General features: G+C 41.0%; 1 protein-coding gene and 2 long non-coding RNA genes across 4 annotated transcripts in view; 1 reads left to right on the plus strand and 2 right to left on the minus strand.

The window, feature by feature from the left end:
- The first annotated feature begins 1,569 nt into the window (after positions 1-1,569).
- Pfdn1 (prefoldin subunit 1) lies at positions 1,570-59,804 on the plus strand. 2 transcript variants are annotated; one of them, XR_006855251.2, is made up of 5 exons: positions 1,570-1,659; positions 4,322-4,488; positions 27,812-27,896; positions 59,384-59,536; positions 59,693-59,804. XR_006855251.2 is itself a non-coding variant. In XM_046460397.2 (4 exons), the coding sequence occupies exons 1-4, from the start codon at positions 1,627-1,629 to the stop codon at positions 59,465-59,467; spliced, it is 369 nt and encodes a 122-aa protein (XP_046316353.1). In that variant the 5' UTR covers positions 1,570-1,626; the 3' UTR covers positions 59,468-59,804. The 2 variants fall into 2 exon arrangements, 1 of the variants encoding a protein (XP_046316353.1); XM_046460397.2 differs by having other exon boundaries at positions 59,384-59,804.
- Positions 59,805-76,390: 16,586 nt separating this feature from the next.
- On the minus strand, positions 76,391-105,638 carry LOC124103595 (uncharacterized). Its single transcript, XR_006855233.2, has 2 exons — positions 105,501-105,638; positions 76,391-76,570 (listed from the first exon to the last, which is right to left on the minus strand). It is a non-coding gene; the product is annotated as an uncharacterized LOC124103595 (long non-coding RNA).
- A 36,106-nt stretch (positions 105,639-141,744) lies between these two features.
- Positions 141,745-144,179, minus strand: part of LOC124103384 (uncharacterized) — a 6,519-nt gene continuing 4,084 nt past the window's right edge. The window contains exon 3 of the long non-coding RNA XR_009228294.1: positions 141,745-143,752. This is a non-coding gene — a long non-coding RNA (uncharacterized LOC124103384). The remainder of the gene's footprint in view (positions 143,753-144,179) is intronic.

Genomic DNA, 144,179 nt, shown 5'->3' on the forward strand with positions numbered 1-144,179 from the left:
CTGCTTTTCATCAGTATCAGTGCCTGTGAAGCACCGTGATAGGTGTAGAAGTTGATATAAGTAGTGAGAAAACTGCCTATTTTAGAGGAGTATATAGTCTAATACAAAGAATGTTTTTAGAAGGAAGAAAGTGTTGTCTTTTTTTTTTTTTTTCTTCTGGCGTTGGGGATGGAACCCAGGGTTTTGGGCATGCTAGACACATACACTCTACCACTGAGCTACATCCTTAGCCCTAAAGGGTCATGTCTCAAGAGAGGAACAGATGTCTTGAGCTGAGTTTAGAGGAGAAATTATCTTTGTTCTGTATGACAGGGGATATGGTACCAATTTGCTAGACTTTGAAAGACAAACAGGACAACGCTAACCACATCAATTTAACTATTTATTGAACACATATTATGTGTATGGTGCTACATTTGGAGCATTTCATCCTGGGTTCATTTATTTTTCACAATAATACTGTTAGATCAGTATTGTTATTCTCAATTAAATATGAAGAGATTAAAACTCTTCAAGGATAAGTGAATTCCTGAAAACCACACAGCTCGTAAATTGTCCACCTTGGTTCAAGGTGGACCAAGCCTTGAATCTATATCTGGCAAGTTCCCAATTCCCTGCCCCTTTACCTCTCTAATGGTTTTTAGAGTAGGTACAAAATTTTCATTTCCAAAAGCCAATTATCATCTGTCCCTTGGGTTCAAATACCAGGACTTGTCACAAGATGTGGTTTGCAGGCGATTTGCATCATCAAGTCATGGGAAGAGTTGCCAAATTTCCTGGCCCTACTCTCCAAGATTCTAAGAATTAAGTCTGGGATGAGCCCAGAGAATGTTTGTTTGAGTTGTTCCATATTGAACCCAGGGTTTGCGGACACTAAGCATATGTTACACCACTGGGCTACACACCCATACACACCCAGCCCAGAATTTGTTTTGCTTTTTTTTTTTTTGGGGGGGGGTTACTGGGGTTTGCATGCAGGAGCGCTTAACCACTAGACACATCCCCAGCCTTTAAAATTTTTTATTTAGAGACAGGGATTACAGGTATGTGTCACTGCGCCTGGCTCCGTTTGCTTTGTAAAGCAAATTTATTTAGTCTATCTTGAGAACACTGTATCTAGAAAGTCTTCGAAGAAACAAGTTCTTCTTTGGAAGAACACTCCAACTACGCTTCAAGTTTTCTAATGGTCTTTTCCATATTGGTACGCCTGAAGCTCCTTATCCTTGACAGCACAGGGACTAGTTGTAAGACTAAATGACTGATGAGTGGTTGAGCTGATCTTCATATATCTCAACTTAGAAGCACGAACTAAACTATTTGTCAAATTGCATAAAATCACACACAAAAAAATCTGCAGTTTCGGCTTGGAAGATGTAGAGGACCAAGTTAGGCCTGACCAATTACATGGTAAAGGCCAACTAAATTGGAATCTCGAACATTTAAGCGTCACCGGTCGAAGATGATGCTCGGGTAGGGTTGCGGGGATAGGGATGCGAGCTTTAAACGAGGTCGTTTGACTCTTGCACAGGCGCAGAAGAACAGCGGTCAACCAAACCTCAAGGCGCGCCCTTCCCCCACCCTCTTTCCAGCGTTCCCCCAGCGCGCAGGCGCATAGAGCGCATCAAGATGGCGGCCCCCGTGGATCTCGAGCTGAAGAAGGTAAAACGGGTCTTCAGTAGGCAGAACCTCTTCTTTGGGGGATGAGGGACTATCATCCCTAGAATATCAACTAGAATATCGAGGGGGGCTGGGTCTCAGAAGGAAAGAGGCTAAAGGGGAGGGGGGAATGGTTTCCTAGAGTCTTGAGGCGGGACCAGCTCTTCTAGCTGGGGTTGGGGGCGAGCGGCTCTTGCTGGGTAGAACTGGTTAAGCTGGGGTAAGTGTACCTGCCAATCCCCGGCCTGTCTCCAGTCTGAACTCTAGAGCCATTTCACTGCGTTTGAAACCTTCAGATATTCAGCTTCATGATAAGAACTGAAGAGAGCGTTTCAAATGGAAGCACCTTCGGACCGCTTGCCCGAGCTGAGGCATCTAAAATTCGACCTCATTATTTGCTTTGAAAAGCCCCGAGTTCAACCTTTGTTTTTGGCCATTTATTGGATACCATACCTTGAAAGGTAGCAGTATCAACGCTTCAAAAAATCAGACGTTGTTATAGCAGTGTTCTTCAGGGGTTAAGCTCCCCGCCCCGTCCCCTTTTGGAAAGACTTGTCCAAAAAATCTAGTAACGTTTTCCAGTAAAGTATCAGAAGGAATTGTATTTCTCCCTTTGTTCAAACAATTACTTATAAATAGGTTGTTACTCAGAAACATTTGCCACCTAGGAGTGGGTCAAGGATTTTAACGACACTGCGGACCCCAAACCCTGTGTAATGTACCAGTTTAAATGTTTTTCTAAAAAGGTTTCAAAGATGGGGACTATGTACAGTATCGTCTGTTTTACCGTTTACTTTTTTGTTCATTAGTTAGGTTATTCAGGTTAGTAACATCTTACTTTAATGACTACCTTTGGTTAACCTTTGCATAAAAAACAGGACAGCTGAAATAGCTGTTTTGCCCAAGGAAGCTGTTATTCCTCTGGGGATATTAGGTGTCTATGTCCTGTTTTTTTTTTTTTTTTTTTTTTTGCCATTCTTGAAACTTGTAAATTTAGTCCTTATGTGGTATTTTCTTACGGTGTAATATCTTGGCTTTAACAGTACTTGCTTCCTTAGCAAACTGTATACACAGCAATCAGAGATCCTTGGAATTTACATTTTAAAAAATCATGCATTTAAAAAAATTACCTTTTTTTCCTGTTTAAATTTAAACCATTTCATGGTTTAGTGAAAAAGCTAACAGGAGTACAATTGTACTTACCTACATTAGAATTTGTTGCTAAGAAACATAGACTATGAATGCAAATAGAAAATGATTGCATACTTTAATAGTTTGACAACCAGTTAAATAAGAGCTTTAAACAAGTTCTTTTTTATAATTATCTAGTGGCTTTCAATTTCTTTTCTTCTTGGTGAAAACTAGTAGGAAATTACAGACACCTGTCCAACTCCAAAGGAGATCTTTGGAACATCACTAGTATGTGACAACAAAGTCAGGATAAAAGTTAAGTAGTAGCCTTTGCCATGTATCGTTCCTACCAAATGTTGTTAAGGCATAAATCTGACAGCATGTGAAAGTCATTCCAGGCACTTCAATAAAAGTATCCAAGAACTGTGTTTATCTTCCCAGTTAAGTAGCATACACAAGGGTCACATTTGGCCTAGTATGTGCAGATGAAGATCATGATGCAATTCTGCCACTGCCTAGCATTTTCTCTTTTTGTTTTGGTCATTCTCTTTATAATGACTGCTTTCTGAGTTGAGACAGTAGAATGAAAAGATTCCTGAACTAAGGGGTCAGAAGAAATGGGTTGAAATATCTGTCTTTTCCACCTTTAGTGTTCAATCTTGTGCAAACCAGTTTTCTTTCTTAACTCATTTAATTACTTGTTTGTGATATGTGAATGATGAAACTGCTACCCCTTACTTAGGATTATTGGGAGAAGTGAGATCTCTTTAAAGTTCTCAATAATATTTCTAAGCTAATATTTTGAACTAATGTGGGAAAGTGCTTTGAAATCCAGTTGTGTAATACAAATCTAGTCAGTTGTTACTTGATGTTTCTTGCTTTGAGTCTCTGGGTTTCATCCTCTATTGGGCTTATTGTTTTTATTATTTTTTGGCTACTTGATATGTTTATATTTAATGTGCATTTATTTTGCTTTTTTTTTAAGAGAGAGAGAGAGAATTTCAATATTTATTTTTCAGTTTTTGGCGGACACAACATCTTTGTTTGTATGTGGTGCTGAGGATCGAACCTGGGCCGCACGCATGCCAGGCGAGCGCGCTACTGCTTGAGCCACATCCCCAGCCCCTTATTTTGCTTTTTAAAAATTGATTGCATCATATATACATTTATATGTGTGTATATATATGTATATATATATTTGTAGACACAATACCTTTATTTTATTTATTCACTCTTATGTGGTGCTGAGGATGTAACCTAGTACCTCATTACATGCTAGGCATTACATGCTCTACCATTGAGCTACAATCACAGCCTCTGATTGCATCTTCTAGGGAGAGGATAAATTCAGTATTTAGCATAGCTAATTATAATGTTAATTGTAATTAACATTAAACTTATTGACTCTTTTATGTTTGCATTAGTAAATTTCACAGCTTAGTCTCTGGTTAGGATGTTCTAATAAATTTGGATTTGACTTAAATGTTTTCTGTAAAATGTTTAAACTGCTAAATCAAGAACTTGTTTTTATTAGGCCTTCACAGAGCTTCAAGCCAAAGTTATTGACACTCAACAGAAGGTGAAGCTTGCAGACATACAGATTGAACAGCTAAACAGAACGAAAAAGCATGCGCATCTTACAGATACAGAGATTATGACTTTGGTAGATGAGACTAACATGTATGAAGGTGTAGGAAGAATGTAAGTAAAATATGTCCTTAATGTTGTTATTTTGGGAGAGCTTTTGTCTAAATTAAATCATAGAATTTGTTGTTCCTTTTTTTTTTAATGAGGAATTGAACCCCACATAGGTATTGTTTAAATTTACACTTTGAAGATGGTTGAGGTGATACATATCTATAATCCCAGCTACTAAGGAGGCTGAGGCAGGAGTATTTCAGATTTAGGCCAGCCTTGGGCAACTTAGCAAGACCCTGTCTCAAATAAAATATAAAAAAGGTGGGGGATACAGCTCAGTGGTACAGTGCCCCTGGGTTCAATCCTCAGTACCACCACCACCAAAAAAAAAAAAAAAAAGGCACTTTGAAGTACATTTCTTAAATATTTTACTGTTTTTTTCTATGATTAGTTACTGAAGTGTGTTGCTTCAATGCTGCAAATATGATTTTTTTTAAATGGGAATATGTTTATGTTTATGGGCATTTTGTATGTGAAGATTTATTTTGGTACGTATAGTTTTAATCTCCTTTTCCCTACTTATTAGGAATCTACAAATCACAAATCTTTTAGATGTCTGACGGGAGTTGTAAAATAAAAAATAAAGATTCGCTTGCCATTTAAATACACTCATTCTAAGTGTCATGCATTGTTTTAATAGGACAACTTGTGAAAAATTTAGTAAGTCAGTTTACCTTTTCTAATTATTATTATACAATTAACCACCAACATTTCATTTTTTTCCCCCTCTTTTTTAAAAAAAAAATTTTTTTTTTTTTTGTACTGAGGATTTGAACCCAGGGGTGCCTTTACCAGTAAGCTACATCCCTACCCCTTTTTTATTTTTTATTTTGAGACAGGGTCTTGCTGAGTTGCTAAGGCTGACCTTGAATTTGTGATTCTACTGCCTTAGCCTCCCAAGTTGCTGGGATTACAGGTGTATACCACTCAGCCTGTCTTACTTTTTTTTTTTTTTTCCCCTTTTGAAAAACGTCATTCTTGGGACTGGGGTTGTGGCTCAGTGGTAGAGTGCTTGCCTGGCATGTATGAGGTGCTGGATTTGATCCTCAGCACCACACAAATAAATAAATAAAGGTATTGTGTCCATCTACAACTAAAAAAGATTAAAAAAACAAACAAACCAAAAACAACATTCTTGCTGGGAATGGTGCACGTGGCTCCCAAGGCTGAGACGGGAGAATCGTGAGTTCAAAGCTAGCCTTAGCAATGGTGAGCAATGGGAATGGTGCACATGGCTCCCAAGGCTGGGGTTGTGGCTCAGTGGTCAAGTACCCCTGAGTTCAATCCCCGCTACAAAAAAAAAAAAATCATTCTTGGCCAGGCTCAGTGGTGCTTGACTGAAATCCTAGTGGCTCGAGAGGCTGAGGTAGAAGCATCTCGAGTTCAAAGCTAGCCTTAGCAACTTAGCCAGGCCCTAGAGGAACTCAGTGAGACCCTGTCTCTAAATAAAATATGAGAAAAGGGCCAGGGATTGAATCTGGGGCACTTAATCACTGAGCCACATCCTCAGCCGTTTTTATATTCTTATTTACAGAGACAGGGTCTTGCTGAGTTGCTTTAGGGCCTGGCTAAGTTGCTGAGGCTGGCTTTGAACTCGCAGTCCTCCTGTTTCGGCCTCCTGAGCTGCTGGAAATACAGGCATGCGCTGCCTAGCCTGGCCAAAACGTTATTCTTAAAGAGAGAGAATAGGTCTGCTTCATATTCTCTAAGCAGAAAATGAGGAATGGAAAAGCTTTTAAGTTACAGGTCACATTCCATTACTATGAGCTAAAAGGAAAAGACTTTTATTTAGGTGTGGAAGGTAGGGGAGGAGGGTTTTTCTGGAATTTGGTCTTTACTTAAAATGTACCATTACTTCAAGTTTGGAGGTCTCTTAGTTAGAATGGAATTTGACCTCAGTCTTGGGATGACTTGTTTTGTGATTGATTTGAAGGAAGCATAGCATGTGTAAAATTTAGTAATGACTTTAAGATGACATCATGAGAAATAGACCCCTGCTCAGGGGCTAGGGTTGTGGCTCAGCGGTAAAGCACTCGCCTCTCACGTTTGAGACCCTAGGTTCCATCCTCAGCACCACATAAAAATAAATAAACAAAATAAAGATATTGTGCCCATGTATAACTAAAAAAAAAAAAAAAGACCCTGCTCATGACTGGATAGGAGATGGATTATAGTAAACTTTTCTGATTGGCTTTCTTAGAATGAAAGATATATCACATGTAAATTTTATCTCTGAGTTCTTTTCATTTTGGTTCCTTTTTAAGAGAGTGAGATTCCCAAATTGAGAATTTATTAATGGGACAAAAGAATTGGGTTAAGAACAAGTAGAATCCTTGATTAGGTGTCTATGTAGTACATTAGTATTAACTATAAGGTGATTTTTATTCTTAATGTGAATATCCTGAGGTCTTTAAACAGTAATGCTAGCTTTTCTAGCACGATTATTAACATGTTGTGCTTGGATTTTACATCCTTTGTATAGCCAAAGAATCTTTTCAAAATAGAAACACTTTTTCAGCATCTTTGGTCTTTTGAGCTACACTGAAGTTTTTATTTTTTAATTTTTTTAAAAATATTTTTTATTAGCTATTGATGGACCTTTATTTGTTTGTTTATATGTGGTGCTGAGGATTGAACCCAGTGCCTCACACATGCTAGGCAACCGCTCTACCACTGAGCCACAACTCCAGCCCTATTTTTTAGTTTTTTTAAAAAATATTTTTTTAGTTGTCAATAGGCTTTTATTTTATTTATTTATATGTGGTGCTGAGAATCAAACCCAGGGCCTCCCACGTGCTACCCAAGTGCTTTACCACTGAGCCACAACCCCAGCCCTGAAGTTTTTATTTTTAATTGCAATACTTTCATTTATTGAACATTCACAGAAGTGATAGAATTGCTTTTTTAAAAAAATATGTCTGAAGTACTCCAGATAGATTATATTCCATGCAAAGAATGTTAGAGTTTAAAGGCTTGGATATGAATTAGCTAATAGTAGAATGATGTTTTTAAAAGATTTAGTTTATATAAATTATGTTCCTTTAAAGAAATGTGTAGTTTTAAGTGTTTGGATAATCTTTGGTTTTAAATTTGACTTTTGTGCTTTCTGCATCTTACTGGGAGTATGAGTTTGACCCTGCATTGTAGGGCATGTAAGGTGAATACTGTTTGTTGTTTGGCTAGAGTATTAGTGCCCTGAAAGGAAGAAAAGACTTGCTGAGTATTAGTCTGGTCATGAGGATGTTCTCTTTCTTGATGCTAAACCTGAAATATCTATTTCTGAATTTATGGTCTTGAGTAATCTTGGGTATCATTGTGATTCACTTCTTTAATTCTAGTGTTTACCTTAAATTGTTTTTTGACTATTATTTGTGAATTCTGATTAACAATATTAATTTTCCCAAATTCTTATTTTTAAACCACAGATTATAAGATCCAATTGTTTTTGTTTTAGAACCTGCAGTAGATTTTTCCATTGTGAAATTCAGGCCTCATTATTTCTTGCTTAACTATTGTAATGGCATCTTCATTGTTCTTCCTGCCTGCATTCTGTCTGTCCAGATCCATTCTTTATATATCTGCCAGACTTGATCATGTTAATGTTTTTTGTAAAATCCTTTGTGCATCCTGTTGTCCACAGGATAAAATCTAAACTTAGCCTAGCATTCATGGTCATTCATAAGCTGTCCTTAAATTACCCATCTAGCCTCAGGTCTACCAGCCTCAGGATAGCACATAAATTTTATTTCTACTAGTTTTGTGTTATCTGTTGGGGACTTAAGGTTTCATTGGTCTTTAAACATGCTCTGAGTGATTAGTGACATCTGTCATGGGATAAGGGTAGATTACTATCGTCTGTACTAGCAATTATATCTTTACTCTGGCTCTTTGGGTTTTCTCATCTATGTTTCCTCATTTCTTGGTATAATGCCTGGCACAGAATAGGTGTTAAATGTGTGTTGATTTGAATTGAGTCTGATTTTCTTTTGCTTGAAATAATTGCATTTTTCTTTTGGTTCTTCAAAGGAAAGGTTATGTTTAGAAAGTGTCAGAGCTTTAAGAATCAATGTTAGGGGCTGGGGATGTGGCTCGAGCGGTAGCGCGCTCGCCTGGCAGGTGTGCGGCCCGGGTTCGATCCTCAGCACCACATACAAACAAGGATGTTGTGAGGATGTTGTGTCCGCTGAAAACTAGAAAATAAATATTAAAAAAAAAAAAAAAGAATCAATGTTATTCTATTTTATTATATGATTTAGTCAAGATGAAATTATAAAAGTAACATTTTAAATAAGGTCAGAGTTTCTAACCAAATTGTCCTTTTTCGGAAAGGATTAATCTAATAGGATTGTTTATTTAATTTTTCAAAAGTATTTTTAGTTGGAGATGGACACAATGCCTTTATATTACTCATTTATTTTTATATGGTGTTGAGGATCAAACCCAGTGCCTCACATGTACAAGGCAAACGCTGTACCACTGAGCTGTAACCCCAGCCCCTGATTGTTTGTTAATTCCATTGAGAAAGTTGATTTATTCTAGATGCCAGTCAGAATTGACAATGTAGAAAATCCAAACCTTTAGAAATATTTGGAGGGAAGTATAATTCTTGTAGAATAAAGGCTGTTCTGTGCATACTAATATCAGTATAATGGTATCTATTTTACCTTCTTCATCTTACATAGATTAGAAGTCAGATTTTTCTTGTAAGGGTATGTGTTTAACAAATCATTGCAGACCTGCATGCACTTTAACTCATAAGTATGGAGAGATTTGAAAGTGTTAAACACTTCTTAAACATGGCTATTTTTGGTTTAAAACAAAGAAAGTCAAACCAACAGGATCAGAGAAGATGAATTGCTATATACTGTAGGCTCCTAGTACTCATTGCTCAAAGCTATATTCCATCCAGTCCTTTGGCATGTTGCCAGCACATTTTAGTTCTCTTACTTCATATTCTTTGGAGAGGCTGTTGTGTAGCCTGATACTACTACCACCAATTTCTAGTTTTGCTACTTAAGCTGTTTGTGAGCTGACCTCACCATACTGCTTTGAGAACTATGATGAAAGTTACAACTGTGGGATGATCTGTCTGAATATTTGGAAGTGTTCATCTTTGCATCTTTCTAGCATGCAAACAGTGAATACAAATCTTAAATGTGATGTGAATATTTCTTATATCTATTCAATTTTTTTCATGAATAAAAACTAACATAATTACTTGTAGGGGTTTTCTTCTTTGCACAGTAGAGGATAATAATTTTAAAAAATTATTTTTAGGGCTGGGGTTGTGGCTCAGTGGTAGAGCACCCGCCTCGCATTGTGTCCATCTACAACTAAAGAAAAATATTTTAAAAAATTATTTTAATGTTTTTTGTAAGAATTATATTTCAAAGTCCACATAACTGAAATTTAATCATGCTAGCATTTCAAAGGATCATCATTAGAGAATAAATGTCAAATTTATTTTATTACAGTAGATAATTTATTATCAATATAATCCTGACCCTGATTTGATGTGAGGACTTATTATTCTAATTCCCGTTTTGTTTGAGCATTACATAAATAACATTTCTAGTTTCTAAAAGAGACAAATTAGGCTTTTATTTTTTTAATAAAGGAGGAACTTGAGTAGATTAGCCTTTGGGAAAAATCATAAGTGCCTTTTTAAAGCTTGAACCTGACTAAATATAACTTTGTGCCACATTTAAACTAATTTAGAGGTATGTTACCATTCTGTGGGTATTTTTTACATTTGAGGAACTAAGAATGAACAATGGTATAAATCTACCAACTAGATAAGTGTCTAGCAATGCAGAAATTGCTGTTTGGGAGCAGGGTTGCTATTTCTACTTGTTGAAGTAATTTAGTGGTTGATCTCTGATGGCTGAAAGATCCAGAAGTATAAATTTAAGATAAAAGTCACACAGGTAGAAAGTTAAATAGTAGATGTATTCTTTTTTTTTTTTTTTTTTAATATTTATTTTTTAGTTTTCGGCGGACACAACATCTTTGTTGGTATGTGGTGCTGAGGATCGAACCTGAGCCGCGCGCATGCCAGGCGAGCGCGCTACCGCTTGAGCCACATCCCTGGCCAGTAGATGTATTCTTGATAGGTAACACATTTTAGCCTAAATAGTTAAGCAATTTTTCACCTAATTAGGTTGTAGAAATCTTTTTTTGTTTTTTTGGTGGGGTAGGGTGGTACCATGGATTGAACTCAGGGGCACTTGACCACTGAGCCGTATCCCTAGCCCTATTTTGTATTTTATTTAGAGACAGGGTCTCACTGAGTTGCTTAGCACCTTGCCATTAATGAGGCTGTTTTTGAATGGTCGATCCTCCTGTCTCAGCCTCCTGAGCCGCTGAGATTATAGGCATATGCCTCCATGCCCAGTTTAGGTTGTAGAAATCTCAACTTTTTATTACAGCTTGGTTGAACTATGCTTAGTTTAAAATTTTAGGTTGGTTTTGTGGGGATCTTATTATGTGGATTGTTGCCCTAATTTGAATTTTGTTGTTTGGTAAAGGCAGGATGAATAATTTACAATTTTTCTAAGTTATGTTAAATGTTAATAGAAAACCTGCTGCCTTAGGTAGCCCTTTTATATTTTCATGTAGATCTAGAGTTGATCTTCCAGCCAATTTGATTTGTTGGTTTTATTTTATTTTATTTTTTTATACTGGGGATTGAACCCATGGGTGCTTACCCATTGATTCACATCCCCAGACTTTTTATGTTTTATTTAAAGACAGGGTCTTGCTAAGTTGCTTAGGGCCTCCTAAATTGCTGAAGTTGGCTTTGAACTCAGGATCCTCTTGCCTCAGCTCCCCAAGCCACTGGGATTACATATGTGTGCCACTGCATCTGGCCTGATTTGAGGTAATTTTAAAGTTGGAGAAATAGTCATACTATATTTTATTACTGAGAATAGAAAATAAAGTTAAAAAGTCTTAGTGTGGTAAATACTGTTGATAGTGTGGTAAAAATAGTCATGTTGTTGCTCTCATCAGAATCAAGTTTAAATTTTTAGTGCTTTCTACAGAAGGGGGAGAAAATGTGTAGAATACATTTGGTGTAAGAGCCAAATTGCAAATTTATAAATTCTTTTAATGCTCTTTAAAGGTGTTAGTCTGTATTTTAGAGTAAAGAACACAAAGCAAAGATAAAACAATTTTAAAAGATAAGAAATTTTCCTGGGTTCAGTCCTCAGCCCTAGGGAAAAAAAAAGATAAGAAATTTAGTAGTTTTCTTATATTTTGGATTTTATTTTAAAAGTTCTTGGTGCTCAGCTGCTTTTACTAGTAGAATATGACCCACCCTTTTCTTCTGTTTTTATACAGAGCCATTTAAAGTCATGGCTTTCATGCTCAGAGTTCTAAGGGTGGGGGGGGGGAAAAGAAAGAAAAAAAAACAACTTTTCCTGTTGTGCAGGGGGAAATGACTTCAGTTCTGTTGATGTCAAGTATGTAAGTAACCCCAGATGGACACGCGCTTCTCTTCCACAGATGTGGTACTCTAGGGAGAGATTTTTGAGTAATGTTCTTAATTTCCTTAAGTTGTCAGTGATTTGAAAACTTGATGTTCATTATAGCCTGTCCTACTGCTGTCTAGAATGACATCACTGTTTTTTTTTATGTCAGGAGATATTAGCAAACATTTTTGTAAGAGGTACATAATTATATTTTTTCTACAGAAGAGTACTTTTAAATAATTCTTTCCCTTATTCCCCTTCCATGTCCTTCAGAATCTAAATATTTCACTGAAATATGAGAAATTAATTTTGAAAATGTCATGCTAATTAGAAGTCTGTTGTTAAAAAAGTAAAAAGAAGTCTGTTATCTTGAGTATTAACATGTTAAACTAGAATATTTCATGTGTGCTTGTTATGGGCTTACTTATTTTAGGCTCTGAATTTGTTTGAAAAACATAAATGTAATCCACTCATTGGTTTACTTGGAGGACTTTGTTTCTGTAGTTCCTGACATCAAAAGACCTGGCTTAAAAAAAAAATATATGTGTGTGTGTGTGTGTGTGTGTATACACACACACACACACACAAAATTTAACAAAATTGGCTTTTGTTGGATAAAAGTAGTAGTTTTGCAACAATACAGTGGTACTTCAGTGTGTCCCAATTGGTGATAAGCAAGAATAAATGTAGTTGACTGAAGGAAGGTTGAAAAGTACCATTTTACTTGTTGTTCCTATGTAAATAAAAACAAAGGTAGCAGCATTCTTGAATTGTTGCTTTGTCCCTGGGGAACCGTGCGCTGTAACTGACTTAACTCTAGCTGAATTTCTGTGAAAAGAAAACAGTTTAAATAGTACCAAGAATTTTCTGATTTTAGCTGCCATTTATAGAGGCAGATTCAAGAACAATTTAGTGTCTGATCTGTTTGAGATGACTGAAATGTTCGTGTCATGGAATATAATCTGCTTAAAGAAATATCCAAAAATGAGCTCAGAAAAAATATTGACCTAAAAGGCAAGAGTCAGTCCACATGTATGAACAGATGGTTGGCAGTGGCTTGTTAGTAGTCTTTTCTTTCTTATCACTTATATTAAAAATTTGCTGGGTACTGCAAATAATTTTTACCCTGATGGAGTAAATAAGCTTAGAGTGTGTTGCTTGCATCATTTATGTCTGTGCTTCTGTGAAGAATGTATGCACATTTTATTTTTAGAATTTAAGTTTGGATACATCTGGGAGAGTACCCCATTGTCCTGTCCAGGAACTCTTACCACTTCTTGTTTTGAGGAAGATTAGTTAACTTGAATTGGACTAGATTTTTTTTTTTTTTTAATTAGCTACACATGACATTACAATGATCTTGGCAATTCATACATTTGAATCATTGGGGTATAATTTCTCATTTTTCTGATTGTACAGATTGCAGAAATCACACTGGTCATAGAGTCACCTATATACATACAGCAATCATAATGTCTATTCTATTCTGCTGCCCTTCCTATCTCCCCTATTCCTCCCCTCCCCTCCCATTATTTCTCTCTATCCTGAATTGGACTAGATTCCTTTAAGACAGTATTCTTTTGGCTTTGGAGAGAATTTGAGATGTTCTTATGTAAAAATTTGCACAGTATTAAAAATGTGTCTTTCTTTGTTTTTTTAGTTGTAGTTAGACACAATACCTTTATTTATTTGTTTTTATGTGGTGCTGAGGATTGAGGGCCTCACACTTGCTAAGTGAGCACTCTACTGCTGAGCTACAACCCCAGCCCCTTAAAAATATATCTTTAAATAGATAAGAGTGGGACTACCCTAAGCCCAACCTTTTATATTGTTTCAGAGTAAAAAGATTTGAACCACAGTATGCATCCTCTATGTGTGTATCTGAAAAAAAAAAAAATACATATATATATATATATATATATATATATATATAGTTATTGTGTTTTTTAGACTATTTATTTATTTATTTTTATGCTGTGCTGAGGATCAAACCCAGTGCCTCACGCATGCTAGGCAAGTGCTCTACCACTGAGCCACAACTGCATCCCCCCACTGGGCCTGGGCCATATTTTTAAAATATTTTATTTAGAGACAGGGTCTCACTGAATTGCTTAGGGCCTTACTAAGTTGTTGAGGCTGTGTGCCCAAGTATATTTATATTTCTCTATGACTCTCTGCTTTTGTACCAGGAGTTTTCTGTTCTGTATGTCTTTCAGTACTTGTGTGACAGTACTTTTTTTTTTTTTTTTTTAACTGTCTAGTGGTTATATTTTATTCAGTGTTGTATTTTAACCTACTAGTAAAATACAAGTCACATCTCAAAAAGTTGTAGAATAACTCATTGCTTGCTTATGTGTGGAAATGTTTGGGGTTTGAAACGGCCAGTGTAAAAGTGGTAAACATCAGAGGTGATTATTTACCAGAATTCTTAGAATGCCAGATAGTAACCCAAAATAAACATCATGTTTAAAATAGATTAACATAGTACGGCTTCTATTTCAGGAGGAGTAGTTTTGATTTTAAAATAGACAGTGATTTTTAATTGGTACAAATTGAACCTTGCAGTGTGAGTTACTTATCTAGAACAGGGAATGTTTTTATGTGGGATTGATTTCCTGAAGAGACTGTGATTCTCTTAGAAATTTCAGTGAATTCTCAGTTCTAATTTTACTTGATGTATAGGTAGTCTTTAGTCCAGCTGACCTTTCTTCCTTAATGCATTTTCTTCCCTTGGCTTCAGGGTTATCACCTCTTCTTGGTTTTCCTCTTACCTTGGTCTCCTTTACTATTTCCTTTTCTTTTACATTTGTAAATGTTAGATTAACCTTGGGTTTAGCCCTTGGATTTTTCTTTTCTCTACACTCATCATGATTTTACCCAGGCTTCTTTTTTTTTTTTTTGGTACCAGGGATTGAACCCAGGGGCACTCAATCACCAAGCCACATCCCCAGCCCTATTTTGTATTTTATTTAGAGTCAGGGTCTCACTGAGTTGCTTAGTGCTTTGATATTACTGAGGCTGGCTTTGAACTGGAGATTCTCCTGTCTCAGCCTCCTGAGCCGCTGGGATTACAGGCATGCGCCACCACTCCTGGCTGGGGCTTATTTCTTTAAATGCTATTTTATATACTGACAAGCCCCAGATTTTTATCTTCAGCTTAGAACCTTCCCCTGACTCCACACTTGTATACCCAACTGCCTATTTTATATCTCCATATGATGGTGTAACAAGCATCTCAGAATTAGCTTGACCAATAAAATTCTTGCTGTTTACGAATAAATCATCTTTCTCAGTCTTCCTCTTCATAAAATTCAAATCTTTCCAGAAGTCTTCTAATGGGTCTCCCCTCACATTTCATGACAAAAACTGAGCCATGTGCTTGGACTTAAATCTTAAGGGACATGCCATGATGGATGACATGAATTAAGACTTAAGACTTGATTCAGCTTAGACTTCACTTTCCTTGGGAAAGTGAAGATTTCACTTTAATTGGGGAAGTAGAGGGACCCAAAACTGAGATTATACATCAAAGAAAAAGAAACAGACATTGGGTAGCCAGTTGGGAACATCTGCTAAAATTGTGAACAGATGGGCTGGGGATGCCACTCAAGCGGTAGCACGCTTGCCTGGCATGTGCACGGGGTGCTGAGTTCGATCCTCGGCACCACATAAAAATAAAAATAAAGATGTTTTGTCCACCGAAAACTAAAAAATAAATATTAAAAAATTCTCTCTCTCTCTCTAAAAAATAAATAAATAAAATAAAATCGTGAACAGATAATCATTGCAGTGATCTACAATTAAGGGCTAACTGCATGAAAGCTGTTGATATATTTTGGATGAATTAAGTAGAGTTTAATTAGGGAGTATAGACAGGTGGAAAACCATTGAAATAATTAAGCAATATAGTAATAAGGATGTAAATTAAGGTGGTGGAAGTAGAATGAAGATAGAGGGTCAGTATGAAAAGAAACGGTAAATTGGGAATATAGAAAATGAGGAGGATACCTAAAGTTTTGGGACTGGTACTGCTGAACTACATGGTTTCCCAACTTGTTATCAACCACCATAAACCACTGGCATCCCAGATTGTTGAGCACATCCACATGGAGGCTGGCACAGGACCAAACTCGAGACACTCAACTTATAACAGTTGATGAAAAATTGGATATCACTACATTAACTGGTGTTCCAGAAGAGCATATCAAAACTAGAAAAGTCAGGATCTTTGTTCCTGCTCGAAATAACATGCAGTCTGGAGTAAACAACACAAAGAAATGGAGGATGGAGTTTGATACCAGGGAATGATGGGAAAATCCTTTGATGGGTTGGGCATCTACGGCTGATCCTTTGTCCAATATGGTTCTAACCTTCAGTACTAAAGAAGATGCAGCTGCCTTTGCAGAAAAAAATGGATGGAGCTATGACATTGAAGAGAGGAAAGTTCCGAAACCCAAGTCCAAGACTTATGGTGCAAACTTTTCTTGGAACAAAAGAACAAGAGTATCCACAAAATAGATTGGCACTGACTGTATCTCTACTTGACTGTGAATAAAGTCAGCTGTGCAGTATTTATCGCCCATGTATACATCTCTTAATCACCTAATAAATTTGACCTTAAAATTATAAAAAAAAATAAAGTTTTGGGACTTAGATGAGTAGGAATGTGATGATAGCATTAATAGAAGCTGAAGCTGAGGTAGTGAAATTGCTTGTCTAGGATGTTGGTATGGGTAGATAAAATGAGCTTAATGTGGGACATACAAGTAGAATGACCTTTAGATACTGGATGTAGTGCAGGTTATAGGGGTTGACATTATTTTGAGTATCATTGTACCAGTTGAACCTTTGAAAATAAATGAATTCTTTGGATAGAGAGCTTTAGCAGAGAGCCTTGTATAAGTGCTTGCAATATGGGCAGTGGAGAAGAAAGGGAGGGGAAGGTTTTATGGGTGTAGCACTGGAGAGTACAGTACAGAGATACAGCAGCATCCCTCAGAGTTAAGACTTGAGCCTATAGTGTTCTCTGTAGATTTCTTATGCCTGAGGTACAGCAGGTCTAAGTGCTCTATTTCTCAGTTATAATCTAATACTACGTTATTGTTATCATTTTGGTAGTGAGGATTGAACCTAGTGGGGCTTTACCGCTGAGCTACATCTTCAGCAAACCCTCCCCTCATTTTTTTTTGATACAGTGTTTCACTGAGTTGCTGAGGCTGACCTCAAACTTGCCATCTTTCTGTCTCAAGTCTCTTAAGTCATGGATTACAGGCATGTGCCACTACCCCCAGCTAGCACTACATTGTTTATTCTGTTGCTCAAATAGAGGTTCGCTTTCAGGGTCAGTCAGGGAAATGTAGTGAGATACGTTTGGGCATTGAGAGTTCTTTCAGATTGTTGCCTGTGTCCTTTTAACATGTTCCTAACATTCATTCATTCATTTATTTATTAAAATATAGTGTAGTTGGACACAACACCTGTTTATTTCACTTGCTTATTTATTTATTTTTGTATGTGGTGCTGAGGATCGAACCCAGGGTCTCACCTGTGCGAGGCGCGCGCTCTACCGCTGAGCCACAACCCCAGCCCCTAACTTTTATTTTTTTGAAGCAGTTTTATGTTTAAGAGAAAAATTAAACAGAACAGACAGCTCTCACATACTCCCTTTCTACCTCCTCTTCCCCCACAGTTTCCTCTATGTATTTCCTCTACCTCTTACAACAGTATGGTGTAATTGTTAAAAATGGTGAAGAAATATTGATAAAACATTGTCTCAGCATTTTCCATATTGTTCAAATTAATGGGTTTAACTATAATGTTTCCACATAAGCATATATCATGTTCCAATTGTATCCTTCCTTCTGGTTACCCTCTCTTATTCCTCCTCTTCTTCTCTAGTATTCATTCCTTCCACTATTTTTAGACTCTTTCTTTTAATTCTAGACTTGAATTAAAGAAAATTTAATTTCTTTACAAGAGAGAAAACTTGTCATATTTGTCTTTCTGTCTGGCTTATTTTATTTTATTATTTTTTTAATATTTATTTTTTAGTTTTCGGCGGACACAACATCTTTGTTTGTATGTGGTGCTGAGGATCGAACCGGGGCCGCTCACATGCCAGGCGAGCACGCTATTGCTTGAGCCACATCCCCAGCCCCTGGCTTATTTTATTTAACATGATGGTCTCTAGTTACATCCAATTTGACATGATTTTGTTCTCTTCTTCTTTCTCTTCTTGTGCACTGGGGTTAAACCCAGGGATGTTCTACCACTGAGCTACCACTGAGCTTTTTATTTTGAGACAGCATCTCTCTTCCCAGGTTGGCCGTGAACTTGTGGTCCTCCTTCCTCAGCCTTCTCAGGTGGGATTACAGATGTGTGCCACCAAACATGACTGTTCTTTATGACTGAATAATACTCCAATATGTATATATACCATATTTTCTTTATTTGTAGACAGGCATCTAGGTTGATTACATAGTGTAGATATTATGAATAGTGCCTCAAAACATGGGTATTCAAGTTGACAGGTTATTGTAGACTAAGATTAATAATTTACATTAGGGATCATTCTTTGTCCAGTCCTGGGTTTTGACAAATTATAATGTCTTGTATCCACTGTACATACCATACAGAATATTTTCCCTGTCCCTCAAATCCCATGTGCTCCATTTATCTATTCACCTTTTCCTTCCTCCCCACCACATCCTGCCTGCCTGCCTGCCTCTTCTTTTCCATGGTGACTGCTTGCTGATCTTTCTGCTATCTCCATAGTTTGGCCTTTTCCAGAATGTAAGTTGGAATCACATGGTATATAGCCATTTCACAGTGGCTTCTTTTACTTAACAATAGGTGTTTACGGTTCCTCCCTGTCCTTTTGTAGTTGATAGTACATTCTTTTTTTTTTGTTAAATAACATTCTATGAATGAAGACACGAATTGGTGTGAATATACTTTGTATACAACTGTCTCACTGAGTTAGTTGCTCAGTGCCTCGCTGAGGCTGGCTTTGAACTTACTATTCTCCTGCCTCAGCCTCCAAAGCTGCTGGGATTACAGGCATGCACCACTGTGCCAGCTCAGTACTGTTACTTTTTTTTTTTTAATATTTTTTTAGATGTTGATGGACCTTTATTTTATTGATTTATCTTTATATGGTGCTGAGAATTGAACCCAGTCCCCTCATACATGCTAGGCAAGTGATCTACCACTGAGCCACAACCCCAGCCCTCAATACTACTTCTTTAAGGTTACTTTTTTTTAAAAAATATATTTATTCTTAAGTGTTAAATGTTAGGTGGACACAGTATCTTTATTTTACATTTATGTGGTGCTGAGGATCGAACCCAGTACCCCACACATGCTAGGTGAGCATTCTACCACTGAGCCACAACTCCAGCCCCTAAGGTTACTTTTATTTATTCATTTGCAATAGGTAAAGTCATTTTATGATAAGGCTGTTATTTCCATTTTGTTGGAAGTGAATTCATTTATTCATTTCCTGGATTGTTTATTGACTTTTTTTTTTTTTTTAAAAGACATTCACTATGTTGCCTAGGATGGTCCTGAACTGCTGGGCTCAAGCAGTCCTCCTGTCTCAGCCTCCAGAGTTGTTGAGACTGTAGGAATGCACCATCATGCCTGGCTTTGGCTTTTTATTTTTTATTTTTTGAGGTGTAATGTACATAGAGTAAAACTTATCCTTTATAGTTACACAGTTTTATAAGTTTTGACAAGTGCATGCTATTATGTAATTACCACTATAGTCAAGCTAGAGAATAGTCACATCAACTCAAAAGCATGGCTTCATGTTTCGTACTCTCCTTTTACTTCCATTCCCTGACAACCATTGATTTTTTTTCTGTCCTTGTAATTTTGCCTTTTATTTATTTAAAAAGTGCTATGTGAAAAGAATTATACCATATGTAGACTTTTTGTATCTACTTTAACTTAGCATAATGTTTTTGTGATTTCTCCATATTGCTGCGTGCAACAGTCATTTGTTCACTTTATTTGCAGCCACTTGGGAAAAGAGTTAGTGGTTTCTTTTTTTAAAAAAAAATTTATTTTTTAATTGTAGTTGGACACAGTACCTTTATTTTATTTATTTATATGTGGTGCTAAGGATCGAACCCAAGGCTCCACATGTGTGAGGTGAGTACTCTACTGCTGAGCCACAACCCCAGCCCCGAGTTAGTGGTTTCTTATAGACCAATCATATTCCATTCAACCCATCATTTCCATCTGTAGGTAACTGTACAGCTACACACTGAAATGCTATTCAATAATAAAGCAAATCAATGATTTTTAGGGGTGGGAGAAAAGGATAGTAATAATTATTATTATTCTGTGTTTTAACTTTTTTGGGTACTGGGGATTGAACACAGGGTGCTTTACCACTGACCCACATCCCCAGCCTTTTCTTTTCGTTTCGTTTCGTTTAATTTCATTTTTATTTTTGAGACAGGGTCTCCCTGAGTTGCTTAGGGCTTTGCTAAATTGCTGAGGTTGGCCTTGAACTTGATCCTCCTGCCTCAGCCTCCAGAGTTGCTAAGATTCCCAGAGTTGCTAGGATTCCCAGTATGCACCACCACGCCTACTTCTCTTATGTTTTAATTTCTTAACTTCCAAACTGTTTTCCATAGCAGCTGTACCATTTTGCATTTTATACACACACACACACATTTTTTTTCATACCTTTATTTATTTATCTTTTTATGTGGTGCTGAGGATGGAACTGAGGACCTCACACATGCCAGGCAAGTGCTGTACCACTGAGCCACAACCTCAGGCCCCCATTTTGCATTCTTGCCTGCAATGTGTGAAGATTCTGGGATCTCTCCAGGGTCTTATTATCTTTTTGATTATTGCTGTTCTAGTAGGTGTGATTATCCTTTTAATTCTAACCTATTTATGTGTTTTAATTTGAAACAGTTTTCTTGTAGACTGAATGTAATTGGGTCATGCTTTTAATCTAGTGGGATAGTCTTTGTCTTTTAGTTTATATTAATTATATTTCTAACAATGGTTGCTATGACTGTTTAAATCTACTACCTTGCTACTTGTTTTCGTTTCATTTATTCTTTTTAAAAAAATTTATTTACTCTAATTTGTTATACATGACAGCAGAATGCATTTCAATTCATAGTCCAAATATAGAGCACAATTTTTCATGTCTCTGGTTGTACACAAAGTAGAGTCACACTATTCGTGTTTTCATACATGTACCGAGGTAAAAATGTCCATCTCATTCCACCATTTTTTCCTACCCCCATGCTCCCTCCCTTTCGCTCCATCTCCTTTGCCCTATCTAAAATTCCTTCATTCCTCCCATGCTCCCCCGCCAATCCCCATTGTGGATCAGCATTCACATATCAGAGAAAACATTCAGCCTTCATTTATTCTTTATTCCTTTTTTCCCCTGCTTTCTTGGATTCTTTGATTAATAATTTTTTATCTTTTTGCAGTGCTGGGGATTGAACCCAGGGTTTCATGTGTGTTAGGGGAATGCTTTACCACTGAGCTGAGCTAAATCCTCAGCCCTGATTTTTTTTTTTTTTTTTTAATGATTCTGTTTTATCTTTGGTTTACTAAGGATTCCTTTTTTTTTTTCCCTTCTGTTTCAGCAATTGAACCCAATGGCACTTAACCACTGAACCATATCCTCTCCTTTAATTAATTAATTAATTTATTTTTGAGACAGGTCTCACTATATTGCTCAGAGCCTCATTAAGTTGCTGAGGCTGACTTTGAACTTGTGATCCTTCTGCTCCAGCCTCCTGAGCTGCTGGGATTATAGGCAGCTCCTGTTAAATTTTCTAAATTTAGTGTTTGTCTTGTGTTTTCTATTATCCATCTCTAATTTATCATAATCTACCTCAGATATTATTATACCACTTCATCTTTATATGTCAGATTTGTCTCTTCCATCCTTTGTTTTATTGTTACACATTTTACATATGAGCTCATGGTGTGTTGCTATTGTTTTTGTTTTAGATGAGGGATTAGCAAGCTTTTTCTTTTTTTTTTGGTAATAAGTCAGTAATAATGCATTTTGATTTTGCTAGTCATAGGATCTCTGCCACAACTTAATGCTGCCACTGTAGTGAGGAAGTAGCCCTTGACTTTATATAAACAAATGAACATGGCTGGATTGACCTGCAAACTAGTTTGCCAACTAGTTTTTAAAATGATACCTCTGTTGTTATTATAGGACAAACATCTATTATATTCATTCTAATTTATATGATTTTCAGTACTTTTGTTTCTTTATATGTTGCCATGTTATACTCCTTTTTAAATTTTTAATTAAATTTTAATAGCATGTGTGAATGGTGTATATTAATGTGGTTCAGTGTGATATTTCCATGTATATAGTGTGTACTGATAAAATCCAATCACCATCCTGCTTCCAGGCTCTGCTATTCTATCAGGTTAACTCTCTTTAGCTTCCAATATATAAAAAAGAACATGTAATACTTTCTGCATCTGGCTTCTTTCTTTCTTTTTAAAAGTTTTTTCCCTCTATTTTTAAAAATTGGTGCATTATAATTGTACATGTGGTGAGATTTGTTGTTAAGTATTTGTATGTGCAGACAATATAACAACATAATTTGGCCAATATCATTCCCCAGAATTTTCCCTTTCTTTCCTCTCCTCTGCTTCCTCCCCCTTGTCCCTTTCCTCTATTGATCTCCCTTTGATTTTCATGAGACACGCCCCCCCACCCCTCTAGCTTCCACGTGAGAGAAAACATATGATCCTTGACTTTCTGAGTTTGACTTATTTCATTTAACATAATATTCTAAAGTTTCATCCATTTTTCTGCAAATGATGTAATTTCTTTCTTCTTTATGGCTGAATAAAACTCCATTGTACATATATACACTACATTCTCTTCATCCATACCCCTACTGATGGACACCTAGGCTTGTTCCATAGTTTGGCAGTTGTGAACTGTGCTGCTGTAAACTTGGGTGTGCAGGTATCACTGTAGTATGCTGACTTTTTAATTCCGTAGGATACATACTGAGAAATGGTATAGATGGGTCATGTGGTAGTTCCATTGTGTTTTGTGTATTTCATTTAATATATGACCTTGAGTTCATCCTACTTTTTGTTTTTGCAAATGACAGGATTTTATTCTTATGACTGAATGATACTCCACCGTGTGTGTACCACATTTTCTTTATCCATTTATCTGTTGATGAGCTGCTAGGCTGATTCCATGTCTTATTTATTGTGAATAGTGACACAATAAACATAAGTGTGCAGGTATCTCTGGTATGTTATCATTTTCTTTGGATATATACCCAGAAGAGGGAGATAGCTTGGTATTTTTAGTATTTTTCTTTTTTTTAAAGAAACCTCCATACTGTTCTCCATAACAGCAGTACTAATTTACATTCCTATCAACAGTAAATGAGTTCCTTTTTCTCCACATCCTAGCCAGCATTTATTATAGTTTTTTTTTTTTTTTGATAATAGCCATTGTAACTGGGGTGAGATTATTGTGTTTTGATTTACATTTCCCTGATAGCTAATGATATGGAGCATTTTTTTCATATATTTGTTCCATTTGTATTTCTTCTGTTAGTATCTATTTAGTTCATTTGTCCATTTTATAATTAGATTACTTTTTTGTGAAGATTTTGAGTTCTTTACATGTTGTGGATATTAACTCTTCAAAATGAATAGTTGGCAAGTACTTTTGTCCCATTCTGTAGGTTGTCCTGTATTCTATTGTTTCTTTTGTTGTGCAGAAGCTTTTTAGTTTTATATAATCCCATTTATCAATTTTTGCTTTTACTTCCTGTGTTTTGGGGGTCCTAATCAGAAGATCATTATCTGTGTGAATGCCTTCAATGTCTTGAAGTTGTTTTCTTCTTGTAGTTTCTGACTTTCAGGTCTTACATTTAGATTTTGATCGTTTTGAGTTGATTTTAGTATAGGGTGAAAGGGGTCAAGTTTCAGTCTTCTGCATGTGGACATCCAGTTTTCTCAGTACTGTTGAAGATGCTGTCCTTTCTCCAATATATGTTTTTTTGGCACTTTTGTCTCAAATCAGTAGGATATATATATATATATATATATATATATATATATATATATATATATATAGGCTTATTTGTGGGATTTCTGTTCTGTTCCTTTGGTCTATATGTGTGTTTTTATGCGAGTACCATGGGGTTTTTGGTTACTGTGGTTCTGAGGTATCAGTAATTTAGTACTCCATCTTTGTTCTGTTTGTTCAGGATTGCTTTGGCTATTTGGTTCTTTTTGGGCTTCCATATGAATTTTTGGATTATTTTTTTAGTTCTGTAAAAGATTTCATTTGATGAAGATTGTATTGAATATTTATGACTTGTGGGCAAAATGGGCATTTTAATAATATTCTTTAAAATGATGAACATATGGGAGGTCTTTCCTTTTTTATAGGGCTATATGACATTGATTTCCAGATGAAAATAGAGACTTTAAAAAAAAAAAAATATATATATATATATATATATATATATATATTTTTTTTTTTAGAGAGAGAGAGAGAGAGAATTTTTTAATATTTATTTTTCAGTTCTCGGCGGTCACAACATCTTTGTTTGTATGTGGTGCTGAGGATCGAACCCGGGCCGCACGCATGCCAGGCGAGCTCGCTATACTGCTTGAGCCACATCCCCAGCCCGAAAATAGAGACCTTTTACAAAGCAGTAACTCTAATCTAGGTTCTATAATCCTGAGTATTATAAGCATGTTATCTGTGTGTCATTTGTCATATTAGAATATTTTCCGTCTTCATGGTTTATTTTTCCTTTTATGGCACATTATGAGCTCCAGAATTCTTTTTCTTCCATTTGGTTTTTCATTAACAATCAGGGTCTCTATGAGATTCTTTACTTGGAGAAATTGTGTACCTAATATTTATCTATGATAATAAGACTTAAAATTGTATTATGATATATCCTCTCAATAGAATCTGATATTTCACTGCCTTTTTATTTTATTTTTATTTATTTTTATTGGAAAGGAAGAAGTAATACAGTCTGTATTTGTAGATTATATGAGTGTCTATCTGGAGAAGTAAAAAAATCCTAGGAGAAAAGTAGTGTTAAAGGTGGAGCCTGGTCCATCAGCCCTGAGCCAGCAGTGATCATGCAACAGCTGGCTATAATGGATAGCTAATTAGGGGACTGTCATTCAGCATTACCAAGCCTGTCCCCAGTGATGCAAATAGAGGGCAATAGGAATCCCGAACAGGGCTGTTGGAGGTGAAAATAAGAGAACATTTTGATTGGAGGTAAAAATAAGAGAACATTTTGATGTTTTCTAGTAAAGTTGACAATTCAGATACCCTGAATCAGCAATTCCACTCCCAAGCACATACCCTAAACAAACTCAGGGATGTGATTGTGAAAGCACACACACATTCCTGTACAATGTTCACAGTGACATTTAAAAAAATTCTCAGGTTGTCAATAAGCCACATGTCCATTAAGAGTGAAATGAGTAAATATGCTGTGGTGTATTGAAACAAGATGTACAATAACAAGCATGAATGAATTAAAATGAATTAAGAATTAGCTACACGACTGAAGCGCTTTTTTTTTTTTGTGGTACTGGGGTTTAATCCCAGTGGTACTTTACCCTAAGCTACATTTGCTTCACTGCCTTTTTAAACAGCAGATAATGTGTTTCCTAAAGACTGTTTTCCCAGAAATCTAGGCATTTCAATCTCCTATAATATCTATGCCCTTTCTTGAATTGGAAACTAAACCAAATTTTTCATGAATTTTTATGTGTGAATATTGACCGTGTTATTATTCTTTAAGGTAAACAGTTGAGTTTACACAGTACTCATCCTTGTTTAAAATTTCATGACTGAGATGCCTTAGGCTTATGGTAGTAGGTTGGTCAGCCTTAGTCCTTTAAAGTTGGCACAGTCCAATATAACTACCTCGGGGATGTGTGACCATGGAAAAATGTTTTTGTTGTTAGTGTTCTTGCTTTCTAGTAATTTTATTTTCTGCTCAAGGGATTTAGTATCTGTGCAGATAGTTTCTTTTTAAAGGCCACATAAGTAATGACTTGACCTCTAATCTTAGCTTTGAAAATTTCCCAGACACTAATAAAGATTTGATGTCTGATGACCTATTATTTGAGAATACTACTAATTGGCCAGCAATCAATGCTATTTAAAAATGTGCATTTTACTTTGAAAATTATTTTCGTGGCTAAAACACTTGGTGAAATTATGCATGCAATGATAAAATTTGTCAACTCTTGGGCCTTGTTTTATAATGCCTTTTACTTGGTGTCACTAAGACCTAATGCAGTTCAAAACAACTCTTCTTCTCAAATACTAGCATGATTCAGTTCTGAAAAAAATATTCTATTCACTATAGTCTTATCCAAAGTATTCTTGGACCCAGTAAGTAAGAACATTTTAGACACCAAGTGTTCTATAGGAAAAGACCTAGATTTAATCATTGTTTTTCATGAATATGGTCAGTCTTTCTAGTACATGTATGAGCAAGTTGACTTTTTTTTTTTTTTAAACAAAGGATCAAGTTACTGCTGAAGACTTGATCATTGATTAAATTATCTAGGATGACTATTATGTCACAGTGGTAGTGTGACTTAATAATTACTAGAGTGAAAAAGAGTAGTTCACCAGATTGTATTAATATATGTGACAAAGTGTAATTATGAGTAAGGAAAAAGAAATTTCCTCCCAAAATGTCAGGGAGTAGCTAGGTGTTTTTTTTGTTCTCTTTTTACTTGTCTTATATCTATGATAACACATATATCCTCTGCTTGAGAGCCTAACTAGATGGTGGTGTTTTTGTGGAGCTAGCAGAGAAAATTGAATATTGCTACCTTGATATGTTTTCTTTGTTGACTTTTTTGTTAAGAAGTGTTATTTAGTTCTTTGTTGCTAAACTCTATGTGCAAAGAGAAGAAATAGTCTGATTAATTAATTATAATCTTTAATTGAAATCTGTTTTAGCTTAGATAATCCTGAAAGCGGTTTGAGCACTGGGGTTTTCTCTTGGTTCCAGTTGAAGGAAACTCCTTTAGTTCATTTATTTGAGCAATAAAAGAGCTTGTTCTTCCCTTCCCTGAAGCAAAAATTATGAACATAAAGCCACAAAACAGATTCAGTGTTAATTTTTAAAGAAGCTTCCCCATATTTCCACCCTCATCAGTGGCGAATAATATGCCTATGTTGGAAAAAGTTGAAATTTTCCACTTGTGCATTTTGAGCTTTTCAGAGGTATTATACACTCTGGAAATAATAATAAAAGATTCTGGGCTTATACAGTGCTTTTTGTGTGAGGAACTCATTTAACACTAATGCATTGATCCTAACACAGTACTTGATTGTGACTTTAAAAGGTCATGAGTTACTGCTGTTACAAGGAAAAAAGAAAAGAAAAAAGATGAAGGGAAGCTTCAATTTACAAATATTATTTAAAAAAATCCAGATAAAATTAAATTATATAAATGTAAAAATAAAAGTTATAGGGATTTTTATCATTTGTTGACTTTTTTGTTAGTTTGTGGTATTTTTTTTTATTATTATTTTTTTGTATCTATGATTCTACTTAAAGTCTGATTCCCTTCTTAAGTTAGAAAGCAGAGTGTACTTTTAAGCTTTTATTCCTTTTTAGCTAAGAAGGCTTAATACCTGTGGTGGTTTTTGAGTTTATTACAATATAACAGTGTATTTTATTTGTTCTGAACTGGGAAATTATCCTCTTAAGTTTTCTTAGTTTTTATATTTGTGGTATATAGCTATTGATTTTGACAAATACAGTGGTCATGTGGATTAATCTTCAACTTTTTGTGTTTTGTAGGTTTATTCTTCAATCCAAGGAAGTAATTCATAATCAGCTATTAGAGAAACAGAAAATAGCAGAAGAAAAAATTAAAGAATTAGAGGTAAAGTTTGAGTGAATATTGACAATAGCAGTCAGCTTTTATGAAAAAGTAATTATTTTGTGTCATGTTAAATGAAAATGTATGTCTGCCAAGGTTCATGTCACATTTTTATTGTTTATGTTAGAGCCGTGAAGTGGTCATATTCATGGCAGTGCATAAAACAAACAAAACAGTTTCTTTGGAGCTGTAGGCAGTTTTGAAGCTAGGATGCTATTAATCTGAATGTATTTTCTCTATTACCTTTGAATGGATGTTTCTATTTATTAAAAACCATAAACAAGAGAGCAATGCATATTTAAAAACCATGTAGGTAGTGGATTGTGGAGGATGGGTAGGAGTGTGGGTAATGGTAACAGTTGTTAGAGACTCCTGGTATAATGTCTCTTATGTGTCGTAATTCCTTTAACCTACTTTAGATTCTAGACAAGTGAGGAAAACAAATTTTGCTTTATTTGTTTTAGTTAGGGAGAAAGATGAGAGGTAAGAATAAGTTAATAAATCTTTGGGACCTGGAATTTATTGGTATAGTTCCTTTATACATATTAAGATTTGATGGGGTGTTTTGGGCTTTTGTGAAAAGTCCATCATGCATACAATAAAAGTTAGATTTGACAGACCACTGGTAATTATTTCTTACGGATTAAGATTTCCCAAAGTGGGGGTGGATATGTCATGATTTCATAGGTCACTTTATCTAATTTCTGTATTATTTGAAGCACTGGTTTAGAAACTGACTCAGCCGTCTGCTGAATTGGGGAGCCGCCTCCTATAGTCTCCTGGGGATTTTTCAGGGCACTGACTTGGCATTGCCTGGTAGTGTATAGTATCTTAGGTTTCTTAGTTTGACTAACTGATCATTTAAACAAAGTCAATGAAAGATTTGAGTTTGAAAGATGAATTGTAAAAACAAAAAGAAGCAAACAGTGAAACCTAGTGAAGAAAAAACTGTTGACCTGTGGTAACCAGGTAATTGTTGTATCCAGTCGTATCATTTTTATCAGCTCACCTGTTCACAGTAAATTTTATATCCTGTAGTGTTTTCACTTAAAAGAAACAGAATATCTGGAAATCCCCCACCAAAGTATTTTCATGTGTAGGCAAGACAAATACTTTGCAACTAGATATATGATTCTGAAAATTTTTCTTATTCATAAGTAGCAATAAGGGCATTAAAGTTTTCAAATGGTAATTTTATATAGTTCTCTTTTTATGAAAAGAAAGATCTGTGTAAGGATATTGAAAATGATATATGGGCTTTAAAATTGTTAACACTGTTTACCCTAAGGAAATTAGAGAGTTCTGATTTTCTGTTCTGATTTTCTTTTGCTTATTCAGTTAGTTGATCAGAAAGATGTGTGAGGTCTCCTAGATGATATTAAAAATTTCTCCATAGTCTGTTTAGTGAGCGGTGGTATTTATCTGATGTGCAAATGTTAGTCGTTACTGCATACAGAACTCAAAGTTGTGTTTTATGTTTTTAGGAACGTTCAGCTGTTTTAAATAGCATTCCACATTTCACTGACCTCTGATTTCCATTGTTGCTATGAGGTGTTTAATTGTTACTAATTTGTCTTTTCTCCTTGGCTACTGTGTGTGTGTGTGTGTGTGTGTGTGCATTGTATGTTTTACCAGGGATTTATCTCAGGTCCTTGCACACGCTAGGGAAACTATCTATGTCCCAGCCCTTTGTTTCGTATTTTGTGGAATAGGGATTGAACCCAGGGGTACACTACCACTGAGCTACATTTCCAGCCCCTTTTGTTTATTTATTTATTTTAAATTTTATGACGGAGTCTTGCTAAGTTGCTTAGGGCCTCTCTAAATTACTGAGGCAGGCCTCGAACCTGCAATCCTCCTGCCTCAGCCTTCAGAATTGCTGTTTCCAGCCTACATTGCATTTTAACTGGTTTTCCTCCTTCTAGCCTTCCCTCTTTTAGTCCTTCTAGCACATTTAAGTTAGAATGACCTTTCTGTGATGTAAATTTGGTAATATTACTCCCTTTTGTAAAAATTAATTGTTGTTCTATGGTAAAAATCAAACATTTTAATATATTTTCAGGACTCTTTATGAAATGACTTCTTTTTATTTCTCTGTCTTCCCTCATTTCCTCAGCCTTCTGAAATATTCTGAACTTTTGGAATTTCTTGTGCTTTCTTTGTTTCTAGTAGATTTTTTAAAGATTCTTCCACCTGAACATGTCCTTCTGCCTTTACCAGCTCCATGTACTAATCCTTCAGTTTCTAGAATACGGCTACTTTTCTCAAGAAGCATTTTCTAATTTCTTAAATTATGTGCTGCTTTCTTCTACTTCCTATTTATTCTTTTAGCTTCTTAGCACAGTTTGGGAATTTGGGAATATAAACTATGACTAGTTGAAGTAAATCACAAATATGATTTTCTATTGAATAAGATAGGATAGGGAATCCTATTAAGGCTTTTATTCCCCCAAAGTAAAGTCCACTCCATGAAAATAAACCAGAAGCATTCCAAACATTCCAGCCAAGCCTTTGTCTCAAATTGGGGAAAATGGAAGTGGGTAGGAGTAGACTTGAATAGAGGGTATAGGAAAGTTCAATTTCAAGGACTAAAAGGGCACAGCCAATTAGAAGGTCATGGGCTGAACCAACAGCATTGGTACTTTTCTAATATCTGTTTACCAGAGATTTTGACCAGTAGCACTGGTACTTTTCCAAGACCTGATTAGCATAGATATTGATCAGTGCCCCTACTCTGTAGCTGTATAACCCCCAAGACTAGTACATTTAAATGGCAACCTCTATTTGATGCCCTCTCACCCTGTAGGAGCTCTTTCTCTTTTCTTCTCCCTTAAAGAACTCCTGCTCTTAGGCTCACTCTTCCTCATCCAGGGATTTCATTCTCTTCATTTGTGAGACAAGAATTTAGAAGGGAGGCACTGGTAGGAGGCTGGGTTCTGCTGTAACACTAAAGCAGCAGAGGCTGAAAATCTAGTTTCAGTGTTACTTAGAAAGCTTGATGTAGATTTTAGAAATCTAAATGTTTTTTTCTAAAGCCTCCCAGTTGTTGTTCCTCTTCTAAATACAGTCTTTTCTTTTGTACCCTAGTATTTATTGCCAGTACAATTTATTTCATCTTAATCCTGTATAATTATCATCACCATCATTATACCTTGCAATTAAGTGGGGAAGCACAATTTATACAAAACTTTGCAGACAAAGGACAGGCTGTTTCCTTTTACATGTATTCATCTCTGAAAGAGTAAGTTTCTTTTTGGTCTGGGTCATAAGTCTAATTTTTAATTAAAGTGTTAACTTGTTTCATTAAGTAGTCCACTGTGTATGCCTCATTACCCTCTACCAATAGTCTGTATGAATGACACTGTGGACAGACCTTTTCTTTGATATAGTTGTTCAGCTTCTCTGACCTGAAAGCTCATCTTCATGGTATTTCTTAGATTCCTTTTTACTCAGCTCTGTTCTTACTGTTTTTTTGTTTGTTGTCTTCAGATCCACTCCCCATTTATTTTATGCCATTTTTTTTTATTAATGAATGTAAAGTTTACTTAGAATTTGTTTAGTTTTTGATAGCCACTAAGTTGGCTGACATGGATGGAAGTCCTTTTGATAGAGAGTGATATTCCTTACTGGAAGATAAAGACAATCACTGTCTTAGCATGCATCTAAAATTATGAATGTGTATATGTAAAATAACCATAATCATTAAATTTTTTTTTTAGTTGTAGGTGGACATAATTCCTTTATTTTACTTATTTGTTTTTATGTGGTGCTGAGGATCCAATCCAGTGCCTTAAACGTGCTAGACAAGCTCTCTACCACAACCCCAGCCCAAACATAATTATTTTAATGAAGCGTTTTCAAACAGTATTACAATATGATAATGTTTTATAGATTTTAATTTTTCCTTTATAAAGATGATAGGTCAAGTTCTAGGAGGAAATTACAACCATGTTATCAAAATAGTGATTAGTAGAACAATGATGCTGGTCCTGTTCATGATAACATACAAAACAGTGCTTTGGGGATGATAGAGTAACCATATTATTTATGTCATTATTTGAGGAGGTTCTTTATTTTTAAAAAATACTGATAGTAAGCCAGGGTGATAGTACATACCTATAATCCCAGCAATTTGGAAGGCTGAGGAAGGAAGATCAGTAATTTTGTGAGGCCCTGTCTCAAAATAAAAAATAAAAATTGGGCTGGAAATGTAGCTCAGTGGTAAAGTGCCTCTGGGTTCAAACCTCAGTATCAAAAAAATACTATATAACTTCTTAAAGCAGATAACAGGTGTATAATAGTTAATATAGTATATGTTGTTATTAGAAAAAGTGTAAAAGCACAGTTTTAAAAAATAACTGGGTTTGGTGGCTCAGGCCTGTAATCTCAGCTATTCTGGAGGCTGAGGCAGGAGGATCATAAGTTCAGGGTCAGCCTGAGCAATTTAGTGAGACCCTGCCTCAAAAGTTTAAAAAAAGGGCTGAGGATGTAGCTTAGTGGTAGAGTGCTTGCCTACAAAGGCTCTGGTTTGAAACCTTAGAATAGCAAAACCCAACCCAACCAAACAAACAAAAACACTCACCAAAAACATAATTGTTTAGGATTTAGAATTATGATTTTTTTGAGTCTCATTAGTCTTTGTAAAGTAGTTTTTTAAAAAGATGTGTAACATTATTAGGAAGAAATCCTTTTTTGACAAAATTCAGTTTTAAAGTTTAAATTATTGATTGAGGAGATTGGTGTCTTCTGAAGAGTGCAAAATGCATTTTATATTTTTGCTCACTCTTTTGGATGTAAGAAGGAAACAATTACTTATTGTCCTCTTTTGCAGTTTTGAAAATTTAGCTTCAGCATTCAGATGAGCTAGAATTTCCACTATTGTGAATTCTAGGCAGTAAGCTTTTAGTGATATGTGTGAACACATTTACAGTTGTTCCCATTTGTCATTTATGTTCTCTGTCTTGTTTCAGATGTGGACCAAAAAATTACTAGTTAAGGCTAATCTGCCTTCAACTAAAAGCCTCTTATATTTTAGGTGCATGCATGTACTGGTAACCACCATCCTTCCCCTCTATCTCCAGCAGGATTACCACCCCTTCCACCTCCCAGTAAGCTCAGCAATGACAGAATAAGGAAACCCATGGCCTTCTGTCCCTGGCTTAGTGCCACTTCTGATACAGAGTGTTGGAATTCTTGGATTGTTGAAATAGTTCTCCAGCCCAGGGTATCAGTAAAATCTAAAAAAAAAATTATGTAAAGCTCTGACTTGCAATGTCCTGACTCTCCCACAAAAATGACAGTTTTGGTCACCAAGTGATTCCTGAACTTACGTGGGAAGAAAAGTGATGAGAGAACTGGACGGGAAGTGCCTGTGTCACCCTGCAATTGGGTTAGTTCTGATATTCTGATGAGAACATGTTTTGGAGAAATTCCCATGATTGAGGAAATTTTATTCTGCCTCTTGAGGGTGTTTTTTTTTTTTTTTTCCCCATAGCATGGATTGCACTTGGGTAGATGTCCAGTTTTGCCCTGGGTACATTTCTGAGTTGGTACTATTTTGTGTGTCATGGGACCCCTCTTTGGATGTGATATCCAGTGGACTCTACTATATGATTGGCAGTGATTCTTTTTTTTTTTTTTTTTAATATTTTTTAGTTGTAGATGGACACAATGTCTTTATTTTGTTTATTTATTTTTGTGTGGTGCTGAAGATGGAACCCAGTGCCTCACATATGTGAGGCAAGCACTCTGCCACTGAGCTACAACCCCAGCCCACACTGATTCTTATCTGTGTTTTCAGTGAAGAGGGGAGGTGAGAGCAGAGCCAGTGGTGTAATGTTTTTATACGAAGTGTCCGAATGGTTCAACTGCTTGCATAACTCAAAGTTTAGAATCCATTAAAATTTTAGTCATTTATTTATTTTGTAGTAAAATGAGCATTTATAGAAATATGCATTAAATAATGTGTATAACTGAATAAGTAGTTATAAAGCAAATACCTGTAATGATTTTCAGGCTGAGCAATTGAATAATTGAATATTGGCAAGACAGTAGATCTGTTCCGTCCACCCCTGTTGTCCACTCCCTGGTCCACTGCCATCCTGCCTACCTGCTCTGCAGCTAACCACTACCTTAACTTTGTTGATACCTTAATTTTGGTGATAATTATTTCATTTTAAAAAAAATTTTACTACTTGCAACGTGTCCCTTAAAACAATAAAATTTAGAGGTTTTTTTGGACTTTATGAACAACATTACTCCATATTCTTTTTTGCCTTCTGTCTTTTGCTCAACATGTTTGTGAAATACATAGTTATCTGAGATCGTGATTTGTTCACTTTCATTTCTTTTTGGTAGCCTATTATATATAAGTGCCAGGCGGACAGTCCATTTTTATCCTTAACAAATCGAGATGTTCTCAGAGTGTACAGATTATTTCAGCCTCTTATTTGGGGAGCTGTTGTTCAGAGATCACCCCTAATCCTCATTTGAGTTTTGAAAAAAAGTATAAAATGTCTCTATCCTCTTGCTAATTTTCTGCCCTCAGTAGTAGTAGCTAAATAGCTAGGTACTTATAGGTGCCTTTTCTTTCTTTTTTTTTTTTTTATATTTATTTTTTAGTTATAGGTGGACAACAATGTCTTTATTTTACTTTATATGGTGCTGAGGATTGAACCTAGTGCCTCACACATGCTAGGCAAGCGCTCTACCACTGAACTACAGTCCCAGCCCGTCTTTTTTTTTTTAATTTTAAAAAAGTGAATGCAGGTTGCCAGCATACTTTCTTTTCTGTGTTGTTTTCGACTTGGGGAGTCTTGAGTCAAGTGGTTTCTCTTATTGTCACATATGTTGGGATTTCAGATATGAATGCTTATATCTGTAGAGTTCATTTACATTCTCAACATTTGTAAAAATGGATGTTTGTTTTAAAATAGTTTTCAGTTATTTAAGACTTAAGTCTAAAAGAGCTTGGTGGTTGGAAACCCCAGAATTTATATAATGTATATAATCTCTGTGTCCTGATATATTAGGGCTCAATGTAGCTGCAGAATCATCCTCTATGGTTTTCAGAGAAGAGTAGGTGTATGTCCCCAAAAGCCATATGTGTTCTTTTTCTGCTTGATCATTCCTTTTATCAATATTATTAATGACTTTGTCTGCATATGTGTTGTAATCTGCATTCTAAAATTTGCCCAAATGTAAACTATCTATGATATATTTTATTTCCTCAAGAGAAATATTTTTTGGTTTGAGAACTTAGATGTGAACTCTACAGTTCAGATAGAGTGAGCCTTTTAACTGGATAGCTTTTATTTATGAATTTGTATAATACATTTTTACACATATTTTATATGCACATAATATACATAGCTTTGATATGATATCTTCCCTGATGGTACATCTTTATTTTGATTAAGGAAGGGAAAAGACTTGAGGAAATTGGTTTGTATTCCAGTTAGCCAAGAGTTCATTTTTTTTTTTTGATTCAGTTATTCTTTTCTTCTTGTATACATTTGGAGTATCTTATTTCCTCTGTGAAGTACTTGCCTGTGTCCACACCAGACTATTCCTTTGAATGCTTCAGAGTTATTGACCTTAACCTTCATTGTTATATGCTTTATGTAGTATATACTTTTCTCTGTGTCTAACCATAAATATATGTCCTTATCCTCCTCTCTCCCATGCTTGAAAGTTCCTCAAGTGATTTTTGGACTTCTAGAGAATAATTTCTTTCTTTCTTTTCTTTCTTTTTTTTTTTTTTAATATTTTTAGTTGTCAGTGGACCTTTATTTATGTTATGTGGTGCTGAGTATCAAACCCAGTACCTCACACATGCGAAGAAGAAGAAGAAAAAAAAAGAATGAACCAGACTCTCTTGTATTTTTCCTTAACCTAGTTTCTTCCTTTGATCAGTCTGTTTTCATACCACAGATGTCCTCTAACCTGAAGTTATAGATACTGGCCAGAAAAAGCAAGATTGTTTGTACTCAAAGTGGGGAAGGCCATACCTTTACGAATGAGCATGGTACATATGTCGGATCAAATGAACGGAATTCAAAGAACTGGCTTTTGAACCAACAGAGGTCTCCAAGTCTGTTAGATTTACTGTCGAGCATTTATTACCCTAAATTTCTAACTTAGAAGCCTATGTTAGAGTTCTTGGTTCTAGAATTAGGTTGATTCTAGTTCTAGGTTGTTGTTCTCTAAACTTCAGTTTCCTCATCTATAAAATCAGAGAATTGAATTCAAAGATCTTAGGGTCACTGCAGTCACTGTGTCAAGTTTTATCATTGTAGCTTTGACACCCCCCCCCCCCCCGAATTACCACTTCAGGAACAAAAATGCTCCCTTAAAATGAAAAGACAGAAAGAAACAAAATAAAAAAGTAAAAACCACAAACAAACAGTTTCCTTTCTGTTTAGATCATGACCTTACTTGAAATGTTTTATTGGAACCTTGTTTTTGAAGCAAAAATAAAATATAGTTGTCTGCCTACAACTTTGCCATCTAAAATGTAATATAAGATGATGGCATCTCCTTTGATACCTTTTGTAGTCACTTAAGTCATAGAGGTGTACATATGATGGCTTAAAGGTAGTATCTATTAGGCATCATCTGTTTTAGAGATGCATACTTTTGGGTAGAACTGTGCTGACAGCTTACTAACTTCACATACATAAGTCAACACGCCTAGAAAGATAGCATTTTATTCATTTGTAGTGCTTTATCCTATACTGTTTTATAAATACTTGGCACTTAGAATATTAGCATCTATGTCTGTGTTCAAAAAATGTTCATAATGATTAGATTCCTTCATGCACAAGGGCATTTTGTAACATGTATCTAATTTTTATACAATATATTTTATGAATTTCAGTTAATCTGATGTAGTTGTGTTACTTTCTTAGAGCTTTACCATTTTTATTTTACCTGTTTATTCATTTTTCAAATAATTTTTGCTGTTATTTCTTTTATAAAATGGGGATGATGTTATTGTTGCTGATTATGATTAATTGGATGAGTCTTTTCAGTCTCACTTTGTCTTATTTTCAAACAGATCTCTCACCTGCCACCAGCAAAATAAAAATATTTGAATTCCATCACTGATTATGTACCCCAAAGCCATTCTTTTGGGTACATAATCATTCTTTTTGGTACATAATCATCTTGTGGGGAACTTTTTCCAGAATGGGCACAGAGGCATTGTATTCCTCACTTTTGTATAAAATAGTTTAGTTCAATTGCTTCTGCTTTTGTTTTTAGGAAAACACATGTAAGGGTGGAACAGTACTCCAGGCCAGGAAACCTTATCAGTTTCCACTGGTGTTTTATACATACTCTGTTTTTATATGTCACTCTAAAGGCTCAAACTGTGTGATGCTGTAAAGACATGGAAAATGATTCTTTCTTAGGGTTGGAGGAAGTGATGACTAGTGTGTTTTTTTGCTGGTAGTATCTGATAATCCCCCTCCCTTTAGCTATTCTAGGCATGTTTAGTTGTCAGGCGTTGTCGGACTAAATTGCTAAAAATAACAAATAAGGGGAAGGCTGTTCTGAGGCCAGCTCTTGCCACTGTCTGTAATCTGTTTAATTTAGTTCCTAGGGAGAAAGGGCAAAAGGAACATGGTGCCATTCTCACTGAATGGATTTTTTTGTTCAAAGTGCTGACGAGAGAACATTGTTTGAGCTCTCCCTTTTCCCAAACCCCTAGGGCTTGTGTACCCACATCCACTTACAGTGTTGAGCCAGAGCTTGGGGGCCCAAAGAGCATGCTCTGATTCAGTGGTTGTGCTAGAGATTAACCAGGCAATTGTGGTCCTTTACTTATCTTTTAATGTGGCTTTTGACTGTGGAAATGTGCAGTTAGCCTATAAGAGAGAGAGAAAGAAGTCAAGTGCCTCTGAGTTCAATCCTCAATAACCACTCCCTCACTGCCAAAAAAAAAAAAAAAAAAAAAAGACTAAAGCTTTGGATCTGGAATCATACATTTTCCTCCCCTTTATAATATTCACTGTCCAGTTGGAGAGGTCTGGGATGATTTCATGGGAGAGCGGGCATTTCTCTTGAGCTTTGTTGTTGTTGTTTGGATTGAACCCAGGGGCATTTAACCACTGAGCCACATCTCCAGCCCTTTTTAAATTTTGAGACAGGGTCTCACTAAATTGCTGAGGCTGGTTTTGTACTTGCAATTCTCCTATCTCAGATTTCCTGAGTTGCTGGGATAATAGGCATGCACCATCACACTTGATTCTCTTGAGCTTTGAAAGTTAGTTGGAATTTTGCTAGATAGGGCTGAAGCAGAGAAGAAAAGGCATTTCAAATCAAAGATAGCATGGACAAAAGTCTGGAAGTGGAATGATAGTTGTTCTGGAGTGTTGCAATGGAAAATTAGGCTACAAAGATTCATGGGAAAGGATTTGAAGCTAAGATGAATGAAATGAGCATTGCTTCTGCTCACTTTTTCTGTATACTACCTATTCTGGGCAAGTGATGATTCCCAGTACCAGTGTGATCATTCACTGGTTTGCACACAGCGTTCCATGTGGACTCCACAGAGGTTATCCTGCTACAGACATTCCACATATTTGTAGGAATAGATGTACTATTGCTAATTCATAGATTAGTTTCTCTAGTCATTTTCAAATTTCATAACTAATTTTAAAAGCAAATTGAAAGTTTGATTTGGGCCATATTGTCTTTGCAATACTATTAGTCATCCAGGTAGAGATGATGAATAGACAATTGGATATCTAAATCTAGAACTCTGGGCTACTGAAATAAAATTCTAAGAATTTCTATAAATTGTTAAATTTATAGGTGGCATTTAAAATATAGTACTGGATTATATCAACTAAGGGAAAAGGGTAGAGAAAGTTTGGTTTTGTGACCTGAGCCTTGGGTCCCTTTAGTGAATGTAAAGTGCTTTCAGAGGTGTGAACAGTGTACAGTGTGAGAGAACTGAGTGAATATTCACATGGGCAATCCTCTGCTAAGAAAAATCCAAGCTGAAGGATTGTGACCAATTTCCTCCATGGTTAGGGGGCTGCTTTTTCGAGCTGTTCAGGTTCATGGCTTTGTCGCAGCAGCAGGGGCCTTCACCTCTGTTGGATCTGAGTTGCAAGTGTTTTGCAGCCTTCCCTTATTGTACTGATCCTGGACTTGGACAGGCTTGGTTAGCTGAGGGAAGCAGGTTAGTTCTTTGTGGGAGGGGAATATGGAAGGTAGAGGTTGACATCAAGTTAGACTCAGAGCTGAGCACTCTCTGAGACCAACTTCAGGGAGGGAGTGGTTGAGCACATTATCAAATCCCTCTAGGGACTTTTTTTTTAATATTTTTTTTAGGTGTAGATGGACACAACACAATGCCTTTTATTTTTATGTGGTGCTGAGGTTCGAACCCAGGTCCCGCACTTGTTAGGCAAGTGCTCTACAGCTGAGCCACAATCCCAGCTCCCCTCTAGGGACTTTTTAATCTTCAAATTTAGTTCAAAATTAATAGACAGGGCTGGGGATATATCTCAATGGGTAGAGTACTTGCTTTGCATGCATAAAGCCCTAGGTTCAATCCCCAGCACCACACACACAAAAACAAAACAAAACAAAGAACCTACTATATGTATTTGCTTTTACCTGTGGAAATACTCAACACACCCCTGAATTTTACTCATGATACCATAATATATATGATGGAGTTTCTAATCTTCTTTACTTTGAACAAATTAGTACCTTAACTATTCCTTATGCACAGTTAAACACATGTACACACACTTTCCTACCCTCTTTGATATCCAAGTATATGCTAAGAAAAGCTTCAACCTTTTAGAATAATTTTTATCTTAAGGGTTCTTAGGAAAGTAGTAGTTACTTCTTTTCTTTGCTCTGGTGTGCATAATGAATTTGACTCTGCCAAATTTGGGCAAAGTTGGGCAAAAAATGTAAAAAAAAAAAACACCTCATCTTTTTAATATATTTGGCCTTTATTACTGGTAAAGATTTGGTTGAGAGATGTGGCTTAACTTGTAATAATAACAGGTTTCTAATACTGGTCCAGAGTTGGGTGTATAAAGCATATGTACTTATTCAGAAATCTTTGGAAGGGTGGGACAGCCACAGGTATATCTCTGCAGAGGTATATCTCTTCAGAGGCAGGCAGAACCTATCTTCAGACTTAACAAAGAAATATGTGCCTTCTTCATGCAAGCAGCTCCTGGCAGAGCCAAAGAAGCATGCCATTCAGGAAAGATACTAATCTTCTCAAGAGTAGGTAACAGCTGTAGCTAATGAAAATGGCAAGGAGAAGAAGCACCTGCCTTCTAACTTCATATACAGTGATCACTTAGTACATGCCTGTCACATAATATTCACTAAATATTTGCGTATGGTACATGCTTAGTAGCTATTTTCTGATTGAGCATATTGACACCCCCCCCCCCCAGTGCCGATGAGATAAAAGGGTGAGGTGGAGCACACTTGTAATACCAGCTATTCAGGAAGCTGAGGCAGAAAGATCACAAGTTTAAGGCCAGCCTTAACAATTTAGTGAGACCCTGTCTCAAAATAAAATTTCAAGTAAGCGTTGGGGATGTAACTCAGTGGTGGAGTGCCCCTGGGTTCAATCCCTAATACCACCTCCCCTCCATAGCATAAAACATGAAAAAGGATAAATGGTATTTTATACACAATTTGTACTAAAATTAAATTAACAAACACCTGTGCAGTTTCCACCCAGATTTAATAAATGTTAGGGTTTTTTGTAATTACTTTGGGTGTGTGTGTGTGTGTTATACAAAGATCAAACAATGCTGATGAAATTGAAGTCTTAAAACATCTCTCCCACATCTATGCTAATCTTACTACCGTTGCTCAGAAGCATTTACTATTTCAAAAGTTTGGTCTGTATCTTCCTATTCCATGTTATATATGCATCCTATATTTGGCAGATGAAATGTTCATCTTTCAGCAGTTTGCCTTTTTCATTCAACATCAGGTTATTGAGCTCTGTCCACACTAGTACATCTATATAGCTCATTCTTGTCAACTGCTGTCGTGTAGTCCATAAGAATATGTAACTTTCTGTATTTTATTTAAAGGATTCAGTAAGTGTGGCCAAGGGGCTTGGTGACTCCTCTGTGAAACGTAAATATAGCCATGGATAGGGCTAGTTGTTGGGTTTAAGGATGGAAGTGCCAGCAGGTCAGTGGTAACTGCCATTTTTATTTCCTAACAGCCATGAATTCTGTGGTGAAGCCATCTCAAGAACTTGGTTGCCTCTGTTCATGTTCTCAAAATGGTGATCACATGTCTTTTTCAGAGCCAGAATTGGAGAAAGAAGGGGATCGGAGTGGGAATCCAGGATTCCAGGTTCTAGACTCCAATCATTATACCACATATTTTGACTTCTAAAGAAATGGGATTCTTATGCAGTAGTTGGATAGTCTGAGTGTCTGGGCTATCTAATATTCGTGGTCCTTTTCTTATAAAATGATAAACACCCAGACACCAACTCTTTTTGAATAAGAGATTAGGAGTAGTTTCTAAATGGTTTGGCATCTGGAAGTTGAAGAAAGAGCAAAATGAAAACCACCCCTTGAATCATGTTTGCAAAGAGAATTGTGCCAAGGGCTTGTTTATTACTCCAGTGTCATTATAAATTTAATTGGTATTATGTCAGCTACTTAGATCAGAGCAAATAACGTATTAAACTCCATTCTGTTTACACCAGTTCCTTGGTAACTTGGTGGGTGTGGAGTTGGGGACAAGTGACAGCCGTGACGTTTGGTCTATAGAGTGATTTCATCATGGTCTGATCCCTGTATCATGTGGATAAAGAGTGGGTGATGTGGACCTGACCTCTTGGTGTCCCTCCGAACACTCCGAACTATGAACAAAGATCCTGTTGCTTGTGTGACCTAGAAGTTTTGCTTTGAGTCAGAGAACAGCATTTTCTTGGGTGCTACTGACAGGTATAGCTATGAGTTTTCCTTTTTTCTTACTTAATGAAAAGAAAGCTAGGGATTTTGGAAAGTTGTAAACAGTCTTTTGATATGGGACCATATTTGTAGTTCTCCAATTCTGCCCTCTGCTGACCCATACAAATCAGCTCAGGCGGTGCCTATGAGTCATGCATCTCTGCTTGTTGGGGCTTTGAGCTCTTGCTTGTTTTCACTGTCTCCAGGTCCTTTTATGGGTTTCCGGTTGCCATATCTCTATTTTTTTAGTTGTATAAATATGTTACTTGATTGGAAAGTAGTAATGTGATCACATAGAAATTTCCTTGTCCTTGTTTATCCATTGGCTCTCTGAGTTTACTGTAGTAACACATTAATCTAAATGCTTAGTGTTACTTCTTTATATTGAAGTTAATTTTCATAAATTTTCAGAAATAAATGCCAGTTCATTTTATCCTGGCTCTAAGTCTGGGTGGAGTACAGACTGATTTGCTGATGAAAATAATTCATTAGAAACTTGCTTGGCTGGGCCTATTTTCAGACAGTTTTGCTGTCCCTTTCTTTACCACTTGTGGTGTAACATTTTGAGAACAGTTCTTCTTTTTAAAAAAAATTGAGGTAAAATTCAAGTACTATAAAATTCACAGTGTTGCATAATCATCACCACTGTCTGATTCTAGAATATTTTCATCATTCCAGAAAGGAACCCATTACCCCTTAAGCAGTCACTGCCCATTTCACCTTTTGCCAAACACAGTAACCATTGATCTATTTTCTGACTTTGTAGATTGCCTGTTCAGGATGTTCATATAATAATGTGGCTTTGTGTGTGGCTTTTTTTCACTTATCTTAATTGTTTTCTGGCTTCATTCATCTTGTAGCATATATCAGTAATTCATTTCTTCTTTTGCCTGAATAATATTGCATTGTACGGTTGTTCTGCATTTTCTTTATTCATCAGTTGATGGATATCTACATTGTTTCCACTTTTTTTTAAAAATTTTTTTTATTTTTTTAGTTTTCGGCGGACACAACATCTTTGTTTGTATGTGGTGCTGAGGATCGAACCTGGGCCGCATGCATGCCAGGCGAGCGCGCTACCACTTGAGCCACATCCCCAGCCCCTGTTTCCGCTTTTTGGCTGTTAAAAATAATGCTGCAGTGAACATTCACAAGTTTTTGTTTGAACACTTGTCTTTATTTCTCTTGGGTATATACCTCTCGGTGGGATTGCTGGTTCATATGGTAACTTTATGTTTTAACTTTTTGAGTAACTGCCAAATTATTTTCCATAGCCACTGAGCCATTTACATTCCCATTGGCAACCCATGAGGATTCCAGTTTCTTCCACATTCTTGCCAATACTTGTTATTTTCTGTTTTTTATTATAGCCACTCTATTGGGAATAAAGAAATATCTCATTGTGGTTTTTATTTGTATTTCCATAATGATTAATTATGTTGAACATCTTTTCATGTGCTTAGAGGCCAGTAATTTAACTCCACTGGATAAATGTTTGTTCAAGTCCTTGGCTCGGTTTTTAACTTTTTTTTTTTTTTAACAAAAGTCTTTGTCTTTTTGTTGTTGAGTTGTAAGAAGATAGGAATTCTGGATTGCTTTGAGCAGAGAGCAGGCTTAGAGTGACTCCAGGTTTTGGCCACACATACCTTCGTGTTATCCTGCCTTCAACTGAGTTGAGTCAGTTACACCTCCACTTCTAAGAATGCAAGGTGTTGCCCTTCCTTCCTCTTTCAACAGCAGACACACCCTAATTTGCCTGTCCCTTACCTTGCCTGCAGGTCAAACTCCACTGCTGTGCTGCTGACTTCATTCTGTAGCTCTCCTTCAAGACTAGGACAGATTAAAGATGAAATATTGGGACTTTTTTGTATTATTATTATCTGCTCATTTGGTAGTTTTCACAGTCCCTTTGGTCCTTCTTATTATTAAAAATATTTGGGGTTTTTAATTGTAGAAAAAAAGAAAAATAACATCAAGAATTTCTTGATTTTTATAAAATGTGTTTTCATGTTTCTTTATTATGTACTGGACACATTTTTTTTTCTTCTGTGATGGGATTTAGAAGCCTGTTCTGTGTAGGCTGTAATGTTGAGTTTGTTTGAGAAAGGAAACAGATTGCAGGGTTGGGTTTCTTGGTGGTGATATTGGTAGTTCTGTTGGTCCTTCTTTTTCCTGATTTTTTTGCTCAATTCTTGAAACAAATATAGATGTCATGTTTACTATCCTTTTAGTACATTTGCACTGCACAGAATTCTCAGATGTGGTATTGTGTGGTCTCTTGAAGAACATTCTCTTGGCTCCTTAATTTCCTTCTTGAACATAGCATTTCAGTCCCTCTCAGTATTTCTTTAGGTATAATTATACTGATGCTTCTATAACTTCGTGTTGGGCCGTATAAAACGTGTCTCCTTGAGCATAGGAAGTAAAATTATTTGCCCTTACACTGTATTGCATGTGCATGACTCAAGAGGCTCATCTGTATCACTTACAATATAAGCTAATTTTCTTTCAGGGAACTTTAGGGTCCGGTCTCAAGTTGGAAGATATCCTAGAGGCCATGTGATATCCCTATCTAGCCCCTGCCCATTTCTGTTATGCTATTATAACTGTTCCTTATTTAAACCCATCTAGTGATTTCTAGCTGTTGCATCCTTTTTTCTGAACTACTCATCTCCTGGTATCTTTGACACAGTTTTTCTCCTTGTTAGTATTATTTGCTAGTTCCTCTTCTTCCTTCCAGCCTTACAGTTTTTAAGGCTGAGTCCTCTTATTCTATGAATTTCATCTATTCTTACAACTTCAGGTCCTACTCTTATGCAAAATTGTATCTCTAGCCCAGATTGCTTCTGTGGACTTCAGAGCCAATCTATTCTTCTTTTTACGTAAACTTGAATTTAGTAGGGTGCAAACAAAACTCATAATACTCCCTTTTAAACTTGGTCCATGTTTCAGTGGATCCTGGATTCCTTATCTTGGTGAAAGACTGCTCAGCCAGTGTGCAAGCCCAAGCAAGGCACATTGGTAGATCATTCTTTTCGCAATTCAGAGGCTTGAACTCAGGAATTCTTTATCACTGAGCTACATTCCCAGCCTTTCATATATTTTGAGTCAGGATCTGTTAAGAGCATATGCTGGCCTCGAATTTGAGATCCTTCTGCCTCAGCCTCCTGAGTATCTGGGATTACAGGCTTGTGCCACTGTGCCCAGCTAGGAGGTCGTTCTTGACATTGTACCCCTCCCCCCAATTTCTGATCCGTAATGAAGGTTATTTCTTTTTTTTTTTTTTTTTTTTAATTTTATTTTATTTTATTTATTTATTTTATTTATTTATTTATTTATTTATTTATTTATTTTTTTTAATTTTTTATTGTGGGTTGTTCAAAACATTACAAATTTCTTGACATATCATATTCCACACTTTGATTCTAGTGGGTTATGAACTCCCACCTGAAGGTTATTTCTTAAATCTGCTTTTTTTCCATTTCCACTGTAACCACCGTACTCTTTTTTCCAAATACTGTTTTGCATTGGCCTCCTAATTGTTTTCCAGTACTCAACACTTGTAGTCTCTAACCCAGTCCTTCTTAATCTTTTTTACATCATAGCACCCAGAAAATTGTATTTGCACGATTCCCTGGGGTAACTGGGCAAGAGTACTCAGAGTTGGAGGCAGCTGCTCCAGGGGCCACAGGGATCAGTATCTTGACTACCATCTACTACCTCTTCATGACTCATAGAGCACTCTGTGGAAGCAGTGTTCTAATTTATTATGCTTCAGCCAGAGTGAGACTCTTTCGATGGAGATTTGATTTTTTTGTTACTTTTGCTTAAAACCTAGTGACTTTCTATTGCCTATTAAACACCAAGATTTAATATGTTGAGATCCTGCATGAATGCCTTTATAATGCACCAATAAAAAAAATGTGGGAGTAAGCTGGATATGGTGGCACATACCTGTAATTTTAGCAATTTAGGAGGCTGAGGCAGGAGGATTGTGAATTCAAAGCCAGCCTCAGCAACTTATCGAGACCTCGGCTCAAAATAAAAGATACAAAAGGGCTGTGGATATAGCTGTGGTTAAGTGCCCTTGAGTTCAATCCCCCCCGGTATGGGGGGGGGTGGGGGTGGGGGGGGGGGGGGGGTGGGGAGACAGTTGCATGATTTGACTAAGTCTTATTAGCCTCATCCCTCTACTCATTCATTCTTTCTCCACGCTTCAATTTTACTAACCATCATTTAATTCCCCAAACATGCCATGTACCATTTTGACCTTTTGTGCATGCTGCTCCATTACTCTGGAATTGCTCCTTTTCTTCCAACTTGAACCTCTCCACTTAGTTAATTCTTTCTCATCCTTCAGATCCAAGTTCAAAAGTGCCTCTGTGGTTTCTTTGATTATATCAGGTGTTTCTTCCATTACATTGTGCTTTCCCTCAGACCCCTTATTTAGTTCAATGTCCATGTGTCCTTTGATAGTGAACATGGGGGTAACTTGTTCACTGCTCTAATCCCAGTCCTCATGCACATTAGAGCATCCAAAACTTCTCTGAAACATAATTTTGGATGTTCAGTAAATGTTGGTATAATGAATTCTGTGCTAGTGAAGCATTAATCAAATCAGACAAGATTCCCTAGTTTTATGGAACTTACACTGAGATGCAAACAAGAACTAAGCAAGATACTCTCTTATAGTGAAGATGGTATTTTAGAGAGTAAATGGTAACTGCTTTTATTTGAGCCTTCAGGAAAGGCCTTATCAGGGTGAAATTTCAGCCAATAAAATAAAAAGAAGCAGCTAGCCTCTTAAAAGTATCTTGAAGAAGAACATTCCAGGTGGAAGGTATATGTAGTAAAATGTCTTAAGATAGGAATAAGTTGGGTGGAGTTATTTAAGCAAATGAGAGGGGAATGTGGCAATGTGGTTGACAGGAACCAGATCATGTACAGTCTTACTGGCCAGGTTAAGAAGTTTGGATTTTATTCTAAGTGGGACAGGGAAGCCAGCATGTTTTGTTTTGTTTTGTATCATGGATTGAACTCGGGGGCACTTGAACACTGAGCCACATCCTCAGCCCTATTTTGTATTTTATTTAGAGACAGGGTCTCTTAGCACCTCACTGAATTGCTGAGGCTGGCTTTGAACTTGCGATCCTCCTGTCTCAGCCCCCTGAGCTGCTGGGATTACAGGCATGCGCCACTGTGCCCAGCTAGCAGAGGGTTTAAGCCGAGAGATTAACCTGATTTGCATGTTAAGGTAGCCATGACAGATTTCCAAAATAAGACATAATGGAGTTTGGACTAGGATGGTAGTAATGGAGTTAGAAAGAAGAGTATGGTTTGGGAATACATTGGAAGTAAATTAGTATGAGTTGCTAATGATATATTAGAAGTAAATTAATATTTGCTGGTGAGGCAGATAGAGTTTGGGTCGGGGGAAGGAAATCAGGGATAGCTCCTGGTTGTTTTTTTTTTGGTAACTTTTGGTACTGGGGATTAAATCCAGAGGCTCTTAACCACCGAGCCATATCTCCAGTCCTATTTATTTATTTGGTACCAGGAATTGAACCCAGGGGTACTTAACCACTGAACCACACCCCCAACCCTTGTTTATATTTTTATTTAGAGACAGGGTCTTGCTCAAGTTGCTTAGGGCCTCTTTAAGATGCTGAGGCTGGTCTTGAACTTGCAATCTTCTTGGCTCAGAATCCTGAGTTGCTTGAATTACAAGTATGTACCACCATGACCAGCTCTTTTTGTGTTTATTTTTGTTGTTGTTGTTGGCTTTTTATTTATTTATTTTTATTTATTCTGATTTGTTATACATGATGGCAGAATGCAGTCCATTTCATATTACACATATAGAGCACAATTTTTCAAGACGCTGATTGTACACGAAGTATTTACACACCATTCATGTCTTATACTTAAGGTAATGATGTCTAATTCATTCCACCATCATTTCTACTCCCTTACCCTCTCCTCTCCCCTCCCTCCTCTTTGCCCTACAAAGGTCCTCCATTCCTCCCATGCCCCTCCATACCCCCCCCCCCCCATGCCAATCACCATTATGCATCTGCATCTTCATATCAAAGAAAACATTTGGCCTTTGTTTTTTGGGGGATTGGCTTGCTTCACTTAGCATTATATTCTCCAACTCCATCCATTTACCTGCAAATGCCATGATTTTATTCTCTTTAATGCTGAGTAATGTTCGATTGTGTATATATCATATCCATTCATCTACTGAAGGGTATTTAGTTGGTTCCATGATTCAGCTGTTGTGAATTGTGCTGCTATAAATAGTGATGCGGCTGTATCCCTGTAGTATGCTGTTTTTAAGTCCTTTGTGTATAAACCAAGGAGTGGGATAGCTGGGTCAAATGGTGGTTCCATTCCAAGTTTTCCAAGGAATTTCCTCCATACTGCTTTCCAGATGGGCTTCACCTGTTTGCAGTCCCACCAGTGTGCATTTTCCCCCATATCCCACTAACACTTATTGTTGTGTTCTTAATTGCTGCCATTCTAACTGGAGTGAGATGAAATCTTAGAGTAGTTTTGATTTGCATTTCTCTAACAGCTTAGAGATGTTGAACGTTTCTTCATATGTTTGTTGGTTGATTGTATATCCTCTTCTGAGAAGTGTCTGTTCAGGTCCTTGGCCCATTTATTGATTGGGTTATTTGCTTTTTTGGTGTTTTTGGTTTTTGAGTGCTTTATAAGTCCTAGAGATTAGTGCTGTATCTGATGTGTTTGTGGTAAAGATTTGCTCCCATTCTGTAGGCTCTCTATTCACCTCATTATTGTTTCTCTTGCTGAGAAGAAGCTTTTTAGTTTGAATCCACCCCATTTATCGATTCTTGGTTTTAATTCTTGCACTACAGGAGTTTTTTTAAGAAAATTGGGGCCTAATCTGACATGATGGAAATTTGGGCCTACTTTTTCTTCCATTAGGTGCAAGGTCTCTGGTTTAATTCCTAAGACCTTGATCCACTTTGAGTTGAGTTTTGTGCATGGTGAGAGATAGAGGTTTAATTTCATTTTGTTACATGTGGATTTCCAGTTTTCCCAGCACCATTTGTTGAAGAGGCTATCTTTTCTCCAATGTACGTTTTTGGCACCTTAATATAAGATAACTGAAGTTATATGGGTTAGACTCTGTGTCCTCTAGTCTGTACCACTGGTTTACAGGTCTATTTTGGTGCCATTACCATGCTGTTTTAGTTACTATTGCTCTGTAGTATAGTTTTAGGTCTGGAATAGTATTGCCACCAGCTTCATTCTTCTTGCTAAGGATTGCTTTGGCTAATCTGGGTCTCTTATTTTTCCAGATGATTTCATAATTGCCCTATTTCTATAAGGAATGCCATTGGGATTTTGATTGAGATTGCATTGAATCTGTATAGTGCTTTTGGTAGTGTGGTCATTTTGACAATATTAATTTGCCTATCCAAGAACAAGGTAGATCTTTCCATCTTCTAAGATCTTCTTTAATTTCTTTCTTTAGTGTGTTGTAGTTTTCATTGTAGAGGTCTTCCATCTCTTTAAATTTATTCCCAAGTATTTTACTTTTTTTGAGGCTTCTGTAAATGGGGTGGTTTTCCTAGTTTCACTTTCAGTGGATTTGTCACTGATGTACAGAAATGCCTTTGATTTATGGGTGTTGATTTTGTATCTAGCTACTTTGCTACTTTGTGGTTCCATTCCAAGTTTTCCAAGGAATTTCCTCCATACTGCTTTCCAGATGGGCTGCACCTGTTTGCAGTCCCACCAGCGTGTCTTTTCCCCCACATCCTCACCAACACTTATTGTTGTGTTCTTAATTGCTGCCATTCTGACTGGAGTGAGATGAAATCTTAGAGTAGTTTTGATTTGCATTTCTCTAACTGCTAGAGATGCTGAATTCATTTATTAGTTCTAGGAGATTTCTGGTGGAATGTTTTGGGTCTTCTAGGTATAGAATCATATTGTCTGCACATAGTGATAATTTGAGTCCTTTTCCCCCTATCCTTATCCCTTTAATTTCTTTTGTCTGTCTGATTGCTCTGGCTAGAGTTTCAAGAATGAGGTTGAATAGAAGTGGTGACAGAGGGCATCCCTGTCTTGTTCCAGTTTTTAGAGGGAATGCTTTCAATTTTTCTCCATTTAGAATGATGTTGGCCTGGGGTTTAGCATAGATTGCCTTTACAATGTTGAGGTATGTTCCTGTTTTCCCTAGTTTTTCAAGCATTTTGAACGTGATCTTTTTTGTATTTTAAATTAAGCAGTTGGATGAGTGCCATTCACTGAGATGGGGGAAATGGGAAGGGAGTGAGGTGATTGTAAATCAGTTGTGTGTGTTTTAAACATGTTGGAGGGTTGGAGATATAAATTTGGGAGTCATAATGGTTTTCAAAGGTATGAGATGACTGAGCATGTCCAAGAGGTGTCCCTGAAAGAAAGGAGTTCCAGATCAGCTTCCTAGAAAGTACCAGCATTGGAATTTGAGCAGAGGAGGAGCTATTAGTAGGCAAGGGGAACTTTCTGTAGGAAGAAAGTGCGATGTGGTGCTATGAAAACTAAGAGAAGGAGATATTTCAAGGATTGTGTAGAGGCATGCACACCTGTAATCCCAGCCTACTCTGGAGGCTGAGGCAGGAGGATTGCAAGTTTGATGTCAGCCTGGGCAACTTAGTGAGACTCTTGTCTCAAAAAATAAAAAAGAGCTGAAGGTGTAGCTTAATGATAGAGTGCTTGCCTAGCATGCATGAAACCCTGGATTTGGTCCCTGAGACTTAACAAAGTCTTTTCTCTCTCTCTCTCTCTCTCTCTCTCTCTCTCTCTCTCTCTTTTTTAATACTGTCAAGAGATCAAGTTAGATAATAATAGAGAAGTGGCCCATGCTTTGGGCAACATAAAGGTCACTGGGCCTGGACTATAGTTAGTTTAGTATGCCAGGTGGAATCATGGTTGGAGAGGGCTGAGGAGCAAGTAGAAGTGGAGGCAGCTATTAAAAACAGTTGGCTCAAAAAGCTTTGCTAAAGGGCTGGGGCTGGGGCTCAGCGTTAGTGCACTTGCCTGGCATGTGTGAGGCACTGAGTTCGGTTCTCAGCAACGCATAAATAGATAAAATATAGGTCTATCAACAACCAACCAACCAACCAACCAACCAACAAATAAATAAATAAAAAGGTTTTGCTACGAAGAGGAGGGGAGAAAAAGGGGCTGTCAGGTCAAGAGGAATTTGTAATGGTTTGCCTCACCAAGAAGGATCTTGCAGAGAAAGAAATAAAGACTAAGAAGAAAGGATAACTTTGGGAGTTAAATTTTTGAGAAGGCACATAGGGATGGAATCACCATCTAAATTGAAGATGGTTTTTGATTCTAATCAAAACATCTAATTGTTTTGATTCCTTTAAAAACACAAGGACACTGTACATTTCAACAATAAGGAAAGGAGACTCTGTATATAAGCATAGTCAGTCAGTAGATTTAGTAGTGGGAAGAAGAGTGACTGATTGCTTTTATTTTCTTAGCTGGTATAGGAGATTTGAGGAGACAAGACAAATTTTGAAATTGTTGTTTTGGAGAGCAGACAGTGAACATATCTGACAGTGTTAAGTGCCTGTTTGATATTCATGGCCCTGAATTTTAAGCAAGACCATTTGTCACAGTTAAGTGTGTTCTTTCAGCAACATTCTGCTGTTAGGTATAGGCATGGACTGTGTGGGTGGTTGGGTTTAACCTGGTGTTGGCATTTTGCCAAGGTAAGTGCAACAGATGTGGGGGGGGCAGCAAAAGAGATATGGTATATACAAGGAGAATAAATATAAATGATGGACCATGGAAGCTAATCTGTGTAAGAGGGAAAAAGGCTGTGAAAATATAATGAACAGTGAGAAACTTGTTGAGTGATGAAGCTAAAGAAATGCTGGGTGAAAAGTATTGGATAGAAGTGACTGAAAGAATATGAGGTAGTGGTGGTGAAATTGAAATTTGAAAGGTAGTGCAATTACTGGTATTATTGACAAGATCTATGTGCTTTGGACTGGGTGGCTGAAGTGGTGTAAAGTAAAAATTGTGAGGGAAGAAGAGGTCATGTATTGGATGGATCATGTGCATTCTAGTGGAAGTTAACTTTCATTGTATAATCAGTGGTATGGAGGAAGACGAGCCATTGATGAAGAAGGGATAAAAACCAGCCTATTGGAGGGGGAATTATCTGGGCGTGCATGATGCTGTGAATTTCAAGAACCAGGGTTGTTGAAGGAAAAAGAGTGAAAGATGGTTTGACAGCGAGCTGAATGAATGGAAACTTACGCTTTTATTAGATAACTTGCATTGACAATTTAAAGTCTCTGAAATCTCTACTGGTTGTACTCAATTCTACCCTTAAAACTCCATCTTTTTTTAAGAAGAGAGATTGGTAAATTATAGGCTGCTGGCCAGATCCAGCCTGCTACCTGTTTTTGTGGTCTGGAAGCACAGTTGTGTCCATTACTGATGCCATACCCATTGATTTGCACGTAGTCTGTGGTTGGTTTTGTGCTACAGTGGCAGAGGTGAGTAGTCACACAGCTCCACAAAGACTGAAATATTTATTATCTGGCTCTTCATAGAAAAAATTTGCTGACTTCTGATTTAGAGCAGTGGCTTTCTTACTTTAGTGTGCCTCAGAAGCACCTGGAAGGCTGTAAAAACAGATTGCTGGACTCCACCCAGAGTTTCTTATTCAGTGGGTCTGAGTTGGGGCTCAAGAATGTACATTTCTGACAAGTTCTTGGGTGATGCTGATGCTTCTGGTATATTAATCACACTTTAAAGAGCCATTGCTTTAGATATATAAGGTAGTGATCAGGTTCCTTCTACCCTTAATCTACTGAACCAAATATCCTGACCTACTTCAATGCTATCTCTTGACATGATTTACTGAATTGTCATCATTGCTTTTCAGCTTGGTACTCCCAAGTGCAGTGATTCTTTGGATGAAGTCTCGTCAGTGCCACATACATTGGAACAGTTGCCATTCCTGGCCCTACACTTAGCTATGATCAGTCTTTCTTCTTTGTCTTCCTTGATTGTCAGAGGCCTGGGACTCAAATGGGGTTCGAGTGTTAGGGAGAATAGCAGTAAGTAGAGGTCACCTAAATTATAGGGAGACCAAGTGGCTTACCTCTGTGGTTTGGAAGAAGTAAGATTACCCTGTCACCCCAGTGTGTCTATCTGTTTTAATGTGCTCTACTGTGTAGTAGAGGTTTGTCATGTGTTGAGAGCCACAGCTGAAGGGGCCCCAGCAAACTTCCAGCTGCCAGCTGATGATTGGCTCATAGCGGCCCAGCAAACTTCTAGCTGCCAACTGATTGGCTCCTCTGCGGTGATGCTCATTGAGCTGTTTCCCAGCCAATTGGCCTCAAGAGCAGGAGGAGTGGGGGAGGTTGAGAGGCTTGTGGGAAGCCGGTGGTGGCAGTTGGGCTCTGAGGGTTTTCCTGAGGAGCTGTGTGGTGTGGTGTGTGTGTTCTAAAAATAAAGTTCGTTTCTTTTGACAAGTGGCTCCTGAATTGTGCCCAGCCAGACTGTGGCAGTCATGGCAGATTTGAGTTGGAGGTTGATCACAGAAAGGGTCTGGGAGTCTGATACCACACAGTAGCAGTATCAGTCTCTTGGCAGGTCAACCACACCTGGGAGAAAAATAAGGAAAAATATGAATGGTATTTCTAAAAGAATTTCTAGAAGATTCAGGGACTGAGCTTTCTCTTTAGTCTTTTGCTCCATGTCTAAGTTTGCTTTGTCTTTCTTTGAGCTTGTCTCCCAGCACTATAGTTCAGCAGTTAGCATAGAGCCTAGGGTGGCCTCAAGTAGTAAAGTAGATGTACCTGGTGAGTTCACAAATGGTTGTGACCTGAGCTCTCTTAGCATCAAATCTGGGGTCAGGCTTCACCTGCTTTCTCTCTGCTGAGTGTTCCTCACCTGTTTAGGTCATGGGAGCACTTATTCTGCCAGAGCTCTACCCTGCTCCTGGTGACCACAATCCCTCCTCTCCCTTCATTTCCCTTTCTGATTTCTCTGCTTGTGCCTTGTCGCCTTTCTTTTTTTCTCTTTTCCCTTTTGCTCCACCAGCCTTCCTCGTTTTGCTTCCTGTTTGCCAAGACAGGCCTCTACAGCCCCCAGTGAGTTCTTGGCCTCTTGCTAAACTCTCCCATGACAGGCAGCTGGCACCTTCCAACCACTACAGTTCTGTGACAGAGAAGACAGTCAGTGGGGCTCTTGGGCTTTTGATTTGGAAATCATGGGAGAGGCAGTGAGAAGGTAGCCCTTACTTCGTTTTTTTTGTTGTTGTTGTTGTTTTTTTAATTAAAGTTGGCAGGGGTCTACAGAAGCTGGAAGCTTGGAGTCAACACAAGGGAGAAGTATGTGGCCATGGTAGGCGAGACTCAAAGCAGAAAATCTCTGTCACAGAACACCAAAGACAGAAAACCTAAGACTGCCTTGTGTGTTACGCCTGTAGCTTGGATTGGAGGTGGGGGGCCAGCCAGAAGAGCTACTTTGGTTCACCATGTCTCCCTTTTCCTCTGAGCTCCATTTTACTTGTTTTATTTGTTTAGTCTTTAAGACAAGAGTTCATTAGAAGAAAGGATTCTGTGACTAAAGAAAAATTGGGGAAAGAGCAGGACACACTGATATTGTCTGAATTCTCCTTTTATAAATGGAAAAATAGAGAATCCGAGAGGAAAAACTTTTATATCCTAAGGCATGACAGACAGGAGAATAATAATAATTTAGAGAAGGAGAGCTTGGAGACAAAGTTCCTAAGAAAAGAAAAAAGTCTATAGATACAGCACCACAAGATGCATTACCTCAGGAGTCTATTTGAGAGATTGTGTAATATAAGGAAAATTCTAGGGACTTGAGCTTCTTCCCTTTGAAAGGGGATGAGTATGAAATGCCAGCCCCTCAGTCTGTCTCCCAGAAAAAGAACCTCAGGTTGATGAGCAATGACTCGAGCAATGTCACTTCCCCTGGTGATGCTGAGCCCCACAGGAAATCTCAGAATTTCTCATCAGGACAAGGCCTCACAAGAATGTCGCTACACCCAGAGCTTTGTGGTTTGTTGTCACTGTAGAATTTCCTAGGTACAGGGTTCTGAGGGAGATTGCACAGAAAGAGACTGTAGCGAGAACTGCACAGGCCTTTCTAGGACTGCTGGTGAAGGTGTGAGCTCCACTTGTGCCCTGGAGCTTATAAAAGAGTTGTTGTCCAACTCTTATAGCAGCCCTGAAGCCAACTCCAAGTGAAGCTGTTAAGGATTTCAGAGTCCAGGACGTGGGGAATTGAGATGGTTTGTTTTGTAGTTTTCCAAGACCACCTACTAAAGCCTAAGAACCTGACCCTCAGGGCCTATTCTTTTGAGTAGAGATGTTCCCCCTGGGATCAGTGAGATTGAGTCTCATATATATATATATATATATATATTATATAAAATCTGGGGGGCAAGAGGTTAAGAGGGCAATGCCAAAACCCAAAGACCATTACAAAGAAGGATGGTCAGTTTCTGTCTTTGCTTCCTCAGGTACACGTTCCTCATTTATTTAATTAGGAGGAAAATATCAATGTGTGTCCAAGTTAAATCTTTAGACATCATATTCCCATAATAATGCACTATATTTAGTAAGGGACAAGTTTCTGTTGTGTACCAGCCATTCTTCTAGACAGTAGAAGTGTATCATGAAACCAAAAAGTCCTTCCCTTGTGGACCTTTCTCATTATGGAAGCCAACAAATATCATTTTAGGTAGTGATAAGTGCTACTGAGAGAAATCTGGATAAGGAGACTAGGGAATATGGGATGGCATGTAATCAAGAGGGTCTTTCAGATAAGGCTGCACTTGAGAAAGCCCTGAAGGAATTGAGGGAGCAAATAAAGGTTGATGGGTATCTGGGGAAGCAGTTTCCTACACAGAGAGAGTAGCAAAGGGCAGACACCTGTCAGAAACATAAACCTGGTAGGCTGGAGGAACAGCACAGAGGCCAGTGTGGCTGGAGCCGAAGCAGTGAGGGGAGAGGTGTCAAAAGTTAGAGACTTAGCCGAGAGCAAGACCATGCATGGCTTTCCCACAGTTGAAAAGCAGGAAATCTGAATGTTTGTATTCTCCCTACCCCCTATCACCAGATTCATATGTTGAAACCTAATCTGTGGTGATGTTAGGAGATGGCACATTGGGGAGGTGATTTGATCATGAGGGTGGAGTCCTTTGAATAGGATTAGTGCCCTTATAAGAAGAGGCCAGGGGAGCTCGTTTGCCTTCCCACTATGTGAGGATCCAGTGAGAAGGCACTATCTGAACCAGAAGGCAGGCCCTCACTAGTACTGAATCATTCTTGGTATTGGACATCCAGCCTTCAGAACTGTAAGCAATAAATTTCTGTTGTTTATAAGCCACTCAGTCTATGGTATTCTGTTTTAGCAGCCCCCAAATGACAGAGCTTTGCCTTTTATGCTTAAGATGGGAAGCCACTGAAGGGCTTTTAAGTGTTAAGAGATGACTGGTCACAGTGGAAAAGGAACTGAAGGGCAAAGAGCAGAAAAAAGGAAACTTCCTAGGAAGCTAAACTTTAAGGTCAGATTCTGGAGACATTTTAAGACTCAGCTAATAGGTTTTGTTGCTTGGTTGAATGTTGGGTGTAAAAGATTCAAGGATGATGTAAAATGATCTTGTCTAGAGCAGTTGCACAAATGGAGCTGTCATTTACAGAAATGAAGACTGCATTTCACAGAATTTCTGACTTGACTAATAGTGTCATAAATAAGCTATGGAGATTCAAGGAAGATAAAGGTTAATTTAATCACTGGCTCCTTAATTTTCTTCATTTCCTCTGATAACATTTATATTTGGTAATTCTGGCATTTATTTTTGGGATAAGTATGATCCTGCCATGTATACTCTTAGGGACATTTACCCAGGTCTCTGCATTTCAGTGGGGCTTACAGAAGAGCTTTGGGATAAACTGTCTCTGGGGGCAGTCTTTTCATGGCTTCCTATTAACATAAACTGGTGGCGCAAAGCAACAGAAATTTATTCTCTCACAGTTCTAGAGGCCTGGAGTCCAAAATCAAGATATTATAGGGCCATGCTCCTTCCAAAAGATTTAGGGGACAATCCTTCCTTGCCTCTTCTAGCTTTCTTGTAGATCAGTCACTCCAGTCTCTACCTTCATCAACGTGTGGTGTTCTCTTTCTCTTCATACCTGCCTTCACGTGGCCTTCTTGTAAGGACATTAAACATTGGGTTTAGGGTCTTCTGTAATCCAGTATGACCTTGATTTAACTTGGTTGTATGTGCAAAGACCCTCTTTCCAGTAAGGTCATGTTCACAGGTACCAGAAATTAGTTCTGTTTGTGAAATATGGTCCAACCTCCTTTCTTAGGTTTGGGTTTGACTTAGATCTGCTTGAGAATGTGTTAGGAACATTGAAATAGTTGGAAAATGTGTCCCACTGTGCTAGGGCTGCCCCATCTGTTGGAATTAATTTTTTAAAAGAATTTAAGTTTATGTAAACTAATTAAAGATTGATAAGCATCATGTGCATTAATGTTTGAAACTTGAAGACCTTAGGATTTTCAGGTGGTAAAATTCATGAAAATGGAAGACAAAAAGAAGAGAGGTTATGGGACAAACCGTTTTAAAAGCTGAGAATTATAAAACCTGAATTTGACCAGAGGTCTGGCAGTAGGGCACACAGGCCTTGATGATGTTCCAGGTTTATGGTTTTGCCAGATGTGACTGCAAGCTGGTCAGGATTGAATGCAGCAGACTTCAGTTCCTGAGCACTGGCCATGGCAGGGGAAAATCCTGCTTCCTCTGCCAGCTCATCCCTTAACTTTCAGATGTGCTAAAGATGCCCAGGGTGGTGTATGCTGCTCACTCTGGTTGCTGTCCCCCTCTGTACAATACCCAGTGTGAACATTCTTTAGCAGTGTGTCAGGAGTTATTAAGATGTGCCTCTTTTTAACTCACAAGTCTAAGGGTTGTTTATCAAAGGAAGTTCAAGTTCCCACTCTGCTATCATGATGATAGAACTATATCATGTTTAGCAATGTAATTAAATAAAATTCCTTAGCAACAGTATACATTTGTGGTCACTGAATTGTTATCATAGTCACAGTGAGTTTTATAGAGCCCCTGTTATATTACAAGGAAGTACGCACAAATTGGCAGTAAAGAAATTTTGAAGTTAGGAAGGACAAGCAGGAGTCAGAGTTTCGCACAAAACCAATGAAGATTTGCCTTGCCTGTGACATTTGGCTCCTATAGGCAAAAGCCTCAGAATGTATCATATAATAAACATCTAGACAGAGTGGAAGAAGTTAGACATGGGGACATGTGCACCAGGCACCCAATAGGTTTGCTGGTAAAGGCAGTGAGGAATAGATTGTTTAGATTTACCCATGTCAGCAGTGGCAACCAGTTTTTAAGCAGGGCCTGTGGAGCCACTTGAAGTAGTGATGTGTGGCTGCCTGCCTTCTGCCCCAGCCTTTCCCAGGTTTCCCTAGGTCGTTTTTAGGTACTTGGATGAATGGAGAAGGGCTGAGGAGGGCATTGATGGCCCGTGGGCTGCCTGGAGCAGACATTACTGGCTCCAGCCTGGCTCAGTCGCATGCACTGTGGGAGGGCATAATTTTGAGTATTCCTTCAGAACATGAATCTTATTCCTTCAAAAAAAAAAGCCTTCATTTCATGTTTGCTAGGTAGGGATACAGCCACAACTATGTCCTCAAGGGAGGGAGCAGTGTGGTAAAGCCACCATACTTCTGGGGTGAGCACAGGGCAAATAATGTACACACATCATTTCCTTTGACTAACCTTTTGTAATAGTGGTCCAGATGTAGCTTCTAAAAGGAATTAAATTTCTTTGTCTAAGTTGAGACTTTTAATTTAGGACCCAGATGGGGCAGGAGGTAAACTTCCAAAAGGTCTCTGCTTTTGTCGGTGTGTCACTGTCCTGGATTCCTGGCGGCAGCAATTTCATTAGAAAAGCAGATTCCGCCCTGACTCATCTGCCTCAGTGAGACTGTGATCTGACTCCCTGCACTCACAGCAGCCTAAGGCCACTGGACAGACCAATGTATACTGTCCGCTTTGTGGCACTGGTGTGCTATGGGCTCCTGGCCTGAGCCATGGAAAACCTTGAGAGGAGACAGTCTGTTAGTGGGCAGGAGCTTCGTCCTGGAATTTCCTGGCCTTTGTCTGGTATAACTTCATGTATCAAGATGCCCATTTTTAGAGCCCACTTCCTTCTGGAAGAAGAATTCAGCTGCCTGCCCTCCACAGAGCATTTCTGCTTCCTCTTCCAGGCCACTGCCTCTCCTTGCCCAGGGATCTACCTGTGGGTGGCAGGTGACAGGAGCACTGTGGGTACACCTTGCTTCCAGTAGATAGTATGCTCCTGGAACTGATTACGGGAGATGACATAACCTATGGGCATAAAAGCTGCATCTGCCAACCTGGCCTGTTCACCCTGATCCTAACCCTTCTTTCTCATATTGCAGCAGAAAAAGTCCTACCTGGAGCGGAGTGTTAAGGAAGCTGAGGACAACATCCGGGAGATGCTGATGGCGCGAAGGGCACAGTAGGAGCCTCTAGGGGGAAGCTCTTCCTCTTGACACCTCCCCTCCTGGCAAGGGTGGAGGGGCCTTTGCAGGGTAACTGCTTCCCTCTCCCTGGATGGACATGTTTATCTGGATGGCTTAGCAACCCCACATTTTCTGTATTGTCTCAAACCCCTTTTAGGTCCCACCCCTTTAACTTTCCCCTGGCTCTGCCTGCCACTTCTGTCCAGAACACTCTTCCCTCCGCAGGTGAGCCATGAACTCCCAGGAGAGGGAAGATGGGAGCCAGGACAGATAGGGAAGCACTGCCTGATCCTGCCACTTGGCAAGCTGGTCAGACCAATAAAAAGCTTCTGTCCTACTCTGCTGTCTTGCTTTTCTTGCGTCAAGGGATGAGAAAGAAGAGGGGGCAGTGGCATCTCCTTCTCATTGAAGCCCTTCCTTTGTTGCGGAGTGGAATCTTGCCCTCTTCCCTTTTGGTTCTTTGACCCTGACTTCTGGTCCTGTGTGTAGCACACAGAGAAGGAAGCTTAAGTATGGCTCCTCTGCGGCACTTGGCCTCAAGATTCCTTTCCCTGCTTCCTCCCAAACATTTCAAAAGAAAGTTCGATAGTAATCAGCACCTCTAAGTCCATCTCCTTTGGCCAGTATCTAAGGTGGACACTATGATTCTGAAGACAGAGAGAGGCTTAGGGGCAGTGATGTGTTGAAGTTGGACCTGCTAAGGAGAAACAGCGCCAATCTTAAGAAATTTTGTTACAAGCCAGTTGTTAGATAGTCATTACTAAAATCTAAATTAAGTAAACCTAGAAATTATATATTAAAAACAAGGACAGTAAATATTAAAAACATCCTTTCCTAATACTTCTACATTTGGCCACAACATATGCTCTTGAGGTTAGGAGTGTGCTGCATTCTGGGGGTGGGGAGTACTACTTAATAGTGTGCTTCTGAGCCATGGCATCGTGGGGGCATTTACATCATAAAACAAAAGAGATGGTTCAAAATATGGCTTTGAACTAATAACTAAATGTATATTGGCACAGTATTACTTCTAATTGCAACAGGCAGAGGCTGGCAGGGAGTTGTCAGCTGTTGCAGTAGAACTCACTCTGTGGCAGATCAGCGCCACCCCGTGGCCAAAGGTGAGATGAGTGACATGGCTGGGTAGAGGGAAGCAGTGGGTGGGAACAGCAGGAACAATCCACGTGACTGCGGGTTCCTGGGCTTCTAGAGAGCAGGCTTGGGACAGCCCACAGTTACCAAGAGGCTGGCTCCTTTCCTAGACCATGGCAAAAGCAAATCTGAACTGTACTGGTGAATGCTTCTGCCTGAGACTGTCAGAGCGGCACCAGGAAGCAGAAGGACACCTGGTCTGGGAGCCTGCCTTCCTCATAACATCCACACTATTGGTGAAGTGGCCAGAATGAAAAATGAAAGCTGCTCCTTACCATGTCCACTAATTAAGTTATCCATATTTTTACCAGCTTTAGTGAGCAGACGAATAGTTAGAAGTGGTAATAGAATTCAGGAAGCACAGACCCAAGATACTTAAATTATTTGGAATAATTTAGACAACTGAGGTTTGGACAAATTTATTGAAACTACAGGGTGTTAGCAGAGAAATCATCCAGTGGTATTAAATAAATCTCATCACTACTCTGAATGTATAATTTAAAAATTATAAATATATATATTTCATAACTAAGCCTTTGGCCAAAAAAATAAAAGGAGAGTCATTTAGCACATTTGTTAAAGATCAATAAGAAATGGATTTTGAACATTAAAAAGATCAAGTCACTGAATTAAACAGCAGCAACCCTCACTAATCTAGAATCCCATAGTGTGGAAGGTAGAGGTGTCTGCGGAGCTAGTCACTTATCATAGCAATCAGAAGAGACGGGGTGGGCACACTCATCGGAGGTGGTGGCATAGCTGTCAGGGCAGAAGGACTGGGCTGATCAGGTAAGCATGTCCCAGAGGCAGCAGCAACAGAGAGCAGTCCAGCAAGCTGTGAGGCAGGTGGATGGTCCCACATCATCTCTTCTTTGGTCTTCCACCACATACACTGGAGGGAGAAAGGGAGGGTGAGAATGATCTTGTGCAAACCTTAGACCTTATAAAGTTAATGTCCCAGGACCAAGGGAGGGCCACAGCTGGCAAAAGCCATTAAACAGCCTTTTTGCTCCTACATGTGCAGTACATGAGGAAGAGTAGCTCATCAACTATTTTTTTTCCTTCAGGCGAAGGACACACTCAGTCTCACAGGAATGAGTACTAGGGAGATTACAGAATAGCCCTGTGCCTGGGGAGCCAGAATTGGCAAACCCTAGGTGGTTGATAAGCACCTCACAGGAGTTTGGGGAGGCATTTCATCACTCAAGAGTAAGAGGAGGGGCTGGGGTTGTGACTCAGTGGTGGTACAGCACTTGTCTCCCACACATTAGGCACTGGGTTCGATCCTCAGCACCACATAAAAATAAATAAATAAAATATTGCCTACGGTCACTGCAGCAGGAAAGCCCCCAGCAGAGTCATAAAATAAAAATATGTTTAAAAAATAGGAGGAATAGGAATAAAATCTCCTAAAATGGGGCTTTAAGCCCTGAAAGGATAACCAGGAACCTGTTTTTTTGTACCTTGGCAATACACCATTGCAGAATGTGCCTCTAAACTACACTGTGACACAAAGCATTAAAGCAGGCAGGGAGGAAAGTCTGGTCAAGTGGGACAGATGGCTGGAACCACGTGGGGTGGTCTCCTGAGTTTGATACTCTGCTTTCCTCAGAAGGGTGTTAGAAATTGAGTGCTAATCAGATTCACAGGTCAAGAAGGACCCCCCACAACACACACCTTTTACTTGTCAGCTGACTTTGTGTAGGACCTCTTCTAAATGGCTGGTAGTCAATTCCATAGTCACTTTTTAAAAACCTCAAAACAGGCATCATCAAACTCATAAGCAGTTACAAAGTTTTGCAAAGCTTATGAATGTATGAATCTTCTAAAGTAGAGCATTCCTTTTGGCAGTTTTCTTTCAGTTCTATTTCTGTGTTTTGTATCTATTTTTATACCTCTTCTCTTGGCGGCTTCTCTCTGGTGCTGGTGTCGTAGCTAGAATGCGCTGGCTTAGCAGGGAACTTTCCCAATCCTCCCCTTGTATCAGTGGTCCTCTCCCAGGACCTTCCTCTTCTTGCTTTCATGGCATAGGTTTAACCCATCCATTTTAATTTGGCCTCATTTAGCAACACAGGCAAAGGTGGTCTGGACTGGGAGATAGATGACCCACCTCCACCAGGAAGCCTGGTCATAGGGAGAGGCCGACCTGTTTATTCTGAGGCTTCATAAGGTACATTCCCCAATTAAGTCCTCACAAGAATCCCGAGATAGATAGGTAACATCATTAGTCACTTGGCTGATGAGCACTTTGTTTTAGAGAGGTTGTCTCTTGTTCCAGTAGAGAGGCAACCAGGCAAAGTTAGGGCAGGAGGGTCTGAGTCCAGGCCTTTGTAGCCTAAAGCCTCTGGCAAGCCAGTCCTGCTCAGGCCCAACTGGGAAAAGAAAAGGGACCAGGAAGAACATAGGGGTGACTGGAGCTACAGTGCAGTCCTCTCCCACACCAAGGCAGAGCCCTAACCCGCTGTAGCCTGGGCACTCCAGGCCTACGGTCACTGCAACAGGAAAGCCCCCAGCAGAGAGTCATCTGCATCTGCCTGGAAGATCTGCCCATGTCCTCAGCCTCCCTGATTCCTGTATGGCAGGGGAAACAGAACACAGTGGGCTCCAGAGTCTGTGTAATAACTCCTCTGCCAGTTCTAGAACTAACCTACTTGATTCACTCATAGGCCTTCCCAGAAGGCCAGAGTTCATCCTGCCAAGCCTGTTCTGTGAGAGGTCCTGTTTACTAAGGTGCTCACAAGAGCCAGGACCAAGGTGAAAGCCTTTCACCTTGCATGACCTAACCCTGAACTGCCCTGGCAATAGGCGCAGGACACCCACCTCTCCAACCCCAAGGACTGGGCTAAGGTGCCAGTCGTGCTTTTCCCTCCTGTCAGAACTACTGAACCTTAGCAACTGAACTGGGGAAACAAAATGTCCTAGTCCTGCTTTATCCATTGCTTTTCTCCTTCAGCTCAGCCAAGGTTATTTTTGCTGGGGTTTATTTCACATCACAGTCTCAGAAACCTGGGGAACTAGGGACTTTGAGTTCATTATTCTCAGACAATGCTGACAGAGGTTAGAAATGGTAGGCAGCTACAGAACCCAGACTTCAAACTGGAGAGCTGTCAACTGTGACAGGTGAGAGCCCACACAACCCTTAGACTCTTGAGGCATTGGTTTCCCAGAGCCCTTAAGAGTTTTCCCCCTTTAATTAGCTTAGGACAGACCTACCCTGAGCCATCTGGAGGGTGAGGGTGGGTAGAGGGTGGAGTCTGAAGGTAGGAGTGGCCTGTGTTTTCCTTTTCAAGTCACTCGGGGTGGGGTGGGGTGTGTGTGACTATCCCAGGAGAAAGCCCTAAGGCGGGCCTCCCAGTTCTTCAAAGCACAGGCTGTGGGGCCCAGAAATGGCAAATCTTCGAATCATATCTTTTTTTGAGCCATCTCACCAGCCCTTGAGACAGATTTTTACAAAGTTGCTTAGTGCCTCACTTGAGATCCTACTGCCCAGACTTGGGAGTTGCTGGGGTTACAGATGTATACCACTGCACCCAGCCCAAGATGTTTTTTAAGAAGAGAGAAAAGGAAAGGGTCAGCAATGGGTGAATGTAGGAGCAGGCCATGTCCTATAGGCAAGATCAGCGTTTAGTGCTTGGCTTAAGATCTTGGATATCAAGTGCCCCACTGTGGCAAGCTTGGGAACAAAGGCTGGGCTCCAGCCCTGACTTCCTTAAAGTCTTAAAGACTTGACTTCCATTTCCATCACCAAAAAGCTATCCTTTCATTGACTATATAGTGTCTGTGACACTATAGTGTCACAGATGACCCTATCAGCCAGTGGTAGGGGCCTGTGCCCTGGTCCCAGGCAAGCAGGGACTGAGGGATTCTTATTACCAGGGGACTACAGTTGGACTGACTGGGGTTCATGTCAGGGGTCCTTTCATTGCTTGCCTCTCTTGCCTGCAGTTGCCCTTTTGAACTATCCCTCTGAATTCTCAACCCAGTCCAGTATGGGGCCTGCACAGGAGCTTTGGCAAGTGGATACAAGTGCAAAGGGATGAGGGGCAGGTTAGGAGAACATGCAGGGAACAGGTGTATGAGTATGCAGGTATAACCCAGATGACCAGACTAGGTCATAAAGGGCCAGGATAATCTTGTGTCTTGGGTACAGTACAGTGCAGCTTTGGGAGGAGCGGAGCCATTTCTGGCGGGGGCATTCACCCCCTTCTTGCTTTTGTTGTGGAAGCAAAAAGATCGAAGATACCGGGAGCCAGGTAGTCTCCTGTAACCCACTGCCTGATCTCTAAGCTCTAGGACTGTCACCAGTGTGCACTGTAACTTCTGGCCACCAGACAGACACCAACAAGTTGCCCCTTGGTCTCAGGATCTAGGACTATTTATACCATATAACCCCAGATACCATCCACATGGGCTTCTCAGAAACCTGGTTCTGGGTAGTGGGCAAGTGGGCCAGGATGACCTGCAGGAAATGTGAGCAGAGGCCTTCTCAGGGGAAGGCTCCAATTCTCCATCACCCTGGAATATAAAACCTTCAGTTGCTCAGCTTAGACCTTTTAAATGATAAATAATTAAATAATTTGATGTGGTAATAGAGCCTTATTATTATTAGGTCCTTTATGCATGCTGGTGAATGCACCTGTATAGTCCCAACCCAAAAGAGTTACAGAGCAAAGACAAGAAGTCAAGAGGCTGGGGCCCCAGAAGGTTTTGTTGCCTGGGACCTTCAACAAGAAGAAACAAGGAGCCAGGAGGCAGCTCCTTGGGGCTGGCCTTCTATTATTAAAACTACCACATCTAGCCATGGTGGTACACACCTATAATTCTACACTTGGGAGGCTGAGGCAGGAGGATCCCAAGTTTGAGGTCAGCCTTAACAACTTAGTGAAACCCTGTCTCAAAAAATAAAAAGGTGGGCTGGGGTTGTGGCTCAGCGGCAGAGCATTTGCCTCTCACATGTGAGATCCTGGGTTCAATCCTCAGCACCACATAAAAATAAATAAATAAAATAAAGGTATTGTGTTCCAACTACAGCTAAAAAAATAAATATTAAAAATAAAATAAAGGAGTGGGGATGTGGTAAAGCATCTCTGGGTACTTCAGTCCCTAGTACCAAAAGACAGCCATGCTACTTTCTGAGAAAGTGGAGTTGATGGCTTTGCCAGGAGCAGAAGAACCTGTAGTCTAAGCTGCCCACACGGGCATCTAGATCAACAGAAGGTTGTCAACCAGCCTTCAGGGAAGTTTCAGAGGACACAAGAATAACCTTTCTGCTGCACATAAACCAAGACACAGGGAGAATGAGATCTTTATAAACATTTCCAGAATAAGTAAAACCTCAAGCCATCTCGTGGCTCCTGTCCCTCATGCAGGAGCAGGAACTTGCTGGGGTGTCAGTTCACCTTTCCTTGAGTGTCCATGTACAGTGGGATCATTTACTACCCGGCACAAAGGGTCACACTACTGAGAACAGTATCCTAAAGGTACTTGCTCAAGCCCAGTGAGCACCAGCTAGGTCTGCCCAGAGAGAGAGAGAGAGAGAGAGAGAGAGAGCACGAGTGCGAGGAGGAGGACGCTAGAGGGAGGCAGCAGGGAACTAGTCCAATTTCCATCCTCTTAAGGGCTTATTTGGGCAGACCAGGAGCATGTAGTTTGGACTCTATAGATTTCTTTGAAGGCAGAAGGCAGGAGACACTGGGAACCCTTCTAACTTTACTCACCCCCTGCAGAGAAACAGGGCAGCAGGATTGGTGTACCCATAGACCAGGCTCTATCCCAGCAGCTGCCTGTGCCTGTGAGGCAGGCCATCCCAGGCTCCAGGACCTGCCTGTCCTACTCTTCCAGCCACCTAAAGCTTAAGCTCTTGCCTTGCAGTCTCTTATAAAGCTGATGCTAAGAGAGAGCAGGTCTTCCAAGTCCTTCCTGCTTCAGTGACCTAAGAACTCTGAGGTAGACCAGCGTGAGCCAGCCCTTCACCTGCTGCCCACCTGATCCAGCAGGCAGCCTGCCACTGCTTTCCATACCATCAGTGCCACTGATATGGCCTGGTCTGTAAAGGGTGAGAGCCTGTTGACCTGTGTGGGGTCTCTGCTTCCAGGTCTCCAGAAGTGCAGGTGCCAGTGGCCATCCTGTGAGGCGGCAGCTATCCGAGGGCCAAGACCAAGTCTGGGAGACTGATTGAGCCGAGGGAACACCAAGTGAGTGGTCATCTGAATGAGTCCCAAGCCCATCCCACCTCTACCCTGGGCTTATTCACAAAGTCAACTTGTTCTTTAGTGCTGTCCACTCCCAATGGTGTGAACAGATGATCCGATAGAACCATTTTTGGGTAAACAACAGAAATAATTTAGTACATTGGCATAAATGTGCCAGCCCAACAAGTAGGACTGTCCTGCTATACCTTCCAGCCAAAGCCCTAACCTTGGCACCTTGGAATAGAGCCACTTACGACAGGGGTGGTTGTAGATACTGGGACAATTGGGAACTTCTCAGAACCAGGGTTGCAGTGAAATTGCCTGAGGGATCACCTGGGCCAGTCATATTTTGATGATAAGGTGCTAAGCTCAAAGAAGGGAAGCAACCTGAAGTGGGATCATGAACTGAAAGGCAGGTCCTGACCCATCACTTTACCATTCTGCCTCCTGACCCAAGGCTCTCTGTACTTCAAGATGGCTGGCTTCAAACCAGACAGCAGTCTGACTGCCTGGGACCGGAGATGTGACTCAGTGGAAGGAATAAAAAGCCTCTTTCCTTGCTGTGCCCCTCCTGTCCCTCTAAAGCCAGGTTCTGTGTGTGTGAGGTCAGGATCTAAGCTCTGCCCTGTTTCAGAGCATGTCTCAAGGAGTCGGGGCCATCACCGGAGAGTGACCTGATTCAGCAGGCAGCTGAGATGGAGTGAATTTTCAAGTCCCACATGCTTGGCGAGGGGTATAGTGGCCCAGAACAAGGACAAGGCACTTGGGGGGCAAGGTAGCTGGGCCCTGAAAGATCTACTTCAGCTTTTCCTTGGCCACCTCACCACCCCTCAGGTTGCTTAATGTTCTAAGGCTCATCACCTTGTACAGAGGTGAAAGTTGCAATCCTGATTCTGCCACTGACAGGGCTATATGGTGTGTCTCAGTCTTTTCACTTGCAAGATGTGGGGAAATATTAAAAGTTAGTTGTGACAAAAACATAAAAGAAGACAGTTGCGCTTGGCAGGATCTGGTGGGAAGAAGAGAGGACTTCATAGGAGCCATAATGTGGTGACGTCCTAAAGAGAGATGAAAGCCTAGGTTTTCAGCTGTGTGAGGAGACGGGCTTCTCCAACCAATCCACATTCAGACTGGAATTTGTAATGTGTAGCTCTAAGTCATTACAGGATTACAAGGGTGGAGGAAGTGGCAGTCCGGATGAGGCAAGGCACAGCTGCTCCCAGAGAAGGGGAGGGAATAAGCGAGACCAGGGCACTCTATATGGAGGGCAGGCAGGATACACACCACTTTAGCTCTTCAAACCCTTCAGATGCTAGAGAGGATGAAATATTGAGAAACATCCATTTCCTTAGATAATGGGTGGAAGGAGAACCTAAATGGATACATGTGAGCATTTTCCTAGGCTTATGAGTCTACCACCACCATTGATAAAAAAGACACTACTGTGGTTTGCAGAATGTAAAATGAAACCAGTGAACAGTCAAATTGAAAGACAGATTGTAAAGAATAAAAGTCAATCAAATGTGAGTAGTCCAAAAACTGAATGTCAAAAATTCTAGCAAAACTTGTGGCTTTGTTCATTGACTCTCAAGGGACTAAATCCTCCAGGGACAAGAGAGTACCTTTAAAGAGGTGGCTGCCTATAATCTGTTTTTTTTGGATGGGGAAACTGCCGAGATGCAGTAAGGGAGCTAATACCTCTCTTGTCCCCAGTTCAGAATATTCAAGTAAAAGGTTGGGCATCCTCTACCCCCATCTTTGGAGGAGGAAGAAGGATGCCGAGGAGCTTGAATGGGCACGTGTGAGAGAACGCATTGTGCGGCCAGTTTCCTCCTGTGAAATGCAGCTGCTACACTGGAGGCTGACTATTGTGGTGCCAGTGGATGGAGGTTCAGGGGTGTTTGGTGGTTTCTAGCCAAGACCACACCTGTTCAAGTTAGAAGAAATGAGGGCTTTTTAAGTAAAGCATGATCAACAAAAGAAGCTAAGCCAGGGTGTCCATATCCCGTCTGTATCTCTGCTACCAACTTGGGAATTGGCCAGTCCCGAACCGAGGTCCCAGCTTTGTTCTTCCATAGCTGGGCATCTTCAGGTAAGTAACTTGATTTCTTTGTAAAGCCTCTGCTGCCTCCACTCTAGAATGACAATACAGGGTTGTGGAAGCTTCTACTTGGGACAAGGCAGCAGGATGCAATGAGGACAAAGGTCAGTATCATTAAGACAGGTCAAACATGAAAGCTCTCAATTTACAAAGTTTCATCACTGGATTTCTTAGTGAAATCATATAGTACATTTCACAAATTAACTTTCATGACAGTGCTACTGAAGAACTGAGCAGCTCCTTTCCAGCACAGCACACACACATACACATTCTCTTTTGCTGGCCAGCTGCACATACAAAGCTAGATTACCAAGACATAATGAGCAGACATCCCCCAGAGTGCAGGGATCAGTGTAGCCACAGACATGCTACCAGCTGACTGGGGGCTCTACCTAGATGACTATATAAGATGAAAAATTTAGATACTTAAGACAATTCATTTTACTTTTATAAACCTAAGGAGATAAACAATAGTTTCTCATGCTGGTGAGAGCAGGAAATAAGTTGCCAAATGGGAATCTCAAATGGTTCACTAGGGTGATGGCCCCATTATGCCTGTACAAAACTGTAGCAAGTGATTTTAGATGCCTGGAGGGGAGAGGGAAGAGACACTTGAGTTCAAAGTAGATAGCAGTTTTTCTTTTGTCTTGAAGTCAGCCAGGAGACTTGGCATGGGACTGAAGGGCAATAATGGGAACGAGTATATAGGACAGGATGAAAACAGCAGTTCCTCAGCACCCTACTGTTCCACTAGAAGTCTCTCATCCACTGCCTCAGACATTCAGACTAGACCAGAGGAACCATGGGTGTGAGCTGGGGAGGATGTTACTCTAAAAAGCAGGTGGGAGAAAAGGAGTCAACAAGTATGAGAAGCCCCAAAACATACTTGGGAAGAGGACATATTTTTTTCTGTCATGGGTAACATTACTATAACATAAGGCAGGGAAGCAATTTATTATAAAATAAACATATCCTTAATTCAGTTTGTTGTTACTTTTGTTTTTGTAGTACTGGGGATTGATTCAGGGCTGCTCTACCACTGAGCTAGGCCCAATTAAGTGGGCAAAGGACTTAAAGAGTCATGTCACCACAGGGGGTATCACAAGGTTAGCCAGGCTATACCTCCAACTCCTTTTATTTTGAGACAGGGTCTCACTAAGTTGCCCAGGCTGTCCTCCGGCCTTAGCCTCTTGAGGAGTAAGGGGTGTGCCACTGCAGCCTTAAATTAGTTTTTGGAGAAATAATTATAAGTGGGGCTGTTTAAGTCCAGGCGGGGGCGAAAATCAAGGAATATCTAGAGCCAAAAAATGTGATTGTGCCTCATGCATGAGAGTTCTATGACCCTGGCACAGGGGGAATCCTCTAACAGCTGGCAAGCAGTGCATGATCCTGCTCAAAAGTGAGACACAGGAGACCAAGGCTATGAATGGTGGTGGCTGACCTGATCCAGAGCACAACCTGGCTCACAAGCCCCTCTACATCCTGGTCGTCTCATAATGGGTGTTTCCAATTTGATGAAGACCACACCATATTTACTGTTACGCTTCAAAAGACACCAATGTAATCATATGCTAAGGGACTTTAACACTGAAACCATCACAACACAGTGAGTAAAGGAGCAGGCCACTTTGTGTTATTAAGGGTTCTGGCACATAAGAGCGAGTGAGTGAGCAAGCAAGCAATTCCATTTGAATGCCCATCATTCCCTGTGTGGGCTCTCTCTCATCCAGCGAGGAGGTCCACAGAACAGGGCAGAGGAGAGTGTGGGTGTGCAGTCACTATTCAAGACCTCTGGAGACCAAGCAGGAAGCATGTCTGATTTTATTGCGTAGTTACCATGTATATATATTCAGGCAGTAGCTAAGCAGATTACAGGCAGCCACCAATGCAATTTCTTGCTAACTGTCCTTGCAGCGACCAATCAAGGAGTGGGCTGTGGAGCAAGTGCAGGGACTGCAACACCGTGGCCTCACATCCAGGGTTGTGCCTAAGGGATAAGCGGCCTGCTGTTCACGTGCCTAGCACAAGGGGAGTGGCCTGTCACTCAGACGCCCTTAATGTATGCCATGTATCCAGTACTCTATGCACTTGTCCCCACAATGCTCCTTTTTAAAAATAAATATTTATTCTTTATAAATATTTATTTTTAATAAATATTTATTTTATTTATTTATATGTGGTGCTGAGAATCGAACCCAGGGCTTCACACAGGCTAGGCGAGTGCTCTACCACTAAGCCACAACCCCAGCACCCCTACTATGCTCTTTTGAGTTAATGTAATCCTGATAAAAGTTGCAGCAAGTTTTTTGTTTGTTTGTTTTGTTTTTTATAGACTGATAAAATTTACAGAAAGGCAAAAGAATTAGAAAACTAAAAGGAGATTTCACATAAAGCTATAGTAGTCAGACAACTCAGTATTGGCAAATGTTGACTGTGTATTCCAACAAATAGAACAAAGGAACAGAACAGAGAGGACATAACAGACCCACATGAATAGGACTAACTGGTTTGACAAATATGCAAAAGCAACTTATGGAGAAAGGAAAGTCTTGACAAACAAAGGATGTAGGAAAAATTTTGGTGTGCAAAACACAAAAAGCCCTCAACCATTTTAAACCTTCCACTTTATACAAAACAAACCTAAAGTGGATAATAGATCAAAATGTAAAATTATAAGACTAAAAGACTTAGAAGAAAACAAGAGAATCTTCATGACCTAGAGTCAGTTTGGCATGATCCAGAAAAGAAAAAAATTGGTAAACTGGATTTTATCAAAATAAAAACTTTGTTCTGTGAAAGACACTGTTAAGGGGATGAAAAGAAAACTGCTCTCTACTTTGAACTACAGGCTGGAAGCAAATACAACAGGAGACTTGGATTATAGAAAGAATCAAAACTTCACAGTAACAAAAAAAAAAAAAAAAAAACAACCCAATTTAAAAATGGGCAAAGGACTTGAAGAGACATGTCACCAAAGGGGATATGAGGAGCATATGACATCATCATTAGCTTTAAGAAAATGCAAGTGAAAGCTACCGCAAGATACCATTATATACCCATCAGAATGGCTAAATGAAAAAAAAAAAATCTAAATACTAGTGAGGATGCAGAGCTACTGGAACTCACTACAGCCACTCCGAAAAACAGTAGCAGTATTTTTCTTTTTCTTTTCTATTTTGTGGTGCTGGGAATAGAACCCAGGGCCACCATGATGTGTGCTAGGCAAGTACTCTACTACTGAGCTACATCCTCAGCCCAACAGTAGCAGTTTCTTAAAGGTTAAAACATTTTGATCCATGAAGTTTACTATTGAGTATTCACTTAGAGAATGAAAACTTACATGTTTATAGCAGCTACATTCATAATTCCCTAAAAGTGGAAACAATCCACATGGTCCTTCCACAGGCTGAATGAATAAATTGTGGTATCACACAGTGGAATCCTACTCAGCAGTAGAGTGTCTATCCTCCAGATCCTCACAGAACACACCAGCTGTTCCACACTCCATTTTGCTTGCTAGGCATTATCCAGAATGACATTTTAAGCAGGATTTAAGTATCAGCCCAAATTTCCCTTGGCTAACTCTACTGGACAATTCTGAAAAAAACTTAGGTCCTTAGGCTTCCATAGAATTCAGGGTGGTCCCTTCCCTCAATGACAGCAATTCCATATCTATTTTCCAATCTGGAGTTGTATGTAGGATTTCTTTTGAAAAGATATTAGCACAATCTGCAATGGTGTTCATGAAGGCTCAGGAGAGCCTCCCCAGAGCATGGGTGGTTTTCTGCTTGATTACCAGTGTGCTGGACCCTTGGGTACAAGGACCTGATCTGCTCAAGGAACAATGTTTCTCCTGTCCAGGCTCAAATCTGGGTGAGTGACATTAGTCAGTCTTCTCACTTAGTGTCTGACCTTTTTGAAACTTAGTGTTTTGTGGCATACATGTGGTGTTCATGTTCCAGCTGGTTCATTACATCTCTGAGCTTGTAGTTCCAAGCTTATAAAAACGTCTGCCTGCCTTCAGGCCTGAGAAGCCCTGTCTTCCAGTCCCATCAGTCTTGTCTTCCCTCAATTGGTGTCCTTTGGAGAGAAGTTCACCCCGCAGTGGTGGCTAACTCTAATGGACACTTTTGAGTTACCATTTTACCTAATCTCTAAGCAACAGTTGATGCCATTGATCACTCCTCTCTTAATACAGGATCACTCAGCTTTCTGGAAATCCCATTCTCCTGGTTTTCTGCCTCTGACTCTCCTGCAGGTTCATTATATAGTCCATGCCAGAATTCCTTAAAGCTGAATCCCATGCTGCTACTTTTTATTTTCCCTTTATTTCCTACCAACTTGATCTCATTTCAACCACCACCACCATTCCAAAGCTTTCCATATTTGTGTCTCGAGCCAGACCCTGTCCTCCAAGCTGAAGGCATACATACTAGCACTTACCTGACATCTAAATCTGAATGCTCAGAACCCAACATGATCTCCTTCCAACCAAACATAGTTCCTTTCCCCTTTCCTAATATTTGCAGACACTACTAAGGCATCTGGTTCCAGTCAGAAATTGGCCCTGACTCTCATTTTCTCCCTCAACCTACATATCCAATTCATTATCAAATTCTGTTTATTTTACTTTAAATATCTCAGATGTTTTTATTTTTCTCCATCATCAGCACATGTACTTGTGCCTCTCCAAGCCACTCTCCACACAAAAATTAAAGGGATCTTTTAAAAACTAAAAAACTGATAACAACTCTCTGCTTAAAATCTTTCAATGGCTTCCTATTGCCCACAGGACAAAGATCAGAACCCCTAAAACACTGTCTAACATCCTGTTTCTCTTCTGTTGCTAACATCCCATTGCTCTCTGCCACACCAGTTTCCTCTTCTAGACTCTCACATGAGCCTCATTCTCTTCTGCCTTAGGGCCTTTGCACCTGCTGTTTCTATAACAATTTTTTGCCTGTTAACACTGATTCATCTTTGAGATCTTAGTTCATACATGCACCTTCACTGGGAAGCCCTCCCAGACTGTGCTGCCAAATTGTCCTTCCTTTATATGTTTTCATAGCATTTTGTTTTTTCATAGGAAAGTGTATCTGTTATAGAAAAACCTGGTATATGAGAACTGCCACTAAAGATGAAAGGTGCTGAAAGACTGAAGAAAGAGGGGGACAAATCCAGAATTGCACAAAGTGCAATTTATTAGGGACTTATGTACAGAAACATGTCTTGGGTGATAGCAAAACAGAAAGGATCTCCACTCCTGAGGCTGGAGGAAGGGGTTTACATACTAAGTTAAACAAAGGTGGCCCAAGACCAACTGGAGTGTACTCAGGTTTTCTTGGGAGACGGGGAGAAGTCAAACTGTTAGTTCTATATCCATATTTGAGTACACAACTGGCGTAATTCTGCATCATGTACAACCAGAAGAATGAGAAATTATATTCCATTCGTATTACTGTCATGTATAACTAATTAGAATAAAAAATTTAAAAAGTAAAACTATTAATATCTCAATCTTGAGTTAAGAAGTAGTCCAGGTACAATAGCAGGGAAAAATACTGGGTTGGGGTGTGTGTGTGTGTGTGTGTATGTGTGTGTAGTGCTGGGGATGGAACACAGGGCTTGTGCATGCTAGGCACGAGTTCTCCCACTGAGTTTCACCCCAGCCCTAGTCTGAGTACCTTAACAACTTTATTCATCCAATAGTGTTTGGAATGTGTGCCAGCATTACCTAGCAGGTAAAAACAATGATAATGACAAGATAGCTTTGTTAGGATCCCTACAGTGCCAATTACCAACTAGGGATTAATGTCTGGGTCCCTTCCTAGACTGTAAGGCCTGATGAGGGCATGGAATGGATGACTGACCCTGGTGAAGTGGGTGTTCCCTGAAGTATGCAAAAGGCAGACTGACAACTGGTCCTTCCACAGCTAAAGTGCCCCTAGATAATGCTGTGCTAAAAGACTGGGCTAAACTTTCCCAATCTGTGACCTCAGTTTGGTGAAATTATTTACCAATTGAAAAATATAACATTTTTTAAAAGGAATCTACTCACAATAGGATTAAAATTATAATGTATCAGAGGGAAATATAATTTTAAAACCAACAAAAGGTATGTGAGAACTATATGAAAAAAATTATAAAACTTAAGGATACGAGACAAAAACTGAGAGATACTTTCTTTGTTATAGGAAGAAGTGTTATAAACATGTCAACTCTTCATTCCAATGCCATTTCAATCAAAGTCAAATTTGCTTTTCTGTAGAAACTTATACACATTCTTAAATAAAGAGTAAATAGTTAAGAATAGTGAAGAAAATTATGAAGAATAAGAGGTTTGTGTTCCTGTGTGTCCTAGAGGTAGGGAGCATGCTTATCATACCAGACTCCTGATTCTAGCCCATATGAATGTATACATGAACTTGGTAAGCAACAAATCTCATTTCAAATTAATGGAGAAAGGATGACTGTGATATTATGATATACATATTTTGATTTTTGAACATAGTTCCTGGTTTGTAACTCTTTCACTTTAGGAGGGAGGCCCTCTCTTTAGAAGGCCCTCTTCATACAAACCATAACTTCTCTTCCTACGGCAGGTCACAAAAAATAATCTTCCCCTGCCTCTCTGTGAGCTAGCCATGAAGAAGTTCTCCAATCTGACAGACTACCAGAGAGGAAGGAATGCTGCAGAGAGGCCAAGGACAATCTGGATGGACCTTGCTAGATTTCCCATTCAAGTCTATTTTATTAGACCACACCATTCTTGTCCAGTCATATTTCTACACAGACGTTCAAGCTTCAATCATGCCTATGTCTCCATAAAAACTCTAAAAAGACAGGGTTTAGTGTGCTTCTTAGACAGTCTGACATGTTGAGATTCCCAGAAGGTGGGGTACCAGAGAAGGCACAGCTGCTCTGCACCCTTCCCCTCACACCTTGCCCTCAGCATCTCTGTCTGTACCCTATGTAATATCCTTTATAATAAACCAGTAAACATGTTCCCCTGAATTCTGTGTTCCACTTAAGCAAATTGACAGAATCCAAGAAGTGGGTGTAAGGACCCTAATTTATACTCATTGGGTCAGAGCACAGGCAAAACAACCAGGGGCTTGGGCCTGGCCAGCATCAGAGGGGTAGCAGCCTTAGGGACTGAGCCCCCAACCTGTGAGCTCATTCCCCAGTACCAAAAAAAAAAAAAACCACACAAAAAAACACCAAAACCAGAAAACCAGATTCTCTATAAGTCAATAAGAAAAGACAAACTAATTAGAAAAAGGGAGGGGGGGGGCTAAGAAAAAAATGTATAAACAATTCACTATGTGAAACAAAAAAATGGCCCCAAATTTCTATTTTTATATTCAAAGTCACTAGTAATCAGGGAAGGCAAATTAAAATAGGTGCCATTTTATACCTATTATAGGTACTAAAATTTCAGATTCCAGATTAGATTTTTTTCAAAGAAAAAACGTGAAGTTATGCAACTGTAGTTGTTTATTGCAGTAACAGGAGGTAGCAGAGCTGCAGGGAACATTTGGGTCTTGGCTGCTCAGTCAAAGTTGTCCAGAAGGCAGCAGCAGCAGAGTGCAGTCCAGCACGCGGCCAGGAACGCCGCGCACCCACTGTCTGTCTTCCTTTCCCGTTCCATCACGTACACTGAGGGGCAGGGAGGGGGGCAGGCAAGGGAGAGAGAGACCCAGTCAGAGGGGACTTGAAGAGGCAGCACTTACCACACTGCATGGAGACTTGTTCACGCTAGACTGTTAGCTCTATGAGGGAAGGGCAGAAGTCTGGTCTACTGCTCTGTCCCTGCTCCAGTGTCTGCACACATCAGGTACTCAGCAGCTGTCAGACTACAGTTTCCTGCCACCTCTCCTTCTTCAGCTATGAAACCCAACCCAGCACCTCGTAGGGTGCTGTCCAGAGTGATCCAATTTGCAGCAAAACTATTGTCCTGAGCCCCACCCCAGCAGCCTGATTGGCAAGAACTGACTGGAAGCCTTATAACAGCTCTATGTACCTATCATTATGTAACTTCCGTACACTGTTAGCAGAAGTATGATTTGAGGAAACCTTTTTTTTTTTTTTTTTGGTATTGGGGATTAAACCTAGGTGTGTGTTTAACTACTAAACCACGTCCCCAGGCCCTTTTAAATTATTATGTTTTAAATTTTGAGACAGGAGCTTACTAAATTGCTCAGGCTGGCTTTGAACTTGTGATTCTCTAGGAGGCCTGTGTCTCCCAAGCTGCAGGGATTACAGGTGTGTGCCCCCACAACTTTGAAGGGAAATTTGGAGGAAGGGAAACAATTTTGACCCAGAAAATCTATATCTAGAATTTACAGAAATAATTGCCCCAGCGTTCAGAGTTGTACATAAAGTAGGATTGCTGCTCCATCAAAACAACCCCAAAGCAGCAACAATGCCAGTGTCTATCCACTGGAGTCCAGTTGGCTAAATTAAGGCAAACCATATAAAAGAATACCAAGCATCCATTAAAAAGAACTAGGTAGTTCTTCCATGTGACCAAGAATTTAGGCAGGAATGAAAGCAAAGAACATAGCAGTGTTTTGTTTTATTTGTAGAAGAAGGACACATATATGTCTCTGAAAAGAAGACAAGAAACTAAAAGGTCAGAATGTGGGGAAGAGGTGGAGGTTTTCACTGTGTATTGTTTTGGTTTTTCTCAAATCCAGCTTTGTCTTATTCCAAAGCCACTCTTCAAAGCCACTCCTCTACAGTCCCTGAAGGAGTCCTGCCATCAGGACAGCATCTGTGGCTTTTTAGCAACCCTGACCCCTTCTAGCTTCTCCACAAGTACTGGCTGTAGGGTATGTGGGGGCAACTGGTGTGGACTGACCTGGGCTCCTAGCCCCAGTAGCCCAGTCCTCTGTCCTAGACTGCCTCCCAAGTCTCTGTTACCTAGACACTCCACTCACCCTGTTCCACCAAACCTGAACTGACCCAGCCCCTCCCAATCCCTGGTCCTATATGCCTTACATCCCGTTCTGATTCCTCTTAAGCTTTGCTGCCTCTGTCAGCCCTGAGTGACCTCTGGGACTCCTCCTGGGCAAACTTAGCAAACAGGAGATGCCAACAAATCACCATTCATCCCAGCACAGAACTCAGAACCCAGAAAGCACCCCTTATCCTTGTGCCACTCCTACAGTGGAGCCCTTGTGAGTAAAAACACCTCCCCACCCCATGCCCAGTCCCAAACAGCTCCCTGCCAACATTCCTTTTGTACCTACATCCCTCTCCAGCAATACCAGTTGGCAACATTTCAGAATTTACCAAACCAATCCCAGCTGCTTCTCTCTGGATATGGGCAGAGAGTCAGAAGCCCACTGATCCAGGTCCTGGAGGAAGAAGGTACCAGAGAGCAGGCCCACTCAGTGGTCCCTGGCTCCCCTCTCTCTGCTTATCCCAGTGACTGTGACCCCCCATGCTCTTCTTTCTCTTCTCCCCCTCAGCAAAGCCCCTCCATCCTGACTTGCACTCAGTTGCTCTCTGCTCCTGCTGGCGCATAACCTCAGCAGGTACCCTTATCAGGATCTTCAGTGCCTTCTCTTCTGCCATGCTAAAAGTAGTGCTCCTGGACTTCTCTCACCAGCAACTCTGTCGTTGAGCATGTCCTGTCCTTTGTCCTGCAAACATCTCCCCATTTCTCCTCTCCTGGTCCTCCATCACCACCCTGGAAGCTGGGATATGGGACTGAATCCTCCCAGCCAAGGCACTTGCCTACTTCTCCTAGACTTAGCCTCCGTCACCCTCTCCATCCTCACCACTGGGCTCGAGTGTGGAAAGCCCTGCACATCAACAGGTAGAGAACACATTATGGTCCCATTTTATGGAGGAGGAGACCGCTTCAGAGAGGGTTACATGGTTTGTCCAAAGTCAGCTAGAAAGGAACATTCACAGCGTGCTCTGCAGCGTGTTCCCATGATTCTACATCAGCTACCTATCATGTCACTCCTTTGCTCAAACATACAGGCTTCTACTCCCTATAGCACTTTTTCCTATACTGTCCATAGATGCCATGGGTGTCTTTGGCCATGCCATGTTCAGCAACCCTCATATCCAGCCTACCAGAGCCTCCGATGCCTCAGAGCCAAATCCCTTTGCATGTATAAGACCTGGATCTACAGACCTATTTGCCCCACAAGGCAGGCTACTTCTTAGCATAGCACAGGTCTGACTCAGCTGGCCTGAGAAAACAGCTCCTCTCAGGAGGTCTTCCAGTGCTCTAGGGAAGGCTGTACCTCCTCTTCATGTAAGCCAAGGAATTCAATTCTAGGCACATGCACAGCATAAAGGCAAGTGGTTGGCTGACTAATAATCCAAAGAGAAGTGTTAATTCTGTGTGGTGAAATTCCCCTCTGCTTCAAGCACCAAGCCTACACTTGGTGGCTGCAGAACTCTAGCCACTGAGAGGCTGGGTGAGGACAACTCTGCCATGAAGAGGCAAAAGCCGGCTTGAGGCTGGATTTGGGCAGCAGAGGTAGAGCTGCCCTGAACACAGCCATACTGTGTAGCGGGCGGGTGTGTGTGAGTACCTCTCTCCGGTGGGCAGACTGCCTACTGCACACCAACAGGCTAGTCCTCCGTGGAGGTAGGTCAAAAACTCCAAAGGACAACCCTAGCTTTGTTCTCAGACAACCAAAGTCCCTGTCTCCCCAGCCCTTCTCCCTACCACAGGTGTGTTTCAGAATCTCTTCCAAGGAACCTGAGGTTCAGCAGGAAGCAGTGGGTGGGGTGTGGGTGGAAGGGGCAGTAAGTTCTTGCAATCTTATGGTAATGGGAAGTTCAGAGAAGAAAAGGGGAAGGAACCCTCCTTACCTGATACTGAGTATGAAAGATGTATAGTATATATTTTGGATTTCATCCATGTTTCCTGGCTTATAATTCCCTTCCCAAAACTGGCGACAGAAACTAGGGTTTCTCCAAGGAGCATTATGGAAATTCTAACCTCTTTGCCTTCCTGTCTTGGTGTTGGTCATAAAGAAATTCTCTGAACTGGGAATGGTGGGGCAGCCTGTTATTTCAATGCCTTAGAAGCTGAGACAAGTGGATGACAAGTTTGAGGCCACAACCAGCAATTTAGCAAGATCCTCAACAACTTTTCAAGAAACTGTCTCAAAATTTAAAAAAAGGACCGGGATGTAGCCCCATGGTAAAGTAGATCATAAGACCCTCTTCATTCCAGAGGGTCCTGCCCCACACCTTGGAGGGAGGACACTTCTGTCCAGTCACATTTCCACACAATTGTTCGTGCTTCAGTCGTGCCTATAAAATGAAGTCTCCATAAAAACCCAAAGGACAGGGGCTGGGGTTATAGCTCAGTGGTAGAGCGCTTGCCTCACACTTGTGAGGTACTGGGTTCAATCCTCAGCACCACATAAAAAAAAATAATAAATTAAATAAATAAAGATATTGTGTCCATCTTAAATAAAACAAAACAAAACAAAACCCAAAGGACAGGGTTTGGGAGCTACCAGATAGCTGACTGGTGGAGGTTCTTCGAGGGTAGTTCCTAGAGAAGGCATGGAAGTGCCACATGCTTTTTTCTACATACATCTCTTCATCTATATCCATTTTAACACCTTTCATAATACACTGGTAAACAGAAGTGTTTCCCTGAGTTCTGTGAGTCACTCAAGCAAATTAACTGAAACAAGAAGAGGATTGTGGAAACTCTGATTCATAGTAGGTCAGTCAGAAGTACAGGTAAAACTTTGGGGCTTGATGCTGGCATCTAACGGGAGCAGACTTGGGAACTGAGCCCCAAACCTGTGGGACTGGATACTGTCTCTAGGTAGATAGTATCAGAACCAAATTAGATTAGAAGACACTCAGGCTTCTATAGAACTACCTGCTTGCTCCCTGGTGGGGGAAAAAAAAATAGCTTTCTGAGGTCACAGAAGTCTGTGGACTGCTATGGTGCAAGAGCAGAGGAAAGATGGGAATTTTGTTTACTGATACAGGGAATATCCCCCATCCAGGTCACAATTCCCAAAGACATCTTATCCCATTTTAATGGGAAGGACTACAATCAGGATTTCAGAATAGGGATTTAATAACATCAAATTGGATTTAAGTATAGGGTCATTGGCCTGGCATGGTAGCACCCACCTATAATCCCAGTAACTTGGGAGATGGAGGCAGGAGGATCTTGAGTTCTTGGTCAGAACTTAGTAAAACCTTGATTCAAAATAAAAAATGAGAAGGGTTTGTATGTAGCTCAGTGGTAGAGTGCCCCTGAGTTCAATCCCCAGTATCACAAAAATAAATAAATAAATAAAAAGAAAAAAGAAAAAAATTTAAATAAATGAGTTGAAGATGCAGCTAAGTGGTAGAATACTTGCCTAGCATGCACAAGGTTCTGGATTCAGTCTGCTTAAAATAAATGTATTTATTTGTTTCTAAATAACCCTGGGCAGGTGATAACCTCTCTTAGCCTCAGTTTCTTTTGCTATAAAACAGGGTAATCCTAGTACTCTGTACCAAACAGGTTGCTGGGAAAACTAAGAGATCATGCATGTAAAATGCTTAACACACTGTAAAGCATTCAATAAATGCTCAATGATGTTATTACAATTATTCACAAGACTAACTGTTATTACAATTAGTAATAACTGTTATTACAATTATTCACAAGACCTTTTAGCCAGTCCACTCCCTTGACTGAGTGAAGAATTGGCCTCTTATAGACAGACCTAGACAGGGGAAAGGAAAGGAAGCTCACCTGGGTTCTGGGGAGAAGCTTCAGAAATAAACAAGAGTTCAGAAGGTAAAGCCATAACCTGTTTTAGAAGCAAGGGTCTTGCAAGATCAGTTAGCCCTTCACTACATGTTGACGAGAACAGCTCCAGTGTGAGGGAGGGGTGTACCCAAATCCATTGAGGGAGCAGAGCCAGGGTTCGAGCACTAGATATCCTTGGCAGGAGGATATAAGAATGCTGGATGGGGGTCTGCCAGGAACGCAAGGCCCTGCCCGTGTGTACATACTTTATCAGTCCAACTCACGCATACACAGAGTCTCTGTCACTTCTCCTTTGGTCTCAAACAACCACATGGCGCCAGAGCTCAGGTCACAACTTTGGAAAGTATGACACTGGGAAGGCCAGGTAAGGACCAGAACAGAGCAACTTCCAAGATTAGGGGACAGGGAGCTCATATACTGCATCCTTATCATGGGAACAATCAGGAGGGCAGTATAGGGACTGTCTGCCCAGAGGCCATAGGCACATCTGTATCCTGACTGAGCTCCATGCCTAGTAAAAACCCACCCACCTACTGAAGGCCTGGACACTGCAGGCAATGTTGGTCCCCTGGCTGGAAACCACACCAAGGCCCACCTACACCTGCCTAGACCACTTGCCAGGCCTGTCTTTCATGGATCTTGAAAGGGCAGTGACACCTGTGAGGAGAGATGCCTCCTCACCTCCAGAAACTGGTCTGGCTGCATACCCTTTAAACAACTCTTCATTCTTCTTTCCCTGCCAGAGGAATGGTTTGCCTGCCCCAGGGCAGAGAAGTACCCCTCACCCCCAAGTCAGCTCCAAAACCAGCTGCCTGATTCATTAGCAGGCCCCTCCTAGGTTGAGGCCAGAGACCCAGGTCAAAGTTGAGTTACCCTGTGAAAAGCTCCCCTTCCCCCAACACAGATCTCTTGCTTCTCTGAGAGGCATCTGATCTGTCTGGCAGGCTCTTTCCTTCACTCTCCAGCATCCAGAACTAACACAAATAAGAATCATCAGGGAAATAGCATGGCAGCGTGGTAGTAAGCAGGTACTAGCCCCTTTTCTTTCACTCATCTAGCTGGGACCTGTCTGACATTCCTTCCTTCCTGGTTCAGGCTGTAGTTCAGTTCTGCCCCTGACTTAGCCTGTCCCTGCCATCTCCTAAAATTTTATTTTGTCTTCACTTGCAAAAAATGGGGTTGATAGTGGTACTGAAGATAACTCATTGGCAACCAAATGTCACCTGATCATTCCCCCTCCCACCCCAGCAGCCATGTGTCAGAGCCCCAGGAGAAGCTGGGCCAGCCTTGAGAGGAACCCAATAGAGAAGCAGCAGGGGATCTGAGATCCTTCCTCCTCCTCTACTTGTCCAGCTGGATCCTGCCCACTGTCTGGGGCCTCCAGGCAGACTGGCCAAGGGGGCTTTTCCCTAGTCCACCAAGACTCCTGTCGACTCAAAATTCCTGCCAGCATAATAATCTAATCGTAACTATTCAAAAACAGCCTTAAAAACAGAAGGAAAAAAGCACAGAGGCAGGGAGGGTCCCAAGGAGGTACTGAGATGACAAAGGTAGGCCCCAGGCCAGTCCATGCTGTGCAGCGTCCAGAACAGAGAATGCTGCAATAAGAAGAGACTTTTAACTTTGTGTGCCAGGGATGTTTTCATTTAAACTCTTGTCACACAAATAGAATGAAAAAAATAGGACCGTCTCAGAACATTTCTGTCTATCCTAACTAGATTCCAAGTTCTTCTGATGTGGGGAACAAACTTTCTCCATGTACTGCCCCACAGGGCCTGAAACATGGGGAAGGACAATGCAGGCTGCACAGGGAACTGTGAGCAGGCAGTGTCGGTCTACACAGGCTGCACCAAAAGCTTTGTAACCAGGGACAGGTGATTACAGGGCTGTGGCAGTGGCAGGGTCCCTGAACTACTTGGAAGGGCTGCATGGCCCATAGTCTAGGTTCTTATCAATGTCATAGGCTCAAAGCCTACCAGGACACTGGGACTGTTCTTAGTGTCCTTAGCTATGCAGAAGTTTGAGTTAGTTCATTTGTGGGTCTAGAGCATTTCTAATTAGAAATTAACACAGAAATAACCACATGCCCATAAGACAAGAGTTTTGTAACCAGTCATCTCCACTTCCTTACTGTCCAGCAAAGGGACACTGGTTCAAGGAAACATCATCTAGAGGTAGAGAGACTCATGACAGGACAGTGCATTCCTCAAAAGCTCATTATCGGCCAGGGTGTTGGCACACACCTATCACACAAGCTACTCTGGAGGCTGAGGCAGGAGGAACACAAGTTCAAGGTCAGCCTGAGAAACTCAGCAAGAACCTGTCTCAAAATAAAAAAGGAATGTGGATATAGCTTAGTGGTAGAGAAATTTCCTCACATGTGTGTGGCCCTAGGTCCAATACCCCTAGTACTGAAAAAGAAAAGAAAAAAATAAATAAAAGAAAGCCCATTATCTCCCCAGGTGTGCTCTTAGCTGTTGTAGGAAAAACCTGTTCAGTAACAAATCCAAATGCCAAGGTATTTCAGAAATGTGTTTTACTTTCAACTAGGAAAAAAAGTACATTTCATTCCAGTAATTCTACATGTTGTGTAAAAACTAGATGAAACAAAAAGAAGATTATCAGAGCCACCAAATGGGGGGATAACACCGTGCTTGCACAAAACTGACCCAAGTGGAGGACAAGTGACCTTGTCTTCAGCAGGCTTGTGTTTCAGGCTCCCAGATGGACTCAGATTTGGGGACAGGCCAAAAGACCAGTCCTACTCAGGTGAGAAAAGAGGAGGGTGAAGGCCTGAAGGGCCCCACACTCCTAAAGCAAGTTGCTGTAGTAAGGCACAGTTTAGCTCAGTGCCTACCACCAAGTGTCAACGAAGTGCCTGCATAATCATAAGGAAGTGGCCAACTAAAGTGTAGTTAATGAAAGATGATACATAAAACTGGAATTGTAGCTTGCAAAAGCCTATCAAATATCAAAATGAAGCATGACGAAGCATGATGTTGTGAGTGACCAGATGTGATTATGCTGGAGTCTAAAATTAGAAGGTGAGTAAAGCTGACTTTTGGTCTGAAAGTCTAGCCCGAAGTAGAGAAGGGTGATTCATCAGTAACTAATCTTTAAAGACATCTCACTTCTTAAGCTTTACAAACCTTACCCAAAAGAACTGAAAGCAGGTATTTATATAACCACATTCACTACAACATTGTTAACAATAGCCAAAAAGAGGAAGCAACTCAAGTATCCATTGATGAGTGAATAAATGAAATGCTGTGCATCCACACAACAGAATATTACTCAGCCTTAAAAGGGAAGAAAATTCTGATATATGCTACAACATGGATGAACCTTAAAGACATTAATGCTAAAAAGAATTCAGCCAGTCAGACAAGGACAAATACTGCATGATTCCATTTATATGAAGTACCCAGAGTACAAATTCATAGAGTCAGAGCAGAATGGTGATTGCCAGGGAATAGAGGGAGGGAATACAGGGAGCTGTTGTTCAACAGGTACAGAGCTTCAGTTTGGGAAGACAAAAAGAAAAAAATGTTTTCGAGAGAATGGTGGTTATGGTTGCACCACAGTGTGAACGTACCAAAGGACTACACATTCAAAAATGGTTAAAACATCAATTTTTATGTTACAAATATGTTACTACACACATGAAACCCTGCAGTCTTTTAATCTTCTGCTTATTCATGAAGAATTCAGGCACCTCAACAGCCTGGGGAGGTGACACCAGAGCTGAGCTTTGCAGCATGAAAAACTCTTAAGTTGGTGGCTCAGGAACATTCTGTTCCGGCAGCAGTTTCAGTTCTCTTCACTTTGGTAGCGTGGATTAAACCTGCAGTCCCTCGGGCCAGCCAAAGGCACCTCCTGGTCACCAAAACACCAAGTCCACTCTGGCCTCCTGTGTAGCCCACCTGCCTCCTCACACTGTTTCACATGGCACTGGCTACCCTCACATCCACACACATGCAGGGGGAAGAAGCTAGGGCTGCTGACACTTAGCTCCGTCTCCCTCCCACCTCACATGCCCACTTCTTGTTTTCCTGACACAGCCAAACCTGCAGGGGAGTCCAGAAGTAAAAGACACTGTCCCTGACTCAGGCAGCTCATGGACCACTTGGTAAGAAGAGACAGAAAACCTATCTTAGGAAGTGCACAGTCCCATGGCAAATTGTGGAGGACCAATAATAAACAATTGGAACTCAGAATCAGGACAGGTCCTTTCAGTGAGTGTAGGTGGGAAGAATGTCAATCTCATCACTGCCCTGCCCTCTTTTTTCTTTCTGTGTGCAGCTACAAGAAAATTGAAGTAAACAATGGCTAGTAAGTGGCTCACCAGGAAGGGAGCATCCCTTTACATTGGCCCTGGCTGCCATGGCCCATCCTTATAGCCCTAGCTCCTCTCCTTTTTTATGATGCTAAGGATAGAACCCAGGGTCTCACACAGGCTAGGCAAGCATCCCACCACTGAGCTGCATCCCCTGTTCTGGCTTCTCTTGACTGAGAGAGCCACTGTGGCCTGATGGCTCCTCTTTCCGGAGTGGAATGTTAGTGAGGGGGGTAAGGCATGACCTGCTGTTACATCCTTTCCAGCAGGAGAGATGCATAAAAAAGGGGATCATGGAAACAAAACAAGAAGAGTGGAGCAAAAATACTAAGTGACCCAGAGAACCACAAGCCCTCAACTCAGAGGCTCTGAATATAAGATAACTTCTGCCATGATTTTAGAAGGCTGAATAGAAACCAGAAAAAAATAATTATTTTCTTGGTTTTCAGGCACTGGGTTATAAGGAGAGAAATGGAGAGGTTACTTTGAAAGGATCATGCTCTTTGGAACTTGCCCAAATGGGCAGAGATCATCAAGGAGGAAGCTGTTGGGTTTTGCCAGTTAATGCCCAGACACAGAAAGGCACAGGCTGCTCTGTTATCGGCAAAGTCAGCCTGACTCATACTGAGTGCCAGCCTCAGGAGTCTCATTCAAATAGTACTTGCCACATTTTCTAAGAAGGCAAACACTGCCCTATAGTTTTTACTGGATACAAAGCGTGTTTTATCTTAGGTATACAGACCATAACTGGCTTCTACCTGTACCAGATTCCACTGTTACTGATTAACAGCTCCTGCAGATATATTCATGCAAAATACCCCAGGCTGTTTTTTTTCTCCACTGTCAGGCTTAATTTTACACCAGTAAAAACAGTTGTGTTTTCTCCTGCATGCACCTCAATTTAGAGCCCAGTACACAGCGAGTTCTGAGGCAGGGATGGGACAGAATGACCAATCTCAAAGAACATGGTGAGACTATGGTACATGGCAGACCTCACTTGTAAGGACTGTCCCCTACGTCTCCCCTCTACTTCCTGAGCACACTGGCCACACTTCAGAGGGGGAAAAAAAAGGTTAACCTCGCAGATCTGGAAAGAACTGTGCGGCACCAGAACCCTGCCAAGTGATTCATGGCAACTATGTCATCATGCAGCACTGCCGTAAGCTGTCACCCACCCAAAAACCAACTCAAAAGGCCTGAAAGTCACCACCTTACCCACACAGACATACTTATTTGGCAAATGTGAGGCCAGAAATGTCCCCAGTGGAGAAAGGAACATGGAAGGAGTGCCTGGCTTTCAGGACTGTGACTAGACCTCTGCTGGCTTGGGAGACAGGGCTGGAGCTTAGGAAACAACTCCTTCCACGGTCACCTCTATCAGTTTTGTCACTGAAGGCACATCAAAGTCTCCAACATCAAAACCAACCATTTTCCCACTAAAATAGGCTAATGGTTGCTATGAAAAAATCCTCCCGTGGAAAACTAAGTGGGCTTGACCTTGTAGAGAGGTCAGATGTGTAGGGAACCTCCAATATGCCAGGAAGGCAGAGGCATCTATTTCTCCCCCTGCACCGAGAAGAGCTCAGCTACCCAACGTAGTGGGTTTATTTATACCATCACTGGTTAAGTTTGGAGAAACCTGAGACAGAGCAGAAGCACTCTCAGACTCTGAAAGCCCAGCACTCTGCACACCCAACCTGAGGGACACTCTTGGTTGGACAGGCTGTTTGCAATGCTGAGGTCATCATCTGCCCAGATCACAGCCAAGCAGACCCAATCTCTTGGTCTGGCAGCCCACCAAGGAAAACAATGCAGAGACAGGAGAGAGAGAGCACTAGAGCTCAACACCCTAGGGTCTAGCCTCAATGCCACCTTAAATGTGTGACATTTAGCATCCTCACCTGTAAAATGCACTTATTCCCTCACTGCACTCTTCAGGGACTTACTGAGTTAATCCACATAAACCAGCGTGTAGTTTACAGCAAGGATGCAGTGTATGTTAGCTGCTATTGCTACTCCCCAAACAGAGACCTGATGGGTAAGTGGCTAAGACACCTGGAAGCAACATGAGCATCGGAAAGCTGGTAGATCCTACAAACAGTTCCATTTTACACATTCCACAATGAGCTGAGGTCTTTTTGAAGACCAAACAAGGAACAAGGAAATGGAGTAAAAGAGTTACCCCTTTCCCTATGATACTGCCTCAGTGGAACTTCTTGTGAGTCAGGCTTCTGGGTGACAATCCAAGAAGACTGAGGGCACCATAACCACATAGCCACCCTCGTTACCTACACCTACCATGCCAGCAGGCTGGTGCTAGCTGACACTAAGAACCCCACACCCCTGGCCTCACCACTCTTCTTCCACAACTGAAGAGGAGAATGATTCTATTCAGGAATGCTTTTTGACCCCCAAGAGGAACCCTGGTGACCCTCACCTAATTCTACCTGGATAAAGATGCCGAGGGCTCCAATGCACGGGTCACTCTGTGCCCATGGCCGAGCACAGAGCAGTCCATAGGCCCAGCACCAAGGAGTCACCAAATGAATGAATAAATGAACAATTTGCTCTGCCCCCATTACCTCCACTGGAAATACTCTTTCAAGCTGCATGTAAGCGAGCTGCAGACATGGGCTTAGCTGGCAACTCGCTAAAGCAAAGCATTTATAAGAAAATGCATGAAGACCCAAGCTCTTAAAAAGGTACCTACCCCACTTCTGTCAGTTCATACCTTTCCAATGAGATTTTTGACAAACCCCAAACTTTCCGGAAAGGGCTGAGGACTGTCCTTGGCATCATTTTATACTATATAAGGGAACAATGTGCCTAGAAGATCTGGGAGCCAAGCAAACAAAGGAAACTCAGAGTCTGAGCCATTAGGCCGGGGAAAGTAGGCCCTGTGGCCCAGAATGTCCCTTCCTAGCAGGGGTCCTTTTGGAAGCTTTCCTTCAGATCTGCAGCTCTAGGACACCCTGTCCACAACCCTGGGGAATTCATGGCTACCCACAGGATGATAGAGGGTCTTGGATGGGGCTATTTTGGAGGCTCAGGAAGAAGGGAGAGGAATATTGATCCTTCCTAAATGATTCATGATTGTCACAAGCAAAAATCCATTTTTACTCATTAAAAACAACTCACAATAAATGCAGTCTTACACACTCTCTAAAATCCTCCAAGCTGGGCAAGTGCTTGTAGTCTGGGGGTGTAGCTCATGCCATAGTGCTTGCCTAGCATGGGCAAGGCCCTGGGATCAGTCTCCAGAAATCAGAGGGATCCCAGATGCTATTTTTTTAAAAAGTCTAATAGAGACCCACCTCTTCCCTCCACCAAGAAAAATGCAATTGAAAGGCATTTAAATCTTTTCTAGAATATTTTCAAATTATGTTAAGCACATGTATCCCCAGGAAAAGTATTTAGTGCCTAGGGCCCCGAGGAGAAAGCTAAGGTACAAAGAAGAAGAGTATGTGTAGTAGAGGGTGGGGAGGCTCTACAGAACAGAACCTGGACTTCAGAAAGCCTCTGAAGTCTAAAAGGTGGAGAATGGTTAGGGTAACCCTAGGAGAAGCTACCTCTTCCAATCAGGACACCAGCCTGAGTATGCATGTCACCTTTGATCAAATGAGGGAAAGGTCACTGAGCCCAGCAGGAAAGGAAAAGGAGGGGAACAGTACTGTCCTCTTCAATCTAAAAGGGTAGCAACCCTGACAGCACATAATAGCAAGCTTCCTGGTGCAAGGTGATAAGACTTTTCATGAGTTGATAGGAAAGTAAATATTTGCTGGAAAAAAGACCCAGTCCCTCAGGGGGACGGCAAGACTACAACACCAGACCAGGGCAGAGACTCAAATACTGCCAGGATCTACTCACTGGGTCTGTCTCCATGGACCCCTGGCCTCAGCCAGCCTGTCAACTTGCAGGACAGGAGCAGGATTCTTTTCATCTCTTATCCCCAAGGTCCAGCTCTTAAAGATTCTGGCTCATAGATTGATAGGTTATGCTTAATAGTCCATTTAAGTAAATGATAGTCCATACTCTCTCTATGGCTCAGTTTCCTCACCTGAAAAATGAAGATAATAACAATACCCACTTCTCAGGATTGTTAGAAAGATTATATGAAATAGTCTTTGAAAAGTAGTTAGCACAGTGCCTGGCACAAAACAAATAATAAATTGTGGCTACCATTCTATGAATAATTTAGACTACGGGAAAAACACAGCATGAAGTCAGTGCTGTGAGACTAATATCTAAAATGGAGAACTCAGTGAAAATTAGTGATAGGTACTGGTAACTGAACCCAAGGACACTTTACCACTGAGTCACACACCAAGCCCTTTTTATTTTTTATTTTGAGACAGAGTCTAAGTTGCTGCGGCTGGCCTCAAACTTGCAATCCTCCTGCCTTAACTACCCAAGTTACTGGGTATAGTTGCACACTCTGTACATAGTCTTTAAGATTCATGCTCTCAGAGGCCAAGATGCAATTAAGGATAGACTTGACAAATTTAAAATGAAAACACAAACATCAGAATATGTATCACTTTCATATAGTATTAAATATAACACTGTAAATAATCCCCTGGACAGAGACTAACACACTAGATGAATTTCAAAAAGGCTTGCATCATAAAAAAATTTTTTAAAAAATCAAAATTCTAACTACCATCTCTGGATAGTAAAATTATAGGTGTTATTTACTTTCTAGAAAGAAAAATATCTTTTTTTTTTTTTTTTTTTTTTTTTTTTTTTTGCATTGCTGAGGATGGAACTCAGGGCTCTGTGCTGCAAGGCCACACACTCTACCACTAAGCCCACCCCAGGAAGACACAGTTCTGTAATTTAAAAAGTTTTTTTTAATCTAGGTACTAGGAATTGAATCCATAGGTTCTTTATCACTGAGCCACATCCCCAGCACTCTTTTTTATTTTGAAACAAGGTCTCAGTAAATTGCAGAGGTTGGCCTTGAACTTGTAATCCTCCTGCCTCATCCTCCCAAATCACAGGCATGCATCACTATGCCCAGAGATAAAAAGTTATTTTTAAAAAGTAGCCATGTTTCTCCCTGAGAACCTGGATATGAGTGGGACCAGAAGCTCTGGAGTGCTAGCAGAGCTCAACTAAGCAGAGCTTGAGAAGAAACCAGCTCTCTGGGCCACTGATCATTCTGGATTTGATTCTCACACTGTCACTGTCTGCTAGGCTAAGTCCTCATCCAGTGATGCAGACACCAATCCTTGCTACCTTCTTTGTCAGCAATCTAATTATAAATCACCTTGTGTCATATCCCAATTTTTAGAGCATCTTAACTCTGGGGAGCCACAAAATAAGTAGAATGCAGACCTTTTCAAAAGGTACCAACTTCTACCAGTGTAGCCGGTTCTTCTGAGTAACTTCCATGAAAACCCAAGGGAAGCTTCAGAAAATGAAAAAGCTGTCAGTAGTCAAGAGGTTCCTCCTCAGGTTTCCCGTGTGGCTAACCACACTGACCACTGGGAGGATGGCAGTAGGTGCTTCTGGGCACTGTACCACACAGGCAGCTGGTGTAGTGAGAGCCACATCACTCTGTGCACAAGCCCTGACCCTTGGGCCCCTCCAGTGCAGCTAATGCTTCATTGCTATTTGGAAGAGTGCATCCTAGGGGAAGATCCCTGTCACCCTGGGCATCCCCTACACTAGAACCCTACACATTGAACTTGTTCTGCAGAAGGAAGCTGGCACAGGGAGGTCCCAATAGTGCCTGCCTGGCTCCAATCCTTCTGGGACTGACATACTCTATAACCAAGTGGCACCTTACAATTTCCTTAACTACCTTTTCCCCAAAGCAGTCTTTTTTTCCCTTGGCCACTAAACCAATGTGCTCACTGTTTACAGCAGCCTAACTGAAGAAAGCTATGCAAGAGCTGAAGGGACTAGGTGTGTCATGTTTGCGAAATGGGGTAAAATAGTATTAGAGCAGAAGACCCAGGCTGCACCCAGATAGCAGAGGGCTAACAATGAGAAAACCGGTCTGAAAGCAGCCAAAGGCTTCAAAACACCTTCTGTTTCCCCAGGCCAGCCAGGTCTGGCCAACGCAGCCTGCTCTCAGACAGCTCACCAGCCAGCTGAGGAAATGGGATCTGCACAGAGCAGTTGTCTTTATACTCCATTACCTCAGAGTGCTGTGCAGGCCAAGGCATTTGAAAGGCAAGATGGAGTATTTTGTATAAAGTACTTGACTAAAGCAGATTGTGCCTCTATTCCTGAGAAGATGGAAGAAGCTGAGATCATCTTTAGGAGTCTAGAGCACCTCATGTCCTCATGATCAGACTCTCTTCAAATGACATATAGGTCCATGAAACTCAATGCAGTCACTAGGGAGACCATCACTGAAGTGTTGGGCCTAGCTGAGCAGATCTGTCAAGTTAAGGCCTGAAGTCATGAGTCCGTGGACAAAGTTGGTGCCAAGTCCCCAGTATACTCACTAAACACCCGTCTCATCTGCTTTTGTGAAAGGAGTTACAATTGAGTGCCACCAGAGAACACATCTTACCCACAAAGTCTTTCCTCACAACTGCTAATAATGTGTGATAATTCTAAAGTACTTTAAGGATATTCCCTAACAGAGTGCAAAAGAGCATAACAGTTATGAATACAATTTAGAACTACATAGGCCTGGGTTCAAGTCAAGGCTCAGCTAGTTACTATTTCAAAAGAACTTAGGAAAGTTATTTTATCTCTCTGAGTCTCAGTCTTCTCATCTACAAAATGGGATACCACCAGGACTATTGTAAGGATTAAATAGGATAATGGACACAAAGCATCTGAAAAAGATCTGACTAGAAATGGTGACATTATTGAGTTACTAATACTAAATTACAGAGGTCAATTAACTGGTATTTTTTTTTTTTAACAAGTGAATGGTGGCTCCAGGGAAAAAGAAAGACAAGGTCATAAAAAATTTTCACTTGGGCTGGGGCTGTAGCTCAGTAGCAGAGTACTTGCCTAGCATATGAGGTACTAGGTTACATCTTTAGCACCATAGAAAAATAAACAAATAAAATAAAGGCATTCTGTCCATCTACAACAAAAAACAAAACAAAACTTTTTTTCACTCATACGTGGGAAGCCACGTGATACATGTAAGTATGTCAGGCTCTCGCTCAGAGATCTGGGGGATCATGGGCAGGACACCGCTTCCCCAAGCCCCTGATTCCATATCTGTAAAATGTGAGATAATATAACTTACCCTGAAAGACTATATAAAAATTGGAAGCCATGTATACAAAGCTTTCAGCTTAGAATCAGGGATGGCAGAGCATGCTCAGTAAATTATGGCTGCTGAGGAGACAGGCTCTGGATGGAGCGAGACTGCTGGGTTTCAGTCCGACTCCACCGCTTCCTAGCTGTGTGCTGAACAAGTTCACCCTTCAGTTTTTTTTTATCTTTATGACAGAGATAACACCAAGACCTACCCAGAGGTTGTTCTGAGGACTAAATGAGTTAATATATAAACATGACCAACCTACACTAACTAGTAGGCAAATATTAGCTCTAGTATTCAGATAGTATTTATTAATTATTGCATATAATAAGTATCTAATATTTAATATTAAAAGATTTGAATCACTGGTCTCAAACTTCTTTTGTTCTGTTTTAACATAGGAATTGCTACTGAACACCAGATGCTCCAGCCTCAGACTGTAAAGAGGCTCAGGTACAAAGCCTGTCCAGTCAGAGGGAGTTTTTTATAGTTCCAAATTCCCAAAACTACCTCCCTCAGCAGGCCACCAGAAAAAGTCATGTATTTTTCAGTTGCTGAAGAAGCTAATTAGGAAAGCTTTTTTCCTTCAATGGGCTCAAAGGCAATGACCCACTTAAATTTTTAATTATTCAGACTCTGTGGTAGTGGTTCTCAAAGGAGAGTGATGTCGGCCCCTAAGGGACATTTGGTAATGCCTGGAAAAATTTTTGGTTGTCAAAACTGAGGAGATATTCCTGGCATTTAGTGTCTAGAGGCTAGGATGCTGCAAACTACAATATACAGATATACAATATACAATGATCTCTACACTTCAGTGACAGCCAGATACAAATGACGTGTGTAAGCCAGAACTTCCCAGGAAATAACATGAAAATGATGAGATGATAGAGTATCTGGATTATAAGTGGAATTTTTAAAAAGTCAATGAATGTTATTACTATGCTTATAGAGTAGAGAAAGAGTAAGGGCTGGAACTTGGTAGATAGAGGTAAGGATGTCATCGAGCTACATCTCTCAATTTTGATTATTCAGAGGTCTATGACTGCCAGTATTGACCCAGGGGTCCAGCCCCTGCTACATAATGAATCTTCTGCTCAGACCTCAAACCAAAAAATGAGTAAGTTTGAAGGAGAGAAAAGTAATGCAGTCTGTTCTGCAAAATCAAGCCCAGATTTAACAACCTGAAAAAACTTTTTCCAGGCTCATATTGTCCTCTCTCCTACATTACTTCTAAACTCTTCTTCATCTTTAGTAACTTGACAGCTAATGGGAAATCCATCGGTCCGTACAATTAGACAAGTCTCCTATCGTGGAGTTTTAGATATCAAGAAGCACTTAATTCTATAACTAAACTAGAGTCAAAACTGAAAATTATAAATCTGCAGGACAGAAACTCAATCTACCAAATTATTTTGTGTGCATGTATGAATATGTAAAAACAAATCCCATCCATATGTACAACTATAATGCACAATAAAAAATGAATAAACAAACAAACAAAAAAACCCAATCCAGACTGGGAGGTGGGGGGTACCACTCAGTGTCACCATAGTATTGATGCATTAGTGACATGTGAAGGATTTATAGAGGTTACCTGTATGGAGCCAATAGGGGGTAAAAAATTTCCAGCTCATACAGAGGAAATGGCATTTACAAAGGCCATGTGGGAGAAGGGTGTCTGATGATGGGAGGAGCTAAAACCTAACCTGTAGCAGAGTCAGACCCTGAGGGGCCTCAAGGCCTCTGGATACTGGTCATTATTCTAAGAACAATAAAAAAATTATAAGGAGGGCATAAAAAATACTTAAATTTTAAAGTTGTACATATAGAGCCCAGGACAGAGGAAACGCCTCCAAACTAACTGGAGCCTAAAAAGACACTACAGAAAGGAAGCAGGAATGGTTTCCCTCCAAACCAAAGTGCCGCAGTCTGGCTGGGCCAAAGAGCAGCAAACTCTACACTCCATATCTTCTCTGGGGTAGGGAAAGGAAAGGCCTTAAGATGACTGAAAAACAAAGTTGGTGTCAGAACACATTTCAAGATCCACAAATGCCAGAGGACCCCATAAACTATTTTATTTTCTAGTTGGGGAACCAGAGAAAATGGTCCTTGTGACCATCAGAGTGATCTTTCCCTTCTCCTAGAAAAAGGTCTATGTGCCCAGCCCCACTTGCTGGACCAGAAACCATGAGCTTCTCACACCTCTGACAAGCCCACCTAAAGCCTTAGAGACACTGTGGGACCTTAAGGCACTTTCCATAGGAGTCTACAAAAACACCACAAGCATTTGAAGATTCAAAAGAATGTCCCAGAACATGTGTCAATAGATGTGAAAGGAGAGAGGAAGGTGAAATGGATTGAACAAATATAAATGAAGGATCAACATATGGAGGAGTATTCTGCACAAGAGTCACAGCTGCCACTAAGAAGGCAGGCAACAAGATAAGCCAGGAAGCCGAGAGGACAAATTACCAGAGGGGGCACAAGATACACCAAGCCTGGCCCTTGTCAAGTTCTGAAGGGGGAAGCAGCAATGGAGCAGAGCCCAAAGGAGCTGGTGACTCACACTAGAGGTGGAGCCACACAGGGAATGTCAGTACAGCCTGGCTCTGCCACTAGCTGGCTCTGACCTTGGGCAAATTACTTTCTAGAGGTTTAACTGTCATGCTAATTAAATGATAAAGGACATGCTACTGAGCACCAGGCCTGACTCTTGACACTATCTTAGTAGTATGTATAGAGATGACATGAGGAGGAAAAGGAAACCCAGGGAGGCCTGAAAATGAAATGCCAGAGGACATGGGAGCAAGGCTCAGCCACTCGACAAATACTTGGAATTCAGGTAGTAAATGTAACATACGAAAGCCCCTGCCTTCAAGGAGCTTGGGTTCCTGTGGGAACAGAAAGGCAGCCAGGGAACTAGCACACAAAATTAGGTCAGGCAGGGAAAAGGGCAGAAGAACAGGACATAGGGAACCTGTTTGGGTGCTATACATGGGAGGGATGGGATGTGTTGGGGGGCCTCTCTCGCTATGTAACAGCTGAGCAAAAATCAAAAGAAAATGAGGTCATGAAGCCAGGTGGGAATCTTGAGGGACAAGAACGGCAACCACAAAGGCTCTGGGGTAGGAGTATACCTGATTGGTGCCCAGGTCAGCCTGAGAAGGAGCAGAGTGAGCAGGTAGCCAGGTGATAGGTGTCAGAGAGGCAGCAGCAGCCTGCTCACATAGGCCCTTGCTGGTCACCTCAAGGGTTGGCTTTCACTAATGAGTGAAATAAGGAGGAATTAGGGAGTCTGGGTAGAATTACACAGTACAGGACATCAACGGAAGGAAGAATTCTAGTCACAGACGAGAGATGACTTTGGAGCTGTCCCCTTTGCCTCAGGCCAGTGGGGACCCTCAGGGTAGATAAAGAGGGACCCTTAGTAATTGGTTTCCCCTCCTTTCTCTGAGAGCTTCTGGTTCCATCCACAAGCAAAAGCTCAAAAGTTTGTGAGGGCACTAACTCTTCCTCATTAACCACTAAGGAGTCATAAACTGTATTCCTTTAGTTATTCTTTACCATGGTTGGATAATTCCAATTTTATAGAAAGGAAGTCCAGAGAACTGAAGAAACCCTACCTAAATTTCAAAGCCAATGTGACTTTTGGTGGCCCTATGCAGTGTCCTTGCTGGGATGGTCTGTCACCTGATACCTGGCAAAGAAAGTAGAGACCAGGCTTGTCTATGCTGGAAAGGCTTCCTGGGAGTGCAGATGCCTGACAGGAACTGCTGATGAAAGAAGCACACAAGGCCCACACAAACCAGCTATAATTCCACACCCCAGGCCAATTAGCCAGAGATGCCAGACCACGAAATTTCTTTCCCTTCTATCCACACACTGACTGATGAAAGAACACAACGTGAGACACCAAGAATAGTGTGTAGAAAGCAAAACACGCCACTCTATCACCTCCCCACAATCTCTGACTTGTGGGCTAAAAGAGGCCTCTTGACATCACGCTCCCTGGCCAAGGGCCTGATAGCCCAGAAGATACACTCCCCTTCTGTTTCCTCCAATTAAAAAGAATTGTAATAGGGTCACTGGGTAGCTTCTGGCTTGGAACCTGGTTCAAAAGCCAATTGGGCTTTGGAGCTCCATGGGGAGATCCCAAAGGGATGCTAAAATAGAGCTTATTTTATTTTAATTAGTATGTTGCCAGATATCACAGTTCTGACCCAGAAGAACATGTGCAAAACCTCAACTGTGGACGCAAAAGAGTTAAATAACAATGGAAGGACCTCAAAGGGAAAGTTAGGAGGGCCACCTAACATGAATCACAGCCACCACAAAAGAGTAAAATTTATTACTATTTATTTATTCAATACATATTCATTCATTCAATACATACTGAGGATATATATATAACACACACACACACTATATATATATATATATATATATATATATGATATGTACATACATGTATGATATATACAAATAGAATATGTGCATAAATATGTGTATATAGAATACACACACACACATATATATGTGTAGTACTGAGATAGATAGATAGATAGATATTCTAGAATTCATGGAAACAGAGTTGAAGACAAAGGAAACTCTGCCTTCATGAAGCTTCCAAGGGGAGGGGAGATTAAGATCAGGGAGATTAAGGAGCTTGCTTAATAAGAGGATTTGAATCCAGCTCTATCACACTCTATCCCTGTCTACCAGGAAACTGGTGTCTTGCTAACTACTAGGTAGTTTTATTTTGGTTTTTGGCAGGTTGACCAGATAAGGGAGGAAAAGGGCTGGAAAAAAGTATTCTTCTTCAGTAGGTGTTAGAGAGTCTCTGCCAAATCTGCACTGGATCATAGAAGCAGGGTACAATGAGGACATGTGCTCAGTTTGGAATGAGGAGCCTTCCACTCTAGTTAAGACTCACTGACCCTGGCAAGTCAAAGTTTCCAGGCTTCAGTTTGAATATCTCTAAAAAGGAGGTTAGCTTAGTAAGGAATGGTGACTGAGTTCATCTTCTCTAACAATTCAAACCTATTCATAGTGGCTGCTTAGAATGTTTGGGTAAGGAGGACTCTGAGGCCACCACATTTATGTCTGGCAGCAAGAGCCATAATGGACTAGCGATGTCTTCTATGGGGTTAGAAGGGTGATTAATCTGGATGGATTTCTGAGAATTTTTGCATTTCTGATGATCTGAGGTATCTGAGTAGGATCATTTTAATTTGGTGATAGAATTAAAACTCTTCTTCTTGTTTGACCCCCTAGCCAATTCACAGAACTTTCCTTCAAAATTGCTATTTTCTGATGTAAGACTAGAGATACTACAGCATTTAATTTTTTCACTTTTAATAGTCCTGTTAGTATGCCACATCATAAGAACCTAGAAGTAGTTCTGTTACTACAATGCTTCACTGAACCTAAGTTCACCTGTCACCACTGAGGGTGGAGATAATGTTTCTAGAGATTTTCCATTCCCCATCCATTTTTGCAAAGCGATTCTACCCACCCACCCATTCAAGGGGTGAAATCTATTTCCCCTTCCCCTAGAATCTAGGCCAGACAAAGCTGTGGCTGCTTTGACCAAAAGAGTGAGATAGAAATGACATTCTGAGATCTCTGAGCCTAAGGGGTAAGAAAATCTGACAGATCCCTGTATTGTGTTTATGTAAGACTTGAGGAAATGTGGGTACATGGTATACAGAATCATTTTTTTTTTGCATGTTTGAAATTGTCTCAAAATTAAAACACTGAGTTTTTATTTTTTTAAAGACAGTCTGGCAGCTTCCATTCTTATGCTCTAACACAAACGAGGTTCAACACCCTGAGACAGATCCACAGAGCAGCACTGAGAAGCCCCGTGGAGGGAGAGACATCCAGCCCAGGTAGTCAAACTATCTTAGCTGAGATGTCAGATACTAGACACTTTTTTTTTTCTTTTTTGGAACTGAGACAACTTTTTGTTAAAATGAATCAGAAGTCAGGTGGGGTGATGCACACCTGTCATTCCAACTACTTAGGAGGCTGAGGCAGGAGTATCACCAGTTCAAGGCCAGCCTGGGCAACTTTGTGAGACCCTATCTCAACATTTAAAAAATAAAAAGGGCTGGGGATAAAAAAAGGAAAACAGTGGGGGACGGTGCTTGGGATGTAGCTCAGTGGTAGTGCACCTGAGTTCAATCCTCGTACTAAAGTAAATACATAAAGTCAGAAGTAAAAGATTCCACTGAAACAGTGAACAGAACAAAACTGAACTGAATCAAACCTTCAAGGGAAGAAAGATTTAAAAAACAAAAAACATGAGAGTAGAAAGGCCAAGACTGGTTAAGACACATGCAGGAATAACAGCATTTCGGGACAGAACCTTCTGGGACCTCCCATTGTGTTCCCTCCCTCTGCTTTCTGAGGCAGCTGCCAAACCAAATGGCTTTTCTCTGCATTGCAGGTGTAAGTCAACTCAATAGCACCCCTTAGGACATGATAAAAAGCCAGTAGGGGGCTGGGATTGTGGCTCAGCGGTAGAGCGCTCACCTAGCATGGGCAGGACCCCTCAGCACCACATAAAAAAAATAAAGGCATTGTGTTGTATCCATCTACACCTAAAAAAAATAAATATTAAAAAAAAAGCCAGTAGTAAAGTTTAAGAATGATAGTGCAGGACAGAAAGGGCATGTACCCAACCCTGCACACTGGTTACCATTGTCTATGTTCCTGCCCCAGTAGATGTCACACACAGAAGAGATTTTTCCTGCCCTGTCCAAATTACAGAGCCTCTATTTGAGATGGTCTGTGACATACCAATAGATAATCAAAACACACAACAAATTTCTATCAGTCTCAAAAGCCTTAGATTCAGGTTTGGCAATATCTGGCTACCAAATGGGTCTTTTGGATTTAATCCTTAGGCTGAGGTCAGTTTCACATTCTTCTTGGCTAAGTGCTTTTGCTTCTGTTTCCTGAGTTTGCTTCTATACATTTCTGCCCTTATGTCATTAAGACTTATCTTCCTATACATCTTGAGAATATTGGATAATTCCTGCCCCAATATTGTGTGGGAGGGTTTCAACTCCTTGCAGCATCTGCTTCTTCAGAGTCCCTTTTCCTGTCTGTTTGGATCACCATCTTTCATCTTGGAGTCTTTCTTTACTTAGGTGTTGGTGATTCTCTGCAGCTGGTTGATATTTAAGGCTGAGGTTCTATCAGTTGCAGCCTTCATAGTCCTGACTAAAACATATAGGAAAAGCCTAAACTACAACTCAGCTGATTGAATCCAGACACTAAGGAGCAAAACTGGACATAAAATGGAAACTAACTGAATTAGGAGAGGGAGGAGGTGCTCTGAAAGAAGCCTGTGCACGATACCACTGAAGCCATGGTGGCCAGGTGGAGGTGATATTTTATTTTGACCTCCAGAGATGTGTAGGGAAGGGTGGGGGCAGAGTGGGGATAAGGGGTGGGGAATAAAGGAACAGGGCAAGGCGCACACAGCAGCATGGCCGGCTAGGGGCCTGATCTACATATACACTGCTTAAATGATGGATTTTAAGCTGATGTAGTTATTAGATGAGATAACTGCTGGTCTTGGGGGTGGATATATTTTGCACATGGAGAGCAACATGAATTGTTGAAAGGGAAGAATGAAATGGACTGTCTGCATAGATGGTCACAATTAATTCTTCTCGCCCTGTGCACACATTCTGCTCCTTTAATCCAGGGGTCTGTTCTAAACAGATGTAAATAGCCATTATTCATAACAGCCAAAAAGCAGAAACAACCCAAATGCCCATTAACTAATGAATGAATAAATAAAATGTGGTATATCCATATGATGAAATGTTATTTGGCAAGAGAAAGGAATGGAGTACTAATCCATGTTCCAACGTGGCTAAACCTTAAAAGCGTTAAGCTAATGTTTTAGAAAAAAGCCCGTCACAAAAGACCAAATACTATATAATTCCATTTATAGGAAATGTTCAGAACAAGCAAATCCATATGTAGAAAGTGAATTAATGGAGAAAGAGAGTTGGAAAGAGTACAGGGTTTCTTTTAAACGTGATGAAAACACTGTGGGATTATAGCACTGATGGTGGGAAAATTCTGTGGATATTCTAAGTTGTATACTTTATAAACTTACACTGGATTGTATATTTTTAAAAAATTTTTTTTAGTTGTAGTTGGACACAAAATCTTTATTTTATTTATTTATTTTATGTGGTGCTGAGGATAGAACCCAGGGCATTGCACGTGTTAGGTGAGCACTCTACCGCTGAGCCACAACCCCAGCCCCTGGATTGTATATTTTATAAACTTTTTTTTTTTTTTGGTGGTGCTGGGTTTGAACCCAGGGCCTTGTACATGCTAGGCTAGCACCCTAGTATATAATCCCTAGCCTGGATTGAATACTTTAAATGGGTGAATTATTTTTTAGGAAAGTCACTACCCAAAAAAGGGGAAGGGGGCATGGTATCTCTTTCCCCTCCTGCTGGCTCTGGCTGGCCTTGTGACTTGCTTTGAACCCTGGAATACAGGGTATGTGATGCTGTGCCAGTGCTGGGTCTAGCTATCAAAGCCTGGCAGCTTCCACCTTCACCCTTCTTGGAACCTAGTTGCCATATAAAGCAACTCGACTAGTCCACCAATGATGAGAGACTGTGCATAGAGGGAGGCCTCCCGGAGGCAAACCAGTACCCCCATCATGTGAAGGAGGCCATCTTGGATATCCCAGCTGCAGCCAGGCTGACAGCTGAATTAAGTCACACAAGTGATCCCAGGAGAGAGCACACGAAGCAGAACTTCCTCAACTCCCAGAATCATGAGAAATAATCAAATCATTGTTATTTTAAGCCTCTGAGTTTTGGAGTGATGTGCTATACAATTCATAACTGAAACATGGCCTCTGTGAGCCTCAGATTCTACCTGTTACCTGGGACTGATGCTACAGAGTTGTGAAGATTACATGAGGCTAACATCAAGCACTGTGCTCAAGAAATACTAGTTGTTGTAATTATCATGACTAAAAAACATCCAAGAGATCCTTGACATAACCTACAAGTGTGTCCTCTGGGAAGCCTATTCCCACAAGCAGCTGCTGCTTCCAGTCACAGTTTCCAAAGGGCTGGTTTCTTGAGACAAATAAAAAGGGATTGTTGTTATAGTTAAAATCTGGAAAACAAAATCTGCATGATAAACAGATGAGGAAGAAGGTTCTGCTTAGATTAGCCATCTATTTCACCAACCCAGCCATACATCACACATTTGTTAAGACCTCACTAGGTACCAGATATCATTTAAGAATGGCTAGGGGGGCTGGGCAAGGTGGTGCATGCCTGTAATCCCAGTGGTTTGGGACACTGAGATAGGAGGATCACAAGTTCAAAGCCAGCCTCAGCAATTTAGTGAGGCCCTAAGCAACTCAGTGAGACCCTGTCTCTAAATAAAATACAAAAAAGGGCTGAGGATGTGGCTCAATGGGAAAGTGCCCCAGAATTCAATCCCTGGTACCCACCCCCCCACACACACAAAAAAAAGAATGGCTGGAGGAATAAAAAAGAATGACATTATGACTTTTGCAGGTAAATGGATGGATCAGGTGACTTTCATGATAAATGAAAAAAGCCAATCCCGCCCCCCCCCCAAAAAAAAACCAAAGAATGTTGGTTTTGAATGTTCTCTCTGATACGTAGATGCTAATACACAAGGGGAGGTGGGATGGGGAAGAACAGAAGTTCAGTGGATTAGACAAAGGGGAATGAAGAGAATGGAAGGGGGATGGGAATAGGAAAGACAGTGGAATGAATCAGACATAACTTTCCTATGTTCATATATGAATACACAACCAGTGAAATGACACATCATGTAAAACCACAAGGATGGGGTCCTAATTAGAATAAGTTATACTCCATGTAAGTATAATGTCAAAATACTCTCTACTGTTAGGTATGTCTAGAAAGAACAACAAAAAAGAATGGCTGAAAGATATCTTTTCTCCTTTGAAAAAGAAACCTTTTCTACCTATCTAGTCATTAACAGAATGACTAGACATTCAAGTGTGTACACTTGAATTTCAGCAGAGAGAATTTGTTGTAGTAGAAAAATCTAAAATCAACCCAGTAGGAAAGAAAAAATTTAAATTTTCATAAGGCTCAGATACACAGAAAGAGAACACAATTCTGATTAGAAATTCCAGAAACAATACCAAGAGCAAAGAATGAAATGGGCCCCCAAAGGGTTCATCCGTTGATGAGCCTAGACCTTCAAAAGGTCCAATTCATAGAACCTGGACCCCAGATGAAATAACCTGACCACTTGGCATTATCTGCAATTATAAATTTAAAAAAAATATATCAATACTTAATTATACCGGATGTAAGAAGGAGGATCAAATCTGAGTATTTTCTGCATAAAGTTCAAACCTAGGAAGGTTCTAGACAAACTCAATAAAGTTCCAAACTCATCAAATGCATATTAGAGAGTGGTATAAGCAAAACTGGCCTGGAAATGGACAGAAAGACCAGGAGGACTATGGGTGAAAGACATAACATGAGGTTCATACTGGGCTCAGTCTGTTGGATGACCCAAATGCTATACCTTTTTTTCACTGATGTATAATACATAGGAAAGTGAAAAAATCCCAAATGTACATTTTGAAGAGTGATTCTATCTAAATTAAGATATGAACCATGTCTAACATCCTACTCACTCTAGTTCTCTCTCCCCCACTCAACAATAGGAGGTAACCACTATTCTGGTCTCTATCACCAAAGATGGTTTTTGCCTGTTCTTAAATTCCACACAAATTCACTTATAGTATGGAGTCTTTTTGGTCTGTTTTTGTTCATGAGGTTTCTTTTCAGACAATCTCCCCCTGAGGTGACAAACCTGAATGCTAACTACTCTGATTTCACTAGTTATACTTCTGCACTTTTCTAAGCATGCACTATAAAAGCTCTTACAACCAAATAGATCTCCTTGAAAATAAACTAAATTGTTTAAAGGCTTTCAAATACTCTATTCAATCTTAACAGAGCTTATGATTTGACAGTATACATCTTTCCCATATTGATTTAAAAATTCCTATTAAATATATTTTTCTTCCAGGGAGTCCACCTACTCTAAAGAATCCTCAAATCCTAGTATAAAATAAACCATCAATTCTGTTATTGCTTTTGATTAGTAAGAAATTAAATTGTGGGAAAATCTCTCAGAGGAAACCTAAGGCCCTAAATTCAGATGACTGAATCAGCTCAGAAAAGGCAGGAGAGGGACTAACATGCAGCAATAAATTATAGGTTCAGATTGTTTAAGTCAAACTATCAGGATCTTAATCTAGGATGTGCTGTTTCTAGCTGCATGACCTTGGACAAATCATTACTGTACTCTATACTTCAATTACTTCATTGTAAAATGGGAATAAGTTCACAAGGTTGTTGCAAAGATTAAATGTTTATATATATATGGCTTCTGAGAGACCACTTGGCACATAATAAGCATCTGTAAGAATTAGCTGGTTTAGAAAGTTGAAAAAACTATAAGAGAACAGCTATTCTGCAAACCAAAGAGTTATGAAGTTGTCCCAAGACATCTAGCACAGTGCTTCTCAAGATGTTTTGTTTTTAATCTTTCTCTGACTGACGTTTTGTAAAACGCAAGATTACACGCTTGAATGTCACAGGAATATCAAAATGCTCTAAAAGTTTCTAAATGTTTACTCTCACTTTCTGTATTTCTCATTAGAGTCCAATAGTGTTCACTGTTTGTGGACTGGCATTTGTCTGAAGACTGAGCTTTGAGTAGCACTGTTCTAAGCACACGAGGAGGACTCAGAAGATGGCTGCAAATTCAACTAGCAGGTTAAACAGAATTATGAAAAAATTTAGTAAAGAATACCAACCCCAACAGCAGGGCAAGAGGATGACTTGAAGGTCAACACACTGACAGATAAAATAGCTGAACAGGCTAAACTAAAAAGCAAAACTGGCTACAGCAAAAACACAACTGGTATTTCCCCACACCAGTGCTCCAGGAGATGACCCTGAGAACATGTTGGCCAGAAAGTCATCAGCCCTAAGAGGGGACAAGGGACATTAAGGAAGAAGAATTGAGCTGGGCCTCTTGAGTCATCACCACCAAACATCAACCACATGTCACAAAGGCCAGTTTCTTCTCTGACAAAGAAAATATGCAATCATTTTCTTTGGTGATGTGGCACTACATACATGCACACCACATATTCACAGTCACTCACCTGTGGTCTTAGGAGGCTCCTGAGGCCCACCCTGCCAGCCGTACTGTGGATATCCTGGGTAGGGGTACCCCTGCTGAGGTGGGTAGGGCCCTGCCGAAGGCCCCATTGGTTGTGGTGGATAAGGTGGATACGGGGCCGACGGACCTGGGCCTGGATATGGTGGAGGGTTCCCTGGATTCATCAGGGAGTTTCAAAGTGCACCTAAGAGACAAAAAGAGTAGAAATTACTTGCATTTAACCTATGGAAATTATTAGGGGAAAAAAATCCCAAATTATGTGATCCTTTACAAAATGCCTTAAAGTTGTCTCAAAATTCTCGCAAATCCCTAGTTTTGCCCATTTTGTTTCCTTCTCATTATCACAATTGGGAATTATGTCTCTGTTTATTTGTCTTTTGTCTGTCTCCTCTACTAGATTGTAGGTTATGAAAGGAGGGATCAAGTCAATTTTAGATTACTACCATGTTGCATGTTGCACATTCTCAGGAGTCTGAGACAGGAGGATCCAAGTTCCAGGCCAACCTCATTAACTAAGTGAGACCCTGTCTCAAAATAAAAAGTTAAAAAAAGTAGATATACAGCTCAGTGGTAAAGCACCCCTGGGTTCAACCCCCAGTGCTCCCTACACACACACACACACACACACACATTCACACCCCGCCCCGCCAAAAAAAAGAGACTTGTGCAGTGTCGCCACAAGGCAGGTCCCTAAATAAATGTGTTGATGAATAACAAGATATTTTTTAAATTCCTTGAAATGTCCAGAATGTGGCTAGATAAGTTTAAGGTGGTAGAAACTCTAATAGCACTATGAATCAGATCCATAGAAACTGACCCCTATTAGAAACTCTCCAGTAAATAGGATTGGGTCACATTGGGGTCTCCTGTCAAGGAGCACGGCCAGCAGTGATCAACCAAGACTGTGAACTGGCCCTGCGCTGGGGCAACGGGTTGATCTGTGCACTCTTCTCAGACCCACTTCTCTGAGCAGCTGCACAGAGCTGCCTATGGAGAATGCTGAGCACCTCCTTTGACCATGCAGGCTCCCAGGGCTCTGGAGAGCTCATCAGGAACCCTCACTTATGTTTACAGGTTCCTGTCCTCCAGGTTTGCTTCTGTGAGGCAGGCTATGCTTCCCAGCCCCCAAGTTCATTAAAGGTTCTCTTGACTGTACTTAAAAGCTCTGAGGGTCAACATCTCGTTTCCGTCCTTCTGTAATCTCCAGAGCATGGCGCAATGACTTTCAGACTAAAAGCAGACAAACCATTACTGGGAAAAAAATTAAGTATACTTTCTACACATGACTCACTTAAACAGCAGGATGCCTGTCATACTGCTGCCTATACTGTTACCTAACTCCTATATTGATATTTAACTTTTTGAGTGTGTCCTATCCCTGACTAAAAAGCAAGAGTCTCATACTCAAGATTTAATAATTTCACTACTAATTCTTTTTTATAACATTCAATCAGTAAATTCAGCAACTTCATATGAAGGACAGATTGATCCCTAAGTAATGTTGCCTAGAAAATCTGGATTAAAGTAACAGTGGAATTTTCTGGTTTCCCATGTTCTCCCTAATAGTCAGCTTTCCAGTTGAGGGAAAGCTCATCTCATCTTAGTTCTAGGATGAGCCCATCTTGTCTAAGCCAACATAGGGCATTATCTCCCCCTCTTTCATTACAACGGATTCAAGGAATACAGGATCAACCCAATCACAAATGGCATCCCCTGGCCACTGAGACTGGTTCTGAAGTGGTTCAGTCTGTAAAAACCTCTCTTCACATTCCCACCCATATTCCCTTCCCCTTAACACAGGCACACGCAAAGTCTAGGAAAGATAGGGCCTACAAAATTGCTGACAACCAATCTGTCAGCCTTAAGATGAAGTGGGCACTTCAGAAAGGCAGAGCAAAAAGAAGAAAAGAAATGGGATTCCAGATGACTTTATAACAGCTCATACATCAAAGACTGAAGCCAGCCTAACCTAAATTACCTATATAGAATTTCCAGTCCTGAGAACCAATGGTAAAGTAAGCTAATGAGCTCTTGTGAGTGATATTTACCCTATTTACCCAAACATACATTTATGCAGGGCTGACTCAGTGCCTGACACTGGGTAAGTAGTGCTAGATGGATCTCAATATGGCTCAAACCCTTTCCCTGGGCAACTGGGTAAACAGACTGCTGAAGGAGGGGCTTATGCCCAGCAGGAGGAGGTGGGGATGGAGACAGTCCCTTGAAGGAGGCAAGTATAAATTGAAACTTTATCACATGGAATCAGGACAGCTTGAGGGTCCCTACTGTGATTAGAGCTGCATTCTGGCCCCATTTTGGAAACTTATTTTTCTAGGACCTTAGCGGGACAGAAAAACAAAAACAACAACAAAAAACTTAAGTTCTCCCCCTTCTCTGATCTCTGGTCTATGTCAACGTGGCATCATACCCTGATCTATAGGAAGCCTTTGTGCTTACCCTAATGCAAAAGTTCATGGTGACTAACACTATAGTCATCACCTGAATCGGGACACAGGTAAATGCTGGCCACTTCTGCATTATTTCTTTTCTCCTATCAGGAAGGTTTTGGAAAATCTAGTGAGCCCTGGTTAACCAAAATCGGTCTCATTACCCTGCTATGTCCATTATTTATTTTTAAATCTCAGAAGTAGAACACAGCTATTACTCTGTCCTGAAATTCAGTGTATGTGACCTAATTTTATTAAAACTGTAGTTGAACTTTATCAGTCTGACAAGACTGTACAAAGATCTCACTCTAGGCAAAGTCTGGAAGTATATTTCTCTGAAGACATTATTCTTCTAAGAACAATGAGCAGTGAGGAAAAATGAATGAAGAGTAGAGAACTACAATTTCAGACCTCCATGTTTCGTGTCTTTTCTTGATCTATCTGTTTGTATCAATTCCTCATTATCCTGTGCATTTCTCTTCCAGGGCTTTCAAAACTCTTTTCCAAGTACACATACATGTGTTCCTCCCACTTGCCCCTAAATCCTGTTTTTCCCTCATTTATGGTGTGTCTCTTTCTCCCTCTGTCTGAAGAATCACGTAATGTCTAGAGGGAAAAAGCCACCTGCTATTATTCAGAGGCACTTAGAAAAAGCATCAACCACAAAGGTGCTCCTGCCACCATCATCCCCTCCCACACACGCACTCCCTCCCTGTGCTCCAGGACAGATGGTCATCTTGGAGGAATAAAGATCTGGGTCTATTTTCAGTTTCTTCTAAGCAGGGAAAAAAGTCCCAGTAAGAGAACAGCAGAAGTCACAGAAAGAGCATCTGAACAAAATCAAAGATCTTAGGGCTGGCATTTGAAAAGCAGGACTTCACCCAGTGTGAATCAATTGTTCCCAAGCTGGGAAAGAAACAAACCAAAGTAAAAAAGGTTACCTAACAATGACATGAACCACTTAATATAACCAAAACACAAACAAGGATTAAGTTTATTGTATGATCTGAACTTTGTAACGTGACTGCTTGCTCTTATAAATTTGGTCAGTAAAACATAAGCCCTACTATAGTGAAGTCTTACACTAAGGATCAAATGTAAACAGTGGAAATTGTAGCATTAAAGACAACTCAGACCTCCAAAAGGGATAGCTCAAACAGTGCAGCAGCCAAGATCCATTAATAGCCTATTGAATACTGCTACCCCACGATCCCATTAAGGCACACTTAGTCACAGGATTAGCAGTCATTCAACCGCACAATGAGAAGGGCAGAAACCATTCTTTGTGAAAGTGGTCCACAGAGATATAACACTTTTTTTTTTTTAAAGACCTCATCAAAGCAGCGATCCAGGAAATAAAAAATAACAACTTTGAAAAATATTAAGTTACAATCTAGGTAGCCAGACTGGTATTGACTGCAGGCAGTACAGTGAAGTTGCCTCTAGAAAAACCAAACAGTGTCAATGGAAAAAAAAATGACAGATACTAATACTTGAGGGGGACACCAAAGAAATGACTTATTCAATCACCAGTAAAGGCCATGTACCCAGAACCTCTAATTGATTTTTTTGTTGTTGTTTTCTTGTGGTGCTAGGGATTGCACCCAGGGCCTTGTGCATGCAAGGCAAGCACTCTATCAACTGAGCTATATCCCCAGCCTCTAATTAATTTTTTATTGCCTCATACATAAAGGAATACACACAGATAATTAGACATTAGAGAAAATCCTCCCATATGAAAGACAGACCAAATAATATACAGAGTAGAAAAAAAAAAAAACCTCAAATATCCAAAAAAAGAAAAAAATAGTTAAATACATTATGATGTATCTATATAATAGTTGTATGAGTTTTTTTTTTTTTTTCTTCTCCTTTTTCTTTAAATGGTGTTGGGGATTGAATCCGGGGCCTTTTGCATGCCAGGCAAGTGCTCTACCCCAGAGCTATACCCCCAACCCTCAGTTTTAATTTATGCTTTTGAAGTATAATACTGTATAAGAAAAATTTAAAAGCTAGTCAGCATCATCCCAACTTTTTTTAAAATACTGATAAACGATCAATTTAACAAGAGTCCTACAACAAACCAACACAATAGTCGCCTAATTTAACAGAAAGGTACAATTGCTACTATTCCAACAGGAAAAGATAGTGTTTCCAATAAATAGTCTGAGTTAATTGGATATCCTCATGTGTGTCTAGGTGTACGAATAAACCTTGATCCCTACCCTTACGCACAAAATACAATTCACAATATATCACAGACCTATAAATAAAAGCTAAAACAATCAAGTCTTTAGGAAAAAGCATATCACATATTCACAACTTTGGGAGGATTTACCTTTAACCCAGCAAGTACACGTAGCAATGCATTTCTATATTATGAAAAACATCCGTAGGTGGTTTTGCTGTGCAAACACCACAGGATATATATACACAAACTAAGATGGCTACTACGTCACTAGGTGATATAATCCCATGGGATCACTGTTGTACTTGCAGTTAGTTGTTGATCAAAATGTATTCAGTGCATGACTGAGGACTGAGGGGAAGTTAGAACCTAAATTCACTAAAGGACATATACAAGAATGTTTAAAGCACCTTTAGTTATAACAGCTCCAATCTGAAAACTATCCACGTGTTCATCAATAAAATAGATAAATTACGGTAAATTTATATAGTAGAAAAACCAGGATGGCAGAAAGATTGCAAATTCAAGGCAAACCTATCTCAAAATAAATAGAACCTATCTCAACATGAAAAGGGCTGGGGGTACAGCTCAGAGGTAGAGTGCTTGCCTAGCATGTACAAGGCCTGAGGTTCAATCTCCAGTACTTGGGGAAGAAAAAGAGCCAAGATTAATCTAGGAACACTGAGGAAAGAGACACAGGTAGCCTTCAGGTATGATAGAAATGCTCTGTATCTTGACATGAGTCATATTTACAATTATTGAGTTGAACATTAGAATTTCACACTCTAAGTTATATAGTAACAGATAATATTCAGATATAAGGGGAAAAAATTAATGGTGGTTTTCCTCTGGCACTGGAATTATGAGTAATTTTTAGTATTTATTCTTATCTGTATTTCTGAAATTTCCAACAGGAGAACTCAAGTAGTCAGAGGAAAATTCCAGTTTTCTTAATTCTTTCTGAGATTTCATGCTGCCCCCCCTCCGCTTTATTTTTTTTTTAAACTGGCTGCAATACCTCTTTAGATCTATACACTTCTGAGACACCATTCTTCCCTCTGAATAACCTATCCTACATTTGCTCTTTACTGCTTTTTGCCATGATTTTTGTAGTTATGATTCTTTTTTTCATAAGATACTTCAGTTTCCCGTGGTCCTAAAATGTTTTCTTTCTGCTTTAAACTGAGAAGTCACTTGGTTGCGTACAAGACATGGGGTAAAGACAACGAAATTATATGGTTACATGCAGACTTCCCATCTTGGACCCTTCTTTTTTTTTTAAATGAGATAAGTTTTTTTTTTTCATAGCTTTATTTTTTTTTAAATTTTTTAGATGTAGATGGACACAATACCTTTATTTTATTTACTTTTATGTGGTGCTGAGGATTGAAGCCAATGTCTCATGTTTACCAGGCAAGCGCTCTACTACTGAGCCACAGCCCTCATAGCTTTCTTTTATTCATTTAATTTTTATGTGGTGCTGAGGATTGAACCCAGGGCCTCACATGTCCTAGGCAGGCATTCTACCACTGAGCCACAACCCCAGCCCCCACCTTGGACCCTTCTTACTATCAAAGCCTCAAGTCATGCTTATCTTTATATCCTTAAATATCTTTCTTTTTGATTTATAAAACTTTCTTTATGAAGCTCTTACCCTAAAACCTCCTCTTTTCTCTGGTCTTTTATAGGGCCTTTGTAAATAGATTGTTTTATATTCTAAGTCCCTCAATTTTTCTTGAATTTTACACATAATTTTGGGTGTGGTTTGTTGGGCTAAAAAAGGCTTTAGAATTACTGCTTTTGTGCTGCCATATCCATCTTTGATTTACAGTTTTCATTAAATTTTAGTGGTGACTGGCTAGTCTATTCCATTCACACAGTCTTTTATCCATTCCATGAAAACTTCCAGGAACATCAACTATAACCCAACACTAGTGGTTTCAAGCACTACCAAGACAACAATAAGCAAGAGACAGTTCCTATTCAGATTATTGAGAGACAGAAACAGGAACACTAACAATTATAAAAAACCAAGTTAAGACAGAAGCACAAAGTACAGTGACCTCAAAGGACACATGTGACTAGTCAGGGAAGTTAGACATAGCTTCCAAGAGGAAGTGATGATCACACTGAGAGTTATTCTTAAACAGAAATTTGGATTACTCCAACTTTTACTCTTCAGAGGCAACAATTTGTGAGAAGTCTCAAAGAAAGACTAAAGCCCATCTGAGGGGTGAAACAGGTTCATTATGGTTGAATCATAAGAAATAAGACTAAGCATCAGTTCATAGGATTTTTGCACCCTCCTTTTCTATAGTTACTCCTTATTTCTTTAAAAAGGATTCATGTATCTCTGTGTATATTTGTTACTACCACTAGAAAACTATTTATTTATTTATTTTTGGTACTGGAGGTTAAACCCAGGGATGCTTTACCATTGAGCTACACCTCCAGTTCTTTTTTTCATTTTGAGACAGGGTCTCCCTAAGTTGCCAAGGCTGGCTTTGAACTTGTGATCCTCCTGCCTCAGCCTCTCAAGTTGCTGAAATTCCAGGCATGTATCACTTAATAATTTATAATATTTATAAAATACCTGCTTATGACAGGTTTTATGGCAGGTCCAGAGTTGGGCACATGAAAGAACTTGAGCATTAGATTAGGCTTTGTGATAAAGTTGAAAATATATTTTTTAAAATTATCTTTTCCATAAGTCTGTTATTGCATCATATGGAAAATGCTGAAAGTTCTCCAAACTTCAAGGGTATGTTAAGGATAGTTTGGCTATGCAGACTAGAAGAAAACCTACTCTGGGAGATCCAGAGGGCAGTCATCCCAAAGAGTGATTCAGTGTTACTGAAACTGAGGTACAGATAGAGGCACCAATGACACTCTAGTCAGGAGAGTCCGACCATACACACAGGAGTGTGCAGGGAGCAGAGGTAAAAAAGGACCATCTCAAATCCAAACTCCAATGCCAACTCTTAAGAACAGCCAATCTAGCACAAAAGGCCTTCACCTCAGAAAGACTCCTGAGGTGAAAGACTTAATCCAAGGCCTCAGGGGAAGACTGATAGCAGGAGTTCACTTTTAAGGATGGTAGTGGGGCTCCCAGCAGCAGCACACTAGGAGACCTTTGATCCTTAGCATAATGTAGGCAAGATCTTTGGTTTTATGAGTTGCTCACTATTTCTAACACACTTTGCTGTGTACTGCCACTTCCTATGTTGCTTCTCTTTGCGGGCAGACTGGAAGAAGATAAGCTACAGTTATTCCCTTACTGTCCAAATATTGATTCGGGTATCAATCTCCCAAATATTACTAGCCATCACAATATTTTGTTTGCCAGAGTTGTATGAGACCATGAGCTATCCTCATATAGTTAATGAATGAATACTATTAAAGCATATCATTTTGTTTGCTTGTGGTACTGGGGATTGAACCCAGGGGTGCTTAACTACTGAGCCACATCCCCAACCACTTTTTAAAAAAATATATATTTTTTTTATTTAGTGATAGTTGCTTAGGGTCTTGCTAAATTGTTAAAGCTGGCTTTGAACTCATGTTCCTCTTGCCTCAGCCTACCAAGCTGCTGGGATTACAGGTGTGCACCACCGTGCCCAGCTAGAGCATGTCTTTTGAATCATCATTATAGCTTGTGGCTTTAGAATAGCCTCTTAGAGTACACAATGACACACAGTTTGGATATGGGACTCTTTACTGAAAAAAAGGTATCTGAGTACACACAGAAGGCAAAAAATAATAGTGGGTCATTTATCTCTGGAGTCTCTGGCCTATGTGATGAAGACGTTCAGACACTGTCTTATTTTTTCTCTCATAAAGAACTATTGATATAGCCAGGTGCAGTGGTGCATCCTGTATTCCCAGCAACTCAGGAGGCTGAAGCACAAAAATGTCAAGGCTAAGGTCAATCTGAGCAATTAGCAAGACCCTGCTTCAAAAGGGACTAGGGCTGGGCGTGACAGCACATGCCTATAATTCCAATGACTCCGAGATAGGACGATTGCAAGTGCTTCAGCAATTTAACAAGGCCCTAAGCAACTTAGTAAGACTCTGTCTCAAAACAAAAAATAAATAAAATTTTTAAAAAGGCCGGGGAGACTGGGATTGTGACTCATGATAGAGCACTTACCTAATCCTCAGCACCACATAAAAATAAATTTTTAAAAAGGTATTGTGGCCATCTACAACTAAAAAAATAAAAGAAAGAAAGAAAGAATATTTGATGTAAAAACTATGCACTACTTTTATAATAATATGTATGAAACTAAAACTATCTACAAATTAGTTAGTAATATGGTTTGCTAATTTGCTGTTCAGGTAACTGCTTTAAGCCACTATCCTCAACATTAAGATAACACAAAGATGTAATAAGCATTTTCAACTTGCCCTGACAGTCAAGAATAGGAAGAGTTAAGTCTGATGAGTCATACCCATATTAATTATCCATAGTGATTCACAATTATTTGAAAATATGGCTACAGTCTACTAATTTTTCTCCCTCCAATATTAAACTTGGTATGTACATACTACCATTCTTTCATTTTTGGAATATTTGAGGGAATCCAAAGGAGTTCTTTTCAACAGAGGATATCATATTACTTGCTAAAATCTTTCTGTATAAAGTGTTCTGTACAGAATCTTTGGCTGGATCCAGGACCTATTGCTCTATAAGCTATAACTTTCATTAAATAGTCTTTGGGGAAAAATCATTACTACCTGAAAACATCAATGACTAAAATGGCCTATCCTGAGCCACTATATCACTGATTTCCCATTCTTCCCTAATGTTTTTATAGATGAACCATTCTTTTGTCTTATAAATTCTTCAATAAAAACACATTTTTAGTTAAACCTCAAATAAATAAAACACTCTATCCTTTGAACCAGCAACTCTACCTTATCTTACAGATAGATGTATGCTTGTGCCAGTATATTAAAAAAACCAACTGCATGGGATATGCAGAAATTTATTTTAGATGTTTATAATAGCTATATAATATATACACAGGATATATAACATCCCAAATGTCCATCATTGTGGGAATGACTAAATAAATCCAGGCATGTTCAAATCATAGAACTGTTGCTATATGACTCTTAAGAAGAATGAGGTGTGGTGGCTGTAATCCCAGAGATCCAGGAGGCTGAGGCAGAAGGATGGCAAGTTTGAGACCAGTCTCAGCAACTTAGTGAAACCTGTCTCCATAAATAAATAAATAAAGGGGCTGGGAGTGTAGCTTGGTGATCAAGTGCTCCTAGGTTCAATCCCCAGTACTGAAAATAAAAAGAGAAGGAGGAAGAGGAAGAACTATATGTATATGTGCTATTAAGAAAAATCACCAACATGGTGGGGAAAAAAAATGATTTGCAACACAGCATATTCAATTACCCCATATAAGTCTAAAAATAAAGTTCTATATCTAGACCTGAATGGATGACAATTATATTAATTAATATAGTTATTGATTAAACTGTAGATTTATGTTACATATACTTTTTTATACTGTCATATTCAACAATAAAAATTTAAACTCCTGCTGATTATCTTTGGATAAAGTCAGCCACAAGGTTTTTTTTAGAAGAAAACAATCCATTTTTTAACTTATTGAGAAGGAAAGCCACGATTATTTGTGCTTCAAATATAAATCCAACTTCACTGAGAACACAGTTTGTACCAGTTGCTACCAGGTACCCCACCAACACAGCCCCTGAAAGACAGGTTCTGCCAGCCTCCTCCCAGAAAGACGGAGCCTCAAGGCAGGAGCAGTAGTTGCAACAGTCCCACGGGTTCCAGACCAGTTCACCAAGGGCCCCTTCTCCAGTCTTCATTCATTATGTATGGTCCTCTGCAAAAACCAGAGCACTGTCTCAGTGCAGGACTCCTGTCTGCCTTCAGCTTTGGGAAGGAGTATCTAAGAGTGGATGGACCTCAGCACATTGTCTGACAGCTCCTAACACTGTTGGCAAACCACAGCCCCTCCCCACACTGCTGGACCTTCACGGGGGTGGGGGGTTGGGGGCACACCCAGCTTCACCCAGCCACTCAGCTCAGGGACTCTGGTAGGCAACTCACCAACACGATATCTGAAAGACAGTGGAGAAGTGAAGGTTGGCTCCACCTCAGAAAAAAAGGCAGAGGCCTCTGAATTACATCTAGTCACTGGGACATACAGGACAGCACTGTAACTCTGGAACTTCAAACAGTCAGCTCTCAAAATGAGAACAGAGAGAAAATGAGGCTCAGCAAGAGAAAGGATCAAAAGAGAGGGCAGCAGTGAACAGAAGGGAAGGGAAGAGGAAAGTGAGTTAGGGAAATGAAAGGAGAGGTTAGGGCTTGGAGAGAGAGAGAGAGGAGGAGGATCGGACTCTGCCCCCTGCCAAGTTGAGAGGACACACTAGAAAGGGTCAGGGCTAGCCCTCCCAACAAGCCCAATGAGACCACTTCTCAGGCCAGGTCCCCCACCAACACAGCCCCTGAAAGACAGGTTCTGCCAGCCTCCTCCCAAGGCATTAGATTAGGCGTTGGGGGAAAGTTGAAATCTTGATGGTTTAGAAAAAGGCCCCTATGGCTTAATGTGCTAACAATTTAAGCACTCCTGGTTCCTGATGAATACCAAGCCCAGGTTTGCTCCACTATTGAAAGCCACTCTCCTGACCCTTCTGGGAAGCCATAGCTCAGTCAGCACTGTGGGTGGTTCCTGATGGACAACAGTGAATTTCGCTTCACACTAGCAAGTACCACCGCTGCCTATCATATGCAGCACCCTAAGATCATACAACCCCAGGGCATCTAGCTCACCCTTGTCCCTTTTCCTGTTTCCACAAGATTTTTTTTTAAAGGCATAGGTTTCACAGACAGACAATAAAGGCTGGGAAAAAAATGCTAGATCATAACTTCAAGTGCTATCTTTAGTAACATCTAGAGAGCCCTACATGTGAAAGACATAGGGCTCAAAGTAGTTTGGGATACGGCTGAGTTTTTTAAAAAATTGCATTCCTTAACCCCCAAGAAAAATTGTAGTTTTCCAGGAGCACTCTTGTACAGAAAAAAAAACAATATATCTCAGCATCAATGAAGCCGTGCCCCTGGCTAAGGGCCCAGAATTTAATATAGTATACGGTCTCACCACCACTCAGGCCTCATTTTGACAAACTCTGCATCAAAGTACCAGTGACTTTGTTTTGTACATACTCCTGGATTCTCTGGTCTTCCTAGTATTAGAGAGCTATATAAATTTTAGGAGGACAGAATTTAAGGGAACTGTGTGAAGGCCTGCCTACCCAAACCATCCCTACTGCTGCCTGAAAATCTTACTGTTAGACCCTTGGGTGAGGCAGTATTTCCACTTGTGGGGAGTGTGGCATGATTTGGGGAACATAGACCAACAACTTCAGCTTTTTATAATTATCTGTATTTGTCGCATACCATATAGTTTTCAACTTAAGGCAACAGAACAGTTTTCCTTTTACACAAATGTTTACAGTTTTGTTTTTGTTTTAAATGGGTTGATTTAAAGAGTGTTACTTAATAGCAGTAAAGAGTCATGGAGATGAGACAAAATTCATGTAGGCAGAACATGAAAGTGTAACAAACACTTGGGAGTTTGCATGGCTTACTTAAAATGCAACAACTTCCTGGAGGTTCTTGTGTGGCCACCACTAGACATTAAAAATCCTCAAGCGTTACCCTCAAGTTAGCAGAACCAGAAGGATGCAGAAATTAGGATCAGAGATTACAGTGGCCTTAGAGAGGGTGGTGTTCGGGGAGAGAAAACTGGGAATGGGAAGACAGAGTCTGGAGTGTCCAGGAGGCTAGTAGCTGCAGGAAAGCATCAAGTTTTAACAATAAGGACTCAGGATAGACACATTCCTACAAACATCGCTCCCTTCATATATAATCTCCCCAACTGATCCTGCCTAAGGTCCTAGTACTGAAAGCTGACTGGTAAAGTTCTATGTTCAGCATTAAAATTGAACATGGCAGAGGAGCCAGTGTAATCCCAGCAGCTTAGGAGGCTGAGACAGGAGGAGGATCATGAGTCCAAAGCCAGCCTCAGCAAAAGCAAGGCGATAACAACTCAGTGAGACCCTGTATCTAAATAAAATATAAAATAGGGCTGGGGACATGGCTCAGAGGTCAAATCTCCTGAGTTCAATCCACAGTATTAAAAAAAAAAAATTGATCATGGCAGAAATCTAGGACATTTTCAGGTCTTCCTCTCCCCCAGAAACCTTTGCAATCACTACCCTTGTAAGAACACTGAGCATGTCTAGATAGTTTTCAGTTGTGATATATTTTCTAGACCAATGATCTTGGGACAGGTTAACAATTCTTAGCACAAATCATCAAAGAACTAGTGATAGCACAAATCACAAAGAACTTTGACTAAGGCATTACTTCCTAATGAGCAAATTCAGGTAGAACAAACTTTCCTCCCACCATGACTATAAATACTCTTAAACCTTCTAATAAAAAGTTCATAAAAATACAAATCATGTCTCATTTGTGACAAAGTCATACCACAGATTTCTACCCACAGAGAATAGATTCAAACCATTTGTCTTGTTTTTTGTTTTTGTGGTATTGGGCATTGAATCCAGTGGTGCTCTACCACTGAGCTATGTTCCAGTCCTTTTCACTTTTTATTTTGAGACAGGGCCCTGCTAAGATGCTAAGGCTGGCCTTGAACTTGCAGTTCTCCTGCCTCAGCCTCCTAAATTGCTGGGATTACAGGTGTGAGCTACCATATCCGGTTTCTCTTGCTTTAGATGTGAGGACCCATTCAGTGATACCCAGATCTGGCTTTGAGGCCTAAATCAGTAGATGCTCCTCAACTTACGATGAGTTCACACCCTGATAAACTCAATTTTAAGTTCAAAATATTGTAAATAAAAATGTAGTCAATACAACTAACCTACTGAATACCACAGCTTAGCCTAGCCTACCTTAAATATGCTCAGAATACTTACATTAGTTTACAGTTAGGCAATATCATCTAACACAAAGCCTATTTTATAACAAAGTGTTGAACACCTCTTGTAACTTACTGAGTACTATATTGAAAGTGAAAAATAGAATAGCTACATGTGTACTTTTACACCATCAAAACATACAAAAATCAGCCAGGTGCAGTGGCATATGCCTGTAATCCAGTGGCTCAGGAGGCTGAGGCAGGAGGATTGCGAGTTCAAAGCCAGCCTCAGCAAAAATGATACGCTAAGCAACTCAGAGAAACCCTGTCTCTAAATAAAATACAAAATAGGGCTGGTGATGTGGTTCAGTGGTGGAGGGCCTCTGAGTTCAATCCCTGGTACAAAAAAAAAAAAAGTAGAAAAATCAGAAGTTGAACCATCATAAATAATCAGTATTAATATTTCACATGTCACCTAAGAACTATCTTAGGTTTGCGTTTGGTGACGCATACCGATTGTCCCAGTCACTTGGGAGGCTAAGGCAGGGATCAGTTGGCCCAGGAGTTTGAGACAGTTTGGGCAACAAAGTAAGACCTGTCTCAAACAAAACAAAACAAAACTCTACAAAGATGTAATTTTAAGATCACTTCCTTCTGAAGATCCATTTTTATGTGGTCCTTGAAGTAGTATAAACCTTTTGGACTGTGAAGCTAAAGGGTCAAGTCATGTCCAAGTCCCTTATTTCTACACTGCTGCATTTTAATTGCTGACTCCCATTTATAGCCAAGCCAATTAGTAGTGTTGGCCAAGCGTGGGGGAGCTTGGAGGCCTAGAACACAGCAGTCAGGTCAGTTTGAAGAAAACAGGAAGTCTGTTCTTTCTGAATGTCCTTTAGGTAAGAGAGCTATACCTGGCCAACAAATTTCACAAGTCTAGGAGCGGGATGTGGTAGTTTCATAAAGTCCCTGGGCATGTCAGCAAGCACTCTGAATCTGTACTAGAATTTGTTGCAGGACTGGTGGCCTGATATAGGATAGAGAAAATTTAAAAGGTGTTTCACTCTTCATCCAGTTTAGTGAGATTATCTACTTCTGCCTCTCACCGACTTAATGACTAACTTCTTTTAGGGTTGAGATAATTTCTGATAATATACTTGTTAAAAGGGTTCTGGGTGGAAAGCTGCCAGCTCAGCAGCCTATAGTGTTACTCAGTTTTCTGCAGGTGATCAGGAGTCAAGACAGGGTAACAGAGTACAGAATAAAAGGCAGGGAACAATTGAGCTTATTTACACATCAAATGCAAAGGCACACTTAACCTCTTGATTACAGAGTGACTGACAACTGAGCCCACAGACTCCAGGGACAAAACACAAAAAGATCTTAGGGTTTGAATGAGATTTCTAAAAAAGCTTATAACTCCTACTTCTTTTTTATTTTACTACATCTCAAAATACACCGTTCATCAAAAATTAAGATATTCTGCTTTGGAGTAATTCAAATTTCATATAACCTCTCATTAATTTTCCTTGTGACTTCTATGAAGTGGGTACTGAACATTATTTGGCTCAAGATTGAGGTATGTTTCCATGCCAAGAAAGGAGTGCCCTGCCCAGGCCCTTCCGTGACAAAGGTAAAGGGCTCAGAATGTCCTCAACCATACCCCAGGTCTGCCTCTCACCTTGGCCTGGTTCCCTTTAAGGAAGACTATTTCTGTTGAAGGCCAGTCCTGGTTGTGTATCACAGCTTGTGTTTAGGGAAACACACTTTTTTTCATGACAATGAGGTCTTAAATTCTCTACCAATGGGAAACTTGTGGGCGTGGTAGGGGTGAATGAAAGTGGAAAATTTCCAAAAACTCTTGCTTCCTGACAGCACATAGTTATTGTGTCTGGGAGACAGAGGGGGGTGGACTGTTTCTTTCCAAAGAAAGCATAATTAGTTGGCCAGTTAAAATATAATCAAAGAGATCTACAAAATGGTTAACTTTTTTTTTTCTTTTAAAATGTAGCCAAGACATCTAATTGCCAGTGAGTGAATCTTAAGAGGCTCCTGCAAAACACCTTAAAAGCTACTGCAGCCTTTCACACACTTTGGAGCTTTAAAAGTACTTCAGGCTTTTTGTGCAGAGAATGACTTCACTTATCTGACAGGAAGTCCCTTTCCCCAAGTCCCAACCACTCTGAATTTGCCCTCCCTGGAGTGCTGCAGCTGGTTTTCGTAGTTTATTAATTCCCTAAACTGCCTTTTCCTATACACATCCCTGAGGGTCCAATTTTGTTTTCTGGAGTTAAACAAATACAAAACAAATTGGTGGAAGGTTCAGTGGCTTCCTCCTACAAAAAAAGAACTTTTAAGATTTCAATACAAAATGGATAGCTAGCTGCGTGTATCTTTGGTCACAGCAACAATATACTTCAGGGATGGGAAAAATTATAAACCACTAAATCATTCCTCTTTATAACCAAAATAGCTTTTTCCTGTTTCTCAGGAAATTAAGACAAAAATGGCCAATTAATACATTTAAGCAGTCTTACACTGATAAGTTCACAAGCTGAGAGAAGCTGGTAGGAAAAGCTCTGAGCTAGGAATCTTTGTTTTACAATTACAGCTTACCCAGTGTTTCATATTTTGTGTTATGGGTGCTGATTCTTCTCAATAACTTCCTCTAAATCCACCAGTCACTTGAGGATTTCACGCTAAGGATAAGAGGTCTTTGCAAGACACTGCAAGAGAAGTGCTATGAAGATTAAAATTTCCATGCATACTGAGGAGAGAAGCTCAGTCATTTAATATAGTCAAATGAGATACAAGAAAATGAGCTGCTGTTGGGTGTGTCTTTTCTCAAAGAAGAAATTTTTAAAAAATCTACTAACAATGTCTGGGGTGTTGAACGGGAATTGGGTGCCTACGTCACCATGTCTGTTATAAATATTTCATATGCAGGGTTCAAGGAATTCCATCAGACAAGAGTTAGGGTGTTTTTGCACACCAAGTGTGCCCCCTACTCCAAACCAGCCAACGTTTCAGTAGCTCTTCATAGCACACAAAGCCTCAGCTGAGCACTCAAGTTTTTTTCTAATCGGCCCTAACACATTTCTGCAAACTTTTCACGCCCCTGAACAGCCCCAGCACGCGGTCCAATTACCAAATCGTTTTTTTTTTTTTAAATAATAACTCCAGTGCAAGGCCCATGGTCTCCTGCCCCGAAGGTCCCCTTTCCCTCTGCCTACTCTTCCAATATCCAGTCCCCAGGATCCCACTCGGATTTCGCCTCCCCAACAGGTCTAGTCAGATCCCAATCCTGCGTTCTCAGCAGCAGCCCGGTTTCCTTGTCCCCGCAACACCTTCTCTGAAAGCCTGGCTACCCAGCGCCGGGCTCAGCGTCCCCGGCTTCCAGTCCACCCCGCCCCGCTGCTCCCCGCGGGGATGCAGACCGGCCTCCAGCTCCCAGCAGGCTCAGCTTGGAGCACGTACTGCAGCGCCTCAGGAATCGCAGCCTAAGGCGAAGAAATCCAACAGCCTCCCGCGGACGTCCCCTGAGACCGGGTGGGGCAAGCCCAGCTCCCAGCCCGCCGATTCCTGGAGACTCGAGACAGGCAGAAACCTGGAACCCTTTAATCCACCTCTGGGAAGCCGGGCGGGCGTCGCAACCATGGGAACCCCAGGGCAGCCGCTGGGAGCCCGGGTGGGCATCTGGCAGGCTGCAGCCGCTTCCCCGGCGCCCCGCGCCTCCCCAGCGGCTGTATGCGCCCCGCCGGAGCCCGGCCAGTCTCTGCGTCGGCCGCCTCTCCGGGCGCCTTCTGGGGAAACCAAGGGCGCGCGCAGACGGATACGCCCCGCCAAGCCTCACCCGCTCTTTGGCCTCTCTGGTCCGCTGCGCCTCACCTTTCCTCAAACTGCCCAAGTACGAACCGGGTCCCCGCAGGAGCAGACTGGACCAGACTGCACTAAACGCGCTGCACCTGCTGCGAACAAGTGAGGAGCCGCCGCGCGCCTGACGTCACTGCCGCCCAGAGCGCCTGTAGCCTGGAGTCACCTGATCTCCCTGGCAACGCACGCGGGGCGGGGCGAGGCGAAGGGCGGCGTCACAGCACAAGCCCCGCCTCAGGCGCTCTCTCCGAGACGCCGCCAGGAGCTTTCTGGGGCTGTAGGCACCGCCCCTTGGCGAGGCAGTCTGCGGGTCCCTGCTAGGTAGTTGGAGGTGCAACCAACACCTGAGACTCCAGCAGGCACCCTCTTCTCTGACTGAATCGATTCTCCAAGACTCCCACAGATACCTTATCGCCAATAATGCATGAGCCTGGGAGAAAGGGCCAGTGTTCCTCCGGGTTGGTTGTAGTCTGCTGCCTCCTTGCAGGTTCTCGGTTAGGGGCTGGAATTTCACCTGAGATGGCTTGGGGCTGAGGCTGATAACTGGATTGCTTTCTGACAACTTTTCTTCGCACACCTCGCTTCACTACTGGAGGGGGTATGGAAGAGGTTGAGGACAGTCCAAGATGATCCTGAAGGTCTCTTCCTGATCCCACAGGTAGACGAATCACTGAAAGGCTCCAGAAGCAAAACCTTGAACAGGCTTGCAAGTCCTACTTGCACTGTTTTTTATTTTTATTTTTTTTTCATTTTAGGCATGGATTTTCTGGGCTGGGATGTATTTCAGTTGTACGATGGTTGCCTGGAATGCGTACTGAGTTCAGATCCCCAGCATCCCAAAAAGAAAAGAAATGGATTTTCTGTCCACACTCCTCTTCTTGCTTGCTGTTATGGTATGCCTAAGCCATTGCGACTCTCTTTTCTCCCCAGACTATAAGAATGTAAACAGATGAAAAGAAAATGAAACATCCCATGGAGAGCTCAGCTTGTGAGACACCACTTATCTCATCCTTTCACTTCTTGCTGACTTTCATTTAGTTTTACTCTCCCACTGTCTGTGCCACTATGAAATATTGTATATATTGTCCTTCCTTCTCAAGAGTATGGACACTTAGACCAAATAGTTTTTTTGTTTGTTTGTTTTTTTACAATCAACTTCTAGTGAGCACTCTTTAGTGCCAGGTTGACTGAGACACAGTTCTCTAAGATCAAGAGTGAATGAGTTCTACATTGCTGGTGGGACTGCAAACTGGTGCAACCACTCTGGAAAGCAGTACAGAGTTCCTCAGAAAACATGAAATGGAACCACCCTTTGACCCAGTTATCTCACTCCTCAGCATATACCCAAATTACTTAAAATCAGCATAATATAGTGATTATAAATATATTTATAATATATTATAAATATTGTGGCCACATCAATATTTATAGCAGCTCAATTCACAACAGCTAAGCTATGGAACCAACCTAAATGCCCTTCAACAGATGAATGGATAAAGAAAATGTGATATATATATATATATATATATATATATATATATATATATAATGGAATATTACTCAGCAATTAAGAAGAATGAAATTATGGCATTTGATGATAAATGGATGGAACTGGAGAATATCAAGGTAAATGAAATAAGCCAATCCCAAAAATCCAAAGGTGAATTGTTCTCTCTCATATGCGGATGCTAACACACAGTAAGTGGGTGAGGGAAGAATAGAAGTTCACTGGATTAGAAAAGGGGGAATAAAGGGAAGGGAGGGAGGATGGGAATAAGAAAGACAGTAGAATGAAAATATGAATACATGACAAGTGTAATTCCACAACATGTACAACCACAAGAATGGGAAGTAATACTCCATGTATGTATAATATGTCAAGATACACTCAACGTCATGTATATCTAAAATGAACAAATTAAAAAAAAAAAAGAATAAAGGAGTTCATCCCCAGCATGGGCGGGGGGGGGGGGAAGCATATGGGTTGTGTTCTCATATTTAAGTACCACTTGTACTATTTTATTATTTAATTGTTTTATTTTAGTGACACTTTTTTACTTTTATACATTTATTTTTAGAATAAACTAGCACATAAATGGGAAGTAAGATAGTTGTGAAAGGTAAAGAAGAATCATGGCTCCAGATAAAAAAAATGCTTAATAGGGGCTGGGGTTGTGGCTCAGCAGTAAAGTGCTCAGCTAGCTGGCTGGTGCGAGGTGCACTGGGTTCAATCCTCAGCTAAATAAATAAATAAACAAACAAACAAACAAACAAATAAATAAATGTGTTGTGTCCAACTAAAACTAAAAAATATATATTAAAAAAAGAGCTTAATAGCAGAGATGAGACTGAAAACATGAGCCCTGGTACCCAGGGGCAGAGAAGAATGGTCAGGAAGATGAGGAGAACAGGCCTGGGTGTTTTGGTGTTCTGAGAATTCCAACTATTTGGCAGGGCAGTGTTGGGGTGGGGAGAGGGAGTTGAGTTAGAATGAGGTTTGAGGGATCCTGCAGGGACAGAGAGGAGGAATCAGAAAGAAAGAAGTGGACAGAGATTTGGAAAGAGAATTTTGAAAGGAAGTGCAAGATAAAGAGTCCTCCTAAGGGGTGCTAAGAGCATTAGGGAAAGAAGGCTGCCAGGCTCCAGAAGACTGAAAGGAAGGAAGAAGCATGTGGGGTAGAACTCAGGGCAGCTGTTAGTCCCCCAGGACCAGGCAATCGGCTGACAGAGGAAAAGCAGCATTGTCTGATTGCCTCTGAGAAATGAAGTTCATCCATGCATACCGCATACTATCTTTGGGCCATAACTATAATCTGACATTACCCATCAAGACAATAAAACTTTTTGGTCAAGGGATTTCCATGCCTCCTCCCTCTAATCTGGACCAAGCAAGATAAAGATGGATGGAATGAAGGAGGAATTACCTTGGAAAAGAGGGAAGTGTCTCATGGCAGCTGGGAATATTGGGGGAGTGCAATGGGAGAAAAGATAATACAGCACATTTTCAGTAAGGTTCCTGGCCACACCCCTTTATCTGAGTCAGTATGGTGAAAGGTGACCATGAAAGGAAATACAGCATTCCTCACCCCAACCTCCATCACGAGGAAGGAATGCTATCATATGTGTAAAACTCAGAGAATGTTTCTGATAGCACCCAAGAACCAAAGATGTGGCCAGGGAGCACATCAAATTCCAGGACCAAGCAGCAGACCAGACATAGAAGTTATTGGAGTTTCATCAAATGTATTTTTCACAATGAACAATAGGTTCCATTCCTGGAAACAAAGAAACATGTCTGGGTACAAACCCCCTAGCAAAGCATACTTTTTTTGAAAGTCTATTAGCTACAGAAGTTGTGATGGCTCTTCAATACGTGTTCATTCAGAAGAACCCTCCAATGATTGGGGAGACAGCATGGTGCAGTGACTAGGAATCTATGCACTGAGATTTTTCCTTTTTCCTTGGGCAAGTCTCAGTTTTATTGTAAAATGAGGATAATAATACCAATTGCACAAGTCTATCAGAAACTTTAGTTCAATTTCACGGCTAAGAAAGAGAGCCTAGATTTTTTTTTTTTTTCCCCTCCAGTGCTAGGGTTCAAACCCAGGGCCTTGCACTTGCTAGTCTATTAGCTGCCACATCCCCCAGCCCTTTTTGTTTTATTTTGAGTCAGGGTCTCACTAAGTTGCTGAAGCTGACCTCAAACTTGAAATTTATTATATATTCATTCCAACCCAATTCAACAATGGAGTGAAAGTATTTCTTAGAGTCTGAAGGTGTAGCCAAGAGTTTCAATTCCCAGCACTAAAAACCCCCAACCAAACAAAACCAAACAGAAAACCCTAAGAATGTTTCTTGGATGTCTGATGTGCAGTCAACACTGAGTTGGATATGAAGGCAGCATGTACTCTGGCTTGGTCCTCTAGACATCAGACTCCTGGTGAGAAGATGAGACAGCATGAGACCTTGCCACACCACAGTAAAACTGAATGCCAAACTCTATCAGGTCCCCTGTGCTCTCAATATTCATGGAAAGGGGGGCCATGTCAGCAGTATGACTAAGGCTGGAGGTATGAAGGAAAGGGCCTGGGGCAGAGCCTTGAAAAATAGGCAAGATTTGGAGAATGAAGAGGAAAAACAGCATTCTGGGTCAGAGAGGCAGTAGAGGCTCAGTAAATATTTGTTGGATGAATGAATAAATGAATAAGAAAAGATTAAACATGAAATTATTGGGCGTAGTGTAAGGTAGTCCTGATGGATGCTTTGTTGAATGCATGAGTGAATAATTAAACAACATGCAAAAACAATAAGACTACAGAATGGTGGGCATTACCATAAGACTAGCCTAAGTGGACTGTGAAAAACAGAGAGTTGTGGAAAATAAAACACAGAGTTAGATCAGACTGTGGAGGAACTTCGGAGACAACAGATTCTTCTGGCAGGAGCATGGGGTCTGGTTCAAGAACCCTATCAGGTTGCATTTGAGCTCTATCATTTACTGACCACATGACCTTGAGTGAGTCTAAAAGAAATTTCATCTAAAAAAATGAAGTTTGATGTCTGCTTTATAATGTCATTTTGAGGATTAGCTGAGGAGCCTATGTGGTTTCTAAGTGGGGGGTCTGACACATAGTGAGTGCTCCAAAGTAGTAGTGTTTATTAGTATTTGTTTTTTAAGGGCTGAGCAGAAGAAGACAGACTCAATACAAAAACTATAGGGAACCACTGAAGTTTCTTGAATGAGAAGTGGGAGTAGAAGGCAGTGTTTGGTGAAGAATTACTTGGCAGCAGTATTCAGGCTGGATCAGAAGGGGAAAGCAGGGCCACAGCCAAGGGGCAGCTCCAGAGAATGATGAAGGGCTGACTGGGGATTAGAAGCCACCCCTCCTGAGAAAGGGAAAGCTGTCCAGTTGCTGGTACGCGTGTGGGAATAGGAGCCTGGCACACAAAGGCCGTCAGTAGTCCTATCAAATGAATGTCTTTAGATGCCACACAAATTGAATGTCATTTTAGAGCTCACAGGCTCAATGGCAAACGCTAGCAGAATTCCTCTCAGTCAAGTACAGAGTTTCAAAGCACTGGAGAAGTCCACCAAGACCTGGCCTCTGGCCTATTCAAGGTCTCTCTCTGATGGAAACAGACAAAGGAACACATGTGAATGTGACCAACACAGAAACCAGGGAAGGATGGCCAGTCTTCTTTCATGTGGAGATATTAAGGAAATTGAAAAAAAAGTTTCCACTTCTCCTACTGTTTCCTAGTCTACTGCTTTAACAGAATTTGAGGCACATGTGAAATAGAGGCAAAGCCATCAGTTTGATTCTGGCCATAGTTCAAGATTTTGGTTTTCACCTGAGCAATGGTCTTAATAGGGTTTTTGGTGTTTTTTTTTTCTATTTGTTTGTTTCTGTACCAGGGATTGAACCCAGGGGTGCTTTGCCAATGAGCTACATCCCCAGTTCTTTTTATTTTGAGACAGGGTCTCCCTAGGTTTCTGAAGTTGGCCTCAAACTTGTGATCCTTCTGCCTCAGCCTCCCGAGTCATTGGGATCATTGTGTGCCACCACATCCAGTTGGGTCTAACAGTTTCATGCCTATCCCCAATCTACATTTCCAAGTTCCAGTTTACACAGGTGGCACACAACTGTAATCCCAGTGACTCGGGAGGCTGAGGCAGGCAAGGATCACAAGTTTGAGGTCACCCTCAGCAATTTAGCACTAAGGCCCTAAGCAACTTAGGAAGACCCTGTCTCAAAAAAATAAGGGCTGGGGCTGTGGCTCAGCGGTAGAGTGCTTGCCTAGTACATGTGAGGCACTGGGTTCAATCCTCAGCACCACATATAAATAACTAAAATAAAGGTATGTGTCCACCTACAACTAAAATATATTTTTTTAAAAAGGGGGGTGCTAGGGTTGTGGCTCAGTGGTAGAGCACTCGCCTAGCATGTGTGAGTCACTGGCTTTGATTCTCAGCACCGCATATAAATAAAATACAGGTCCATTGACAACTAAAAAATATGAGAAAAAGGGGGGGGGGGCGCACTGGGGATATAGCTTAGTGGTAGAGTGCCCCTAGACTCAATCCCCAGTCCCCATTTCCCCAAAAATCTCTAATTTGCTAGTCAAGAATCTCTGCAAGTCAGTTTAAGAGGGAATGATAATATATTGTTTTGTGAAACCAAAAATCCAGGATTCAATCTAAATTTCAGGTATAGCTGGATCCAGGAACTCAAACACTTGTCAGCAGAAATCTCCTCTCATGTTCTCTTAGCTCTTTTTCCTTTGCATGACTTCATTCCCACTCAGTAGTCCACCTGAGAATGTCAGAGTTACATGCCCACAGTTGGAAGTCCTGCCAACAAAAGATTTTCTCTTTCCTAAGAGTACTCAGAAAAGTTCCCGAATGGAGTTCTAATGTTTGGACAGATGTGAGGAAATTGCTTTCCTCTGAAGGTGTGGCAGCAGCCAGGGGATGTGACACCTTGGATGATTCCATGTTCTCTTTTGAATCTGGGGGTTAACTTAGCCTCCCTCAAATCCCAAAGATGGACATGTGGAAGGGAATGGCTTCCCAAAGAAGATTGAAATTTACTTACCAGAAGTAGGAGAAATGATTGCTGAACAAACAAAAAACATATCTGACTCGTATAGGCCACCAATACTGAAAACAGGACCTACAGAAAGTTCCTGCAGTTTCATGTATTGTAATATTTCAGGAGGCTTGAATCACCTGGGAGTCAGCTTACCTTCTTTTGCATTTCCAGGAACGCTCTGTCCAATGATGAGCAAACTCTAGGACTCAGAGTTTCCTCCCAGTTGAGAGCAAGGTGTGGGACCTGCCATTGATTTTACTTAAGTGTACTCTCCTCTGAAAGTGTCACTTCTGAGGAAGGTGCTTCAAGAGCACTTAATAACTCTAAATGTATTTGTACAGCATCTGGAGTTCTCAAGAGGCATCACATAAATGCATGCGATTCTAATTGTGACTTTCTGAAGTGCTGATTCCTGAAGTGGCCTGGCGTTCTCCTAGTCATCTTAGAATACCAGGCCTAGTGGAGAACAGATTTTTCTTCCAGGTTATGACTCAGCTGACTATGGCAATGAAATTCCCAACAATTCTGAAGCATCAGGCTGGGGTTGTAGCTCAGTGGAAGAGTGCTTGCCTAGCATATGTGAGGCACTGGGTTCAATTCTCAGCACCACATAAAAATAAGTACAATAAAGATCTATCAACAACTAAAAAATATTTTTTAAAAATTCTGAAGCATCTCCCTGCTTTTCAATCTTTCAAAGTATTAGAAAAGAAAAGCAGCACGTGTAGCTTAGAAATAATCTGCCTATGAGTCTATTTGCATTTGTTTATAAAATGAGCCAATAATAATATAGCATATAACAAGAAGAATAAGAAGTCAGAGAAACATTAAATCCACATATCTACCATGTGACAGGAACTGTACTAGCCTCTGCAGATATAGAAAGAAGCAAAACATTTTAAAAGTTCTTGCTCATATGAATTCCAATAGGTGAGTCCATTCATATGCCAACTTCAAGTCTCCTCTGTGTCATTGATGAGAAACAATAATATATACCAATAATCAGACATGGCAGATTCTCAGTGAGTGTTTCATCTATGCCAGGCTCTGCCAGGACTCCACATGCATCATTTCATTATTCTCTTCTTCCTAAGCATTAAAGGTAGGCTTCAGAGAAATGTGAGTGAACACCTGCTGAGTGTGGTGGTACTTGTCTATAATGCTAGCGGTCAGAAGGCTGCAGCAGGAGGATTTAGAGTTCAAAGCCAGCCTCAGCAGTTCGGCAAGACCCTGTCTCTAAATAAAATATAAAAAAGGGCTGGGGATGTGGCTCAGTGGTTAAGCGCCCATGAGTTCAATCCCCAGCACTGGGGTGGGGGGGGGGGAAGAGAGAGAGAGAGAGAGAGAGAGAGAGGTGAATACCTGCTCAAGGGGCCACAAGAAGTAAGGGGGGGAGGCAAGACTGGAACCCATAGATCTATATCTGCTGTTGCTTCTACCTTCTCTTGGGGCATGGGTGGGGGATGCTGGGAGTGGTGGGGATTATGCTGCCCTGGAGACAAACTTGGTATAAAGGGAGAAAGTGTTACTCAGCACCATCCACTTGTTATAGGGGAACGTGGTTCAGGGTGACTATATTTTCTGATTTTTTCCAAAGAAGCCAGCAAACAGGATTTTGATGTGAAAACCAATTTAGAAAACCTTGTGAAAGTCAAGCAAAAGCTGTCTGGGCGCAATTCAGGCCACAGATCTGCCCCTCTATTAAGAGGTCATGCTGCCATGGAAAAGTAGAATACCGGATAACCACCCTGTGGGTAGAAAACGGCAAATATATCTTTGTGCTTACACAAAGTATTTCTCAGGTTGATTCTAAAAGGTAGAAAAATAGGATCCTTATTTACCCAAAAGGCAAAGGCCTTAATGAGAGGTACCAGGGAGGGAGCAGCTGGCGCATACCAACTCCTTGTCATGGAGGAGGCTGGCATAGAACCATCTTCTGCTGGGTTGACAGGCCATGCTTATCTGAAAGAGAAAATTTAACTTCGGGGCGGGCTTTGTGTTATATCTGAGGCCCTAATAATGATCATTATGCTGTCAGCACACAAGACTTAGTTCAAAATAATTCTCCTCCTAAAAGTCACATTCTACCAGCTTCTTGGTCGTCCTTTGCTGCCTCCTCCCTTGGCCTCCCACACTCAATGAGTCTTTCCTTTTCCCCAGTCCATTTGCCAAGGGATTGCAGCCACAGGATGACATATGGAGGTCTCATCACCAGTGTGGTCTGGAACGAATGGAGTTTGTTGCCTGGTGGTAGTAGCTCCTCTTCCTGGCCTGGCCTTTGGAGGGAGAGGGCGGGAACACAGAATGGCTTCCATGGTTCAAAAACATTTGCAACCTAACCGACTGAAACTCTGCAAGACAATATTCTTACTTAAAAAGTGTAAAGGAATCCCCATTCTCAGATCTTAACAAGATCAGAAAACCTCTGTTTACTACAAGAATTGTTTGAGAAAGGGAAGTGAAATCTGGCACAGGAAAACTCCCATTTCTATCTGCTCTCAAGATAGTAACTTTGCAGCCATATGCCATGTGTGTTTCATCAGAGCAAAACAGCACCGTAGTGCACTGGGGACAGATTTGCTGTTGCCGCTGCTGCTGCTGCCGCCTCCACCACCTCCTTCTGTTGCTTGGATAAAGCTGAGACATGTGGCACTGTTGTGAGATTCTTAGAAGATCCAGGCAAGTACTGCTAGCTGGGCCCCTGCAAGTTGGTTTGCAGCACAAAGCTCTAAAACCCAACTCCTCTGAGTCCTGGCAACCTTCTCTTTTGGAAATACACACAGGAAGGACTTAGATGCCTTCTGAAAGGAATGGGACAAAGAAAGCTTGTCCCTCCTCCTCTTGCTTGTAAGATTGTTTTTGACTACACAGGGATTTTTTTCCCACACAGAGAGAGGCAGAGCCATGCTATAGTTAGGAATGTTCAGACACCTGTGTTCCAGGCCTGGTTCTCCTGCATACTCTACTCACCTAGGGACCCAACACAATTTACTGAACCCTTTTGAGCTCCAATTTCCTCATCTGTAAAATGGCAATAACAATTGGATCAACTACTTAGAGCCATTGTGAGGATTCAGTGGGAAAAATGCTGCACGCTATAAGCTGTTCCCTTTGCACATGACTTGTCCTCCAGTTTGCTGCACCTGGCAAGCAACCCCCTGCCAACCCACTCACACCTTAAAAGTCAAAAGGCAGATCTATCTTCTAGTCTTGGCCCCACCACTTCTTGGAAAGATGATCAGGGGTCCTTGAAATGCCTGATGCCCAGGGCCACTCTAGTCCAACACTTCAACTGTAGCAGTAGCAACACAAACTGCTATATTTGCCCCTATCATATCTAGCGCCTATATTAGATACCATTTTTTTCCTGGATTTCTGGGCTGCTTTAGTTATAGTCCAAATAAGAGTGTGTCTAGCCTGCCTCCCATTCCAGGACCCTGTAGAGGTCCATTTGTCAACCTGCAAGGTATGGAGTCCATCTGTATCAGAGTGGGCAGTGGTAGGTACATCCTTATGTATGCAGACCCCTGGCCTCCATCCTAGATACACTGCTTCTGAATCCTAGGGACCAGGGCCTACTGCTCTTTAGGTGTAACAAGCCCTCCCAGGGAGCAGATGTTCATGACAGTTAGCACTTATGGTCTTCTGGGACCTCAAACTCTGCAGATCTTTCCCTCCAGCTGGGCAGCCCCAGTGACCTCTTACCAGAGTTTGGTGCTTCTCTCCACACTACCCGCTTGAGGCAGTCCCAGTTGACTCACATCAGAACCCATGGTCATGCTGCCAGCTTAGAGGTCTGGAAGTAAAGTGTAAAACTGGCCCTGGTCTCACTGACTTCAAATTCTTCAGGGGTTTCCATCTCCTGTGGGATCAAGCACGACAACACATTTGAAGCCTCCAGGCTCCCATCCCATGTTGACCCCTTCTCCAGGGAACACTCCTGTCAGACTTTACCTCAGACTCTCAATGTTCCCACCTCTTGGCTTCTACAGACATTGTACCCTCCACTGGAATGACCCTTCTGCTGCTTTTCAAGTCTCAGCTGAAATGTTACCTCCTCAATTGTCCCCGGGTAGCACAGACTACTCCCTCCTCTCTCTCTGTCCACTTTCCAAATGTATCACCCATGATTCTGAATTACCTTTATTTGTAGGAGTGTTTCTTCCCACTAGACTTCGAGGGATTCGCGTTTTCTTCATTTCAAATTCCAAACCTTTATCAGGACTGATAAGTCTCCTCATGACGTGGCTCCTCCTCACCTCTCCAGGCAGTCTGCTACCACACTCTGTCCCACCCATGTGGCCCAATCCCAAGCTCACCAAGCTCCTTGCTGATCTTGAGCCTTTGTTCCCTAGTGACCTTCCCCTGCCATGACCTCCACTCCATCTTTCCATGGCCGACTCCATTGCTCAAATGTCACTTCTAATAGGAGTCCTTCCCTGGCCAATCAATCAAAAGTGGTCTCTCTTTAGCTGGTCAAGGTGGCACATGCCTTAATCCCAACTACTTGGAAGGATGAAGCAGGAAGAGTATAAGTTCAAAGCCAGCCTGGGCAACTTAGCAAGACTTGGTCTCAAAATAAAAAGGGCTGGGGATGTAGCTCAGTGGCAGAATGTCCGGGGTTCAAACGCCAGTACCACAAAAGAATAAAAAAGTAGTCCCTTTCCAATATTTTCTCTCACAATTCCATATTTTCTTCCTTTTTTAGTACTTTTAAATCACTCTTAAATCAGCCTTATTGAGGTATAATTTGCCTATAATAAGTGGCCTATGTCACCAGGCTGTGTCACTCGGATATAGCATGTTTCTGTCAGATTTTCCTGATTCCTCTTTCTAAACAATATCCTCCCTCCCCATGGCCAACCCCAGTCAAATTTTTGCTCTGCTTTCTGTCCCCCCAGCTTAGTTTTCCTTATTCTAGAACTTGTTTTAAATGTAAGCCTTCACAATGTACGCTTCTATCTGGCTTCTTTGATTCAGCGTATTTTTGAGGTTCATTCATGTGGTAGAATTTATCAATATTTTGTTCCTTTTTTATCACTGAGTAGCTAGACATTGTGGAAACATAATACAACTTATCCATTCACCTACTGATGGACAGCTGGGCTATTTCCAGTTTTGACCATTTTATATATATATATATATATATATATATATATATATACACACACACACACACACACACACACATATACACATACATACATACATACATACATATACACATACTGCTCTAACAGTCCATGTGCATATGTTTGTATGAATATATTTTCATTTATTTGGGGTAAACATCTATAATGGAGGTTGTTGGGCATATGGTAAGCATATGTTTAATTTTTTTTTTTTTTTTTGGCACTGGGGAGTGAATCCAGGGCCACTTAACCACTGAGCCATATCCCCAGCCCTTTCTGTTTTTTTAATTTGAGATAGAGTCTCACTAAGTTGCTGGGGCTGGCCTTGAACTTGTGGTTCTCCTGCTTTAACCTCTCACATACATGGGATTACAGGTGTGCACCACCATGCCTGGCATTTTCATTTTTGTAAAAATGTGGGTAATTGATCCATTTCAAGTGTGTTGTGAAGTCGGGATTGAGTGGCATTGGTTTCCATGTTACTCAATTATTCCAACACCATTGCTGAAAAGTCTCTCCCTTCACAAAGGGTTGTTTGAATTGTGTTTCCTTTTCTTTAATTATTATTGGTCTTTTCCAGTGGTCTATAAATTCTATACATTTGTCCTTGTTTAATCTGAGTTCTTTCCATTCCTGCTACCTACTTACAGGTGAAGAAATCAGAGAATGTGCGTACTTGGAAGTTATTTCAAGACATGATCCTTGGAACAGGAGAAGGGGACTGGGAGAGTGAAATAGGAAGGCAGGAAAGCCAGCACAGTGGTGTTTTGGGGGCTGGTCACTATTGTGGGGCAACTGGGGCTCCATCCATGGGGACAATGCTGAGGAGTGCTGTGGGGTGCCCCCTCAGAATTGTCCACTGAATGTTAGAGAAGGGACCCTATCTTTGCCAGCTCCAGTCATGGTGGTCAGAGGTTGCTCCAGAGGAGTGGCCTTCCTCAGACTTCCAGGATGTAGTGCTTGAGGCCAGAGGGAAGCCCCAGAAAGGTGGCAGGAGCTGGGAGGAGCCGCTAAGCCAAGGAGCTGCTACCTGCTCCACACTGGTTGCCACAGCGACAGCTGAGTAAAAGCAAAGCCAAAAGGATGAGGGGAGGGTCCAAGAGGTTTCCTGGCACATTCATTCTACACATATTTATCAGTGCCTTGTGTGTACCAGACACCATGTGAAGCACTAGAGAGTGTCACCAAAAAGCCAAGCCCTGTCCTTATGGAGAAAAAGACAGGAAGCAGATCAATCATTGCCACAATCATTGTCGTGGCAAGCAGAGATCAAACAGGATCAGTGAATGTCAGGATGGGGTCAGGGATGGTGGCTCAGTACTACTACTAGAAGGCCTCTGTGGACCTAGTGTTAAGAGAACAAACAAGGGAAGGAATAGAGCCATGTGGATACCCAGGCAAGAATGTCCCAGGTAGCGACAACCACAGGCGAAAAGCTTGAGGAGGAGCAAGCTGTGCATGCCAGAGAAACGAAAGGAGGTCACTGGGCTGGAGCAGAGTGAGAGGGAAATTGAAGAGGCCAGTTGGAGGGTCTGACAGGCCTCAGAAATGAGTTTGAATTTTACGCTGAGTGTGACGGGAAGCCACTGGAAGGTTTAAGGTTTGAAATTTGGTCTTATTTGTTTCAAAAGTTATGTTCCCACCTACAGGCATGGTTAAAACTTAAAAAAAAAAAAAAAAAAAAAAAAGTGGTGATACCCAGTGCTGACAGGGATGCAGAAAAACTGCAACTCTCATACACTGCTGGTGGGAATGCAAAATGGTACAGTCAGCTTGCAAGAGTTTGGCCATTTCTCATAAAGATAAATATATACTCACGATGCAATCCTACTCCTGGATATTTACCTTAGTGAAATGAAACAGAGTCATACAAAACCTGTACATAAATGTTTACTAGGACTTTATTTATAATGCTCCATACAGAAAACAATGAAAATACCTTTTACTGGTAAACACTAAATTGTGGTACATCAACATAAGAACACAAGAATAAAAATGAATTATTGATAAAATAATCAACAAGCTTAAGGGTATTATGCTTAGTGGAAAAATCCAACCTCAATAAGTTATATACTTTATAATTTCACACATATAACATTCTCAAAATGACAAAATGAGAAAGCTGGGCATGGTGGCGCACTCCTATAATTCCAGCAGTTTGGGAGGATGAGACAGGAGGATTGCGTTCAAAGCCAGCCTCAGCAACAGCAAGGCGCTAAGCAACTCAATGAGACACTGTCTCTAAATAAAATGCAAAATAGGGCCGGGGATGTGGCTTAGTGGGCTAGTGTCCCTGAATTCAATCCCTGGTATCTGCCCCCAAAATGACAAAACTAAAGATGGAGGACAGATTAGTAGTTGCCAGGGCACAGAGAAGCATAGAGTGGGTATAGATATGAGTAAAACAAGGTGGCACTGGAGAGTTCTTTTGTGTGATGTAACAGCTATGGAGATAGTCACACAAATCTGTGGGATAAAGTGCATAGAACAAACACACCCACACACCAATGAATGCAGGTGAAAACTAAATTAGGTCCATAGTCACTTAGAAGCAATGCACCAAAGTCAATTTCCTGGTTTTGCTATTGCACTGCAGCTATGTATAAGATGTCACTATTGAGGGGAATTGGAAAAGGGTACAGGAGACTATTATTTTTGCAACTTTCTGTCTGCCTATTATTATTACAAAATTCAGAAATAAAACTCTAGCAGATGAGGATTAAAAACTATACTTAAAAAAAAATACTGGGGATTGAACCCAGAGGCACTTTACCACTGAACTACATTTCAGCCCTTTTTACATTTTATTTCGAGACAGGGTCTCTTACTAAGTTTCTGAGTTCCTCCTGCCTCAGCCTTTCAAGTTGCTGGAATTGCAGGCGTGTGCCACTGAGCCCTGTTCATAAATGACTTCTTAATATTGGGAAATTTGCAAATGGATTAGGGTTAGATGACATTTGATAATTTCTTTCAATTTTCTTAAGTGTGGCAATGTTTTTATTGATTGATTGGTTGATTAATTGCATTACTGGGGACTTAATGCAGGGTTCCATGCATGCCAGGCAAGCACTCTGCCATGGAGCTACCTCACTAGCCCTTAGGTGTGATAATGTATGCTTATCCCAAGTTCACATTCTTAGATGATGTAGTTTGAAGATTTAGAGGTCAAAGTGTCAAAAGTATCTATAACTTACTCCCAAATAGTTCAGCAAATACGTGTCTGTGAATATACATCATTTAAAAAATGGCAAAATGAAAACAATTATTGAATCTATGTGTTGAGTTTATGGGTGATTATTGTATTTGAAATGTTCATAATAAGAAGTTGAAAGAAAGATGAACCACCAATATGTACATGCATCCCCGAAGCTTTATGGTAAGTAAAGAACCCAGACTCAAAAGACTTCACGCTGTAAGTTTCCATTTAGATGACATTCTGCAAAAGGTGAAACTACAGAAACAGAAATCAGATTAGTGGTTGCCAATGACTGGGGATGGGGGGAGGAATTGACTACTAAAAAGCAAGAGAAGACTTTGGGGGTGATCAAAAAGTGCTATATTTTGATAAGGATGGTGGATATACAACTATATGTGTTTGTCAAAATTCATAGAATTATATACTAAAAAAGTTGAATTTTAATGTACATAAATTATGCCTTTAAAAAAACAGAAAGTACCATGTGCAGAAGACCCATTAAGAAACAAGTTACAGCTAGGCGTGGTGGTGCATTCCTGTAATCCCAGAGGTTCAGGAGGGTGAGACAGGAGGATTGCAAGTTCAAGCCAGCCTCAGCAACTTAGCCAGGCACTTAGCAATTCAGTGAGACCCTTTCTGTAAAATATATATATATGAGGGCTGGGGATGTGGTTCAGTGATTAAGTGTACCTGGGTTCAATCCCTGGTATCAAAAAAAAAAAAAATCAAGTTACATGAGGATGAAGATCTTACCTGTCTTAGACTTGCTTGATTATCTTATAAAATAGTTGGCACCAATAAATGTTAGCCAGTACTTGTGTTTTCCCCCAAGGGGGGAAAAACTGCTGTGTTCCACTGATTCTCTGGCTATGGAGTACCCTGGAGTGTAAGCTAGGCCCACAGCAGGTGCCCAAATGAGTGCTCGTTGAATGAATGATTTGGCCCTGTCTCATCCCCATAGCATGACTTATTTTCTGTGGCATTCTCTGCAATGGAGAGGTCCTCAGATGTCCTAGTGGTCTCCGGTGGAGGGAGTTCTGTGGGTTATCTTAGGGTACCAGCAACAGCTCCAATAGATGGCACCTAGATGCTTCAACATTTTCTTCCTCTGGCACAGGATGGGAATTTTCTCTCTGCAGTGGGGTGAGTGGTCACATTTAGGTTAAATATGGGAGGGAAGAAGAGGGAAGGGGAGAACATGCAGAAAACACCAGATGCTCTTTCTAGCTTTTAAAAAACACAGGCATTAGGGAACACAGATTTTTATCACAGTCTGTTTCACTAGAAGGGAGAAGTGGGGAAGGGAATAGCAGTCTGTGGAGGGGGACTAATGGAGATCTCAGAACTGGATCTGGGGTCCAGTGATAATGACAGTAAGCATCACAGTGACGACAACAGAATTAGCAGACACTGTATGGCAGGTGCTAAGCATGCCACACGAAGTATCTCAGGTAGCCTTCTCAGTAACTCTACAATTATCATCATTCCCATCTTCAGATTAGGAAACTGAGGTCCAGAACAGCAAGTAAACCAAATCGTACATTTTCCTCTGTGCAAACTGGTGTACAAATGCATTGAGCTCCTGAGATTGCAGAGCGTGCGAGGTCAGGAAGGACACATATTAAACGAACAATGATAGTTCTCCGAGGAGGAGGACGGATGGCTGTGGTAAAGGTGGGAGCTCGAGCTTTTATCGTGCTGCGTAATTTTCACACTGGGGCTGTGCAGCCGTGTGGTGCGGAGGAGGGGTGGTGGTGCCCGTGTTCAGGAATCCCAGAGCTAATTTGGAACCGGGTTTTAGGGACTGCAGATCCCGGGTTTAACCCGCAGACTGCGCAGCCCTCCGGGAGCCACGGGGCCTGCCTCCTGCTGGTGGAGGGGGGCGACCAAACCACCAAACGACTTTCCACAGGCTCCTTGTCTCCCGCTCTGGGTTTCCCGGGGGACTCAGGCCAGCCTCGGTGTCTCGGGGGCCTTCGGAGAGCCCACTGCCGGGTGTCCAGCCCCGCGGCCCGCCCACTGTCGCCGAGCCGACTCCGGGCCAATCAGACCCGGGAGATGCCACTCCGGAGATGAGAGTGGCAGGAAATCAAGGTCAAGGCCCCGGACACAATGGGGCCATTGTCGGTCTCCAGTCAGTTGACTTTCAAGCAGCAGTTCCCCTTCCACCCTCGCTCCCTGCCAGGAAGTCACCCAAACCGCCTGCCTCCTTATTAGCCCCCGCCCAAAGGGAGCCGCATTCTGGGTCCTACCCCCGGAGGCGCCGGCCGGGCCGCCCCTGCATTATCTGTTCCTTCCACCAGGTGGCAACAGAGCACCACATTTCTGGGAGCCGGGAGGGAGGAAAGGGGCGGCTGCTCAGTTGCTGATCAGGGCGTGGGGGAACCTTGCCTTTCCTGTTTTATCCCAGAGCGACAAAAATCCGAGTTAGATTTGCCTTCCCTCATCCTTTACTCTGAGGTCACAAAGATCTGGAATCTTAGGAGCTCTTGCCCCAGCAAATGACAAAATGGCCGTAAATGTAGCACTTTTCCTTGGTGGGGAAGAAACTGAAAGGGGAACCCCCTTATTGAGCAAGTCCCAGAAGGAGGAACCCTGACAGCTTCTCTGGTCAGGAATAACAAACCATCTGATTGACGGGTTGTGTTGGTGTATAAATAGTATTTCTGACCCCCACCCCACCATGACGTCCTCCCCCAGAGCAAGTTATAGGTTTCCTTCTTCACATATATCACAGTGTGCATTAGGACACATATTTGTCTGATTATTTTCTACTAGAATACACTCTCTAAGAGAGCAGGAACAGAGTCAGTTTTTGTGCCAAGTACAGTGTCTAGTACATAGTAAATGTTCAATAAAAATCTGAGAAGGTAATGTGTGAATGATGTCCACTGAAGTTCCAGAGAATCCAGCATGTATGAATACAGGTAACACCTGGGCCCATTTAGCAGGGGCTGGGGGCCTTGGCCCAGATCATCGATTAGAGAGGAATGTCCCCTGCGGCAGAAAATTTTGAGATTAAGACATCTGGACCTGGTCTGGCCACCTGGCTTCACAGTTCCACCTCCACCCATCATGTGTTGAGCAACTTTGTACATAAGGACCTCTCTGGGCTTCAGTCTCCTCACCTGTTAAATGGTAATAAAAATGTCATCTGTCTCTCTAAAAGCCAATGTGAGTGTGTACAGAGCCTGGAACACTGAGCACCCAGGGATATGAGTCATTATTATTGCCGTATTGCCATTATTGGGCAAAGAGGCCATAGCCCAAGTGCCCAAGTCAGGTGCCAGTTGAGGGTCTGGGGCTGGGGCTGTTCTAGTCTTTTTTTTTTTTTTCTTCCCTGTGAAGTGGTCCAGGAAGCTGTGGCTGGTGGGGCCTGTTCCTCTTTCCAGTTGGCTGGTCTTCCCCTCTGGTTAGAAGTCTGATCTGTCTCTGCTGCTGGGTGTGTGTGTGTGTGTGTGTGTGTGTGTAAAGATAATGATCAAAGCAACACAGGAAAAAAATGCATTTGTTTTTAACTTTAATAGGGGATAGGGCCTGGTCTGGGACATTCCTTGAGGAAGTGATTTGAGGGAGCTGGAGAATGAGAAAGAGGAACTATCCAGAAGACCCTTCCTTTAAAACAGCCCACTCCTAGGGAACACCATGATGTCCCAAAGGAACTCAGGCTCCTCCTGGGCCAGGCAAATGCCAGATGGGAGAAGATTCAAAGCGAACACACCCTAACTACCCAAGCTCCTCCTGAACCTGCTGCCTCATTTGGGCCACCAGCACACAGCCACAGGATTTTAGGCTTCAGCCCCCCTGCCTGGGGGGAAGAAGCAGAGCCTTTTAGGAAGATGGAGCCTTCCAGGAGAAGCCTGCCAGGGGTTCGAGACCCGGGTGGGGCTAGGGCCTTGGGCAGTGAACCAGCCTCTCGGGCCAGCATTCCTGGTTGCTACCCCAAAGTGGGGCAAGGAACCAGCTGTAGTTATGGTGCCCATCCATGCCGGCCGCCAGCACCCTGGGGTGGCTGAGAGCATGGTGTCAGGGTGTTGAGGAATATCCCAACTCTGTAGTTGCCAGCTTTGGCAACTCCCTTAAATGAGCCTCAGTTTTCTTGCCTATAATATGGGGACAATATAACAGTACCATTCTCACAGGGTGGTTCTGAATATTTAGTGAGCTAATACATGAAACATCCTGGCACATGGTGGGTACTTGATAAACATTAGCATTATTTTTTTTTCCATTTTTTTTTTTTATCACAAGAATCAGCCAGTTCAAACTTGCTTTTTTTTTTTTTTAACTGGGGATTAAACCTAGGGGCCCTTAACCACTGAGCTACATTTCCAGCCCTTTTTTACATGTTTTTTTTTAAATCTTGAGACAGGGTTTTGCTAAGTGGTTGGGGCTCTTGCTAAATTGCTGAGGCTGTTCTCTAATTTGTGATCCTCCTGCCTCAGCTTCCTGAGGCACTGGGATTACAGATGTGCATCACTGTGCCAAGAATCAGCCAGTTCAGAGATGAAAAACCTAAGACCCAAGAAGCTAAGTAACTTGCTTTGGTCCCCACTCACAAGTAAAAAGTGGAAAGAGTTTGGATTCAAACTTAAATGTCTTTGACTTTCAAAACTGTGCTCCTTGGAGGTGGAAGAAGGAGCAGACGAGTGGCTGCCTGGGAAGAAACTGGGTGTTTTAGTCAGCTTTTTCGCTGCTGTGACTAAGGGATATGACCAGGACAATTATAGAGGAGGAAAAGTTTATTTGAGGACTCACAGTTTTAGAAGTCTTAGTCCATAGAAGGCTGGCTCCAGGTGAGGCTGAACATCATGGCGGGAGAGGGTGGCAGAAGGAAGCAGCTCACATCATGGTGATCAGGAAACAGAGCTTCTCCACTCTTGAGATTCAAAATATATACCCCAAAGCCATGCCCTAATTCCCACCTCCTCCAGCCACTCACTACCACTTCAGTTCTCACTCAGTTAATCCCTATTAGGGGATTAAATCACTGATTGGGTTAAGACTCTTAGAATCCAATCATTTCTCCTCTGAACCTTCTTGCTTTGTCTCACATGTGAGTTTTGGGGGGATACCTCAGATCCAAAAAACCATCACACTGGGCTCCTGTTAAAACCATATATTAATGGATTCAACAGATGGCTGTAACTGGGGTAAAGGTGGCATGCACTTCCTCTTCTAAAGTACAGGATTCAGGCAGGGGCCCCTGCAGGGCCAGGTGCACCAGTTGTGATGGAGTCAGAGCAGGCAGGAGTGGGAGGGGGCCAATTAAATCACAGGGCAGGTGCACACCCAGTTCCAGGAGCTGGAGCTGTGCGGAGGCCACTCACCTTGGAATGAGTGGCCAGCCTGAGCCACAAATATCTGCTCCCCCATGTCTCCTGTAGTTTGTGATGTCCCCTCCCTTACCCATCTTTGTGTGGGATTCCTCCACCTATCCTCTTCCTTCAGTGTAATAATCCCACCTAACAAAAGTGACCATGGCTGATGCTGGCCAGGCTGTGCCCAGGCAAACCACCAAGCTGGACTAAACCCCTTCCCCTGTGCCAGGACACTCTGGCCCTGTGGTTTGTCCCCTTCTTCGTGAAAACCCAAATGACTCCCATTAAAAAAAATATATATTTGTAGCTATAATGGACACAATATCTTTATTTTATTTATTTATTTTTTATGCGGTGCTGAGGATCAAACTCAGTGCCTCACACATGCTAGGCAAGCGCTCTACCACTGAGCCACCACCCCAGCCCATGAATCTTGTTTTTGAGACGCTGGAGTTAAACAGCCCTGGGATGTGAGGAGGCAGAAGCCGAAGAACTTTCCTGAGGACGCTCTGCTCTCTCCAGTTCTGGAAGGGTAGGCTGGGAGGCTGGGAAGACCTTGAAAAGGAAGAGGTCAGAGGTTGCAGAGTGCAGAAGATGCTGTCAGGAGGGGCCTTGGTTTTGGGGGTGAGTTGGCATGGTGGGGGAAGGGGTAATGGTGGCCCAGCTTTGCTATCATCTGCAGGCTCTGAAGTCAGGCAGATCAGGTTTGAATCCTGTCTTTGCCACTTATACACTGGGTGACCTTGGAAAGTCACTTCATTTCCCTGAGCCTCAACTACCTCATCAGTTAAATGGGTTTAGTTAAACTCATGAGGTTTGTGAGGATTAAAAAAGGTAACGAAGAGCCCAGGGCAGGGCACACAGCAAGCATCAATAAATGATCTTTGCTGTTGCTGGGGCTGCTGTTGCTGGTGATGGCTCTGAGTTGGGCCAACCTTCAGAGGCAGGTCAACTAGATCTGTGGGGGTGGGGTGCTTCCTTC

Source organism: Marmota monax, unplaced genomic scaffold, assembly GCF_021218885.2.
Source record: "Marmota monax isolate L192 unplaced genomic scaffold, Marmota_monax_Labrador192_F-V1.1 WCK01_AAM20220418_F8-fsc00006, whole genome shotgun sequence".
Classification (NCBI taxonomy): domain Eukaryota; kingdom Metazoa; phylum Chordata; class Mammalia; order Rodentia; family Sciuridae; genus Marmota; species Marmota monax.

Bases quoted from the DNA above. Each gene is read 5' to 3' on its own strand.
- Pfdn1 (XM_046460397.2), top strand. From the start codon at position 1,627: ATGGCGGCCCCCGTGGATCTCGAGCTGAAGAAG. The intron at 1,660-4,321 runs GTAAAACGGGTC...TGTTTTTATTAG, and splicing joins TGGATCTCGAGCTGAAGAAG to GCCTTCACAGAGCTTCAAGC. The intron at 27,897-59,383 runs GTAAAGTTTGAG...CTCATATTGCAG, and splicing joins AAAAAATTAAAGAATTAGAG to CAGAAAAAGTCCTACCTGGA.